General features: G+C 39.8%; 1 protein-coding gene across 2 annotated transcripts; it reads left to right on the forward strand.

The window, feature by feature from the left end:
- Positions 1-25,323: 25,323 nt before the first annotated feature.
- GOLGA4 (golgin A4) lies at positions 25,324-95,549 on the forward strand (the record flags this gene model as incomplete). Of its 2 annotated transcripts, XM_084280279.1 has the most annotated exons (26): positions 25,324-25,410; positions 33,235-33,330; positions 42,336-42,434; positions 46,942-47,007; positions 47,787-48,101; positions 50,098-50,145; positions 50,577-50,633; positions 57,760-57,858; positions 58,361-58,499; positions 59,847-60,034; positions 61,051-61,134; positions 61,972-62,119; positions 67,888-68,066; positions 69,131-69,262; positions 70,232-70,387; positions 71,261-75,549; positions 76,307-76,428; positions 78,275-78,405; positions 80,790-80,903; positions 83,799-83,819; positions 84,011-84,079; positions 84,678-84,753; positions 87,342-87,445; positions 90,533-90,619; positions 92,716-92,779; positions 94,819-95,549. In XM_084280279.1, 25 exons carry the CDS (start codon positions 25,324-25,326, stop codon positions 92,743-92,745), a joined length of 6,936 nt encoding a protein of 2,311 aa, XP_084136405.1. In that variant the 3' UTR covers positions 92,746-92,779; positions 94,819-95,549. The 2 variants fall into 2 exon arrangements, with proteins under 2 accessions (XP_084136405.1, XP_084136404.1); XM_084280278.1 differs by lacking the exons at positions 25,324-25,410; positions 33,235-33,330; positions 42,336-42,434; positions 46,942-47,007 and having other exon boundaries at positions 47,933-48,101; positions 67,888-67,991.
- Between the last annotated feature and the right edge of the window lie 14,602 nt (positions 95,550-110,151).

A 110,151-nucleotide genomic window follows, 5' to 3' on the forward strand; every position in this document is an offset into this window, starting at 1 on the left:
GAACTACTACTACGGAACAGGACCCATGAGTTCACCCACAGCTTCATGGTTACACACAACTGTATACTGCTCCTAGCAAAATGATACCCTGTCACTTTTCACAACTCCTAAAAATAAGTATCCACTTGATTTTATGGACTTGGAAGGAAACCCATATGCAACAATGGGTTCAAAAACTAAACTCTCAAGATCATTAGAGCGCTTGGTAAAAAAGAAAAGATACATTCAGCAAACAAACTGCTCAAAGCAGTTGAAGCCGCCAAGTAGATGGGGCTTATTTACATTTTAACACAGCTATTCTCATTCAGCTGCAACAGAATGAAAACTGCTATCCTCCACTATTGTTGAAATAAAGTAATTTCTAGACAACCATACATTTTTCTGGTCTAACAACACTCCCTATTTTGAAAATGAAGAAATATACTAGCATCATATATCCAGAATAATGCTTAAAGAACCCCCTTAGTTTTCTTCCATACACCTGTGCTATCAACTGCAAAATCTTAAAAAATCACCAAAGCATAGTACCTGCAACCACAGACACCAACACTTTCATACACACATACAAATCTAAATAATTTTTTCAAATATTCTAAAGAAACCCTACTTCCAAACATGTCAGATCAGAATTTGGAGGTATTCCATCCATCTGACATAAACAAGAAAACTGGCCCACAGCAGGCTTTACTTTATTCATGCAAATGGCAAAAGCATACTAGGGAACTAGTATTTGCCATCCTTTAGGAACTGCACTGGTGCAAGAACTATCTTTCATACTGGGTCCAACCAGCAAACATTCAACAATTCCTCGCAATTTAACCAAACTGGGAAAAAAAGAAGAACACAACATGTGGCCTTTTTTTTTTTTTTTTTTTTGCAGTGCAAGCACGCTTTTAAAAACTTTATTATTTTCATACAGCCATCAGAAAGCCAAAATATGTAGGGGTACTCTCTGGCACTGAAAGATATCAAGTAGCATCACAGCTATCTTTATTAGCATTTTAGCTTCTGTACTTCTTCCCCCATCACTTTATGCCACTAGTACTCTCTCTTCTATGCAAGTAGGAAGTCTTACTTTGCTTCAAGTTCTGCAAGTATTTTACTACTCACTATAGAATCACAGAAGGGACTTTACTAGATCAGATTGTTCAGAGCCCCATCAAGCCTGACCTTGAATATCTCCAGGATTGGGGTCTCCACTACCTCTCTGTTCAACCTGTTCCAGTGATCCACCACTCTCATAGCAAAGAATTTTTTCCTAATATCCAACCCAAATCTACCCTATAGTATAAAACTACTCTATAGTTTAAAACCATTATGTGCTTAGAGGAGGGAAATATTCAGCTCCTCTGTAGGACATGTACACAATTATGTGATACAGTTACTCATTTTCAGTCGCTATTTTAAGATCAAAACAAAATATAGTTAATACTGCATGTGCACAACTCCTCCATTGTGTAAAATCCTCAAAGGAGAGTTTGCAGTGTTGCAGATGAGTAAGAGAGAAATAGACCCACAGTATTTGAAGGGGCCAGAGAAGATGCAGTTCTACCATTCAGTAATGAACACACTCCTGATGGGGAAGAGCAGACATAAGTACCCCCATGGATTCAATCCATTTCTCCACAGGCTGCTCATCTATTCAAACACTCTGCACTGCAAAATGAAATACAGGCATTTGGACCAACAGACAGAACTCACCTGCCAAGAAGTGTTTTTACCATCTGCCTATGGCTCATATTTCAATTTACTTGTTACTTCCCACAAATGTTTTTTGTTGTTGCCGGTTTGACTCGTATTCTTCCTGCTATCTAACAACAGAATTAAAGATTCAAGCCCCATTCTTATCAGAGGTTGGGATAGGTCTTGGAGATAGGACAGCAGAGCTCAAATTAAGGGTGAGGGGACGCTCTGAGACTAACAGCGGTCATTTGTTGCATTGTTTTAGTCTTAAAGTAGTAAGCTAGCAAACTTCTGTTTTGTACTCAGATTAATACATCCACACACAAGAGGAGTTTGACGATGTCAGTAGCAAAGGTTCAAGCTCAGAGCTAAAGGTTCGTGCCCACATTCAGAAGAAACTTCTCCAAAAATACAGATCTCTTCAGTAATCCTTACTGGCTCACTTAAATTTATTTATTTATTTATTTATTTATGAAGACGTTAGGGACTGAAGTTGCATGAACAGGCAAAATACTCCCCTACTACAGAAGGTTTGCGCAAGATTGAGGGGGGAATCAAGAAATTATGTTATTATAATAAATTGGTTCATGTAAACAACAGAACTAAAACCTATCTAATAAAAAGCTCACTAAGCATTAAATGAAGTTGTTTTCTTCTGTATGTTTGGACTTGTATTTCTTAACTAAATATTTATCGCATAAGTAAAAACTGCAGAACAACAGCACATACCATAAACTTGAACTGCATTTGTGGAGATCCTTTAAACAACATACCACTTCTAATATGAAACTAACTTACAACATACAATAAGTATTAATGTTTTTCTAAAATAAAAAAAACCTACATTGATTCTTTAAATGAGCAAAACATTCTTCATCTTAGTCTCACTGTAACATAATTGTGCCAAAAGCAATGTGGAAGAAGAATACTGTGGCATCCCTGACGACCATCTGCCACTCTTCTCACCTAGGATGAACACGGAACTCCTGACTGAGCTCAAACCCAAAGAAGGAAGCAAGGACAGATTACCAAGAAGGTATACAGAGATGTTGGATATGAGAAGGACTTAGAAAAGCGAGCTCAGATGAGATCAAAATCAGCAAAGCCCGATAAGGACACAGAGAAAGGCTATTGGAAGAACACTGGGAACAAAAGAAAGACTAAGAAAACTGTAGGGCCATTGCTTAGTGACACAGGGGACAGCGGGGGGGCAGGGGAGGTGGGTGGGGGGTGGGGTGTGTGTGTGTGTGCTGTGCTTGCAAGGCCCACTGTTGGCAAAAGGGTCTGGATAATAATGGGAAGATAGGATTTTTTCTGTGTGTGAATCAAATATACATAACTGTCTAACAGAATATTTGCCCAGAACAGTTCATGTTGAAGAGCAGGAGGCTCAGTTAAACAGTAACTCAGGAATTAGAAAGAAATGGTTGAAAGAAATGCGTCTTCTTGAAAAGAAACATAAAAACCCCTCTAAGTCTGTAGCAGTGGAAGAGACCTTGAAGAAACAGCTGGTTTGAGGCTGTCACAAGTCACACTGCTGCATCATGATCTCTGTCCAGGTCAGACAGAATAGCATCTCTCCTGGAGGAGGGAAGGTCCCACACTCCAGCTAGCAAGCGGTCAGTTCAAGGTGCAGCAAGGGAAGAGAACCCACACCTTACGTGCATGAATGTAAACTTGTGAGGTGCACTCTCGTTAGGCCTGGCACATGCATTAGACCACTGCAGTGAACAGCATTAGGTACACAGAGACCTAGAGCATCTACATCTCCAACAGGAATTATGTAGTAATATAGGGAACCCTGGAGTTGAAGAACAAACATGGGCTTAGAAAGGCTGTGAAATGTCCAGCCTTTAAGACATTCAAAACTTAATTGCACAAGACTCTGAAATACCTCCCCTCATGAAGCACACTTCAGAGAAGATGTGACCTCCAGATGTGTGATCCAAAATAAAATATTATATTACCCTATAGTTATTACTGCTGCCAGCTTTGAAACTATTCTCTGTATAAGCTTTCTTTAAAAAGAAATTTTAATATTCCTTCAAGGGTCTTGTCACAGTTTCTTCCATTTCATGTAACTTCGAATTGAGCTGATGTATTTCATGTCCTGTTATACAGTTTGGTACTTAAAGAGATCTAGTCCTATTTCTAATAGACTTGTTAGTCTAATATTAAATGTATCATGACATTACTTCACAGAAAAAAACCAAGTGCCAAGTATTTCACAGGCATGCAGAAATATTTCTTAAGTACTTCACTTACATAACTTGTTAATTACAGGAAAAGTTATTTTGCTGCATGTTGTAAAGAATTTAATACATGATGTAACGTTAGAATTTTCACAGAAAATAACTAACAAGAATCCCAAACCAAAACATGACCACACAAGGAACAGTTTGTTACACTGGCCTGCCTAACCTATGAAAGATAATAAAAAGATAGTGTATTGTGATCTGCTGCATTAACAGTTTGTAATTCCTATTACATGTTTATTTCTTGCTGTAGGCCAGCTAACATGTCATATTACATGACTGATAAAGTGATATCCTGATGTATTTCATTCTGAAATAACTGAAGTGTCTGAAATACCCAAACAATTCAGAAGACTAGTAAGGAAATCCCTCAAGTTCCCTCTCATTTGTCTTCACTTCAGGCTTATAAAAATTCTATCTCTTTCCCAAGTCTTTGCTGTTTACTCCGCCTATTATTATTACCTTTTAACTAAAGGTTCTCTTTGTTTCCCTTTCGCTTCCTAGAAAAAAAAAAGCATGACCCATCTTACATAAAAGAGAAGCTACACCACAATTTAAGGCCTATCACTCATCACCTTCAGTGGCACCACCTGTTCTGACACCTGGGTCTATGCCAGCATATTTGGCATCACATACATGCAAAGCATTCAGATACTACAGTGTGAACAGGCTATAAATAAACAGGCTGAAACTCTCCTCTTTCAATTAAGACCACGAGAGAATTAAAATTCACCTTTGTAGAAACAAACTTTGTAAATCCACAACAGAAAAGAGCAGGCCTGCTCTGGAATCATTGGCTGTTAGAACTACCCTCAGCTTCCTAATTAACACTAGAATATAAGCCAGCAGCTCCAGCATTTCAAGTCCAAAGCCAGGACCACAGCATTTTGTATATTTAAAGTAGTGAACTGTTTTAATCCTGAAAAGGAGTTGCACCTTTTGTCCATAACATCCAAAGTTTCTTGCAGTTTCAATTGTATCCAGGCAAAGTCAGTGTTTTTATCTGCTAAATACCTTTAAACACCTGAATCTAGTGGACCATAAAGGGGAGGGGGGGGTGGTGTGTCTACAGAATGTTGCAGCGGTGTTAACTGCTTGCTACAGGAAACATGACATGTGGTAAGACACAAGAAAACTGCTGGGAAGTTGTTCATTATACAATATCATCTGAATAAATTCACAATATTAGAGTATCTAAATACTTAGGTTTGACGCAGAATTTTAACTGCCTCTTAACAAACAAGACAGCTCTAAGCATTTTCTTAAGAAAATTCAAATATCTTACAGAATATGCAGTCTGTGTGATCAATTTCAGTTAAATTGATTCAATTTAAATTAGTGGCTAAAATATTTGATTTGGTACTAACAGAAAGGTAGCAAACCCAGTGGGAAAGGGGAGCATTAACACAGAGGAAGGCTTGAACTTCTTGAAATCAAACAGTCAGAAAATGTAAAAGAAAGCATCTGAACAAAGGTTACTTGGACGAATAATTTTAGAAACACATCAATAAACAAGGGGATGAAGGTAAGAAGCAGAAGAAAAAAATACATTCCATCACCAGAAATCTGATCACAGGTGGCTGATAAAGCACAAACACTAGTAACTCACTTTGATTTTTGACAATTCCACAGATACTAAATATAGTTAAAAAAACACTTGTGAAATATACGAAAAAGTGTAATAGCTTTTTCACATACCTAACTGAAAAGAAAGATCTAAGGAGCAGGAGTTGAAATTAAAGAATCTAAATATATTCAGGAGTTAACCAAACACTTGCTCTTTACTTCTAAAAAATGAATACTGCTGATGAGTGGAAGTAGGGAAGCTACTATACCCACAGTTCTAAAAGTTACTGTGCTCAGAAAACCCAATCCAGCAATTTTGAAGAACTGTCTCATGAAGCTGCAGTTCCAACAGCAGAAAGCTACAAAGAAGCCAGAAGTATTACTACTCTGAAACAGCATAAGTAGCATTCATACTTGACAAGGAGCAGAAAGAATCACATTGGAAATTACAATCTTATTTGCTTAACCTTCAGTGCTTTGTCAAGGCAACTCCACAGGAGACACATAAATAAATGTACATAGAGTAAAAATACATGAGCTTACTGAAGTTAAAATGATGCAAGACTAACATAAGGGTCTTCCCCAGAACAACGCCCCGATACAAGGGTATGATCTTTGCAATTAGCATGCCTGTCCAAGGGTCCCAAAGCACCCAAGAAAGAAAAGGTGCCCCATGACCACAAGGTGACCACAAAGAAGCATTTGGAAAGTAAGAAGGAAAGAAAGGGTTTTAATGCAGTAATTTTAAGGACTCATTAGGATTTTCATTCAGAACTAAAACTAGAGTTATTTAAAAAAAATAAATGCTAACATTAGTAAAAGAGGCTAACATTAAAGCAAAATAAAAAAGACTGAGATAAGTATCTAATTACTGTCTTCTGAAAGACTACAGTGTTTACCACAATGAGACAAAGTTATTCCAGTTCAAGAATAGTGTTTCCATTATAAAAAAAGTTCATCTCTAATCACAGCCCACTTCAGAAACTGTTTGCACTAAGTTTTTGCTCTGAGTGGACAAGCTCCTGTCAACTTCTTCAGGAAAAAGCGCTATTCTTTGGATAGCTGACAATTAATCCAGTACAAGCTCTCAACTACACAATCTACTTCTTTAATGCAGCATATTTGCAGTTTATTTGCCATTTGCAGTTTGTTTGACACTTCAAAAAAATCTGAGAAATATAACTTCTCATGAATTCATGGTGTTTAGCAATAGAACAACAGCTCCTTAGAAGGTTTGAAATTCCTCAGTTCACTAGTGTTATGAAGCTATGAACGAACAGAAAATCAAGAGTTAAGATAATCAAAGCCCATGATGCAGTCTGCAAACATATTGCCTGATGGAGCCGTAAAGAGTAACTGTGTCTGGTTGATACCAGTAAGCTTAGAGCAATGCAAGACAATAACTGTACCAGCATATCCTACAGCCCTGTAGTCTTTCCCAATTAGCAAAATTACAAGACTGTAACATCATGCTGTGATGCAACTTCAAGCATCAGCACTTATTTTATGAAATATGAGTTCTCTGCCAGTCAGCTGCTAACAGCTGCACTTGGACATACCCCTACTCCGCAGAATAAATCATTACGTACATGGTATTATCATCAGTGGCAAAAAATATCTGCAAAGCTTTTTTAATGGTCACTCACCAGAGAATCTCTCAGGGCACAACGTAGAGCATACGCAGGTTTCAGAGCAGTGTAACACAGCTGGACTGTTCTAGAATCGGTGCCACCATAAACGGTGAAGATCTAGGAACAACCTAAGAAATCAAACATGACTTTAAAATACAAGGAAATACACAGTACTATAATGAGCACCACGAAAAACGATGGGAATGTGTAATAAAGTCTTAAGCATCTTCTGTAAGAGTTAATTCTACAATGGAACAACCATAATTTTTACACCGTCAGCTTTTTCAGGACGAGTGTCCTTTCTGTCATTTTGAAACAGAGTGATTCATTACTCACTGAAAAAACAAAACAAACCAAAACACTGCTACTATATGACTCTCCATTTTTTTGTTAATGAAACAAACAGAGAGCCCCATGGTAACAACCCACATCCAGTAATAAGCTGCAACTATTTAAGATATTTTTCCATTACCAATTTAATACACTCCTACACTCTTTCCTACTACTGCTGCAGTTACAGTACAACACAGAAAAGGTACTGGAGAAATTCTCCTGGGCACCCCTTAGCTTTCTCCACTTGCTGTTTCCTCCATCAGCTGGCATCACTCCTGCTGACTAGCCCTCTGCTGTGGTAACTCTTGCTACTACCTGGCGCTTTGGGAGGTGCCCCTTTACCTCTTCCCCTGGAGCAGCTCTAATTTTGCACATCTAATAAAAAAAAAAAAAGCAGCAAGCTTTATCTTTACAAGCAGACAGCACTGTTTATGTAATTATTTTCAAGGATGTGTTTATGCATTCACAAGCTGCCCATTACATACACTTACATGTTACCTGTTTCCAGATATGCAAGACAATAAATTTGTATTATTGCCTCAGAAAGCATCACTAATAATTTTTTGTAGCACTAGTAGACTGTACTGATCTGTAACTACCACCACACACCTTCACATCAGCATCTCACAAACACAAACAACACCACATCAAATCTATTACTGGTTTCTAACCCATTACATATCATAAGGATTCAATTATTTCTGATACCTATCTAGGTTTTTTGGGTATATGCCCATGACAACTTGTTTGCTATGTGAAAATCTAGTTGTCCTTAACATGTTTTACAGATGCCCACTACGTGGAGTCCAGCTTAAACAGCACTTCCCAAAATTTCACATGTGTTAAAGTACTATGCCATCTTCTGAGACAATAAGAGCAATTTAGAAAAAGAAAAAAAAGTGCCTTTGCAGTTCACAAGAAGTAGGGGAACAAGTTTACACCTGACATTTCACAGAACTGTCTAATATTCTTAAGTTCTCAGCTACAGTCAGGAATTCAGGTAAGACTGACTTCACAGTCTGAAGTAAACATCTCTGAATCTACCTAACACAAAACAATGGAAAAAGCACGTCACTTATGTCAAACTGCTTTGTACTGCTACAGCACCTTTCATCTATTCTTACATCATCACTAAGCAATTACATTAACCAAGGAAGCAGATATATGCTAAGATGATCAGTCAAGACACAACGTTTAAAGAAGTCATCAGACACGCGTTGATTTAATCTGAAGCAAATTTTGTAACAAAGAAACTGCACACATCTCCAAAGACGTTAGATGCTAACGCTTGATACTTTTGAAGGGACAAGACATATCCCAGACCTTCCTAATGTCAAGCCAAAGAACATATGCCTTTCTAAAATGAGGGAGCAACCGAGTAGATCATACAAATTCAACGTAGTGCCACTTCATCTACAAAACATTTTTAGTATCGGTGAAATATATAACATCGCCCTTCAGAAGTACCATTCTAGAATTCAAACTGGAAACCACTTGGAACACACAGATCACAGGTCAGAGCCCTTCCCAGGCTCCTTCCAAATTCACGTACGTACCCCTTACCTTTTACAATCATCAACAGTCTCTTCGCAATTTATACTAAAGAATAAATAAACGCGATCTGAACTAAACGAGAGCCCGACGAGGTATCAGAAAGCCGGACTGGACCCGACCATAACTCTCCACCGAGGGGGCACGCCCTACTGCTCAGGGGAGCACCGACGCTGTAGCAATAACGTGCTTCGAGGAAGTGCATAAGAGAAAGGCATTGAAAACACAGAGCTGTGATTTCACGGCACCTTCCTTCCTTCCTCTCCCCTCTTCTTCTTCCTCCTCCCCCCCGCCGTCGTTGTTCCGCCTTTTCCAATCGGCATCCTGAAGCAGACGGCACCTTCCCGCAGGCCTCCGGACCGGGGCCGAGGCAGCGGACCTTCCGGAAGGGCTCGGCGGTGCCGACTTCTCCTTGCCGGCCCGCATAAGATCTGACAGCGGCCACAAAGACGGTGGCCGCACACCGCCGACCCACGCTGCCTCCGTTATCTTTTCCCTTTCTATTCACCTACCTAACGAGGGAGTCCCGGCTGAGGCGCTGTGCCCTCCCCGCTTCTCTAAACCCGAAGAACCGGGTTCCCACCCTGCTTCCCCGCCCCGTCCGGGTTTGTATGTACATGACACCCTCCCCTCCCCCCCTCCCCTCGCGGCTCTCACGCTCTTGCCCGAGCCCCAAGGCGCCTTACCTGCGGGCCAGCCTGCTGCAGCACCGGAACCCCTTAACGGGGGAAGGCGTGTGTGGGGTGGTTGTTTCACTCTCCCTTCCCCCCTCCTTCCGCGGGTGCGAGGGGCTCCTGGGTCCTGGAATCGCCTCAGGCTCCTTCCTTCCCTCACTCCCCACGCCCAGAGTCCAACGAACAGAGGCAGAAGCTGCCCCAGGGCGAGCGAGGGTGCCCGCCGGGCACAGTCCGCCCAGGGGCCGAGGTAAGGTAGCCGCTTCCTCACCTCAGCCTTCCCTTCCCTACTCACCCTGCTGGCCCCTTCCCCGCGAGGGAGGTGGGCCGCAGGAACGGGAGCTTCAGGCAAAGACGAGCCGCGCGGCTCCAGGCCGCCCTCCGCTTCCCCGCCCTACGCTCCTGCCTCCTCCCCTTCAATGCCGGGCGGTTACAGCCGCGCCGGGAGCACGGATAGGAAAACAGCAGTTAATTTCAAAGCCGTCGGAGTCCTGCAGGAGGAAAAAGGAAAGGGCCAGCGGCCCTTGTGGGACCAGCGTGCACACACGCCCCGCTACCACAGAGTGCGGCACACGCCCATGGCGCCCCCCACCACAGCCCCCTCCACAGGCCGGCGAGAGAAACCGCGCAGCCGCCGGGCCTGCCGAGGAAGGGGCGAGGGGGAAGCGTGCCCGCATGCGCAGAGCGGGCGGGCGCGGCTGCGGGGGTGTCGGTGGGCGGTGCTCCGCTGGGGGTCCTGGCCAGAGTCTGGGTAGGGGTGGAGGGGGTGTCCGTGTCCTGAGACGCCTTTTCAGCTTAGGAATGGCAAGGCGTCGGTGAGACTCCGACGCTAACGCGCTGCCGGAGGGGCGAGCGTCCTCCTCTCTCCCCGGTTCCGCTCTGTCTCAGCAGGCAGCGAAGGGAGAAGGACTGCTGCGCCCACTCCCCGCTCTCCGCCTCTGTTCCTCTGCCCCGTATCACCGGGCAGGCCTGCTGGCTCTCTACTGAGGCGAGGAGAGGTATGTCCGCGACCTTCTCCTTTGCGCTTGCCTTTCGGGTTTTAGCTGGGGTTTGATTTTTATACAGCCGCTTTCCCCAGGGAACGGCCCGACGAGCCGCAGCGAGACCCGCCGGCTTCAGTCGCGGCCGGGCCGCAGGAGCACCTCTGCCGAGTTACTGCCCCCTCCCCTCCCTCCATTTTCACCTGGCGCTCACCCGAGCGCGGCAGAAGCTTTAGATGGATGGGTGCCAGGCAGGGTTTATGGGTAAAAATCCTCTGCAGGCACTTACACCTTATCTTATGCTGGCCCAAGTGCAACCAGACTCCTGTACTGTCGGCGTTTGTGCACTCCTGTACCTGGCGTCAAGAGTTCCCTGAGGAAGAAATTACTGCGCCATTAAACGTATTCTCCAGCTTACAGACAAGGAGCCAACTAATGTTCGTGAAAGCCCTGGCGAGCCTCTGCTGAGTAAGGCTTGGATTCAGACCTGTAGTCGTTGGTTTTTCAACACCTCGGTCAGTAAGTGCAGGGTGTCTGTAAGAACGTGAAGGCGATAAGGGGCCTGCGGGGGGGTGGCATTTCATGTTAGAAACCACATGGTAGTGAAAGAAAGTGCTGTGATTTGAAATGACAAGTCTAGCGGTAGGACTCGAGAACCAGAGCCTTTGGCAGAGGGCAAATATTGTCTTACTGAAGTAAGCTCGAGTTGGATGGGCATGAAGAAAAGAAAAAGAGATGTGCAAGTGAATTAAATCTATTACAGTAGATGTAAAACAGCTTCAATTAGCATTGTCTGGGAAACCCTATACTGTCTTGATCTCTTTCCTTCCTTGATTAAACAGCATAGACTCACCACACTTTAACATTACATTGATTTCTGCAGTATTAGATGATGATTTCACTGCAGGGAAATGAAAGTTTTTCATGGAACATCGTTAAAGAAGACAACTTTGGAAATGAAATGAAGAGTTTTTCATGGCATGTCATTAGGGAACACAACTTCCTCCTCCCCATCCCCGTTGTCCCCCTTCCCCCCCCCGCTTCAAAATTACTTTTATTTTTTGAAGTTTATTCTAGCAGGAGGAGTCTTTGCTGAGGTTTTGTCTAGCTGGTGGGAGAAGTCTCTCATCCCCTCTTGAGCAGAAGGTCTGTGCGGATTCTTCTGACATGCTGGACCTTCCAGGTCTGCATGGGATGATTCTCTGTTAATATATTGGTATATAAAGGGGAAAAATTCTTTCAATAGTTCATACATTTTTCTCCCATGAAGCGTTGGTATTTACATACATTTAGTCTTTTTATATATTACAAGCTGCGCATTTTTCTTTAATGATGCGTCAAAATGCATGTCTCCTTGAGAGCAGACATGCATTTTTGTGGCTTGAAAGAGCAATTGTTTACTTGACTGAAAAGCTGTGCACAGTGCAGTGTATACACAGTGCAGTCACTACAGGCGGTGGTACAGGATGTCACAGTAGCAATTCTGAGTTCAGCATCATTAATGAGTAGTTAAACAGTCAAGTTATATACAGTTTCATTATACACCTTTAATTAGAAGCCAGAAAATTACAAAGTTATGTTTGAACTTTTGCTGTGAAATGGCTGCATTTACAGAATACACAGTTATTGATGAATCTGCCTTGAACATATTTGTACTGAAGCTATCATAAAGCTTGCTCTGTTAATAATGAGTTTCTGTGAAAAATAAATAAATGAAGTATCACTGGATCTGCCTTTGAATGTATTTTGTCTTCACTATTGTCTTTTTGTCTAGTGGGTTAGTATAGCTTCCTTGTCATACATAATTAAACCTGGTGACTTTCTCTCCCTTTTCTCTGGAAATCTCTTTCTAAAACTGTTTTCCTTGGTTGGAGTTAATCCATGGGTAAAATCTTAGTTCTTTTTAGAGTGGCAGTCACCCAGGGAATTATATCTGGGATGAATCTGTAAGTCAGCTGTGTGGCCCACTTGCAACAATGTCAACTTCAACTTCATGCAATAATTTGTATACAGTTTTAAAGAGATGTTGTCACGAAAACAAATGAGAAAATTGTGGTTTTCAGTGTAGTCTTTGCTATTTGTGCAGTTTTTAATGTTTTTTTTTTGTCTCGCTCTTTAGCATTTCTTCCCACAAAACTTTTGTTTCACAGTTATTGCAGCTTCTGATTAAGAATGTGATGGTGATGGCATGCGTGTAAGATTATAGTCTAACTTAATCTCTGATGTCATTCCGTGTCTTTTCCTTTCTGTGTCCTCCCTCTTTTACACATCCTTATTGAAATAATACCTTCTAGCTATTAGTTTAACTGGTAGATTGGTTTAACATACCATTTTAAGACCACCTCTATCCACTTACTTCTCTCCTTCCCACTCTGTCCCCTTTCTTTCCTGTAGTTTCCATCTCCTCAGTTTAGATACCAACATTCGGTGATTAATTTGGCACAATTGAACACACTTTTTTCCCCCCAGATATAGTGGATTCTCTTTTGGAGATTCACAATGGTTTTAGTAACTGCTTGTTCCCTTATGACAAGTGGAAAATCAACTTTGTGTGGCTATACTGCAAAACAAGTGCAGGGAGCAACTTTTAGTTGTTTGTTTTGGTTTTGAAAAGAGTTACTGGATGTGCTTACAGGAGGTTTCTGGCAGGCCCTTTCACTCCTGTCTTCCCCTGCCTTTTGTTAAGAGTTTAATTTCTGCTAAAGATACATTGGTGTTATCAGATATACGGACACTATATATTAAATAGATGTTTTAAATTTCAGCATTTATATTAAAATAAAATCTAAAGAAAAACAGGAAAATAAGATGCGTTGCCTTCCTTTGGATGACCTTTTGCATGTGATCTTCCACACACCAGTTTTTTAACTTGGAAATTACTAGCACCCAGAATATAAGGTCTGGACAACCATAGAAATCAGACAGTTTCTAATGTAAGTTAAATGTAAAAGTTACATAAGCAGACACTGGAAAATTTATAATTCAGTTGTTAGTCTAGAAGAAACACGCTGGACTAGTAAAATGCATTTTTAATTATGGGAAAACTAAATAGATACAGCAAAAGGATGATTAATCCCGTGGCACAGTCAGTAGAGCTTCATTATGATTCAGTACCAGCTCTGTTGAAGCATTATTCAATATAATGTTGATTTTCAGTTACATTCAGTCATAAGCAAAGGGTTGCATGGCTTAAATGTAAACGATGGAGAAAAAAATAAGACTTTAAAGAGAATTTTTTAAATATTTGTAAGGTACAATGCATGCTGACTGTATGCTGAAAGCAATCACTACGTTCTTTATTTAAAGCTTTTGTAGAATTCATTGGAGTACTGGGGGACTGTTGTCAGGCTTTGTCTGTAAGGTTTTTGCATATAAAAGACATTTAGCATGTAGTGGCAGAAAAAACAAGCCTTCAAAATTCCTGGCTCTTTGTTGTGGGGATATGCACGTTTTACAGCAGTCCCAGTGGGGTGAAGATAGACTACAAAGTTTCTGGTAGTGCTGGGTAACTCCAGAGTCACTGAGATGTAGTCTTTCCCTTTACCTCATAGTGCAGAAGTCTGTAGGACATGGTAGGAATTGCACACATGCATTTTGACAGGGGTTAGCAGCCACCAATCTTTTCAGTGCTCTCCAGCAGTAGAATTACATGGAGTTCCGATTCAGATCCATTGCATCCGCAGTGGAGGAAAGGTTAGATTGTCTGTTGAATAGCAGTGGATAGCGGTAACTGGGAAAAACAAAAATCTAACGTTTTCCTAGAAATCTACATTTCCAAAGAAATGCTTTTTTTTTTTTTTTTAGAAAATATCTATTTTAACACAGATTAGTTAATAGACCAAACAAAACAGAATGTTCCTTACTTTCTAGATTTTTATTTTTGCTGTTTTGATTGGGGGTTTTAAAGCCTTTTAGAAATAAGAATAACACTAGAATATTGCGGTTTATATTTAGAATGTGTCTGTATGAATGTATATTTTTTTAAATTGCTATGGATTAGTGTCCACTTCTATATAGTAAAATTTTAAGCACTAGAGAGCCTTATGGCTCTCTATAGCTTCCTTAAGGGTGGTTGTAGTGAGCTAGGGGTCGGCCTCTTCTCCCGTGTAGACAGCGACAGAACTAGAGGGAATGGTATCAAGCTGCGGCAGGGGAGGTTCAGGCTGAACATTAGGAAGCACTACTTCTCTGAAAGGGTAGTCAGGCACTGGAATGCACTGCCCAGGGAGGTGGTGGAGTCACCGACCCTGGGGGTGTTCAAGGAAAGACTGAACGTTGTATTGAGGGACATGGTTTAGTGGGAGCTAGTAGTAATAGGTGAATGGTTGGACTGGATGATCTTTTAGGTCTTTTCCAACCTTGATAATTCTGTGATTTCTGTGATTCTGAACAGTGTCCAATGATTAGCTTGTTAAGTAAGAAATAAGGGGAAGATACTGGTGTTATTATGATTGATCCCATTTGGATGTAGATAAATTATGAAATGTCTTAACATCGTTTGTGGACTGAGACTTTGTGAGACTTTTTTATTTTTAATAAAGTGAAGCTATATTATGAAAAATGAATTTTAAAATTAAAATTTCTACTTTAAAAATTGAAGGCTTTTGTATTATAAGTAGCAGTATATGTATTGAGCTTTTCATTACTATTACTGTAAAACCAGCTAGAGTTCCAAGTATTGTCATTGTTACAGACTTGATAGATGCAATTCTAAATGTCTGCATTCTGTTTGATACACAGGGAAATATGGACAGTTTCCTATGCTAAATATAATTCTTGAAAACTCAGTCTGAAGTCATGATATATTCTGAGTGTTATATATCCCCCCAAAAAAGACTGAGTAAATGCTAGTTGATTTTACTGATGACACACAAGCCTCATAGAGTACATCACCTCACGCTTACATAGTTGTGTTGAGTCTGCAAAACTAACAAGCAATGTCTATATTAAACTCGAGTAGACACTTGGATCTTTTAGTATATAGTCATAGATTAGTCACTTTTCTGATGCCTATTATTGTTTTATGTAGAAGTGTCATTACAATGTGAAAATACAACTTTTCTGTGCATTCAGATTGTACAACATCTATCTAATGGGCCTTTATCAGAACTCTCCTAAGCTTGATATCCCCACAGCCCAAATTATCCTCACTTACTGCAGTGTTCCATCAGTTATGCAGAGGTGAACAAATAATGAATATAACTAGATATATCTACTATGACTTTTTTTTTTTGGTCTTGTTTAGGAAAAAAAATACTCTTTTATTTTTCACTGCTTATCTGAAGGAACCACTTTTCTACATTTCTTTTCAAAATCTCAAGTGCACAGGTTCCTGTATAACAAAAATAGCTTTAATTTAGCTTTCATCTCATTTTCTCGAGCAGCAAAGCTGACCCTCTGCGTAACACATTTTAAAAAACAGCCAAATGGAGTAACTGAAACTGAGAGAGATGCTTCTTTTCCATTAGTATTAAGCCTGCATGCTGCATCCTGCTGCTCACTACTTCACTGCACCACAACTCTCTTGGTGTATGTATGATATTGATTTGCATCATTATTTGAAGGGGAAGGTGGATGCTTCCTTTGTACAAGTACTGTTAAACTGGAGTAGCAGGAGGACACTGGAATAGAAATTTTAAATGTCAGGCTCTGTATTGCACTTTACTATAGAGATTGTCAAATCTGTATATTGCTCACAGAAGCCAGTCAATAGGAACTTTGTATCTTCTCTGTAGACTTAATTACCATCATTCTCCTGTAAGTTATGTCAACGGCAGCTATGGATGCTCAGTAATCCTCAGAGGCCCGTTCAAATTAAGCAGGTTTGGTTTAATAATTCCATTTCTGAAATTGAAAATCAGCATATGGGTAAGCTTTGAAAGACTGGGAATTAAGTAATACTTGCCATGAAGGTACATGCTCCCAAGATCTAGAGCCAAACCAGCTTTGCCAAGTCATGATTAGAAATGAGAGTAGCTCTGATGTTTGAAGTTTTAGGATTATCATACTATACAAATTAAAAAAATAAAAGTTCCTATTCTTAACATTACAGAGAGATGGTACACTCATAGAATTCATTCAAACAAGAAGAAGAATGGGTAAAAAATTTAAGCCATGTTTTCCTTGTCTGTAAAGTCTAACCTGTTGATGTTTATCTTTAGTCATTTACTTTACACAGGATTGTAATACAGCATATCCCTCTTCGGTCTTTCTTATGACGATGTGTGGATCTTTTATTCAGCTAGAGAGTGAAGCTACTAGAAAACTCCAAATGTCTGGTTGTAATGCTGGAAATGGCCAAACTGAAAAGTGGGTATATAATTTGAAAATATTTAAACAAGTTAATTAACCTAAATGAAATCGATAATATTGTGTTTTAAATCTTAAACATCAGATTACTTAGATTTTGTAGCAAATTTATCTCCATGTGAACTTCATGTTAAATTTTGAGGGCTATGGTGGCTCATCTTTTGTGACCTAGGAAGGAAAATCAAGTTTTTATATTTCTGAATGTAGTGTGTAGTTCTGAAATACTATTGATGTTGTCGGATTCTGTATTTGATACAAGAAAATATTACTTGCCATTTTTAAGGTTTTGCTGAGCCTTTACAAGGGTTTTTGAGACAATCATGCAGGTAACTGTGATTGTTAAGGAAGGTCCTACATTACGCCTAGGCAACTTTTTGAATTATATTAGCAAAAGTCGAACTGAAACAGAGTAGCCAAAGCCAGAGATGATGCAAGAGAAAAAAATCTGTCTTCAGATGTTTCCAGGATGAGCAAATGTAAAAACAGCATAAAAAAGCAAGCAGATGTCACTCCAAATATATACTTGCCAGTTCTGCTTCCAGGCTTGATTTAATACTGAAGAGTGACACGACAGTCTTGCTCAACATTTCCGTAGCATTTGAAAGAAGGTCCCGTAGCTTTTATGATGATTCATATCAGAATGTTTGTACACATACTATTCCAACCAACTCTGCTGAAAAAGAGGGACAGCACACGCAAAGTGGCTTACAGTCTCATGTGCAGACTTGTTTATTAGCATCCAGTTAGGAGAGCCTCTTGGTTACTTGTGCAACCTCAGCCCAGCTTGCACAGGTGTCACCAAGAGCATCACTTTTCAAAAACAGGATTACACAACTGTAATGAAGACACTGTGTGGCAGGGAGAACTTTTGTTACAGGAAGTGAGACATGAGCAAGAAATAATGCTGGGTGACTACAGGGTATGAGGTTGGACTTGTGGGCCTGGCAATTTGGGGAAAAAACTCCAAACAAAATAAAAACTCTATGTAACTACAAAATGTCTATCTGGTGTCAGAAGCAAGGCATGGCAAATAGGATTTTTTTTTTCTGTACTGTTTTTACATTAATTTTTTAGAGCAAAGCCATTCTTTGAACCACACCTTAAGCTTTTATACAATGATTAGTTTTGCTACTTTGTTTTAGACATCAGCTTCTTTAATTACTGAAGACTGAAAACAAATGCTTTTAGTATTTATTAATGAAAATAGAACAGGTTAATCCACTGATTTGAGAATCCTTCAAACCACAAGCAGAAACTAGTTTTTGTTTATATATATAAAAAATGCCCATATATATAATATATATGTATGCAAGAGAACGTCATGTACTAATACATTAAATATTAAAACTAGGTTAAATGGAATGTCAGATGGATTGCAGTCTCTAAAGTGAAGCAATTATTTAAATAACCATTTCATGCTGTTGGGTTACTCCTTCACTGAAGATGTCACAATATTCTCCTAACTCTCCATGTCTGCTTTACTTCAAAACCTCTGAGAATAAATTTAAATAGTTACCAGACCAGTGTAAGAGAGATGTATGCTGACTTTTCAAGCTTTGCCTGTTTCCTGAGGGAAACCCCACAGCTCTCGATTCCTGGTAAGCAAGACAGTCACATTCATTTTTAGAAAAACCAGTTCTGCATCTGTGTTCATCTATATTTTGTCTGTTACAGAGAGGGCATTTGGCTGGGGTGCTAGAAAAGATGATAGCGAACATAATCAGTGGGGTTGTAACTACTCTCTAAGCGTAAAGGCCTGGGTCCGTGCAACTAAAATTTAGTGGCTTGAAACTACATAGTAGTTGTGTCCTGTATAATCTGTCATCAGTAGATGTAGAAGTGGTATCTGGAATATAACCTAGAACAGGAAAAGAATTGGCTTGGTAACTGTAATATGTTGTTACTGATAAAACATGCACACCTTTTCCTCACCAAAAAGGAAAAAAAAACCCAACACCACAAAAAAAACCCAACCCCTCCAAAACCCCTTTCTTGCTGGATGAGGAAAAGGAGTAAAAACTATCTTATTTGAAATTAGCTATTTGAGGGTTGTACCTATCTTTGTCAGATTTGAAGGAGTAGCATCCAGAATGGCTACAGAGAAATGTTTTGTAAAATGTTACTCCAGAAGTTATTTGGATCAAGAAAAACGTTGTAAAGGTGCCATTGTGCTGAAATTCATCTCAGCTTTTCTTAGAGGCCATTGTTTTATGTACTGGCTCTATTTTTTGCCATTCATTTTTGAGCAGTCTTTGTGTTAAACAAAAAAGTTCTTTCACTCCAGCAAAAATGAAATCAGTTTCCCTAACTAGAAGTAAAAAATACTAGTTGTCATTAATGAGTTTATTTCATGACAGTTAAATTTCTACTCTGCAGGGGTGATCTGAAACAAGCGTAAGGGGACTCTCCATTAATTCCTTCACACCAAAGCTTTTGACTTGATCCTTTCTGCTTTAGTCAATTTAGGGCTTCTCTGCATGAATGATGCAACTGGATTTATTTATATGTAATTCAGTGAAGAAAGAAAAAAAACCTTTTCAAAAAGTATAAATTTTGAACTTAATTCAGAAATTGCATTTGCTTGTGGACAAAAAGTGAATTGAAGACTCTTCATGTACCCGTACCTCTGCTGTGGATTGTCTTTGTGGTCTATGGCCTATGTTCTCTTTGCTCTGAGGCTCGTGTTGAGCAACCGCTATGTTTACCTGTATGAAATCTGCTTTTCCAGTTTTGCTTTTGAAGACTAGGTATTGCAGCTGAAGCAGCAATTTCTCCTTTGAACTGCAGAGAAGTACCACCTTGATTCGGAAGAATTTCAGGCTGCTTAGATGAGAGAAGTCACTTCTACAACTGCTTGGTATCTTCCTGGCTGTTTTGAAGGGTGTAAGGTGCTGGCAGCAAGAGTATGTTTTAGAAGTATGCACTGTGTACTCTAGATTACTCAGACCACAGAAACTAAAGCAGCCTTATTCACAGTGGTTTGTTATTTAATATAAATTAGTCTGTAGTTACCTTCCGATACCTAACCTTCCTGCGTGGCTCCTGCTTGAGCATGCTACATAGACCACACCAGAAGACACCCCCACCCCCACCCCCAAGCCCAACAAGCCCCACATGTCTTGTCATTGATTTATTACTTACTGAGACTTTCTGATGTTGTTCATAGCTGTAAGAAATTAAAAGCCTGTAACAGAGGTTGGCAAGAACAAAATCTGATCTTACCCGTAGTATGTAGTATTGTCCCTAATCGACTAGCAAATGTTTGGACTGCTAGACTATAAAGGATAAAATATCTAGAAAAATATTTCAAACAATAAATTTAAGGTAGGTATGAAGCTTCATACTGGGTTTAATTTTATTAACCTGAAGAAAGCCATATTTATTACATGAGAAAGAGGAGAAAATACTGCATGAAACATTTTCAGTGCAAACTGTTGGATTGTGCTTTATACAGACACAAGAACTATGTAATGGCATGGCAGTGGTTAATGTGTTATGACAGCAAGTGAAGAGTTATCTTTCTTACACTATCTGAGCAGAGCCAAAAGGAAGTTACGCCTTCCTTGTAAGTATTTGTGGGCATATTTATAGTATAACTATGAAACTGTAAGTGTTTGCAACACTCTTCCTGACCATAACGGGTCTTTTCTGTTCTCTCAGTGTCCTAACTGCAAGATTATTTTGGTGCTTTGGATTGTGGCATTTTATGTCGGAAGATTGAGTTGAACAGAGGCCTAAGTAGCTAAATGATGTAAAAATAACATTTCTTACTATTTGGGATAGTTACAGGGATGAAATGAATAAGGTAGTGTAATAGAAGAACAAGACACGACTCTTTACGCTTGGAAATCAAAGACTAAGTAACATGTCTCTAGTCATTCCTGGTAGGAGATAGAGTTACATCTTAGTGTTTCCATGAGTTCCGTGTTTTCTGACCCAAGTAGGGCCCTCCTGCCTGAGCACAGGGTCTGGCCTTCACCTCTTCTAAGTAATTCAGTGTAGCACTGCTGTGAATAAATATCATGTGCATTTAATATGAAAAATCCTCAGAGTAAAAATTATACTGTAAATTATTTAGTAAACAGTGACACCCTAACTGAGCTTCTTCGGTTGCATGCAAATTGCTGCTAAATCAGGATACGAAGCTTACATTATGGCTTCTGGTTTCATAAGAAGGGCCTGGCAGTGTTAGAAATAATACTCAAATTGACTTAAAATCCTTTAATCTAGCCAGACAGAATAATGGATGACATGGTTGTCTTGCTCTTTTTATGCCAACCTGGCTGTCTTTCTGCTGTAGTACCAGAGAAACCTGTACAACTGCTAGTATCTTTCTAGAGCTGAGCTTTCGGATAACAGAAATAATGTCCATCTAACCATCAGAATGCAGTTTAATACTGAGCCATTCCCCATCAACTCAGCATCTCTTTTGTCCTACCTCCCACAGGCATTTCTCCAAATGTAGTTTCAGGTGCTGGAGGACAAGTTGAGGCCAGGTGGTTTGAAGCAAATTACCAAAATGCTGCTGTAAAGACTTGTCCCTGTTTTGTGGTCATATTTTGTAAGTAGTTTTTTGCCTCTGTAAATGTAACATTGTAATACCTCAGTTGTAAGCATCAGAGTTTCTTTTGGGTAGTTGTAAACCTTGTATTTTGCCATTTAGAAGGTAAGTGATCCATTTTAATAGATACACTCATCAATAAATGCTTTGAATTACAGATTCAGTAAGGAATATTTTGTATTAAATATTAAACATAGCTATGAGCTGTGCCTAGTTTCGTCAAGCCAAATCAAATGTCTCCGGCCTTTCTGAAACAAGCAGTGGAAAACAGAGAACAATTTGATAATTTGAGTTTAATTTGATGTCACGCATGTCAACAGATGAAGATGCAATATCACAATTAATTAGAGCATTCGGAGCAGTTTGGTAGTCGCTTCCTTTTAAATAACAGTTTTCTCAAGTCAAAGAATTGTGCGAGATCTCAGGACTCTGCATTGGCCTTATTTCTTTGCAGACAAGGGTGATAACAACTAGAAAGCAACTAAGTTAGCAACTAACTAAGTTAGTTAACTAAGATCAAATGGACCCCCTAGGAATAAGGTATTCAGTTAAGGAAGGGATTTTGACACCTTGTGTGTGTGTGTGTGAGAGAGAGAGAAAGAGAGAGAGAGAGAGAGAATATGGTTCCACACATTTGTCCCAGGACTTATGTGGGATTTAGAGTAAATGCTTTGTGTATGGCAATGTGTTTGAATCAAACTTGCCCTTTGATATGCTTATGATGGCATTTTGTGGAGTTATCATATATATATCTTCAGAATTCTTATACTACCACTTAATGTGGGATACCACTTCATTATCTAAGCAACACTAGAGGTACAGCTGTGTCTCACAAAGCATCACTGGGTTGTACCAACTCAAAAGCACAGAAATTCACACTGTCCTTGATTTTTTTTTTAAATGCCACCAATCTACATATGATTAAATAATACATACAAATACTACTTCGCCTGTCCCTAGAGCCCAGGTTAGACACCTCCTGTGGAGAATGGGAGGTGATTATTTATATTGAAATTTACACACCAAAAAAACCTTGCAGTAAAAACATCCCTTGGAAAATACCTAACTGCCATATGATTACTGTGTTGGGTTAGTATTATTGCAGCCCCATTAACAGAGTTCCAGTTAATCACCTTATCATCTTTTGCAGTAACTAAGAATTTATTTAGGAAAAGATAACTTTTATCATGATTTTCAGTCTTGTATTTGTTCTCTTCTGCAGCGGCTGAAAACATCTGCACTATGTCAAAGTCAGAATATATTATCTCAAGCTTTAAATTTTCCAAGGAAATAACACAGAGCACTTTTTGTGAGTGTGTGTGTTGGGCAGACTTTATGAAAGAATTAACCAAGCTCTGCTTTTCTGTTTGATAGATGCAGGAGCTTGTGTCCTTTGAATCATGCATCTATCCATCCAACTTGCAGGCTACATTTAGTGACTTAGGTTTAAAATTAGTGTGATCTGCGGATGCTGAAGAAGGGAATGTGAGCTAGCATTTGTAACAGAGCAAAGAGGCGCGAGAGAATCACGGATTTGTTGGAAGACTGAAGGCTGTTAAGAGGGTTTCCCAAGGCATTCATCAGGCGATGGCCCCCCCTTGCTTGCTAACCTCTGAATTGCACAGCCGTGCTGCTGCATGTCATATTCAGTGGGAACAGAGGCTTCCTGACTGAAGGAGAGAATATTTGCTTTTTATGGTTGTAGTAAACTTAATTGCCCATTTTATCTCATTTCCTCATACACTGCTGCTATTCAGGTGTTTTTTCCCCTTTAGTCCTGGATGCTTTACCTTATACCTCGTTTCAAGCTCATAGAAAAAAGAACATGAAAACCTTCAAAACATTTATCTGTTACGGCTTGTAGGTTCAGACTAGCTTTTTAGGTGTTCCAAATCAACAGTTGTTCCACGAGAAATCACTAGTTGCTAGTCACTGTTACCATCTGATGTATCCATAGTAGTCTTAACAAGAATGTAAGGAAAGGATCATTACCAATCTCAGTTTATCTACAGTTAAACAGACTGCTGAAAGTTACTTTTTTTAAAAAAAATGCAACAATGAAAAAAAAGAACTTAGTGCAGTTTATTTACTGTAGATATATCTTAGGTTTTTTGGGGGGAGGCGTTTGTTTGGTTTGGGTGGGGTTTAGGGTTGTTTTTCTATCCACATTTTTCATCAAATTGCTTAAAGATGACCAGAGCATATTCCAGTGCTAACACTTATGGAGCTTTGTGATTACCACATACAGCCTCCCTAGTGTGGTGCTGTACAGAAGACCACGATTCAATGCTTCTTGCAAATAGCATAATATATGCCTAGCCTTCATAAAACATCACTGTCAACATGGCAAGTTTCAAAATGGTTCCTTTGTTGGAGAACGAGTGCCAGCTGCTGCAGGCACCCTGTGTCCACACTGACGGGACTGAACATGTGCACCAGTCCCATCCAACCAGGGCAATTAACCCACAAGGTCTAACCTAACACTCCCAAGAACCCTTCCCCTCTAGTTTCAAAGAATAACCACCATGGTGGCAAACAGTGCTTTTCCACCTTCAATGGTACCCTGTTTGTAAGCCGTGTACCTCAGATTTACAAGCAGAGGAGCACTCAAGGTTTCAGGAGCAAGGAAAGCAAGGCGGCTTTCCTATCAGCAGGCTGGTTGTCAGTCAGTTTCAAAAATCAGTTTCTGGGCGGTTCATTGTTGGGGTTTATTTAGTCAGAAGCTCTCCTAAGTTCTTGTAGTAATAAGGTGCCCGATTCCTTGGCTTGTGAACACTTCACGCATGAGGCCGTCTGTCACTAGCCCACACAGAGGGGCTGCGTCACGCAAGGGATGCCAAATCCTTACTCCTGTCGTTCTCACAAATGAAGCCTTCGCACCGGTTGGCCATACCCCCGAAAGAGGCCTAAGTGATGTATCTGTCATCGCTCGCCTGGCCATCCGGAGAGCAGAAGCTACGGAACCAAAACATCGGGGGAAAAAAACCCCACCCCAAGCCACCGGATCCCCGCTACCTCCCTCTCCCCAGGCGCAGGTGCGGGTCCCCACGCCCGCTCCCCCCACGGCCCTGCCCGCAGAGGGGAAGGGGGAGGTTGGGGCGCACCTTCTCCCTTCGTGGCTCCGTGAGGCACCTGCCTCCCCCCCCGCTGGGTGGCGAGGTTTAGGGTAGCGCATCGCGCGGTTACGACGGCCCGGTACCTCTGACGGCAGCGGGCGTAGCGCTAGCCTGTATCGCTCCGCCTCCCCTCCCTCCTGACGAAAAAGAGGAGAGCTGATGGCAGCGGGGCGGGTAGTTTCTCCACTCCGCCCTTGCTTTTTCCAGACGGTGTCGCCTCCCGCCCCGCGGCCGCCAGGAGGAAGGCGGAGGGAAGCGGTACCGCCCCGCCGCGAGCCCAGCGCCCAGTCTTGTCCGGGTGACACACCGCTGGTGACCGCCCCCGGAGCTTGGGGGCGGATGGAGGAGGGAATTCTTTCGGGAAGTTTGTGCCTCGTCGCGCCCCGTATCGTGCCGAACGCTGGGCTCCACGTTGGCTACGCAGGCGCAGTAGGAGCGGCGTTCACCTGCTCCGCGGTGGGGAGGGGGGGCGGGGGGGATCCGGGAAGGAGAGGAGGAGGAGGAGGAGGAGGCGGCGGCGGCGGCCACGACGGGCCGGGGCGAGCGGAGCTCAGTTCCAGCACCGTCACCTAATTCCCCGCCGCAGCGTGAAAGGCGCTGCTAACCGGCCGGGGGAGTCGTACCCCGCTCCCCTCGCCGCCAGCCCTGACCCCCTCCCGCCACCATGTTCAAGAAGCTGAAGCAGAAGATCAGTGAGGAGCAGACACCGCTGCGCGGGGCGGGCGGACGCGCCGCCCCTCTCCCGCCGCAGGTACCGCGGGGCCGTGAGGAGGGACCGCGGGCGGGGGGAAGGAAGCGTCCTTCGGGTCGCTGCGTGAGGGGGCGGGACGGAGCCCTTGGCGGCTTCTAGTGTTAGGCCGGGCGCCGGCAGCCTTTTACCCGGAGGGGCGGCGTACTCGGCGGGGCAGGGCTGCGCTGCTCTTCGCTTCGCCCGGGAAGGCCTTGGTGTCCGGCTGGTAGCGGGTCGGACCGGTCGTAGGAAAGGATCGCGCCGCGCAGGCCTTGGCGTCCTGCGTGTGGTGACCGGCCGAGGGCTGCGGGATGGGCCGGCCAGCGCCGCGCCCCGGCTCGCAGTCAGTGCCGGGCGTCTTCGCTGCAACTTGCAAAGACAACTTCGCTGTTACTGAGCCGCCTCCTGCGCTGTGAACCTCTTTGAGGCTTCTGAGGCTGCTCCTTTCTTGGGCCGCTTCGCAGAGGCTGTGAATGTAAAACACATCTACTGCCTGAACGCCAGGCAGAATGAAAGAGCAGCGGGTTTCTTCTTAAGCATTCAAAGGGGTGATGCTTTCTGTGTACTGGGTAGTGATTGAGGCCGCACGTTTTCTTTTACTGTCTTGTTTGCACTCTCGGTTCTGGGTTGGTCTACATATTTTCACTGTATTCTTCCTTTTAGCTGTGGAAAAGTTGAGAATGTAGTGTAGAGCTGAGAGCAAGGTTTGCAGGGTTGGGTGGGTTTTTTTAGTCATAATTAAATTGGCTGGTTTTCTGTTAACATTTACCTTCACAAAAGTGTTGGATCTTAAACCAGCTGGTTTTTGATGGTAATAATGCATGTGAGATATGATATGGGTGCAGAGTAGCCCTGAAAGTGACAATAGCAAAAAAACCCCACAAACCAACAACCAGAAGTTGTGATGACTTCATGCATTTGTCGAAGTGAATATACTGTCTCTACTAGTTCAAATTTGGGTAGAATGCTTTGACAAGTTAACTTTGTATTGGGAAGCTCTCTGCTGCAAAAGATAGCATTTGCCTACATGTCTGGCTTTTTGCTGGGTTAAGCATACGTTATGTCTTGGAATCTAAAAGAATAAAACTGGTATAAACTGTGTATCATGTGAATATTAAGCTGTGGGCAGATAATTTGATTAATTTAACAAATAGGCGATCAGTTGCCTGGGCTTGATCTGAATGTAATTTGAACCACTGGGAGATCTGACACTGCATAGTCTCAGTATTAGACCATGGTTTGAAAACTGCTGACATTCAGCTATGCGGTATTTTTTCTAAACCAGTTCTCAAACAGGGGAAGCATTTTTGGGAATGGACTTGTGAAGCTTTATGTAGCTTGTTGAGTTTTATTTTAAGCCCTTCAGTAGTTATAAATTCTGTTTTTTCTGTAGTTTGTGAAGTTGAGTATATTTTTGTCAGTGGCAGAGTGCTGTCCTGAAGTGACACATGTGGTGAACTTCCAGTATGGTGCAAAGAGATTGAACTGCAAGGCTTACTATTTTCAATAACTGGCAGCCAAATTAGGATACCTCACATACAATATTGTAACTTAGGTCAAGATACTTGGTGCATACGTTAAAGAGTCGGTGCTTGCTGAAAATCCTCCTTGTAGATAAATCTGAGCCTGAGTGCACATGTGCACCCAACAGCATGCTACAGTTCAGTCTGCATTTGGCAGTTAACACCGACAAACTTATGAACCCGTACGTAGGAGCTTACGGTAAATGATACTTTCACCTAGGCATGCTGTGAACAACAGTAGAGATCATGTAACTAAGTCCAGGTTGACATAAGTGGGAAGGCAAAAGCAGGAAATGAAAGTAGATTTTTATTTTCATGTAAAATAGTTGCCTTACAGTGTCTCTTTTTCTACAATTGCTCTCAAGTAATACTAGAGAGAAATTTAACTTAAATTTGATCCTAGAAGTAAAGTGGTCTGGTCGGCTCACTCCTTGTATCTCATTTGAAAACAGATTTTGTAAATGAGGAAGGAGTGAGAAGGTTTTGAGGCCTGTAAATTGTACTGGAGTCTTGGAGAGAACGTGGAATATACCTTTGTTACCTTGCTTTTAGTAATTCAGGTACCTAAACTGCATTCCATTTACTGGGTATTCTCTTGTCATAGGGACTTTCAACTACTATTTGCTGAGATACTTTCAAACCAGATTTTTGTAATGTTTAACATTTCTTGGTTTTATGAGACTCCTGTTTGCATTCATTTTTGACCCTTTTCTTTCCTATTCTCTGTAGTAATGAGACTTCTCCTCTCTGCTGTATTTGTATATTCTGCTTTGAGACCTAGAATTTGTCACTTGTTCTCTGGTTTGTAGTGTCCAAGACTAAATTTACTGTCCTGAGATGGGTTAAATCTGGAGGTAAAGTGTATAACACATTTTCTGAGGAGGCCTGTCTATGGCTCCTTCTTTCATATGAATGCTTAGCTAATGGATGTCTATTGTATCGAGAAAACCTGTGTTCACAGGCTGAGTGAACATCAGTTTCCAACTGCTGACAGGGAGGGGAAAAAAAAAAGCTCTTGAAATTCCAAGTGTCTGTTAGACTGATACTTCTTGAAGATGGGCACCTGACAAACAGAGATGAAGAAGAAATGGAGGCATTGAAAGTTCTTCGTGCCTTAGTCTACTAAAGATTAACACCTGGGGCTGCCTTGTCCTGTGAGTTGGAGGACCATAACTTCAGGAACAGTACTGTTCCATTTGTGGACACTGAAACTGTAAAGGACAAGTTGTATCAGCTGAATGTTCACAAGTCCGTGAGGCCTAATGGGATTCATTCCAGAGGGAGCTAGCAGATGTTAACTGCGGGATTCAATCATCTTAAGGAGTCTTAGGTGGTCCCTGCTGACTGAAAGCTAGCAAGTAGTACTCCAGTTAACAAGAAGGGTGTGAGGGAAGACCAGGGAAAGTACAGACCTGTTAGTCTAACCTCAGGGCCTTGAAAAATTATGGAGAAGATCATACTGGCTGCTACTGACAGGCATTTAGAGAATAATGCATTCATCAGGCACAGTCAACATGGAGTTCACAAAGGGAAAGTCCTGTTTAACTAATTTAATATCCTTCTAAAATAAGGTCACTTGCCTAGTGGACTAAGGGACAGCAGATGATGGAGAAGGTCTGGAGTTTAGTACAGCTTTTGACACTGTCCCTCAGATCATACTTCTGGGCAGGTTGTCTAACTGTGATGAGCAGGTGCACAGTGTACTGGGTGAAGAACTGGCTGAAGGGCAGGGCTTAGAGTTGTAGTGAATGGGGCTACATCTAAATGGCAACCGGTCACCAGTGGTGTTCCTCAGAGTTCAGTTGTAGGACCAGTTCTGTTCAACCCGTTTAGTGATGATCTGGAGGCAGGGTTTAGATGCAGTATTAGCAGGTTTGCTGATGATACTGAACTGGGGGGTGCTGTGGCCTCTCTTGAGGGACAGGAGGCCTTGCAAAGGGCTCTGGATAGACTGGAACATTGGGCAATCATAAATATAATGAAATTGAACACGAAAAAAATGCTGAATTTGGCACCTGGGCTGGAGTAACAGATGACACATTAAACTGGGAGAGTCTGGAGATCAGCCCTGCAGAAAGAGGTTAGGGAGTGCTGGTTGGTAGGAGGCTCAGTAGGAGTCAGCAGTACAGTGTGCCCTGGCAGCTAAGAGGCCAAACTGTATCCTGGGGTGCATCAGACACAGCATTACCAGTGGGTCAAAAGAGGCAATCATCCCTCTGTAATTAATATTGGTGCAGCCTCGCCTTGAGTACTGTGTGCAGTTCTGAGCCCCCCACCTTAAAAAGGATGTTACAGTACTTGACACTACCCCAAGGACAGTACCAAAGGAGGTGAAGGGGCTGGCAGGCATGTCCTCTGATGACCACCTGAGGACTCTGGGTTTTTCTAGTCTGGAGAGGAGGCTGCGAAGGGGTGACGCCCCTGCCCTCTACAGCTTCCTGAGGAAGTGAAGTGGAGAGGGAGGTGCTGAGTTCTCCCTGGGACCCAGAGCCAGGATGTGGGGGAATGGCTCCAAGGTGAATCCCTCAGGAGAAGTTTGGACCTGAGATGAGGAAACATTTCTTTAGTGAGAGGGTGGTCAAACCTTGGAATGGGTTTCCTGGAAACATGGTGGATGCCCCATGTCGGTGTTGAAGAGGCATTTGGACAATGCTCTTAATGCCAAGCTTTACATTTTGGCCAGCCCTGAAGTGGTCAGGCAGTTGGACTAGATGGTGGCTTTAAGTCCCTTTCAGCTGAACTCTGCTATTCCATTCTATTCCCTGTGCTTACAATGAGTTGAATAATGATGACACATTTCCCTGAAAGGCGAGGGGTTTTCAGCTCCAAAACTACTTCCAAGGACACAAAACAAAAAGGACACAAGTGGAAACTGCATTTTCTTTTTATTTTTTTTCATCTTTTGTGAGCCAGTGCTCACCCTCATGAAGACAGAAGCAGGCTGATGCAGTGTTCAGCTGTGAAAAAACATCCCTTGCAGCCTGGCAAAGGCAAGTCCCAGTGCTGCAGAGAGCAGCAGCCAGAACAGAGGCTGAGCTGTCCCGGTTTCTTCAAGAGCAACAAGATGAAAGATGAGGATCTGGACAGACCACACGCAAAACAAAGAGGTGGTGTGTGGTACCACGGGATACTTTCCAAAGTATGGCACCCATCGATGACAAAAGCATCCTTCTGGCATTCCCAAACTTGCTCCGCTGTGCTGCTTGGCCAGTAACACATGAAAAACGCTCCCTTGAAAGTGCCTGCCCTGGGCCTGTATTGCCCACAGGCAGAGGGGAAATGCAGCAGCTCCTTCCTGATGGTGAAGCAAGTCCAGAGCCCTTCCAAGCACTTCCAGGCTGTTATGCACAAGCAAGAACTCCTGGGGAAATGGAGCCAAGGGAAGAGCAGAGTTTACTCCCACTATGAACCTGCCATGGGCAAGAGAGCCCGAGAGAGGTTGGGCCTGAGCGGCACCTTGGAGGTGCCAGAGTAGCAGGCAAGAACCTAGCCAAAAGGGCCTAGGGGAGCCCTGACTAGGGGCTGTGCTCAGTGCTACAGAGGACAAGACAGCCTCCCTTGGAGCTGGATCTGGCAGCCCAGAGACCTTCCTCACTCCGGATGTGGGGCACGAGGGCCACCTTCATGGAGCATGAGCAGCAGGCCCCGAGCAACAAGGTCCCAAAGAAGCCCTGGCAAGGGGCTGTGCTCAAAGTTGTGGAGGAGGCAACCCCCCCCCCCCCCCAGGGACACTTATTAGCCCACCAGGGGGGAAAAAAGCCTTCCTCCCCCCAGCTGCAGGGCGTGAGGCGCCACCTTCGTGGTGCATGAGCAGCAGCAGGCAGTGAGCCAGCCCAGATGGGCCGGAGGGGCCCTGACAAGGGGTCCTGCTCAGTGCTGCAGAGGAAGGCAAAAAACCCCCGGGGACCAGTGCCAGTCCGCCCCGGGGGAAAATTCCTTCCTGACCCCAGCAGCAGAGCTGGTGATCAGCTAGTCCCTGAGCATGTGATCAAGACCGGCTCCCTCCTCCCACTGGCTGGTCATGCCTCCCAGGAGATGCCCTAGCCCTGTTCTCCCTCAGCCTGGAGCCATCTCAGGAGCTGCCCTGAGTGGCCAGGTGCCCCCAGCTTGATCGACCCTGGGGGGCAAGAATCCCTATCACCCCCATGATGCCTGATGGGTCACCAGCAGGTGCTGCAAAGCAGCAGGACCCTTGCCACTTTCCTACATCCCATTTCTTACAGCTGTGCTGCTGCCCCTGGCTCCATGGCAGGTGAGGATGGTGAGCTTCTCCAGAAGGCATTCTCTTGCTCTGGCCATGGCACTCCAGTGGAAAAGGCCTGAAGCCTCCGGCACCTCCAGGGATAGGTGATGGTTTCCATGCCATGAGGAGCTTCTGCCTGTTCCCCAAGGTTGAAGCAGGCCTTTCTTCCCAGGCAGTCCCTGCGCCCAGCATGCTCTGGGGGCTCTCCCAGCTCTGGGTGGTCATGTACCAGACACAGCTGCTGGGCATCCCTGTAAATCCACACGTACCTTCAGGCTATGGAAACACTCTAGGCCCTTCATACCACCTCCATTCACTTGGGTCTGGTGATGCTCTGGGGGAAAGGAAGGGGCTGGCTTCCCTCTGCATGAGCTCTGCAGCGACACAGACAGCATGCCCGAGTGCCTGACCATTCCTTACCTATGCAGAGAGACAGTTTTTGTACTTCAGTCTTTACAGTGAGGTCTTGTTTGTGGAAAGAAGTCCTGAACTGTTTTCTCTTCTTGAGTATATTTTCCATCACGCTTCAAGAGCTTCAGCTGGTAGGGAATCCCATCAACTGGACCCCCCAAACATAGAGGACATTTAGGTAGAATCATAGAATATACTGGATTAGAAGGGAGCCATAAGGATCATTGAGTCTGGAGTACCAAAGGTAGGGAAGGCAGGTATGTCCTCTGAAAAGCATCTGAGGACTCTGGATTTGTCTAGTTTTGAGGGGAGGCTGTTCAGGGGCTACCTCCCTGCTGTCTACAGCTTCCTGAGGATAGGACATGGAGAGGGAGGTGCTGAGCTCTTCATAATGGGACCCAGTGCCAGGGCACAGAGGAATGGCTGCATCCCTCAGAAGTTCAGACCTGAGATGAGGAAACATTTCTTTAGTGAGAGGGTGGTCAAACCTTGGAAGAGGCTTCCTGTAGAGGTTATCAATACCCCAAATCAGTGTTGAAGAGAGATTTGGACCTTGCCCTTAATGCCATGCTCTTAATTATTGGCCAGCCCTGAAGTGGTCAGGTAGTTGGAACAGATGGAGGTTTTAAGTCCCTTCCACCTGAACTCTGCTATCATATTTGCTCTGTTCTAGGTGCCTTCATTTATGTGATATTTCTGTTTGTTCTGTAAGAATAGTGAGTATTTGTGCTGCAGAGCTTAGTGCCACTGACATGGCTAGAAATTGATAAGCCTGAATGCAGCAGTGAAAACTTTATTAAGGGCAAATTGAAGAGATGCCCTCATACTCCTTCTAAACAGTAGGAAAGTGGCAATGATCTTTTGGAATCTTTCCCTTCCTTATGGTTAGTGCTAGAAACAGTGTTCTTTAAATCAGTGGCATTAGGTTAGTGAGTAGGAATAAGTGAAACTGAATAGGCTGTTGACATGAATAGATTGTTGTTTTTCAAACCCCATGAACACTTTTGCTGTGAATTTTTTTAGCAGGATTTGCGAGTTTTCATGGTGCATGGTTATTTGGTACTGGATCAGATGTTGGATTTTTGAATTATATTTTCAGATGGGAACATGGGGTTAAGTGTTCCGACCTATAATTGTGACAGATTTTGGAATAATCAAATTCATATTGATATCATAACATCAGTAATTTTATCCTTCACTTTATATTAAAATATTTATTTATATTAAATTTTACAAGCTTTTTTTTTTCTTGTATGGATTTTCTGTTTGCTTGTTTGTTTTAATTTCTTTCGGAATCAGATCATACTGCCATCATAAGTGCTTGAATCGCTGTCAGTTTGAAAAACCATTAAACGTGAAGCAACTTCACTATTTTGCTGAAGTATTAGAAGGCTTGAGTTTCAAGTCTGGTCTAAGAGGGCTGTGGTCAGAAATAATGAAAATAACAAATTTTTGTTGCATGCTCTCATGATTGATTCATTCTGTATTCGGCTCTGGACGCTTTGTGGTAAGGTAGAATGTGTCACAGATAGTGTGTGGAAGGGGTTGTTTTCATTAAAAATATCTAGACCAGGGCTTACTAGTTCGTAGGTGTGGAAGTTAATTATAGAGAATAATTGGTCATGGACTTAATACTATTGCTTGTTGATAGATGTTATCTCTGTGTAGGTCCCTTCTAAATCCCCTCCACCAACTGGCAACAGAAGCAGGGCATCTTCGTTTACAGATCAGAATGATGAAGGCACTTTAACACCAGACAAAGAGGTCAGTTGAAAACTGTGTGGTTTTGTATTTTTCAACTTTATCTTAAAATAAAATCTAGCTCTCTGTCCTCGATTAACTTTTTTAAAGTTATACCTCAATCTTAATATCTGTGCATTCATAGATAAGAATAAACTAATTTCTGAGTTAAATACTGAAGTGTTTTATTAGTGATGCAGACCTTTAAGCTATAGTGGTTAACCACTAGATTAGGAAACCTATTAAGTCCTTAGTCAGGTTTTAGAAATCTTACCTCTGAACTGAGCTAGGTAGATATTGGGACAGAAGTTACATTCAGAGAGACTTAAGTTTGTTTTTCTTGCCTTTTTTGGTGGAAAAGTTAGGGGATTCCAGTTAACGGCACAGGTAACTCGAGGTAGGTGAATCTAAATGCTTAATCTGAACCCTTGTAAATGTTAATCATACTGATAATAATAGAATTAAAAAAAACCCAAACCAACAACAAAACAAACCAAAGAAAAACAAGTTCCAATGAAACAAACAAAAACCAACCCTCCCTAAAACCCCAAACAACAAACCAAACTGATTCTAAATTATCAGTCTTTAAAATATCAATAAGATGTCAGGATGATGGGTAACCATCACTTGCATAATAGAGCATACAGAGGAGATATTCTGCACTCATCTGTTTTCATTTTGAGTAGGATGACTATTGTCAAAAGGCTTGATTAAATAGAAAAAACAAACAAGCAGTCCTGACTTGATGAATGTGAAAATAGGCAGGTGGAGTAACACTGGGAACTTCTATGATTTTGGAATTTTGTTAGAGGCAATGTTGAGTTCCTAGCCAGAAGATACAGTTGCTAGGTTTTGCTACAGAAACATGTACTTTCTAACAGTGGGACAATCTGCTCTGTTTCTACCACCACTTTTTCCTTCAGGACATAATCAGCGATATCCAAAATCTTTCTTAGATACCATTATTAACACTACCAGGGGTTACAGCTTGGCAGTTTACTTTCTGAAATGTTAATAAAAATGAAAGGAAGAGTACCTCATGAGTTTGTTTTGTATTCTGGAAATGCAGTATTGAGTTTTGTAATAAATGCTTTTATATACGTATCTATGTAATGACTTCCCTTTGTCCCTGGAGAGAGGTTTTCTGTTAACTGATGCTCCATAATGTCAGCAAGCAGTGTCACCCTGGATAAATTACTAAGTGTTTCAGTAAGGAGAGTGTGTTGGCTTGTTCTGGGTTGGTTTTTTTTTTTTTCCATTTTGTTTTGTTTCTCCAAGAAAACAAACACACCTTTCTGCTTTTTAATGCAGAGCATAGAAGTGTCATATTGCTGCATGAGAACTGTCACCGTTGTCTAGAAGGAATGAGTTGGTGTCATCAGTGACCAGTGCAAACATTAAAAAAAATGTCAATCCATTGTAGAATGTCCTGGAGCTTAAAGGACTGATTTGGCCAAGGTTTTCACATTTTTTAAGCAGCAAAAGCTTACTGGAACATGAAATATTGAAGCCACGAGACACAGTGATGTTCCTCTGTCAAGTGATTCACCAGGGATTTTCTGTCTGTCATTAATTTGAGCTGCTTACCCAAAAGGAAGAAATCTTCCTCTGTCTTTTCAGTGGGAAATAATGGCAAAGATTAAATGGTAACACTCTTTAACATTTATTACACAAGTACCAACTGCTTTTCTGCTCAAATAGTATAATTCACACATTGAGTGAAAGACAGAATACTTTACCATAACTTTCTTTTATTTTTGAGGATGTCTGCTTTTATTCTGGTTCTGAGAAAATTTGTAAGCCTGAAGGCTTATCTTAATTTTTCAGTTTTATCAACTAATTTAGTAAAAAAATACCAGCACTCTTCACAGTTCGGATAACCTATTTAAAAATAAATAAATAAATAAATTTCCAAATGTTGGGTGCTACAGTCACCTGTATGTATCAATTCTTTCTCTAGTGTTCTTCATCTCGACGAAGAACTACAGTTTTTCTTGTAGTACTTCATTAGATTTGTGTTGCCCCCCAGCAGACTTTTTTTCAGACTGCTTTTCCAGACAAACAGGAGAAGCAAAGAATCCCCACAGCACATGCCAAGTTATGTTGGAAGAACATTATGCGCTAAATACAGTGGTTACACTGTAATCATCAGGGAGGCAGAAGGAGAAAAAATATTAAGAATGAAAGCAGAGTACTAAAGTGACCTTAGATTTAGTTATCCTTGGGTTTAGGGAGCTGCTATGGGGAATTTTTCTTGTGAAACACCCTGCAATTAAAAATTCAGAAAGTAGTGAAGCTGCTGAGGGAAATCTCCTTTTTGGGTTGATTTGGGAATTTTTTTATACGGACTGGTTTTATGTCAAATGGAAAATTTCACTAAAATAAAGCTAAAATTACATGATCGAGACACGAAATCTCCTTCTTACAAATATATCTCATAAATGTTAACAGAATAATTAAAAGCAAATCGCCTTTGAAATTTGTTTTCTGGACTAGATTTTCATAAAACTCAGTTCACTGGCAGTATTACTAAACTTAAAAAAGCTGCAGATATCACACATTGTCTCTAAATATAGGACCTGATTATAAGAATATTATGTGTTTTGGAGGGCTTTTTTTTTCAATTTTCTCAGTTTATCAGGCAGACGTGTTATGAACAGGTTGCAGTAGCATTGCAATGAAGTAAAGTTAGACAACAATACACTTTAAGATGCTTGGGTTTTGGAGAGTATCATAGGCTAAAAAATCCCTTTGGTACATGAATAATTGCTAACCTTTTTGGAACTGAAAGCTAAGAAGCATTTCATAGTTCTCTTTTATGTTCTCTGTCCTCCCTCTGGCTTCATAAATTTTAGTACATTTTTAATAGATGATGAAATTTCAGGTGTGTCATTGCAGATTTTAATATCAAAGTTCCAAGTATTGTATGTTAGAGCTTTGATTTTAACTCGAAATATTTAGAATAAAAGCAATTTCAGATGTAAATGGCAACATTAGTCTGACCGCAGAATTGGAATAAAACATACAGGCAAACAGATCTTGCTTTATATTCTGCAATGATATGATTTCTTATTCTTCAAAATTCCCAAACATTCTCAGTTTTTAAAAACAGAAAATAGCTTGTATGCTTCATTCATGGAATACTAGGTAAGTTTCTTGCCCTGTTTCTTTTTCAGCTTCTATTTTAGTGGAGCTGTGGCTCTCCAGAGGCAGTGTTTTAGTGGAGCTGTGGCTCTCCAGAGGCAGTGTTACAGAGAAATTATTTTTTTGTGCGTGTGAGGAAGAAGCAGAAGTCTCTCTAGTCCTGTATTTTATTCTTTTGAGTAGCCCATGAAATATGACTACGGTGTGAGGTGAAAGGATGTACTGATCCTTCCATTGAACTTCTTCAGACAATTTGCATATTGGGTGCTTTCAGAGTTGCTGTAGGTGCCATTTGAAACAGATGATTAAAACATGTTTACTTCGTGCTTCCAGCTGTTTCTAGCGAAGAATGATGTTTGGGTTTCAAACTGTTATTCTGTTGATTCCTCAGCAGAATTTGATGTGAAATATATCAATCATGTTCCATATAGTTACTGGAAGTTCAAAACTTTGTTTCTGTTCTGTAATACACTTATTTACAAGTCAGGCTCACCTGCAGAAGATAACAAAGCTATTTCGGAGGCATCCACTGAGAACAAACAGCTGATAGCTTGCCGTGGGTGACCTGCCAGTCATGCAGATCCAAATATTACTCACATCTTCATGAGTGTTATGGAAGTGACAGCAGAGCACAGTGTATATAGCTCTTGTTAGAGTTCAAGATAAACTAATCAAGGTACTTTTCTGTCTCACATTAGTGCTATATAATGACCATGTTTTTAAATTATTTGAAATATTTTCCTAACATGGGGTATTACTAAACCAGGACAAGTAAAGCTGAAGTAATATTCTTTCAGTAGCTTTGTAAATGCTGCAACCTGTATTCATATACTTAATTTGAAGTACTTCTAAACAGACATTGCCACGGAAAGACAGTAGTGGTTCAGATATGTCTATATTTTTTTTTCTGACATGCCAATTTAAAACTAAATTTTGGAGACTGTATAACCTAGCTTGTTTCTAAAGCCTGGATTTTGCAACTCCTGATGCATGTGCCAGCATGCTCATCAGAATTGAAAACAAACCAGAGAAGAGTTGTGTTTGATTTCTGTACTGCTTTTTTCTGAAGATGTAGTTCTGAACTCTTAGATTCTGGGGCTTTTTTTAATTGCACAAAGACATCTTGAACTTTCATTGCTTCCTTCAGGTTTCCCTACTCACAATCAAAGTAGGAATGAGGCATAAAAGGTTATGATGAAAATCGCACAAACCTTCTATAAACAGGTATTTGTGTAAATCAGCAAATTACTGAATTATTCACAACTTTTTTCTGGTGTTTTTTAAATTTAGTGATTTATCCAAGTTACTTTACTGTGGGGAATGAGTTACTTGTCAGTGAGAGTTGAAACACTAAACTTTTTGGCTGACAGCTGACTTCACCAGTTCCTTGAACTAGATGAGCAAATGCTGGCTTGTCTCTTAGACAAGCTTACAGCCTGTTCCCTTTCCTTCTGTCTTACTGGGCTTGTATACAACATAGCAATTGTCCATGTACAACTGTAGAAGCTTTTAAGCATTAACATACTACAAATACACATACACCATGATGTACTTCATTAATAAGATGCATGAATTTTCAGGTTTCCTTGATAACAGCTTCATCTGAAATTTGGAACTCCTGATCCTCTTTTTTTCTGAAAGGGAATAACGTCTGCCTTTGGCAATCAAACATATATTATATGTAGGTAATGTGTTGACTCAAGTACTCTCATCTCCACGGTGATGAGATTTGTGTCAAAACCTTAAACTCTCAAATTCTGGGCTTTGTTTCACAGCATGTTAAGGAAGCCCTTTGATCTCAGGGACAAATGTACTTTGGCCTTTGTGCTTCACTCATCGGTATCTTAGCAAAGGAACGTTTGAGCATGGTACTTCTTCAGGAGAAGAAATAATAGCAAGAATAATATGAACGCAGTTAGTTCTGGATTTCAGAAAGTCCATAAAGAGCAAGTAAGGCTGCTTAACTTAGGCCAAACTTGAGGGCCAGAAAAAACTGTTCAGAATTTTGGAAATACAAAGATTGTTAAAAAAAAAAAAGTGTTATATACTTTTTTTAGTAATGCTGTAGGAAACATAATATCATCTGATGTTGGGCTTCATCACCTAATTGACCTCATTTGTAACTATCTCTGCACAGTAGAAAGGCTTGTTGGTCAGTAAGATGTTGCTTGGGGGAGAAAAAAAAAGTATGGGAATTAGGTATTGTGACAAAAAGTCAGCAACATCATAGCCTTAATTTGGTACCTGAGATGAAGGTCAGTATGGGGTAGGGAGTTAATTTACCCTGGAGTATGTTTGAATCAGAGAATCAACAAAGATTTGTTAAAAGATTATTTAGATCTTTGTGTATTCCATTTACAGTGTGCTTTAGCCCAGTTGGATTCCCTGCTTGTCTGTTTTTATTGATTATATTACTGCCATGGTCCTGGTTATACAGTAGACAATATAGCACCAGATATATTTAATGTTTCTGAAGTTAATAAGATAATTTAGAACAGATTTTGGGCCAGAATCCTGAAATGCAAGAAACCATTAACGGAAATACTTGTATCTGTTTAATTTTGGCAGACTAGAGGGTTGTTTCTTGCAGTTTTTTTCCCAGGTGTAAGTGAATTGGTTTTAGTGTCTTTGTAAATCCTCCCCTTCCCAGTTAGCTAGACAGCTAGTTGTAAAGCTATACTGCATAGTTGGTCATAAGATTAAAAAGTGCAGATCCAAACATGTATATATGAGAAGGTATTTGATAGTCTAATTATATAGGACTAATCAAATAGCTGTGCCTATAATATAGCTGTTAAGAACGTAGCAGGTAATGATCTGCTAGAGTAACAAAAATACTGGTAGCAGCTACTTAAATATTTTGATTGTTGGGTACTCAAAATCCAAGGATGGAGGATGAGCTTACTAATGAGAATATGCAGCTAGGTCAAAATGTGCTAAGGAAACACCACTCTTGGACCATCACTGAGTATATTCTGGCTTTGGTAGCTATTTGAAATGTGAAACTCTTGTCTTGGTTACAATACTTGGCAATTTCATTTTGATACAGTGGTTACTGTTCTGCCTCAGTATTGTTGTCTTCTGATGTTCTTTGTTTGTAGGGTTGACTCCTTTTTGTGTTTACCTCTCCTCAAGCAACAGTAGATGAAACTGAGATGATTTAGTGACATTCTTGCCTCAGATCTTTGAATAATGCCTTTGAAACCCAACAGAATTGTTAAATGTGTAAACTATAAGCTGTGATAGAGACCTTGCAGTTGTATGTCTGCGAATTCAAGCAGTACTGCATCAGTTTTTATTCATAAGGGATTTTTTTCTTTTTTTCAAAACTGTAACAGTTAGTAAATTGTGGGATATTTTAGGCTATGGAGAGCTTCAATCTCCTGATCTTGCTAAAGAGGAATTACATATACTTACCACATAGGTTAACCACATGTGGTTATTTGCTTACCACATAGTTTGAGTGATTTAAAAAAAAAATAAAATCTTACCATTATTTAAAGCCCTTTTGTCATCTTACCCATAAGTTTTATGTTCTTTAATTAACGTTTAATGTAAGACACCACTATTAAAGCCTCTTGTTAGAACTTGGCTGATCAGGTCATGGACTTGATGTAGTGATTGAAAAATATAACAGTTCATGAGTGCTGAACATACTGACAGGTTAGGGTTTTTTTATTTCAGATGAATAATTTATTAGAAATTAAATAGTTGTGGAGGTTTTTTTAGTACAAGTTCCTCGTACTAGTTAATGGAATTTGGATTAAGCAAGATAACACTGTGGTGAAATTTCACTACTTAATATTTCAAGAAGCAAACATTAGCATACTGTTAATATGAAGAGATAATTTGAACTATCTATGATTCCTGAAGTTCTTGATATTCATGTTCTAAAAAGTGACATAAGCTGAAGGTAGTCTGTGACCTGTTGATAATGTTGATAATTCTTTGGTTAATTGTATTTGCTATAATCCATATATGAGTGCCCTGCAGGTTGTGTGTATGTGTGTGTGCCTGCAACATACAAAGTAATTCTTTGTATTTCATCAACATTATGTATGTGTGGTTGAGGATCAGGCCGTCAGGCTTGCCTGTAGCTTTCCTGCTGTTTGTTTTACGCAGCATTTGCCTTTTCTTTTTCTGCCCTATACCCTTTACATGTATGAAATGCATAGAACGGCCAAGGCTGTGAGCTTCCACAGCCACGTACGGAGATTGTCTGGAATCACTAATGGCTATTTGGTTTCATTAACACTTTTCTTGTTAGATTCCTTTTTTCCTTTTTGTTTTTCCCTTTGCCTAAAAGCTCGGGTAAAGAAAGAAGCTTACATGGGTTTTACATGCATGAATAAATCTATAGCAGGAGCTTTAACACAGCTTGCTTGCTCTTAGGAATCAGACTTTTCACATCCACTTCAGAATGTGGTCAGAGTTTCCCATTACAACAGTTTAGGTTTTGATTTTGCTTTATGCTTCAGGGGTTATAGGGTTAATGCTGTAAGAAGCAGTCCTACCTATCCCCAAGCCAGGGCTTTTTTTGGGGGGGTGGGGTTTTTTTAAACATGAACCAAAACTTACTTCCTTTTATAGCTCTACAAGGTCTTCTGATATAACTAGCAAGATTCTTCAGCAACAGACAATCGTACTGGGTTGTGTAGAATACAGTGAATCACATAGGAGGCATTTGCTTCATTTTCTGCAGGATTAGTAATTTAGGTCTCAGTTACTTGGGTTTTTCAGTAATTATTTGGTTGTTTTCAACGTAGAAATACATTACAGAAAAGACAATAGGGAGTCAGTACCAGCATTCAGAGGCTGTTGTATAAGGCTGTCACTGAACATTTATGCACTTAATACAGTCTGAAAAGTTTTGGTGGACACAGATTGCAAGTCACGTAGCATTCCAGACCTTAAGCATGAAAATATTTTTCCCTTCTCAATTTGAATTTAATTCATCTACTGGAGTCAACGTAACAGTCGCACACATGCACAAAAAAGAAACCTTAAATTATTTGATTTCTAAAAATACTATTTAGTAACTTGAAATAGAACAATATTGTTCTGAAATAATGAGAAAGAAAAACCATATTGTGTTTTCGTTCAGTCAACAGACAGCACAGCTCTGAAATCTCAGGCTGTAAGAAAGTTGAACCTTGAACTTCTGTCTGCAAGTGAAATCATGAGGGGAATATTTTTTTGAAGTCTGTTCCAGCATCCTAACAGTATTACACTACATGTATATATATATCCAGTTTGAATTCCACAATCTCTTTCTTGCCATGTTTTTAGTCTCTAGGAATTTAAATCTCTTCCTCATTACTGACCTGATAAAATGGTTAATTCAACATGAGTTTGTACAAAACAGCAGTCTGCTAGTAGCTTGTAGAGTTTTTTTGAGGAATTTTGTTTTAATGTGGCTAGAATTATAGTGCATAATCACAAGGAGGAGAACAAATAGTCCATGCAATTTATATTGTTTATAACTGAAATACTGATAGAATTTTAAGAATAATCAGTTTTTCACACATAACAGATCAAAGAAGGCGCAGTGTTATCTGAAGATAGGTCATCCACAGAAGTTTAGAAAAAATACAATGTTAGTGCCTGAAACATTGCCTGCTAAACTAGTATTATTTTAATTTTTTTTTTAAGTTGTGTGTTTCTTCACTTCTAATTGATCAAAACTGTATTTTGGCTGTTCTGAAATGATCTAATACATATTTTCTGTTTATATCCTGCCTTTGTCAATATCTGTTGTCTTGTAAATTATAGTATTGTTTTGTGATGTTTTAAATAATGTGGAAAAATTGAGTAAAATCATGCAACATTCTTTACCTTATTATTTGATTTATTTTCGTTTTCCTACTTTTTGCATTGAATGACAGCTGCTAGCCGGGATGATAGCAGAACCTGCTTTTCTTTCTGAATATACTATCTTTGCTTTGGATCCCACCAAGCAACCTAAGCCACAGAGTGACGGTGTGGTGAGTCCTCCCACCCCTCTTAGTGATGCCTATAGCAGAGGGAGGAGAGTACTGTACTAGAAGCAAACCTAGTGTTGCTTGTGGCTTCTTCTCACAAAGGTGTCTATCTATCTTAACCACCCTGTTGCTAACCCTGCACTAAATTTCAGAGAGGTTGTAGTACCTGATAGCTCCTGGCTGGTGTGCTTTATGATGTGATTTTATTGTAATGTAAAAATATTAACATGTATTCTGGTATACAGGTAACCATACTCTACACAACTCTTAATTGTTGCACAAGTTTGTACGTTTGTTGCTTAGAATCATTAATACCATTGAAAATTTACCTCTTAATTTCTATGTATGTCTGTATGCTTTTCAGGATAAATGGGTATGATAAAGATGGAGATTGATTATTTTTTTTTTTTTTGTCGAAACATTACATGCTTTTTGCTGTGTAGAGTGAAAGCCTCTCCAATGTCATTTACTACTAATGGTAGCAGGAAATAATTCTCTCACATAAAGACTTGAAATTCAGCTACTTCTGGTTGGCAACCTGGCAGCTGTTATTGTGAGGGTAAATATTTTTGGGTTTTTTATTAACCAGTGTTTATTTAAAATATATATTTCTTTGCCTGGAAATGCAAGTAGAGAACACCAGTGAGAAGAAAACAAAGAGTGGAAGAAAAGAAGCAAGCATAGGGAGGAAAGCAGCCTTTTGCTTTCTGACGTATGCACGTACAAAGCTGTATTCCTCTCATTGTTGTCACGGGACTGGGATGTCATCTTTCACATGCTTCAGAGGCATGGTGTTCCTGAGTCTGTAGTGATTCAAAGCACAGTGGCATTTTAGAGTCCCAGCTCATCCTCATATTTTGTGATTACTTTGCTTTTCCAGTTTAGCAAGTCCTGCTGCTGCTCATACAGAGGCTGGAAATGACAAGTTACTGAAAGCTGTAACAGGATAGAAATCTGATAGGCAGAGGGACATAGCACAACACGCTGTGTTATGTTGGTCTTTTCTCTCTCAAGCAAAGCGAGATTAGACTGAAACAGTGATTAAAAAAAGCGATCTCTGGAAAACCTTCCTTTGCTGTAAAGGGTTATACTGTTTTGGAGCATGCCCATAGATCACAGGTTCATTACTAGCTCAGTCATGGTCTTCTCATGATTGAGCATTTTGATGGGGAGGAAGGAGGACATTCAGATGGTGCTGGAATCTGTAGTTTTGCAATAGTTATTACTTAACTTCCCCACTCCCCCTGATACTTTGACCATATTCCAGGTCCAGTAATAACTCCTTAAACTTTCCTGCAGATTGATTTAAACTTTTCTACACTTACAGCAGTAAACACTTGTGGGCTGTTTTTCACTACACTAACAGAATATTCTGAGCACAGCTGCATTTTGAAAAACATTTCTATGAGTGCTTAAATGTTGTATTTATTTTACCTTTTAGTCTGTGCTTTAGTGGCAGGAATCACTGACTTGCATATTTATACAGAAGACAGCATACGTAGCAAATGATTATAATGTAAGTGCTGATGTTAATGTCTTATGATGTGTATTAATAATACATTGCCTCTACACTGATTTTGTTCTCTGAACTTTTTGAGAGTGAACTGTACTCTCTCAGTGAGAATTGGAGGGGAGGTTGAAAACAATCCAAAAGTTTTATAGGAAAGAGGAGGGCTAATTGTATAAAATATATCTTAAAGAACCTATTATATACATTTGGGAAACCTATGTAAACTAAAAATGTGGGAGAGGGAAAGTTTCATCAACACACACAAACACATATTAATTGTGCTAAAACAAATCAGTATTTTAATTGCATGTGTGCAAGAGCTGTGTGATCCAAGAGAGTGAGCATCATAGAGAAGTGACTATAATTCTGGAATTTTTGTGGTATAGGTGAAGTTAATGCAAACTTTACTAAAGAAGCTGTGCGGGTTTTGTTGCATGAAGAAACAGTTCAAATATTCTTGTACAGAGATTTTTTTTGATGAAAAAGTGAAGGAAAATGAGGGAAGAAAACGTGTACTATGCTCTCCTTCCTTCCTTTGTGTTTTACTGAATTTTGGGATGCCTGGTAAAGAGGGAGAAGAGTAAAATGTGTTTAAATGCAGACATTTAAATGGTCACTCTTCAGGCTTATGAATCTATTTATTTATTTTGAGAAATAAGTAAGATCAATTAGTTTGCATTTTAGGAATAGGGAGTGTCACTAGAACAGCCAAATGTGCTCCAATTAAAAGTGAGCTCTAGTTTATACATCTTCTTAATAAGAAAAAGCAATGTTTTGTTATAGAGGTTTCAAATATAGCTCTTTGTGTAGAGAGCTGTGTATTTTCTATGTGTTTGTGGAGGAAAGGCTTCTGTTGGTCTCCAGAAACCCTGACATAACTCTGCTGGTTTTAAAACTTTCAAAACACCAGCCTGTGCTCTGTACTTCTAGTTTTGCTGAAACATCTCTTAAGGCTTATGAAAGGTTAGAGTTTTTAAGCTCTTCAAAGCCGCTTGAAGTTGTGCTTATATATAGCAACATCCATTCATGCTTAGCTTTCACTGTGTGGACATCCGAATATGACCCTTTGCCCTAGAGCACGGTGACTTAAAATTGCAGCAGCACAGTACCTGTGGTGATGCTATTTTTTAAAGATATATACCTATCTCAAATAGATTACCAGTGTGTGCCTTTTATGATTTATGACAACAGAAAATCTAATCTCAAATACAGGTTTTAGTCTTTTTCATTCAGATCAAGAGGTCAACACAAGTAATAGGAAAATTTTCAAGTGGCAACACTAGTTTCAGTTTTGAAATAGCTTTTTTAGAAGATCTTAATATATCCTCAAATGTCAGCTTTCAAAGGGACTTCACAGGAAAGAACAGCATCCATATTTTTTATATTCATGAACACCTTATTGATTTAATAAATCTCCTTAACTTGTATTTTCAAATAGGTCTTACAAGAATATTTTATTAAGGTTTGAGTTAGATGTACAAACCCTCCATAGTTTGCTTTAATTCTTTTTGTGGGTATCAGAATATATGTTTTTTTGAAGGAAATGTTTGTAGTCAGTTGGTAGTTCTTCCTCTGTTGTCGGTCCAGTACTAGCACAGCAGATACTCTGTAAATTATAAAGCAAAAGATAAACTTTTCTTTGAATTATCCTTATTAACTTTCCAGTTAGGAAATGAAAAAGAACAGGTAATGGAGCCAAGAATGAAATGTAGGAATGCATTAGTTTACAAGCTGGTAAGAGCTCCTAATCCACTAGAAATAAATCCAGTGTAACAGAACAGTGCTCTGAAGCAGAATGCAGATTTTGTTCAAGCTGGATGAAATGCAATTTCCAAATCCAAACAAACTTCCAGTGTGGCTGGTTATTAACTAAGCTTCCTTCAGTTTGCTCTACATAGAGCCTTTCTGAAGCCCTTTCACACCCAATTGGTCCTCTTTGACGTTGATGTTTATGTATGCTTATCTGTGTATCCACACAGAGTAGCAGCTGTGCATGTAATCCCTTATCAGATACATAAATTATTAGGATGAGTGCTTTGGTTGTATATATGCCTTAGATTTTACCGCTTCTACCTAACTATCAGTGTTCATCCTGGTTAAAAATTACAAGTTACACAGCTTTTTTAGCTGAATTCCTCATACTTTCTTTGATATGTCTCAGTGCTTTGCTTCTATTTGGAAAAAAAAAAAAAAGATATCCCAGATGGTTTCAGCATGTTTTGCTGCTTAAGTTTGAGCAGGTTTAAGTCCCGTCTGGACTCGGACAGGTTAGAAAATACCTGAACCCAGGAAAAACAGAATAGGCAGGCTAGCAGCAGAAATGTCAGACCTCTGTTTAAAGAACTAAACAAAAGCCAACAAGAACAACAACAAAAAACCCCAAACCTCCCCAAAACTATTGTTTTCTATTGGGTTGGGTTTTGGGGTTTTGAGTGGGTTTTTTGTGTTTGTCTTTGGAGTGCAGAGGAATGTATGGGTGAAGTTTTGCACAAGACTTTTTTTGTTTCTGAAAGGCTGATTTTCTTCCCGCGCTTATTTTGAGTTTTAAAGAGCCTGTTACTAGCATTTGTTTTTCCAGGTAGTTTCTACCCCCTAAATGTGCTTAAGCAGACGGTGTGATTCTGCTGTTACTCACGTTGGCTGTAAACAGCACTGGTCATCAATTAGATTTTTCCTGCTATCATTTTGTCTTTTTGGTGTTTCTTTGATTTCTGCATAAATGTTACATAAATAATCATTATGAGTAATTTAATTGGAGATGTCAGCATTTGCAGATGTCTCTTACTAATCCACGCACACAGCTGCTTTGTAGTTCTGTATATTGCAGCAATCTGTTTTGAATTTAACAAACTAGCTTGTTTGCATGAAGACATTTTAATAAGCATTCAAAATAAAGTACTAAAAGCACAGGCAAGGAAAAGCACAGCTCCTATTTGTAGGAGCCAGTGAATTACAGTCCTTGTAGTCTGTTCCTTCTAACAGTTGTTTTTCCTCCTGTAGAACTTAACTAAACAACCACTTCCCAGATCCACAGAAAACAATGGAAGTGAAGCAGCTTCCTCGCAGGTATGGGCAGGGAATGGGGGGGTTTGTTTCCTCCTTCACTGCTGTGCTCTGTCTGTGTTATGTTTGTTTAAATGTCCATCTTCATGCTGGATAGGCATGACAGGTACTTCCTCGTCAGGATACTAGGGTGTTTTGTTTGTGTATAATCCCATTAGCTGGTATTAAGTGTTGTCACTGATACATAGAGCCTTTTTTTTTCTTTTTTTTTTTTAAAGCAGTATGAGTACTTCAGCAGCATAAATCAGTAATTGCGTTTTATGTAAAAATCATAAAGCTGTTTTAATTAAAAGGCCTGTTTAAGACAGCACACTAGAAGTAGCTATTATACAAGGACTTCTACAATAAATTTGTTCTCTTAATCATAGGAAAGTATCTCTGTGTCTTTGAGATAAATACAGCCTTCTATTTAATACATCAAGAAGTGAGTCACAGTTCTTTTTTTTCCATTTTGATCAACAGTAAATGCAACTGCGTATTTTAGTTACATATTCACTTTTAAAAGGGGTTACATAAATACATTATTTTTAAAGTTAAATCCGAGCTGTAGTATATTGCATTTAGTTGTTGCCTGGAATTGCACAGATCTGGTGTTGCATGCTTGATTTTCTCTGCACAAGGAGATGATTCTTCTAAGGGAGTGGTAGCAGTTTGGTGTCATGCATGTATTAGGCAACAGTTGTTCCTTTGCTCAAGTCAGGTCTCTCTTTCCTGCGCTAATTTAGTGTGTCTGTCTGCCTAAAAGCAGTGCTGAAGTAATTGCTTGCTTTGAATTTTTGCAGCCAAGTGACACTCAGTCTTTTGCCCAGAGGCTTCAGCTCCGAGTTCCCTCCATGGAGTCTTTGTTTCGAAGCCCAGTAAAAGAGTCCCTGTTACGGTCGTCTTCTAAGGAGTCCCTGGTACGAACTTCTTCAAGAGATTCATTGAATCGACTGGACTTGGACGCAGCTGGTCCCACCTTTGATCCACCTTCTGACATTGAGAGTGAAACAGAAGAGCCTCCGGGAAGTATGGACAGCCTTAGCAAAGAGCAGCTGCTGCAGCGACTGTGCAGAATGGAACGCAGTTTGGGCAATTACAGGGGAAAATACTCGGAGGTAGGCAAAGTTGTTACTGACTTACCTGGGAGAGAGGGGGTAGAGATGAAGAGAACAGATAACTGCAGTAGTGGACAATATTTTTATTCTCCTGTTTGGAGCAAATGGATCAACTTACTGTTAACATGGGAATTAAGTTCTTGTAGTATGTTTAGTTATTTTTGGCCTAGATAGGCCAGATGTTTTTCTGGTGAGAAAATGTGGATATCCCCTTTTTCACTTGTTTGTAAATAAGTTCATGTTGTCAACAATACAGATTAATTAGTAGTTACTCATGAAAAATAGTTCATGATGATTTTGCAGAAAGCCCGTAGCAAGGGCTGGAGTTCAGTACAGAGGCAAGCATGGCTTGTACTCACTTCACAGCAAATTTCTTTTTCTTCTGAAGCTTGTCCTTGAAATACACACTGTATATTCCATGAACATGTGATGGGCAAGCATTTTGGTTTCAATAAAGAAATTCAGCTCCCCATAATTTCTAGGTATTCAATGGAAAAAATTCATTCAAGGACTTTTTTTTTTTTTGCTAGTTGTTGAAAACCACTGATATAAATAGTTTTGCTACTTATTTTTCGATACAGTGGGAAAATGAAAGCTTTCCAGGTGATGGTATTGGATTTTTTTGTTTGTTTGTTTTAAGTACAGGTGTGTTTTGCATTTGGAACTGGCCTTTTACACTTTTTTTTACAGTTCTTTAAATGATTGCTGCCCTCCTATATAAAAATCCCTGTTCAGACTTTTTGCTAATACTGACAAAATTGTTGGAATCTAGAGTATGTATGTGGCAATTACAGCATTCAATGTATGCCTGGAAAAAACCCACAGTTCTGTCTTCCATTGTCTTTTCCTATTGATTTTTCCTTCTCTTCCATCTAGTATAAGCAGTTACATTTTTTAAAAAGGCTGTATAACCAGTGTTGCTAAAATGAAAATTCTTCAGTTTGCAGGTTTGTTTGGGGGATTTTGTTAGTGTAGTCTGTCCGGTATGTCTTAATTTGCTCGATCAAAAAGGCCTGTTCGGTTTGGGGTTTTTTGTGGTTTTATGAGTTTCTTTAGTTCATTTGGAAAAAAAAAAGTTTTGCTGAAGCTTGGAAGAATGTAGTTTCAACGTATGAGAACTTACAATACAACATTTTTGTTTCTTTGTTTAAAGTTATCATCTCAAAAAAATATGCTGAGGGAAACTAGCCATAGTGGTTTTAGTTTTCTTTTTAGTGGAAAATAAGTATGACTCTGAAATTAAAAGTAATTTTGAATTCTGAAAAATTCTAATTTGTTTTAAACAAGAATTTGAAGCTGTCTTTTAACTTTGAGATTTCTGGGGTTTGGTGGTTTGGATTTATTTTCCTTTGATTTTTTAGCAATTTGTAAATGGAATATTTTGATTCCACGTGCCATTATGCCACTTCAGCTTTAGACAGTTTAGGCAATTGTGATCAAATTGTTAATTAAACTAAATTGTGCAGATACTCATTAAGTCCTTTTGTCAGTTCACAATGAGAAATATTGTCCTCTTCCAGTCCTTCTTTGTCTGCTGGTTATACGCAAAGCACATGGGATGAGAGCATTTGGTATCACACAGACCTTTTTATGCTAGACTTCTAAGTGTGTTTTGTAATGCATACACATTGTAAATGTGTGGGATGTGTACCATTACAAACGTACATCCCTCTGAGGTAGTTGTCTGGGATGCAACTTTCTGATGCAGTTGAGTTTTTGACTGCTTGTATTGAAGCATAGCTGTTCTTAGAGGCCTTTTTAGTGAAGGGAAAACTGCATGAATGCCAAGTAACCTCAATGTTTTGTCATATAGGCCTTATTCTTTAACACTTCGCAGATGTATTATAAATGGAAAAAGGAGAAAGCTCTTCTTGCAGAAACATGACCTAAATTTTCTTTAGTGTTCCAAGTGAAGAGTTTGAAAATTCAGGTAGTGATACAACTAAGCAAATTATTTTGATAGCCATCATCATTATACCGAATTTCTGTATTTTAGCTGGTGTTGGCTTATCAAGTTATCCAGCGGGAGAAGAAGAAGCTACAGGTAAGCATTAGTCATCATCATATTTTACCTGAAAGCTTTTGTGAATCTTAATGTGTAGTGCAAATACAGATTTAGCTTTCAATGCATTGTGTGTGTATTTACATAAGAAGTTTTGTATATGTAGACATGTGTGCATATAACAAAAGATTCTTTCTAAGTTGGGATTTGTGAGGAAGCCAAGATAATATTGGTTTGTCAAAATAACTGTGAAGCTGTTGTACTCCAGTCTTTTTTTTTTTTACTACATCAGCTGTAAGGAGGTAGATTGTCAACCCACAGTTGGTAGTTTGTGATAATACTTCCACATCAAGTTTGACTCGAAATACAAATCATTAATTCTTCTGCTGAAATACAGTTTTATGAATTTATTTATACTTTATATATAAAGTTACATTTAATACATCTGATGTTTATTCTTCCTTCTTTTGAAGGGTATTCTGAGTCAAAGTCAGGATAAAGCACTTCGCAGAATTGGAGAACTCAGAGAGGTAATTCCCTTTATTGATTGTTTGCTTTATACCACACATATAAAATACTTTATATTTCACCGCAGGATTTTTTGCCACTTGTTTTCATCTGTTTATATGGGGTTATTTCTCTAGTTTGTTTACCTTTCAGCGGCTTATTGTCATACACTTAAGACCAAGCAGTTCATTGAACTAATGAACTCTTTTCTGTTCATTGTGGAACAGGTAGAAGAGCGTGTAGTTCTCACAGTATTGTTGGGCCCAGCAGTATATGTCCCTGTGCAATTTCTTGCTCTTTTAGTACTGAGAAATACTAATGTTAGGTAAATACAATAGGCACTTTTTTGGTAAAGATTTTGAAGGCTATCAGTAAAAAAAATGTAGGATCAAATTTTTAAAAATACTTATCTTGATCTCACAATATTTTCATTGTTTTTATGGATTTGCAGCTTAGTTTGATTTCAGTCATAAAATTAGGTAGGTTGTGTTATGATTATTGTCCTTAGGGTATAGTGAAATTAAAAGGAGAAGATCTAATGTAGTTGTTATTAATAATAAACACATTGGGCATAATTAAAAGACATGTACAAATTACTGTACAGAGCAAATTTAAAGGGCAAGTTCACAAAAGCCATGTTGCCAAACTGTAGTGAAGCAGAATGTGAAGCTGAAGCCTTTTTACTGCCCCAAGTGCCAGGGCAACATCAGGTTCAGAGATAGGTGTGCAAGGGCTTCTCTGTCCATATGCTTATCTTGTGTGGGAGCTGAGTTCCAGCTCACTGAAAGCCATGGGCTTTCTCTGTGGCTGCACTCCTGTTTTTGCCATGTGCTGTGCAGAGTAGCCTCCAGCTGGTGTGGAGGCTGCAAGAGCTGTCAGACCATGGTGAGACCCCACCTTAGCCTGAAGACACACTACCTTCAGGCAGCTGGGCGTCTTGCCCGCAGACAGGTGCCAGGGTTTCTCCCTTCAGGGCGAGTGATGGTGACATGCATGTACCCAAGGCTCATGCTCAAGGGGCTGTCCTGGTGCGACCAGGCGGGCAGTCAGTCATTTCAAAGGAGGTCACTGGTGAATTGTGGGGCACTCTCCTTCACCAGTAAGGTGAGTGTGTTCACCAGTAAGGAGAGTGTGGGGCACTCTCCTTCCAGGTAAGAGGCCTATTAATTGTGTGCACCATGGGGGTAGTGTGTTAGTTCAGATCCTGCAGTTCTGCTCCAGCAGCTGAGAAGAGCGGGCCAGAGTGCTACATGTGCTGTGCTTGTCTGAGCCGGAGCCCAGCCCTCATCTGTCACCCTGTCCTAACCTAAACTGTCATCCCATAGGAGGGGAAAACCCACCAGATTATTGACAGAAGGGGCTCACCAATGGTTTGAGTATGGGTTTTTTTTTTTGTTTCCAGTTCACTGCAAGTTCAAATGAAAGAAGCTTATTGTGTCCTAAGTCTGTATCAGGGTGCTCCAGTATGTTTAGTTTTCCAACTTACCGATACTTCGTAAAATTTGAAAGGCATTAGGTATACCAGAGTTAAAGCTTTTGCGTATGAAAAAGAGTTGGGTGTGTGCATACTTTTTTCCCACTTCTTCTGTCATAGTCTTTTGGATTCATATATTTATATGCAAAGTTTCATATATATATATTTCTAATTTATGTGTGTATATATATTAAAATCGTATTTGCATTTGACGTAAAAATTAATTTTGTTCTTAGAAATCCTGTAGATTGAAAGATTTCTTCAAATCTAACACTGAAATTCTTTTTTATGAACTGTAAAACCTTAGAAAGTAGGGGGTTTGTCTTTTGGAAGTCCAGGTGTTAGGTGAAACAGATTTAAAAATGACAAACGAAATTACTTGCTTCCATTGTGAAATCTAAAGTGGTACAAAATAAATAATTAATTGATGTAATAATATGTTATCAGAAATTAATTGTAAAAGTCTCTTATTTCGTGATAGTCAAGTCTCCTTATAAACACAGTAAATCGGTCAAGTTTCTTCTAAGAGGGCCATAAAAGAATAAGCAAAGTCTCTTTTGAGACCAAGCTGACATTGTGAAATAGACACTTGCCTTTTGCTTACTTTAGTTATTTCCTGTTAGGACTAATTCCTGAACAGCAATCTTCAGTGTTATCCTTCTCAGCCAAGGATCAGAGGGGGTTTTGGGATCTAAAGAGGACTATTTCTGTGTCGGTTTCAGTAAATCTCTTTGGTGCTTGTTGTTACGTTGAGCTGCTTTGCTTTGCTTTGCTTGGAAGGAACCTGCTTCTAAAGCTCAGAGGCGTGAGGCAGTTGCTGTTGAGAACATGAGGCAACGTGAGGTTAAAAAGTGGGCATTAGGCTTCCCAGTGACGCCTTCCAGCAGTGACTGCCTGTGGGTGGCTGGGCAGGCTCAGCTCACACAGCTGCCGTTCTCAAAGCTGGTATCAGGCTTGGCTGTGGCAGCCAGGATTCACTGTTGGAGGTCAGGGATAAGCAGCAACAGAGCGTTAAAACAAGGTTCAGAGTTGGAGGAAAGCAACACAGAAAGCAGCCAGCACCTTGTATTTTGTTTGTTAGCTTTTTTATCCTTTCTTTCTATTGCCCTCTATCTTTGCCTGTTACGAATGGCACTTGCTTCTGTACAAGCCATCTTTGCAGAATAATGGTCACAGAAGTGGTATTTTTCTGGTGTTGAATCACTGAGAAGCTATGTATGGATGAAGTACGTGCATAAACTAAAAAACCCAACAAATGAAACAAGTTTGGGAAATTATTTACAGTGCAGGCATGAAATGTGTATGGTTCTGATTCTCTCAATAAACACTTAGAAGTGAATAACTTTAAATACTTTTATTTTCTGTTAGAAGAGTAATTATTTAAGGATATTGAAACATGTAAACTTTAAAAGCATGGGAAGTAAATAAACCTCCCTAAGGCAGCATTTTATAAGATTATGTAGATGAGCAACATCTACAAGTTTCTAAAGGTGTTCAGCCAAATTAATGCAAGTGAGTAGTAAGTCCACATATTTTAAGTTCTTTGGCATTCTCTGGCTTTCTTATTTGAAACACCTTTGAATTAAAAAACCAACCTTGCTCTTAAAATTGCTGTTTGTCATACCAGAGCGTTAGCATATTGAATGAGCATAAGAGAATTTTCCATTTCTGCTGTTTATTTTGACTTAATCTGGTGGTTAAATTCGCAATTGACATTGCGAATGCTTTCTTCTCAATCCCACTGGCACCAGAGTGCAGGCCACAGTTTGCTTTCACTTGGAGAGGCATCCAATACATGTGGAATCGTCTGTCCCAGGGCTGGAAACACAGCCCCACCATCTGCCATGGACGAATCCAGACTACATTGGAAAAGGGTGAAGCCCCAGAGCACCTGCAGTATATTGATGACATCATTATATGGGGCAATACAGCAAAGGAAGTATTCAAGAAAGGAAAAAGGATAATTCAAATCCTTTTAGAAGCTGGTTTTGCTATAAAACAAAGTCAAGTCAAGGGGCCTATGCAAGAAATCCAGTTTCTAAGAATAAAATGGCAGGATGGGTGTCATCAGACCCCAATGGACATTATCAATAAAATAGCAGCTATGTCTCCACCAAGCAACAAAAAGGAAACGCAAGCTTTCTTAGGTGTTATAGGTTTTTGGCGAATGCATGTCCCAAACTACAGTCTCATTGTGAGCCCACTCTACCACGTGACTTGGAAGAAGAATGGTTTCCAATGGGGCCCTGAGCAGCAGCAAGCCTTTGAGCAGATCAAACGTGAGATAGTCCATGCAGTGGCCCTTGGGCCGGTTCGGACAGGGACAGATGTTAAAAATGTGCCGGGGAAAATGGCCCTACCTGGAGTCTCTGGCAGAAAGCACAAGGGGAGATTCGAGGCTGACTGCTGGGGTTTTGGAGTCGGGCCTACAAGGGATCTGAGGCCAATTATACTCCAACAGAAAAGGAAATACTGGCCGCCTATGAAGGGGTTCGAGCCGCTTCAGAAGTGATTGAAACCGAAGCCCAGCTCCTCCTGGCACCCCGACTGCCAGTGCTGGGCTGGATGTTCAAAGGGAAGGTCTCTTCTGCATATTATGCCACTGATGCTACGTGGAGCAAGTGGGTTGCACTAATTACTCAGCGGGCTCGAATAGGAAACCCTAATCGCCCAGGAATCGTGGAAGTGATCACAGACTGGCCAGAAGGCAAAGATTTTGGGATGTCACCAGAGGACAAGGAGGTGACACGGGCTGAAGAAGCCCCACCTTACAACAAACTGCCAGAGAATGAGAAGCGATATGCCCTGTTCACTGATGGGTCCTGTCGCATTGTGGGGAAGCATCGAAGATGGAAAGCTGCTGTATGGAGTCCTACAAGACGAGTAGCAGAAGCCACTGAAGGAAAAGGTGAATCAAGCCACTTTGCTGAGGTGAAGGCCATCCAGTTAGCCTGGGACATTGCTGAGAGAGAAAAGTGGCCAATGCTCTACCTTTATAATGATTCATGAATGGTGGCTAATGCCCTGTGGGGGTGGTAGCAGCAGTGGAAGAAGAACAACTGGCAGCGTAGAGGCAAACCCATATGGGCTGCTGACTTATGGCAAGATATTGCTGCCCGGTTAGAGAAGCTTGTTGTGAAGGTACGTCATGTTGATGCCCATGTACCTAAGAGTCGGGCCATGTAGGAACATCAAAAGCCTTATCAGGTAGATAAGGCTGCTAGGATTGAAGTGGCTCAGGTAGATCTAGACTGGCAACGTAAGGGTGAATTATTCATAGCTTGGTGGGCTCATGATACCTCGGGTCATCAAGGGAGAGATGCAACATATAGAGGGGCTCGAGATCGAGGGGTGGACTTAATTATGGATGCTATTGCACAAGTTATCCATGAATGTGAGATGTGTGCTGCAATCAAGCAAGCTAAGCAGTTGAAGCCCCTTTGGTATGGAGGACAGTGGAGGAAATATAAATATGGGGAGGCCTGGCAAATTGATTACGTTACCCTGCCACGAACCCGCCATGGCATGCATTACGTGCTTACAATGGTGGAGGCAACCACCGGCTGGCTAGAAACATATCCCGTACCCCATGCCACTGCCCGGAATACAATCCTGGGCTTTGAAAGACAAGTCCTATGGCGACACGGCACCCCAGAAAGAATCCAATCAGACAACGGGACTCATTTCTGAAATGCTGTCATAGACACCTGGGCCAAAGAGCATGGCATTGAGTGGGTGTACCACATTCCTTATCATGCACCAGCCTCTGGGAAAACTGAACGATATAATGGGCTCTTAAAGACTACCCTGAAAGCAATGGGTGGTGGAACATTCAAACACTGGGATACACATTTAGCCAAAGCCATGTGGTTAGTTAACTCTAGGGGATCTTCCAATCGGGCTGGCCCTGCCCAGTCAAAATTTCCACGTACTGTAGAAGGAGACTGAGTCCCAGTAGTGCATGTGAAGAGTATATTAGGAAAGATGGTTTGGGTCATCCCTGCTTCAGGCAAAGGTAAACCCATGTCTGGGATTGTTTTTGCTCAAGGACCTGGCTGTACTTGGTGGGTAATGCAGAAGAATGGAGAAGTTCGATGTGTACCTCAGAGGGATTTGATTTTAGGTGAGAATAGCCAATATAATTAATAAAGTAGAAATTGTATTATAATAATTGCTAAATAACCCATTACTGTATTTTCATTATTGCTATAATTGCTGTATGTTGTTCTATGTTGTACCAATGGAGTTACAGCCGGAGTCATACAAGTCAATGAAGGAGGAGTGCCATGATGATGGGACCATACCTGGCGTCCCAAGAACTTTTTTCCTCTTTCCCCTTTGAAAATGAACACCTTTGATTCACAGACTATGGACATGGACCATGTCAGGTGTATCGGTTGAGAGCCCGAGATGCAGCATGCAGCGATCCAACGTCACATACTCACACCATGAAAGATTGTTACAACAAATGGAGCCTGAAAATCATGGACTAAATGTTAATTTACTCAACAAACTCAGCGGAATGATCCATAGACTAAGGGAATAATACCTGTATGCACGTGTGTGTGTATACATGCATACATACATATATGTGTGTCTGAAACAAGAAACTGGTTGTACCCAAAAGAAATGGTTGGATCCAGTCATGACATAAATGGTATGGAATAAGGGGTGGATAATGTCCTGGTTTTGTTCAGGATGGAGTTAACTTCTTTTGTAGCAGTGGATGGAATGCTGTGTTTCAGTGTTAAAATGGAAGCAGTGCTGATAACACCCCGATGTTTTTAGTTGTGTTAAGCAGTCAAGGACTTTCTCAGTTTTTCGTATTTCTCTATTCATGAGAAAGGAGGGGACGAAGCCAGGACAGGTGACCCAAACTGGCCAAAGAGAGGATTCCATGCCAATTACGTCATGCTTAGTGTAAAGGGGGGCTGATGGCAGGAGGAGCAGGGGTGGCTCCAGGACGCGTGGTTTTTGGGGGACGGTCGGGTTCCGGGATGGCTCTGGGTGGCACGGCCTGAGTTGTGGGTTCAGTGAGAAACTGCATTGTGTATCAACAGCTTCATGTATTTTTTTGTTCTAAAGTCCTGTTAGCATTGTTATATTTTATCTTTCTGCTATTTTAGTAAACTATCCTTATCGCAACCCATGGGATTTTGGTTTCTTGGGTTTGGGGTTGTTATTTGTCCCTTCCTTTCCCTTCCCTTTCCTCAAACTCCCCCTCTCGCTGTTCTCCCCCTCCTCTTTTCCTTTAAAGAGCAGGCAGCTGCATGGATCTTGGCTCTCAGCCGGGGTAAAACCACGAAAGTATTTTACCAAAGTGCAGTCTGCAATTTCCAGGAGAAATGTATGCATGGAAAACAGTTTTCAAGAGTAGGTTTGAAGTGATCCCAACACAGATTTTTTTTTTTTCTAGGAAGAAAGAATCCTTTATAATTTGTCATCATGTCTAGCCTCTTGCTAGTATAATAGTGGTGTTATAATGGGGTGTTGTATGGAATGTTGTATAGTAAAAGAAATCACAGAATGTTAGAGGTTGGATATCTATTTTATGGTTGTATTCTGGGATCACAATTATGAAGATGTATTTTTAATGTTCTTTTTTAATGTTTTGATAAGCCTTTTGCATTCGCACTTCAGTTTCCACTCAAGATGTGTTTGTTTATGATTCTCAGGAGCTTCAGATGGATCAACAAGCTAAGAAACATCTTCAAGAGGAATTTGATGCTTCCTTAGAAGAAAAGGATCAACTTATTAGTGTCCTGCAAACTCAGGTAAGATACCTTACCTGACAGTTAGGTAAAACTGCTTTTCCAACCTTTTGTTTTTCATTATGTTTTTCCTATAATTCATGTCCGAGTTTTATTGTAATTGCTGCAGTGTTGTAAAGCTTCTTTAGAATTTATGATTATCTAGAAATTAAGTGCATCTTTGTGGAAGAGGATAACTTTGTAAGATCTCACTCACGCTGAATATGACTGTTTGATCTGCACTTAAATACCTTTGTAATCCAGAACATAACATTAGCAGATGTTTGAGCTAAAATTGCTTTGGCAAGTTTGTGTTTTGCTTAATTGGTCTTTGTTTCTCCACTCATAATGATACTATTTTTGTTAATTAGAAACATAATTCTGGTTTTAAAAATACTAAAAATATCCTATTTTTCCTTTCTGTACTTGCTGATACCAGTTTTTATTTAACTCTCTCAGTTTTGAATATGAAAACATGTTCTACTTAGAATCCTTGGGTTGTTTAATAAAAAAATACTTTGCTTAGGTATCATTGCTGAAGCAGAGGTTACAGAACGGTCAGATAAGCACCGAATTGCCTGATCCAAATACCCAGTCCGAACCACAAGTTCAAAGTCCTACAAAAGAAAGCGGTACCGAAAATACTGTGGAACCAGGAAGTAATGGTAGGTATTGGAGCATTTTCAAGGGATCTTGAATTTTGGGGAATAAGCCTGTCGTTTATGATGGAGTAACAATATTTAGAGCTGAAAATGTCATAGTAAGAATATATTTTCTAGGAGACAGTTGTTTTGAAAACTGTGACACCTAGAGGACACAATAACCGTTCTAAGCTACTAAATTTGCATAAGAATTCAAATCTGTCCTGTCTTGCCTTTGTCAATGAGGATAGTGCTGTAATTACTGATTTTGCCAGTAGGGGTTGAGGGGTTGTTGCTGTCCCCCATAAGCAACTAGCTGGCCCTGCAGTTCAAAGAGGAGACCAGTTGCCAGTCTGTTTGAGGTTTTTTTTTTTTTTTCTTTTTTTCTATCAGGAAAAACATAAAAGCAAAGATAAATTTTGATATTTTCAGAAATGAATAGTCGAAGCGTACTTCACATCAGAAGGTTATTTGAGTTATGAGACTCGCAGTAGTGTGTGCATTTGATTACTGAGCAAGGGACATTATAATGCTGATATACAATGTGTATAATGAAACTGTCATTTTTTGGTATCCTTCACAAAAGGCAGGTTTGAGACAGAGGTGACTGTGCATCTTGAAATAACTTTTTTTCACCATCTGCCACGATTTTTGTATGTTAGGAGGAGGCAAAGGGTTGGTTAGATTACAGATTTTCTTATCCAGTGTCATGTCTTTTGTAGTGCTTAGTAAGTATCCAGTAACAAAGACTCTTGTGCTGGAGTTTGCTTCAGGACTCTAGTGTGTAAGACTTACGGTTGTGAATAGAACCTCTGACTTAGATACTGTTTTCATGCCAAATACTCTTACAGCCTCCAGAGCAGCAGGGCAGAAGACAGGGGAGTACACCTTGGAAAGATGCTAACTGTGACCTTTATCCTGCTGAGTGTAGTATTTCCAACCTGGATGTTTTAGAATTAACATTGTGTCCAGACCTGGGAAAACAGGCAGGTGTGCTTGGCACTTGAGAGATGTGATTTGCATTACTTAGTGGGTTGTTTTTTCCTGCTTGTGAATATTCTCTTAGTAGCAGCAGGCAGGTTTATAAGTCATGATGACTTCTTAATTGCCTAGAAAACCTTGTTGAGTAACAGTTTGGTTTTGAAGCTTGTCTAATGATGGGGATTTTGTAAATGAGTTTGGAGTGAAAGGCTGTATTTACTGTTCTGTGTATGTGTAGCACCTTTCTGGGTCTTAGAGTTGTCACTGGGAAGTTTTACAGACTTTGCACAGCTTTGGAGACCTGTGAGTCGCCCACAATGTGAATGATGACTGCAGGTATACATTTTGGAAACAGTGTGTGTATGATATCGTTGGTATGTTGTCTTGTAGAGGGTAATGAAGATTCTGCTAAAACACTGGAAACTCTTAATCAGAGGGTGAAGCGCCAGGAGAACTTGCTGCAGCGTTGTAAAGAAATGATTCGGTCACACAAGGAGCGCTGTGCCCAGTTAACCAACGAGAAAGAGGCGCTTCAAGAGCAGTTAGATGAGAGACTTCAGGAGCTGGAGAAAATGAAGGTACAGAAAATGCTCTTAACTTTATGAGTAGCTACTAAAACACAGTAAGATCTCAAGAATATCCAAAATTTATTAATAGGCTAGACTGCTCAACAAACTGTTTCTGTATTTTTTTGAGCTAAAGGTGGATTCCCACCTGGAATGAAAGCATTGTACAATAACTCAAAAAGCTGTAAAAGGGGGTGTGAAACCTTACTGTATGAACAATAGTCAAAATGGCATCAGATATAAAGTAGCTTTGGGAAGTTGGAGTGAGGAAAAGTGTGTCTTAGCACAAAACGCAGGAGGTAAAGCGAGAAAGGTATAGCAGAGCTAAACCTTCAAGACATGGTGGAGGAGGCACCAGTTATTTAAATGAACAGAAAACACAGAAAAGCAGGAGGGACAGTAGAGAGCACAATACAGTGAAGATAACATAAGTGCTGTCCCAAAAATAAATTGATATTTTGCTCAATTTTCCTTTTAATGCCATCAGTGCCAAGTGTGGAGTAAAAGTAAGGTTGCTGATGGTAATGGAAACATTAAAATGTGGCAAGTATGGTTGTATTCAACTTCATTTTTGGCAAGTGGATTCCTTTTTCTGTGTTGGTCTCAGCACTAGCCCAGTTTGAAAGACTGGAGTGTTTTAGGGACTTTCTCAAGCAAGGCCAGTAATAAGCAGTTACTTTATATTGCTGAGAACCTCTTGTACACTGAGGTGCAGGAAATTGAGCAGGTGCCATTGGCACCTTTTTATTTGCTGATTTTACTGTAGCAGTTCTGATACCCATGAAACAACTGTGGAGGCTGTAATGAAGCCTTCAGATACCTGAATTAATATGGAAGCCACAAGGCAGTCTAGCACTGGGAGATTTAAATGTAATTTGAAGCTGCCTACTTTATTTTCCCTGGATTCTTTTCTGTACTCTTTCTCCAAGGCATAGTGCAGGGTAAGAGCCAAACCTATGCTGCTGTCAGAAGGCGTTATTTTCTTACAGATGACAGTGCTTTAAATTGTGTTTGGGGTCTTGTTTTAGGACCTTCACATGGCTGAGAAGACTAAACTGATTACACAGCTACGTGATGCAAAGAATCTGATTGAGCAGTTAGAACAAGACAAGGTAAACAAAAACCCCTTTTCTTTAAACTTTGTGTAATCTTTGAAGAAGACTGTTTAGAACTCTTGTTATTAGAAGCTGTTCTTAGTTGTCTGATGTGGTTAGGTTTATGTTTTAATAAGCAAGTGATTTAAGCTATCTAAGAATTTTATTGTGTAGATACTTTAGGGTGTTTGTCTGATAGGTTATACGTAGTACCGGAGGTTGTTGTTATTTAGGATGGAGCAATTATGCTGAATACACTCCTCAATGCCAGCTCTTTTAAAAACAAAAACCCTGACAAAACCAAACACTAATGAAGATGAGATACAGCACAAACTAATTAAGGAATGACCAATAAAGGAAAAGTAACTAATTTCTTAGAAACTTTTCCAGGTTTTTTTATCCCTTAAAAGTTTTTTTTGTGGTTTATTTTTTATGAGTCTTGATACTTGGTGTGACTTCTGGTACTGTAATAAACAGCATGACTAACTCATATGTGCCTGTTCTCTAAGGGGAAGCACGCATGCTACGGTGCTTCTAGTTTTGGCCTATTTACAGAATATGTATTTCAAATAAAAGTATCTGTACCAGAAGGAGAAAGTTTTCTAATGGTTTTTAGTTGCTGAAGGAGTTCTTTTCACTGCTAAATAAATTTTGGCTATTCTTCAAAACAATGTTATTCTTACTTTCTTTTTGTTAGTATTTTCTGTTTTCTGGCTTAAAAAAATCCACGGTCCCTCGTCTTGTAGTAATAGACTAAAGCTCATTCCTGACAAGGACTGTATCCTGGCTTTAAATTGTTTTAGCTATATGTTGTATTTATTTGCTAGCTTTTTATCACAAGGACCTTTTCCATAGGGCATGGTAATTGCAGAGACAAAGCGGCAGATGCATGAAACATTGGAAATGAAGGAGGAGGAGATTGCCCAGCTGCGAGCTCGGATCAAACAAATGACTACACAAGGAGAGGAATTAAAAGAACAGAAAGAAAAATCTGAAAAAGCTGGTAAGAAATTCTGGAGATTATTAGCATTCACATTTCAATGTGACAAAGCTTCAGCGTGGTCGTCTTGCGCTCTTCCACCCCTGCTAACATCATTACTAACTTCACTTCTGGTCAACAGAGCTTAGGGGTGTTTACTCACAGGTTTGTGCCTGTTACCAGTTGAGCTGGAGTTAGGAAGGAAACTGCTGAAGTCAGCTGTACTTTCACATTTGTAGGAGAATAATAGAGGTTTCTGCTAGTATAACTTTAGGGGGAAAAGTTGTACCTACCTGCAAATTATCATTATAATGCCACAAAAATTTTACATAGAGAGCATAGCAGTATGTAAGTGTTTCGGAAGAAATTAGAAACAAGAGGAGGCGTTAAAACCATTGTAAGCATTTTCTTTCAGTAACTGTAGCAGAAGCGTTTCTGATTTCCTTGTAGTGAAACAGCAGGGATGATTCCTTTTGCTTCAGGCTTGAAATCTGGCAGTTATGTAACTATTATATGCTGTAGTTTACTTGTGATGTAAATTAGGTGACATTAATTATGTGAGCTTGCTCCTTTTACTTGAAACTAAGTTAAAAGTTCAAGCTGCCCCACCTTTGTTTTTTAAACAGTGAAATTGTTTTGCACTGTATCTACCAAAATTCTGTTAGAAGAATTCAGTTTGATTTCACAGGCATCTTGAAGGACTTCACTCTTTTGGCAGACTCAGATGTGATTAGTTTGCATAAATCATTATGCATATTTCCTTTCTCTATAAAGCTATGAGAAGTTCAAAAAATACAGTTCATAGAAGTTTATTTTAAATTACATAGGTTTAGTTCAGAACTTCTAATTTTCAAGATTTGTTTGGGCAGAACGTTCTGCTGTAATACAGAAAAGCAGCTTGAACATCCATCTTGTGAAAATAACACTTTGGGTGTTTGCCTTTTCAGGTTGCACATATTTTTTTTAGCTCTGGAAATTCTGCTAAAGTTGGATTTTGTTCAGGTCTTAGAGATTAAGAAGCTTTTCTTAATGATTAAAAGCTGAAGAATATTTTAATACTTCTGCAGATAGATATTGTCAGAATTGTTTAAAACAGCATTTTTTTAAGCAGTAGAAACCTCTTAACTATGAACTAATATCTATACGATGGTTAATACAGTAGCTTTCTCAGGTTTGCCAGAAGCTGAAAATGGGTTAGAGATGATGTTCTGGATACCTGGGAAACTTAACTTTTCATTTATGAATAATGCATTAAGTACACTGGATTTTTATAGGGGGAGATTTGTGTGTTAAATATGCTGTCTTCTAAATAAAATTTTCAAGTATTTTCGGTAACTTTTATGGTGCATAAGCATCCACTTAACCTTTGAGTACATTTATTTTTGTACTCTGCTAAGCATGTATATATAAATGTTGAAAACCATGGAAAATTAAAGATAAGTTCTAAGGCAAAAATTGTAAGGTGATCTTTATTAGGTTTTCCTTGGCTTTATGCATTCCAAAATTGCTGTGATGTACAATGGAAGTGCAACTTAGTACAACTGAACTATATTGTTGAGACATTGGAGAAAACTGCCATTGACACTGGGAGAGCCTGCAATTGTTTCTGGTTCATAACCTTTGAGCTGTACCAGTTCAAAGAATTTGGCAGTTTCATGTTTTGAGGTTAACGAGTTTAAAGTTCTGTTTCTTGGATAGTTAATGGGAGATGACTTTAAATTTTAGACTTTTCTTTTTCTGTGTTATGATTTAGTGAAGAATTGATTTCATGGAATATTGTCTTTATGGAACTGCGAATTTAATGTATATTATGGCAAAATAACATAAGCACAATACACTTAGAGTGGGAATTTACTTCCATAGTGCTACATTATAGGCCAGAAAGTGTCATGTTTATCCACTTCATGTTTTTAACTTCCCTGGAGTTAAATGTCTGGCTTTTTTCTTTGTAATTCAGTGACTTTAGTGAAGTGCACCAGTGTTTGATTCAATGTTAATGCCTATTTGTGTACTGAAATAGTGAAAAGATGCATACGCTTATTTTGTGTGTGTTGTGTAAACTGTAACTTCGCGTTCCCAGTTGAAGTTCATTTTTTTTTTTTGTAGTTAGAGGTACATTATGTTAAAATCTCACAGAGCATCTTGTTTTTGTGCATCCACACATGCCAATAAGTGAATCATGGTGCCTTTCCCAAGCCTTGTATGAACAGGACTGGGGTAAGGGCTCTTTTTTCTTACATCACACATTGGGTGCTTGAACTGGGCTCTAAAAAGTAAATTCTGTACTTCTCAGGCACTTTTACTTGAAATAAGTGCAACTGGTTTGGGGGATTTTTTTTTTTTCATGCTTTGCAATGTACATTTTACTGAAAAAAAGCTATTTTGTGAATTTACTGGAAAACTGAAGTTTGTCTCTCCTGAGACTCGTTGGTGTAAGTCCTTTCTGACTTCTCAGGATGCAGATTACTGATATATGTTCTGTACAGGAAACAAAACCCCACATCTTTAGAAAGAAAATTCATTCTCTTTGCCATACTTCGTAGACAATATTTCTTTGCAAGCTTCATCCACATAAGCTTTGCACCTTTCTGCAGAGAAACAAGAAGTTGGACTATGTGTTTAAAGTGCCTCAATGCACAAGTCAACTATAGGAAATGAATTCAAACCTTTGGTTCTCAAGTTTTTGACAAGATGCCTACCCTGAGCCCTCAGCAGGGAAGCATGTAAATCCCTCCTTTGCCATCCTGTTCAGTGCTATCTTCACAATTTTCAGCAGTAGATGGCACTGTAGGTGAAGATAACACATCTGCAGTGCTTGGGGAGTTAAGCAAGTCTTTCCAGTACAGACTAGTGTTAGGCTATGTAGAAGAGGCAAGTATTTTGGAGTAGCATGTGTAAAGCAGTCAACTCTGTAGCACACGCTTTATAAAACTCAGCTTTTCAAGCTTGCTCAGGCTCAATTTGTGTAACTTATATACTGCATATGAAGATTTATGGTTTATCTGGCTTGGTCATGTGAATAGGAATTTGCAGGAGTCACCTGAGACTCTGTTGGTGTGCTTGCTGTGGTTCCTGATTTGCCACTGTGCCTTTGTGAGACTTCATTTCACCAGCACCTGGGTTAGAAGATCTTTGCTCAACAGCAGGTCTGCTGGCTGGGGAAGAACACAGGCAGTACCCTTACTCTTTACATTCAGAATAGATATATTTGGATAAAATCACACACTTTTATTCCAGGCTTTTATCCACAGTAGAATTAAAATCTCCCACAGATGAAAAATAATAATTTAAACCATGCTCTGTCTCCTTGATCATAGTTTAGCCCTCTGCTGGATTGAAACTTGGTTGTGTTGTGCTACACTAGAATTAACTACTTAGAATTAAAATGTTCTGTTTGCTTAAGTGCTAAAAGTGCCTGAGATGCATATAATTTAACTTTTAGAGAGCTAAGTGTGTTTCTGTGAAGTGTTGCTTCTTTGTGCTTTCATACCCCCCTTGGCATTTTATCCATCAGCTTTTATCTAGCTTTTGTATCAGCATCCTGCTTGATATTACGGTGATGCAGCTGTCATACTGCATGTAGCTCAGCTATTATGTATCAGTAGTCAATCCTAGTGTGACCCTGGATCTTCTCCTTGGTGGACTTATGGGCTATGGCAAACACATTCTCTTTCCTTCTGCAGAACTACCAGGTTTCTCAAATGAAAATAAAGTGTATGTCCCTCAGAAGAAGAATCAGAAAACTTGTATGGAAAAGTGAAATAACAAGATCTTTTACTTGCAGGCTTTATCTTCAAGCTATGCCTTATAAAGGTCTGCAAGGTTATTTGATTTGGGTTTTTGGGGTTTTCTTCTTTGTCTCGTTTATTTTTTTAAAGCCATTTGTTCTGTAATACTGAAGGAGTCAGACCACTTTGCTGGCTGTGCGTGCTTTTGGTATGACTGAGAGAAGCACCGGGGAAGTCAGTGCCATTCTCAAAAGGCACTTGTGCAGGCTGTGCTCATAACTGAGTTGTGCTCAGGGTGGTGAAGGGGTGAGCGCGCTTGTCCTGCAGGTCCCAGGTAGAAAATGCCTTGATGGGGACTGTAAAGAACTGTGCTTGTGCATGCTTGCATTATGTTCCAGACGGTCTTGCTGTTGGAAACTATTTCTAGTGCTCTTCTTCTTTTTATTTTTATTTTTTAAATTTTATTTTACTGAGTTTCAGTGTTTATTACTTAAGAAGAACCAGGAGTGAAAAAGTAGGTACCGTCATGTGCTTTGGTATTGTCAGGGTCAGTAACAACCCTGTTCTGCTCTAAAACATGATTCTTGCTGTTGATGTGAGTAGTCAGAGAAAGGCTGCCTCAGAAAACAATAAAATTCTGGAAAAGGTCAGAATGTGGGTGAATACAATTTAATGGAATTATATTACTTGAAAACCTATTTGCAGCGTGTCCTAAAATATAGATCATGGTTAAAAGCTTCAGTTTTGAATGTTATCAGAAGATTCAGAATGGAAATTATTACTTACTTCTCAAACTGAGTGTTATCCAAGATAGTTTAAAAAAAAAAACCCAGGGATTGCAAGAACTGCTGTTAATGCGGACTAAGCAATGGTGCATCAAGGAGACTAGAGATGCATGTCTCTCTTGGTTCTAACCCAAAAAGAAAATCCTAATTGGAAGAAAGCTTAGGATACTAAATCACACTTCAATTACTTTTTTCTGTCTGCTTCCAGAATAGTATCCAAATAGTCCAGACTACGCTAGAATAATATCCTTTCAGGGGGATTGTGCTCTGATAAATTACAGTCCTGATATTGGCACTCTTATTTTGAATTCTGCAGAGGTGTTTTTCCAGACTTATTTTATGCAAAAAATTAACCATATAGCAGACTTTTGAGACTGACTTTCTTTGATATGCAGCAGGGGTTTTCCATTTTCACAATCTATTCAAAGATTTTCCTTATATAGGGATCAAGTTCTAGTCTTGTGTAATTCTATATGGATTCTGTGCTCAGTTTCAGTGAGGAACTCTTGAAACTGGTATTGAATGATAATTATAATACTAATTACTGTATCTCATGCAAATATAAGTAAATTTCATCACTGCAACAGGATTGTTCTTTTGAAACATCTTAGAAATATTAAAGTTTTCTGGGAGCGAGTCAATTTTTTTTTCTTACATTTTATTTGTGACATTTAGAAGCATGGGACAGTTTTCATAACACACAAGCATTTTGCAGTGTCTCTGAATTGCAGACAGTAGTTACCTTAAACAGTAAAATAATTAAATTACAGACTCTACCAAATTCACAGTTTAAGATTTATAGAGATAGTACAGTTTGAAATTAACAACTGTTAGGTAAATAAAGTGCCTGCTATTAAACTTCAGTGTACTGTTCAGGAAGAACTCTCTCATTATTCAGTAAAAACTGACTTGCATAGCAGTCATTCCTAGTTTATACTTCCCTCTGCATCTTTTAGTGGAAGAACTTGTGAACTGCCTTTTCTTTGTGGTACTTTTTTCCTCCTCTTTAAAGTTACTCAGCACATACAGCCAGAATAGGAGCTGTTAAGTGTATGTATATGGTTTATGTATATTATAGTGGTTTTAAGGGAAGAAATAGAAGCTACAGAATATATTGGAAGACATTCACTGCTATTTTCCAGTTCTTCTTCTTTTCTAGATAATAAATTCTTGATGGTTTGTTCTGTTACTTGTGTAACAATCACTGAGAACTCTGTTCTTCTATCAAGGGACACAGATATTTCTTGACTTTTTTTTTTATTATTATTTTTTTTTACAGCTTTTGAAGAACTTGAGAAGGCTCTGAGTATTGCCCAAAAGACAGAGGAAGCCCGGAAAAAACTACAGGCAGAAATGGATGAAAAAATCAAAGCAGTAGAAAAGGCAAGTGAAGAAGAGAGGGTAAATCTTCAACGAGAGTTAACCAGAGTGAAACAAGAGGTGGTTGAGATTATGAAGGTAAAACCTGAAACTCTCCATATATTGCTGGCTTTTAATCTAATTATTCAATTACAATTAAAATGTAGCTGTAAAATACATAAAGTATATCAGAACTTTGTCACTTTTTTTTCTGTTTAATAAATTCTATAAAATTAATTCCTGGCATTAAAGATTTGCTTAACATAAATATATATTCGCCAAGTACATTTTTTTCCCTCTTAATTTAAAATCAGTATGCTAGAGGTGCATGTAAAAATGAACAGTATTGCTCTTTGTTCACAGTATTTAATAAAATTACTTACTAGAAATAAACTTCAGGATTTAAAGGGAGTTAAAAAGAAGAAATGAATGGCAGTCAACTCACACATCTCCTCTGGAATTTTGGCTTTTAATCCTGAGTACTTTTAATGATTATCCTAGCCCAGGATGTGTAAACATTTAAGAACTTGTTCCAAAACTGTTTACTAGTTAAGAATTGCTAAAATTTGATTCATCTGGTCTATGCAGGTGGGAATTGCAAAAGAACTGCATGTGCCCTGCTGAGCTGTAAATTTGAACTACTTTAAATTGTAGTTCTCGTCTTGATGTTTTTTATGTTTTTAGTTTTTCTAAGTGAACGTGCTGATGACTTATGGGGATGACTGACTTGCATTACAACATTCTTAAATCAAATATGTAGATAGTAGGTTGCTGTCTACATAGAGTATCACCACTTCACTTTCTGGTGCATGAAATAAAAATACAGAAAAAGCTACAGACTAATTCCTTTTCCAATTCGTTATCACAATTTAACTAAATCTGAAAATACTACGTTCACCTTGGTATAAGAGTCTTTAGAAAACATACTGTTTCTTTTTGTAGAGCTGTGAAAGATTTGAGAAGGAAGATGACTGATTTCAGAGTTGAAAATAAGAACTGACAGAGCTAAATATGAAGCAGCCCCAGTGATTGTTACATATTCTAAAGGAGGAAAGAGATGGTTGTGGTTTCCTCTGTTGCACTGCTTTTCTTATTAAGAAATAATACAAAGTCTTTTGTTATTTAATATTTTTAAATTGTGTTTTTCTGACTTTGATTCACAGAAGTCTTCAGAGGAACGTGTTGCTGAACTGGAAAAGTTCCATAAAAAAGAAATGGCTACCAAAGATCGGGAGTTACACGAGAGATTACAGGCCCAAGAAAAGGCATTCCAGGAGAAGATGAAGGCAGCTCTTGTAAGTGTCCCTAAAATATGTAGAAAGACATTTTTCTAAGTGCTATAGAATTCTTAGTCTCACCCTGTGTAGCGGTGAGTCCCATGCTCGGAGATATGAGTCTCCTCTAAAAGTCACAGAGCTCAGAGACTTCAGCAGCTGCGATGATCCAGACTCAATAATGGTAATTAATCACTACCACTGCTTACTAACAGCTGCATCTTGTGGGAAAAACTTTTTTTTGAAGTCTCTTCTTGTGAGACTTGGGCTTCTTTAATTTCTTCCTCTGTATTATTGGTGATTGGCCACAGCAACTAGAGTGAAAGAGGCTGTTATTTGACAAGTGTTGGTGTTGTGTTATGAATCAGGGTTATGTCTGGTGGTGTTGTGTTACGAATCAGCGTTAACTATTCATAATGTCTGACCTCAGTAAAGAATTTTCTTCTAGGTTAGTCTGAGAGGAATCATTGGGATTCTTTGTTCCTTTTCCTAAGTTGCAGTCTACTTTTAGATTGTCATGTAATTTTGCCTAAGAAATAGTATATTCTCTCTTGCGCTTGTCCATGATGGTTGGTGACTAGGACCAAGGGACTTTGACAGTCTCTTCCTGACTATATTTTTCTACCTGTTTCTCAGGTTATTTTTGTAACAAGAAATAGAAGCTTAAAAAAACCCATTAGAAGTGGAATCAAGTGACAACAGACCTTTTTTGCTCTAAGGTGTTACTCTCAATTAACCATAGTAAACAAACCAAAATGAAAGGTTGGATTGTGTCATGTTTTTCATGCAAACAGTTTTTCCTGAGAGAAAACGGAAGTGATTTGTAAAAATTTTGTTTTCACAGGTGAAAGACAATGTCTGTGTATTTAGTAAATACACATGGTTAATGTATGACTCCTGTTAACTCATTTGTAAATATCCTACTATACTGTTATTGAAGATGTGATGGATATATTTATAGTTTGTTTTAATCGGCATTTTTTGATGCAGGAAAAAAATCAGAGCGAGTGTTTAAAAACCCTTCAAGAACAAGAGCAGCAAGAATCTCTAGCCTTAGAAGAATTAGAGCTGCAGAAGAAAGCGATACAGTCAGAGTGTGACAAGAAAGTTCAGATGATGCATCAAGAAGTAGAGACTTTTAAAACTGTGAGTAAAGATTCCAAAATGGTAAAAGCTTACGAGATTACCTTTCAGTATGTATTGAACTGTGACAGGTTTACAAGTACTATGGATTTATTGTGATTGGGTGAAATGTAACATATTGCCATAGTATGCTGCTGCCCCTAGTTTTTTACGTGATTAGATAGCAAAATGTAGAAATACATTTACTTTATATCATGGTGTGGGATATGAATTTGTATCCATCTATGTTATTTTTATGTGCGTTATATAGGAGAGTTAAGCTTTGAATTATTTACCTTCTGGGTACCGCTACTATACATACACTTGTAGGGATACATGAGTAAGTAAAAAATGTACTTAAATCTTTGAAATGTCTTTTGCTTTATGTAATGGGTAAGATTGTATTATCTGCTAGTAGAATTTGGTGTCTAATTCATCCACTCCCAAATATTAGTTTGAGAGTTGTGCCTGTAAAAGCATTTTAACTCTACAGCAGCATTTCCACAAGAGGCAGAATTAGTATGGATCAGTAGATATGTACAAAGCTCCGCAATACTCATGTAGACTCCCCATACCTTTCATCCTATGTATTAGTACTTTAGCTTAATAAGAAAATCTAAGCATATCCCTCATCAATATAAACAGAATTATTTTATTTGAATTAGTTAAATTTTTCAGGTTGTTATTGCATCTATTTTCACTGAAGTGAAATAGAAAAATAATTCACATAATAGAAGCAAAATTAAACACAAACAAGATGAATGAAAGGTTTATACTGACTAAAAAGAATGGAATAAATGACTAGTAGTTATGTGTTCTTAAGTGGGATTGTTAAAAAATTTGATCAACATGTTACTTTTTGAATATTTATATTTTTATGAAACTATTTTCTAACAGAGGATTCTCGAACTGGAAAGTTCTCTTGCAAAGTGTTCACAAGATGGCAGAAAGCAATCAGAGGAATTAAGTACTGTGGAGTCTGAAAAAAAGCAGCGTAAAAAGGAAATCAGTGATATGGTTGAAAAACACAAGGAAGAATTGGAAAACATGAAACAGCAGCAGGAAAAGCTTTGGACAGAAAAACTTCAAATCTTAAAGCAACAACAAGCAACCGAAATAGAAAAAATTAGAAAGAAACAAGAACAAGACATAGATAGAATTTTGAAAGAGAAAGAAACAGTTTTCCGTGCACACATAGAAGAGATGAATGAAAAGACATTAGAAAAACTTGATGTGAAACAAACAGAATTAGAAGCTCTGTCTTCAGAGTTATCAGAATCACTAAAAATGCGTCATGATTTAGAACAAGAGCTCTCAGAATTGAATAATAAAGTGTGTGAAACAAAGCAAGAGTGGGAAGGAAAGTTGGAAGAAGAGAGGAAACTGCATAAAGAAGTAGTTGAAATGATGTTAAAAGAGCACAAAATGTCAGTTCAAGGACTTGAGAAGGAGCTCAAAGAGGAAGTCAATCAACTCAAGCATTCATTGGAGGAGAAAGACAGGTGTTTGGAGGAGCTAAAAGCACATGAACAGAAACTAAAGGAATCTGCTGAAAGATCTGAAGCTGAACTTGTCCAAGTGTCTGCAAAGCTAGAGGAACTTTCAGAGTCTCATCAGAGTACTTCTAATGAGCAGGCAAAGAATTATGAAAAGGATTTAGCAAAGCTGCAGCAAAAGCTGACAGATCTTGAAGGTGAAAAATTGCAACTCAGAGAGCAGCTAGAAAGAACTGAATCCCATCTAGGTGAAGCCACGAATGAACTAGAAGCATACATCTCTCAGGTACATGACCTGAAGCAGCATTTGCAAGAGCAAAGCAATGAAAATCTACAAAAAGTAACCTCTTTAACACAACAACATCAGTGTCAGCTGACAGATCTCCGAAGAGAGGCAGATGAGACAAAGAGAAGTCTAACTGAGAAAGAAAATGACATTGAGCACATGAAAGCATTACACAACAAGCAAGTGGAAGAGCTTAAACAGAAACTGTCGGCTGCAGAGGAGAGAATCAGTGCTTTACAAGGAGAATGTGAAAGTAAACTGAAACGTCAGGAGAACAAGATGGAGAAAATTAAACAGAAATCGAGAGAGATGCAGGAAACTTTGAAAAAGAAACTTGTCGAGCAGGAAGCTAAACTAAAAGAGCTTGAGAACAAGCAGTTGGAGTTCAGTCAGAAAGAGAGAGAATTCAATGCTAAGATGTTGGAAATGGCACACGCCAGCTCAGCTGGAATCAACGATGCCGTATCAAAGCTGGAATCTAATCAGAAAGAGCAACTAGAGAGTCTAGCTGAGGCTCATAGGAGGGAGTTGGAAGAAATTACCCAGAGTTGGGAAAAGAAACTCCATCAGCAGGTTGAAGAGCTCCAGGAAAAACATGAGATGGAATTGCAAGAGAAGGAGCAGGAAGTTGGAGACCTGAAACAGAAACTTGCCACCTTCAGTGCTGAGAAGGAGGGGTCCAGAACAGAAATAACCCGATTGAAGGAAGAACAGGTGAAGATGGAGGAGTCCCTGAAGGAATTGGAAGAACAACTAAGGCAGTCAGTGGCTAAAGTGAATGCTTTGTCAGGTAAAGAAAGTGACCTAAAAACACAGTTGAAAAAATTGGAAGGTGATCTTAATCAGTCCCTGCAAGTGCAGTCAGGACTTCAGGAACAGCTCAGTAAACAGAAAGCAGTTGAAGAAAAGGACAAAGCCAAAATTACCGAGCTGGCTGATACACTGAAAACACTTGAAGAGAAACTCCAAACTGTGCAGTCTTCTCAATATAAAGATCATGAAAATTATCAGAAAAAAATAGAAGCAATTCAGCTGAAAGAAACTGAGTTTAAAAGGCAGGCAGGAGAACTTGCAGCCCAGCTAGATGCCTGTTGGAAGAAGGCTGAAGCTTTGTTGCAAACAAAAAGCGATGAATTAATTGAAAAGTGTAATGAAAAACTTGTCGGAGTAACATGCAAAATTGCAGAGTGTGAGCGCCAAGCTGCGAAAGTTAAAGAAGCAGTATTAATTAAAACAAGTAAGATTCCTGATCTAGAAGCTCAACTTAGAGAAGTAACAGAGCATCAGGTTGCTGCAAGTACTACTTTGCAAAAGTCAATGCAACAGCTGCAAGAGAAGGAAAGTTTAATTACATCCCTGAGAGCTGACGTTGAAGAACTTAGAACTGAAAAGGAACAGTTGCAAAAAGAGGGAGGGCATCAGCAGCAAGCAGCATCGGAAAAAGAAACTTGCATAACACAGCTGAGGAAAGAGTTATCTGAAAATATTAATGCTGTCACCTCAATGAGGGCAGAACTCCAGGAAAAAGAATCTGGGATCTCTGCTCTTAACAAAACAATTAATGATCTTAATGTTAGACTCGAAAGCACCATCAGTTTATCAGAGAAGGAAGAAGCCATGTCCATGTTAAGCAAGCAACATGAAGAAGATCGATTGCAGTTATTAAACCAGGTACAAGAGTTATCGTCCAGAGTTGAGATGTTGAGTCAAGAAAAAGCATCAGCTCTTGAGCAGGTAGACCATTGCATGGCCAAGCTGTCAGAGTGGAAGATGAAAGCACAAACCAGGTTTACACAAAATCATGATACTATTAAAGATTTGCAGAGCAAACTTGAGTTGAGCAATACCGAAGGCAATAAAAAAGATGAAGAGCTAAATAAACTGAAGGAGCAGCTTGCTAAACAAAGCAAGAATCTCAGTAGTTTAAAAAGTGAATTGGAACAAAAGCAAAGCAGGAGGGAAAAGCAAGAAAGTGAGTTAACTGCAAAGTTAAAAAACCAAGCAGCAAGAATTGCTGAACTAGAAGAACACGTTGCTCAGAAAACTTCAGAAAACGATTCCTTGATGGAGGAACTTAAAAAGTATAACGAACAAAAAGACACAGAGCAAAAAGAGATAGCTTGGCAGCTCCAGCAGGCGGAGAAGGTAGCGTTTGAGAAGGACAACAGATTTAAGGAGGCTGAAGAAAAACTGCTTAATCTTGAGAAGCACATAGGTTCACTGAAAGCTGAATTTGAGGCAAAGGAAAGGGAGTTTGATCAAATTAAGTCATCAATGCTTAAAAGTAAAGAGGAAGAACTGAAAGAATTAGAAGAGAGACTGAATGCAGAGAACAGCACTAAGCTGGCAGATCTGAAAAAGAAGGCAGAGCAAAAAATTGGTTCTATTAGAAAGCAACTGATGTCTCAGATGGAAGAAAAGGAACAGCAATTTAAACAAGAAAGAGAAAATCAGTTAAGAGACTTGGAACAAAAGTTGCAGGAGAAAGAGGCCAAAATTGAGTCCTTAGAAGAAAAAATTAAGTCAACAAGAGACTCCACAGAATTAGAGAAGGAAATGCTGCAAAAAGTAGAGAGTATAAAAGCTGCTGGAGAACAAGAGAAAAATAACATGCTTGAGAGTGTCCAGCAGACGTATGAAGAGAAAATGCATGTGTTACAGAAGGGCCTAACCGAAAGAGAGGAGTTATTGCAGAAGTATGAAAAGGAACAGCAAGAGAGTAATGAGACTCATCTAGAACTGCAAAAGAAACAGGAAGAACTCCTTAAAAAGCTAGAGTGTGTTGAGAAGAGCCATCAGAAAGAGCAGAGTAGGACTGAAAACCTCAGGAAAGAACTTGAAGAGCAAGCTGAAAGATATGCATCATTAGTGGATGAGCATGCTCGTTGTGGCGATGATTTAGCAAGCAGTAGGGAAGAATTAAAAGCTAAAGAACAAAAACACCTTGATATGGAAAATATAATTGGGAATTTGCAGAAAAAACTGCAAGAAAAGGAGGCAGGCAGTCAATCTTTAGAACAGAAGATAAAAGAGTTGGAAAACAATCTAGTCAAGGAAAATGAAGTGCATAAGATTGAAATGGAAGCTACAAGTGTGAGATATGAAGAAAAGCTGAAAAGTTTACAGCAACAGTTGGATGAAAGAAATGACAGTCTGAAAGCTTTTGAGGAAAGCGCTGAAGAAAAGGGTAAGTCTAGTTTGGATCTGCAGAAGTTACTAGATGATATGCAGAACCAGGAGAAAAACTTCCAGACTAAACTGGAAGAGACCGAAAGGGAGAAACAGAAGCTACGGAAAGAAGTGAATAATCTTCAGAAAGACTTACGTACCCTGCGGAAAGAACATCAACAGGAGCTTGACATAGTAAAGAAGGAGTCCTTAGAAGAAATGGAGCAGAAAATCAGGTACATTATTTGTTCCTGGTCTTGTTGCCATTTCTTTGCTTTGTCTGTAACCACAAAAATCTCAAAAATATGTTTTGAAGCTCTATTTATAACAATGACGTAATGACTGGTATTTTTCTAACATTTTTCTAAACAGACCTTGGAGAAACAGCAAGAAAAGAGCTACTTGAAGGTAGCACTTTGTGAACACATATTTGAGCCATCAGTTTAAAAAGTGGTTTGTCTTTTGGCAAAGTAATACTGCTTTTGATTTGTTTTAGTGATGCTAATTTTCAGCATTGCCAGAATATAAACTATAGTTCTGTTTTCCTCAACCAGGAAATCCAATTTATTAAAACCTAGTACTGAGAGCTTCCTGTTCAAGTGATATAAAGACTAACTCATATGTACTGCACAAAAATGTGGTATACAGCTCAGCAACCTAATGGTTTATCAAGCAAGGAATTCCCTACAAATTCTGCTTTTGTGCAGCACATTCTTTACTTGGAGTTTGTTAACTTCCTTAGCAAAAACTCTTTATCTTTTGGAAGGGTTCTAATCGGGGGGGTTTTAAATGAAACACTATGGCTTCCAGGTGAATTCAGTAGGAGGGCAGCAGAAAGCCTCCCTGAATTCCAGAGAATTCATATAATACAAACCCATCCCATTATAAAATAGCTTTGGAGAAGTTCCTAGATCTCCTACCTTCCTAAACTGTTCTCTCATTCTCTTTAAACATTTTATTTCCTTACTGTATTTTTTAACATTTTTTGTACAGATATGAACAAGAAGACATTGAGTTAAAGCACAACTCGACAATAAAGCAGTTAATGAGGGAGTTCAATACTCAGCTGGCTCAAAAAGAGAGAGAATTGGAAACAGCAGTAAAAGAGACCATCAGTAGGTGAAATACTAATATAACTGTAATCAGTAAAATAGCCAGAAAACCAAATCTTCATATGTTTTGGGGAGGGGGTTTTATCTGTGGCTGATAAAGACAACATGTGTTTTACAAATGCATAGAGAGCTATGGAAAAAACTTACTTTGCTCAGGAAATAACGTACAACATACAAATGTTACTTGTAGCACAGTTAGGAAAATACTTGTGTAGAATCATAGAATTGTCTTGGTTGGAACGGACCCTTTAGATCATGAAGTCAAACCATCACCCTAACCTGCCATCCACTGCTAAACCGTGTCCCTCAGCACCACATCTGTCTTTTAAATATCTCCAGAGATGGAGACTCCATAACTTCCTTGGGCAGCCTGTTCCAATCCCTAACAATCCTCTCTGTGAAGAAGTTTTTCCTAATATCCAATCTAAACCTCCCTGGTGTAACTTGACGCCATTTCATTTGTCACTAGGGAGAAAAGGTCAGCTCCCCGCCCCGCCCCCCACCACCCCTGCCTCTCCAAAGCCTCCTTTCAGGTAGTTGTAGAGAGCAGTTAGGTCTCCCCTCAACCTCCTCTTCTCCAGACTAAACAACCCCAGTTCCCTCAACTGCGCCTTATAACATTTATTCTCCAGACTCTTCACCAGCTTCATTGCCCTTCTCTGTACATGCTCCAGCACGTCAATGTCTTTTCTGTAGTGATGGACTAAAACTGAACACAGTACTCAAGGTTGGGCCTCACCAATGCTGCGTACAGAGAGACCATCAATTCCCTAGTCCTACTCACCACACTATTCATAATAGGGGCCAGGATGCCGTTGGCTTTTCTGGCCACCTGGGCACACTGCTGACTCATATACAGCTGTCCATCAACACCCCCAGGTCCTTCTCTGCCAGGTGGCTTTCTAGCCACTCTTCCATAAGCCTCTAGGACTGCTCTGGATTATTATGACCAAAATGCAAGAGCTGGCACTTTGTCTTGTTGAACCTCATGCCATTGGCCTTGGCTTATTGATCCAGCCTTTCAGTTCTCTCTGTAACTGTTCTTCCTGACCCTGCAGAGTAGATCTTTGGTCTAGCATTCCTTTGCACCAGTCATGGCAAGAGTTTCTCATGATTGAAATATATGCAACAGAAAATAAAATGGAGTAAGGGTGTAGAAGTGAAAGCATGCTGGTAAATTTTCATTGTAATACAGCTTTGGCTTCAGCAGTACAAACCTTTAACACCCATTGTTGAATATATGGCCCTGAGGCATGAGTTTTAGAGAAACTTAGATCAGTCTGGGAATCCAAATTACATTTTCTTAGCAGCATCTTGCAGACTTCATTCACTGTCACAACTAACAGGTACTAACTGGATATGATGTCTGCTATATGATGTACTTGTCGCTGCAGTGCAGCATATTTCAGCTTCTCTGTCCACCTTTTGCTGCCATAGTATAAGTTGGAGGATGGAGAAGTGTAAAAAGAAAGTATCTTTTTACTCTGCAGTCACTGGAGGTGTTCCTTACAAGGGAGAAAATTCTCAAGATTTGCTGATGTTTCAGTCGCTTCTTTAGACAGAGTAGGAAATTGAATTAGTTGATGAAAATTGGTTGTGATCTTAAATTTTAAAGAGACAACATACTTCTGGTAGAAAATAATTGCTCTGGATACCAAACTGCAGACAACACACTTCATATGTGTTAGGATTGAGTGACATAATTATCACTGACTCTGTAAAAATTAACTTTCTCAAGAAATTTACCTTACATATACCTTACACGGTTGTGATTAAGCTTTTTTTAGTATTGTTGTGACATAATTTAACAAAATAAATATGTGTTTCTTTTCTTTGACCATGTTTATAGGTAAAGCCCAGGAGGTAGAAAACGAATTGATGGAAAACCATCACATAGAGACAACACAGTTGCATAAGAAACTTGCAGAAAAAGATGATGATCTAAAAAGGACTGTGAAAAAATATGAAGAAATCCTTGAGGTATCTTTTTGATAGTGATATGACTTAGATACATTTCAAAATAACCTTTTCACAGCTAGACAGAAGAATTATAATTCTTTCCACTAAAGATTTTATTACATGAATTACACTTGATGCATGTAGTGACCTAGTTTGCTATTAATGTGTTTGTTTCTGTGTTTTATGAATGTGAAAGAAAATGAAAAATTAAGCCCCAGCTCTGATTGTTCAATAAAAATTATACACTTAGGTCCTCAAGTCCTTGTACAGTGACCATAAACTGTTCATGTTTTTTTTTTCTAGGTAATGTAATATATATGTGAGAATGTTTCTATTATTTTAATGGAAGGAAAAAGTGTTTAGAGAATGTCTTATTTTCAGATGCTTGCAATACTTTTCTGCCAGAAAAGTTAAGAAAAAAATTTGTTAAATTGAGTGTATATCATATTCATTGACATCTCAGGTAGAAATAGCAACATATGCATCAGCAGGTGTATAAGTTTTCTCAAGTTAGCCTAAAGTTACCGGTTATTATACCACTTACACCTGACTTAGCTCATGAGAGGCTTGAAAAATTTTGCATCAAGACATGTATGCAGAGATGTTTGTCCGTGTCATAATTGGTAAGAAGTTGAAACAAAGATAAAGCCAACTAAGAGAATTAATTTTGCTCATATAACTTTGTTTGCTCATATAATCTTTTTGTTGCACTTTAAGCATGGTTAATGATGCAAAAAATTAGTGTCACTTGATTTGAGTCTATATCCTTGAAGATGAGCAGGAATCATTCAGTGTGTTAATATGATTTGTTTCTGAAGTGCTTCCCTAGTACTTCTCATGCTTTATCTGGTGTTTTCTTATCTTCCATAAAGACTTTTATCACTTAAGATTTCATGAAATTCTCCCTAATTAAAGGACTTGTAAATCAGCATAGTCTGTTATTTGATGCCTAAGTCTTTTTTCTTGAAACTAAAGTATATAATTAGAGAAAAAAAAATGTTGTGCTCCAGCTGGCCTATTTTAAGCCTATATGTGATCTTAAAATAAATTACTTAATGTCAGGTGTTTATTCTTCTGTTTATCATGATGCCTCCCATGTGCATACAGGACAGGCCTTGTGGTTAAGATTTGGGAGATTATGACTTTCTTGAAGTCTTAGTCTATAGCTGTAATTAAATCCAAAGAGCATGCACTTTATTTTCAGAATATACCAGATGCTGTATAGAACAATGAGGTCTTACTGTAAATACAGATTCTGTAGCATGTTGGAACCCCACATGATCTCTAATTATTTCATATTTTAAATTATAGTTTTTTAGTAAGGGCTTTATAACAAAAATGGCTCACAGGTAGGTCCGTTTTACTGAAATGACATTCATCATTTTGAACTGAACTTATTTTCTGCATCTCCTCTACACTCTATAACGAATGACGGGCATGCAATTTTGATTTATTTCACTGAACAGTAGTCTAGAAATTGCAAAAATTTTAGATTCTTGATGAAAAAAACATTCATAAAACACCCAAACTTTCCCCAAAAAACCCTAAATAAGGGAAAATAAGACCAACTGAATATGCTAGGTATTGAGGGGTTTTTAACTAGAGGAGGGCAACGATCTACAAAAAAATCTTAGAAAAGGTTACTTGTTGATATATTTTTGAGGGCACATAAAGGTCATGTGACTGGATAAAAAATAACACTGGAGGTCATGATGTTGGAGCAAAGTTTTTATTGAAGATGGATGTTCTTAAAACTCTAGTCTGTAAAAACTTCCTGGGGTACTGTGACTTCACATGCACTAGCTTTTTGAGGAGGTTTGCTTTTTTCTGCTTTGTGGTGGCTTTTGGGCTAAGGGGCTGCCTGTGGAGGGTGTTTTATTCTTAAGTAAGTTGGAAGCATCACATTATGAAGTGGCAGTACAGAGAAATAATTCCGTTTTTCACTGTTCTTTCACTTTTTTTTCCTGTTCTTATCTCTGCTGCGAGAGTGGTTCCAAAGAATGTTTACCAATATGGTGATAGGCGCTTTATATATAAATATATATATATATACACACCCCCCATAATCTTTTAAGCCTTGGACTCAGGTTTTAGTCTTCAGTAGCACACTTACTGGGTTGTATTTGAATGCTGTCTCAGTGTGCAATAGAAATAGCTCTTTTTTGTAACTTTAAAAAAACTAACTGTAATCCTAACTCTGCAATTGTAATTGCCTGCAAAATTAAGTTTGTTTCTTGCTCTTCTCTGTAGTCCTGTACTGTGACAAGCCTTTACATTGAATTTCAAGTGTATTCTTTCTGTATGTAGCATAGCTCTCGATGATTGCTTTCTGTCTGCTGCAGTTAAGGTTTTGAGTGGTTAGATGATTTATTGTATTAGTAATTTTTTTCATCTGTATTTTGAAGGCTCGTGAAGAAGAGATGACGGCAAAGGTTCATGAGTTGCAGGCACAGCTAGAAGACTTGCAAAAGGAATACAAACAAAGGATGGCAGAAGAGGAATGTTGGAATAGGGAAAAGGTGAGCTGGCACATTCATTTTTGTATATTTAGGCATGAAATGTTTACTCTTCACAAAATTGTGTAGTTTGCTCTTAATTGGATTTTACTTTCATATGCGGTTTCTATTCTTTTAAATTTTATCATTTTCAAAAGCAAACCTCCTCAGAATCTGCAGCATTTCATCCTACCTGTTTTAATGGTGTGTCAAAAAGTCCAGTTGTGTTGTGATTTTTAAGGGGGGGGGGTTGTCTTCTATGTATGTGTTTTATGTTGATTTTACTGGATGTCCTTTAGAAGAAAAGGAAATAGTATCGTGTATTTTTAGTGTGGGTATTTTTGGTTGGTTTTTTGTTTGTTTGTTTGTTTTTATTCAAATTCCAAAGAGCTCTGAAATATTGCCTTGGATATATCAGTTATGGACAGAAGGCCTTCATTGAAAGAAGGCTGAATGAGTGCTTTTGTCATTCCGAGACCACCTGTTAGAAGAATTCTTCACTGAAAATACTACTACTGATTATTACACTGAGAAGAGAAAAAGTGTATGAGGTGTTGAGTCATTGATGAAAATTCATATTAACCTCGGTTTAAAATTTTTCATTTTGACAACAGACAGCAATGTGGATACTAAATATATTTATTTGACACTACAAACTTATAGTACAAATTGGCTCACCTGTCCCTTCTGCCTTGCACTTGCTTTCAACGCCCTTTATATTACTTTTATTAACTATTCCATGGCATGCATGTGGTTTTCATAACTAGAAAAACAGAAATATTTGTATCACTGCCTTGTATTCTTAATCAATCCTTGTGTACCCACTGATGATAATCCTACTTAATCTTATTATCTGGAGGAAGACTCATAAAGAGATTCTGAGAAGTATGAAGAGTAATTATCTTCAGGTCTTCTTCGTTAATTGTTTCACTACTTATTTTGTTATAGTAGTCTGCTATAAATGCAGACAGTCATTGGGATCATATTATCTGTGCATCTTTGGGATTACATGAAAGTTGATGTGGTTTAAGTACAGTTAAAGCATCCAGGTTATTGAAAACAAGATTTTTTGGTGAGTGTATGGTGGTTAAGTATCCATGATTTTGCTGGCATACAGGCATCAAGCTTTCTTCAGTAATTTTGAGAATTACAACTAAATTCAAATTTAGCAGATTCTTCACAAGCTTTCTTCTGCATAGCTCTGATGTAACTGAAAGTGAATTTCCTATTTCATACTGTTTGCAATGGTGACTTCATCTCAAAACTGCACAACTATTCTAGTAGATTATGCTACTGAACGTGCAGATAGTTCCTGGTACATCTGCTGGTCCAGTCAATGCTCAGATATTTAGAACATTGTGTGAGGGCTTCCAGGTCTTGTTTTAACAGAATTTTGAAATTGGAGTCTCACTCTGTGACACACTATGTTCTGGGACCAGGAGGTAGTTTTTCTTTTTCCCTCCTTTTTCCCTCCCTGGTTCAATATATATTCAATATATTTGCAGCTAATACAATAGCATATATGTGCAACATATACACAGCTAGATGAGAAACCTGGAGAGGGCCACTGGACCTTGTCCAGATGTCTGAGCAGAAGTGTACAAATTCACATTTGGATGTTAAGTATGCATTCAAATAAATGAAATAGCCTTATATTTGCTGTGGTGACTTTTGTCTCACCTTTATTTATCTTTTCTTTTGTTGCTTTTCAACATCTGTTTGGTTGGGTTTTTTAAATTTTATTTTTCCTTCAGCAGTAGTAGCAAGACAGCTCAGTCTTCTTTTGAATGGAAGCAACTTTTTGGGGGCAATTAGTACATTTGCTGTCTAAAGTTGGAGTCTCCCAAGTCATAGAATTTTGTCTTATAAAACCTCCTGTGCTGCTTGTTGACAGCTGAGGCCAAACATCGCTCATAATGCATTGACTTTGAGATGAAGCATAATTATACATTTAAGCAGTATTCGTCTGACTATCATTAAACAGTTGGCAAATACTTACATCCTAAATCACTAGTGTTGGGATGTAAAACTATCAGTAAATTTTTCTATGCATGAGAAAATAAACGTCTCATCAGGTGGTTGAGCTCTTCAGAGGCAAAAAATAACTATACGGGTTTAAGATCCTTAGAGGAATGACTTTTTTTTTGCCTAACTTCTGTTAGTGAAATGTAGGAAAACCCACAGGTTTCCAGAACCTACAGAGAGGGGTATTAACCTTATTTTTCAACACAGTTCCAAAAAGACTCAGGAAGAAATAAGTAGGATGCACCATTTCTGAGTTAATGTCTAGATTCCCTTAAAAAAAATAATTCTCACATAAATTACTTGATATTAAAATGCTTGTACAGTCTTTGAGTTACACATGACTACTAAAGCAGTATTTTCCTTAGACCTGGAACATTGAAAGAGAGAAATTTCAGTTTAGAATCGTTTCTGTGCTTCATAAACATTGCTGGTTTTGCAAGATGTAGAGCTCGTGATGCTCTTAAGCTGAAGTAATATTCAGGTAAATGTTCACATCTGCAAATGCTACTTTGAGAATTAAGGAAAAAGATACTATATTGTGAATAGTATTAATACTTAGGATTTTCTGGCATGCCCTTCATGTTCATTCATTTATCATTAATCTCTAATATGCGTTCTGTGAAGATAGAGAAATACTACATTCTTTGTTACATTTATTTAACTTCTGTAATAGTCTTACAGAATCAAGTGAAAGAATTTAAATACAAGCTTTGTGTACTGTAAACGCTGTCTATGGGAATACTTATTTTTAGATGTGTGATTTGGCTGTGTCAATTTTTATCATCCTTAATTAATACACTGTATCAGAATTGGAATCTCTTTCTAGCATGTCTAGTGCTTGATATAATCAGTATTTTACATATTTTTTAATGAAAATTTTTCTTGTCGTTCCAGGTCACAATAGCGGAACTTCAGGTAAGTTCAATTTTATTGATTTTGCTCTCCAGATAGTTTTGTTTCACAACAGTCTGAAAGTGGAAATAATTCTTATTAAGAGGGGATGTGTGTGGAGTGGGGTGCTAAAAGGAGAAAGAAGTTTATTGAAAAGGTTCCTATGACATACCTTCAGCAGCTTCTTGATTGTTTCCATATGTGGCTTCTTTCAGGCACAGCTTGCACAGAAGACCACACTAGTCAATGATTCAAAACTAAAGGAACAGGAGTTCAAGGAGCAGGTAAGAGTGCTGGCTGGACAAGTAAAAAGTGTTCTTGTGTAATACTTTGAGTTTGCAGTATTCAAAGGATAGTTCTTTTCAAACAATGATGTATCACATCTGCACACAGGTGCCATGGAAATAGTACACATCTAAAATACTTTTGACTCATACTTGCTCTTAAAAGATCCATTCACTATTCAAAGTGCTCCTGTCTCCCCTGAGAATGAAGCAGCCACGGTTGTGATACAGGTTAGCAAAATGTTTGCACAGTGACTACTGGAACAATGGACTGCATGAAGTTATGGGTCTTTTTCCACACTAAATCTTTTTTATTGTGTTTTTTTTTTAATGTATGCATACATATATAAAATACAAATGTATATAAATACATATATATGTATAGCATTTGCTACAGATATGTGTCTATACACATATTTCCTTAAGTAGCTTAGGGACAGTTTTTAATTACACATTTTTTAAAATGTTTTCCTTCCTTGAAAAGAAAATGCATTTTGCTTTCGTAAAAGCAGGTGAAGTTTAGATTAAAACTGTTTCAATTAAGCTTATTTTAGCTGCTTGTGGATACCATTTAGCATTTTGACTCTTCCCTGTTTAGATACATGTACTGGAAGACCGGCTGAAGAGTTATGAGAAGAAGATGTACGTCACATCAGTTGCAACACCATACAGAGGTAAGTACAGAGCTTTTGTCACAAGTAAGTTTTTTGTTTGTTTGAAAGATCAGCTTTGGTTTAGATAATTTGTTAAAATTTCAGACTTCAAATTACTAGTGTAATACTTCATATGTGATCTTGCCCTTGTTTTATCTTCTCTGTTCTAGTAGAGCTGGTGTGTGATTTTAAATGAGCACATCCCACAGCATTTTGTTGGTTAGTTGTTTTTATGTTAAAAGATCTCTATATCAGAGTTTTTCACCTTTTTGTGTCCTCAGGGGAGTAGTATAGGCAGTGGCACTAGAAAGTGTGTTGGGGAAATTACTCCATTTTCTCAGCTAACTAAATATACATTTAATGACTCCTTAATATTCTTAACTATACAACTATTAGATTTCATGGATCTTCCTTGTGTTACTTGTCTGGTCATTTACTCTTCTTGTCATTAGAGTTCCTTTGCAAGATCTTCTGCTGTAACACAGTAATAAAGCAAGCAAAACAAATTCCAGTTTCACTTCGAATGTTTCTGTTAAGGGTCCTTGAAAGTGGTTTTGGAGCTGAAAAAGCCCTGGCATTTCATATAAATAATATTCTCATTGTTGCACAACTTGCAGTAAACACAGGAAATAGGGTAGAACAGAAGAGATACGCTTGTTACACTGAGAGTTCCACATGACAAGCTCTGACCCAGGTCTGAGGATGTCATCCAAGAGACTAGCTCTCTGCAGTGGATCTCGTATACTGACTATCCTGTGGACAGAAGATTGGTTTTGATTAGATTCTTTCATTAATTTAAAAAAAAATTATATATATGAATGCTGTCTTCAGTAATGTCATCACATCAACATTCTCAGGTGGTAGCAGGTTGGCATGTAAAATGCAAAGTTCATGTGTGACGTTGACAGTGTTTTTGTAGTTGAAACCCCCCTGGAATTTCAGGCAAATAGCAGTCTCATTGTCACATGACTCATGGTGAGTGAACTATGGAATAGGAGATACTGTGTTCTGCCTGATGACCTCTGACCTGGGTCTGAGGGCTCCATGCAGTAGAGCGGCTCTCTGCAGTGCAGGTCCCAGGCCCACGCAAGAGACAGCAGCACCAGGGCTCAGGCAGGGACAGAAGGCCCTAGGCTGAGCTGAGCCATGTCCCTGTGGCTCTTGGCAGGAGACAGTGGGAGTCCCAGGGGAGGCCAGTCCCAACCAGTGAGGCCCACAACCCCCCCCCAACAGCCTGACACAAGGAGACCTGCACTGCTCAGATGTTTTGCTGTAGACATTGATGATGATTGTCCACTCTGGAGACAAGAGTTTGGGGCTGGATGGACATTTGCTCTGATGGAGTACTGCTATGCTCAGGCTTTTGTGTTTTAGCATGATTTTCAAGCCAAACAGCTCAGGCACTTCTGAAAAGGAGCAAAAAAAGAAGAAAAATCCACAGGGATATGAACAGGTATTGCTCACCTCAGGAGTATTTGCAAACATTTAGTTGAAGCACGCATTCTGCTTGAATCTGAGGGCTCAACTGGATCAACACAGAAGACGTTCAAATAATGCACTTTACACTTGTTTTTTTACAAAGTTTTACAGATGGTGCAATTCTCTTGAGGCAAGCCACAGTTCTCACACCATCAGAAGGTATATGTGTCCTTCCCCCAAAGTGAAAGAGGTGACGCTTAGGCTTGGACATGGTTCTGGGTGTTCACTGCCTTCTGCTTGTGCAGAGCTGGGAAAAAATGGCATCAGATTTCCTCAGTGTGCACTAGTAGGGAAAGGAGGAAGTAGGAATAAGCATAGCAGAAACATGGTTCAGCTGGAAAGGACCTTCAGCGACCATCTAGTCGAACTGCCTGACCACTTCAGGGCTGGCCAGAAGTTAGAGCATGGTGTTAAGAGCATTGTCCAGATGCCTCTTCAACACTGACATGGGGCACCACCCACCTCTCCAGGAAGCTTCTTCCAAAGTTTGTCCACCCTCTCAGTAAAGAAGTGTTTCCTTGTGACACGTCTGAACCTTCCCTGATGGACACAGCTTGGAGCCATTCCCCCAGGCCCTGGCTCTGGGTCCCAGGGAGAAGATCTCAGCAGTATCTCCCTCTCCACTTCCCCTCCTCAGGAAGCTGTAGAGAGCAGGGAGGTTGCCCCTCAGCAGCCTCCTCTTCAGACTTAACAAACCTGGTGTCCTCAGGTGCTCCTCAGAGGACATGCCTGCCAGCCCCTTCACAACCTTTGGTACTGTCCTTGGGATAGTGTCAAGTACTGTAACATCCTTTTTAAGGTGTGGTGCTCAGAACTGCACATAGTACTCAAGGTGAGGCTCCACCAGGGCTAATTGCAGCAGGATAATCACCCCTCTTGACTAGTGGTAATGCTGTGTGTGATGCACTTCAGGATGTGCTTTGCCCTCTCTTCTTCCAGGACACACTGTACTGCTGACTCCTGCTGAGCTTCCTGTGAACCCGCACCTGACCCCTTTCTGCATCTGCTGTTACCCCATCCCGGGTGCAGAATCTAGCAGTTGTTCCTGTTCTGTTTCATGCCATTGTTGAAAAATTGATATGAGTGACTCTCAGGATAAATAGTCTATTTTTTTATTGTTGTTTACACAGATGGAAACCTTCACCATACTGATGTTTCCCTCTTTGGGGAGCCCACTGAGTTTGAATACTTGAGGAAAGTGCTCTTCGAATATATGATGGGTCGTGAGACAAAGGTATGGAGAACATGGTGACATGTGATTCAGGGTAAAATACAGTTTAGTATCATTGCTGTATAGATTTCAGGCACATTTTCATCATGATTGACAACGTGCTGTTTACTGCTGACACAGGACTTGATAGGTTCTCATGTTGGGTTGTTTTTTTTTTTCCCAAGAGGCATGTTTATACCTTAAAAACTTTAGCGTGCCAAGGTGGCTGGTGGGCGAAGTGGGGTTGTCAGGTTGTCATATTTCTCACCAATGTGGCTGTGAAGACAAAAACCTTTATACATAGTTGTGGTTTTACTAGGAAAAGTCCTGTGGTCACTCAAGTTTATGTACAGTAATGTCAAAAATGCTCTTCTGATGTCATCTCTACACAAACATGAGTAACAGTTGGATTAAATAATAGCTTGTTAGCAGCCCTGAAGATGGTGGAATCTCTCTTTAATTGTTGCTTCAAGTTGGTTTATAGGGCTCCTAAATCTGTATACTTTCTGTAGATAGTATTAATTTGCTCTTAGAAATAGTGAAGAACTGCACAGTAGGCTTCTTGTTGTATGCTGCAAGCTTGTGAAATCATTCCAGAGTTGGAATTTTATTAGCATGTAATAATACTGATGCTTAAAGATTCACCAGGTTCAAAAGAGTTTTGTCATAACACAAACATTTTTCTTGGATGATAAATGCTATGTGGATTATTTTTTTTTCTATTTGTTTTGTTTTGTTTTCGTTGTTTTTTTCCCTCCTTCCTGGAGTTCTGTTCTGTGTTGCCCTGCTTTCAACTTGGAGTACTGTTAAGCAAAGAGGTTTTATGTAGGTTTCTGTGTTAATTAGCTTTGTTCTCATTGTGGTCGGCAGAGAAGAAAACTTGGTCTGTGTAGGACATCTTGTCCTTATGGGGTTTCTCTCTCTCTTTTTATCCCATTTTTCACTTTAATATTAATTCCTTTTTTATTACAAATACAAATCCTTGATCCAAAAAACCCAGAGTAACTAGTTACCTTCTGTTCACAAGCTCATTGGATGGCTCTCCCACTTCAATAACAAGCAACTGAAACCATTAAAGAAAAATAAGTACTTCGCTGGATTTTATGATTTCAAATTGTGAGGGACTTAGACTTTTTTAGCAAAATTGCTAAAAAAATAAGAGATATTTCAGCTTCAGATAAGTCTGGAGACAGCTGCAGATGACTGTTGCAGATAGCTGATGAATGTAGGAAATTTGTGTTCAGTAAAACCTAATTTGAAACCCCCTTTTCATTCGTTGTGGCGATTTCTTACTGACCTTCAAAATATTGCTATAATGCCTCAAAACTTTGGATTATATAGTTGTGCAGGTATATATAAATATACATGTTTATTTGTCCTGGGGATTACATTGTGTTTAACCAGAGGATGCCATTTCAACATTGCCTGCACACTGGCTCCTGGAAAAAAAGATTAATATTGGGAGGAGAAAAAATAGATCAGAAAAGATAGAGAACTGGGTCCTACAATAGCTTGAGAAGGCATCATATGAAGTTTGGTGTGATGTAAACGGAAAGTAACGTTTAATCAACAAACCAGCAGAAAGAATTTTTGAATTGATACGATTTTTAGCTTTGCAAAGCCTATATTAAATATATGTTTCTAAGTTCTTGCAACTGTTTCATAACTGTGTGACTGTGAACAGCACTGAGTAATTCTGCTTCAAAATCTCCCTAGAGGCCTCAAAAACTTGTAGGGGATTTCAAGTCATTGCCAACAATAAATTATGAAATGGATGTTTTCAGGAAAGAAGGTTTTTAGATAGTGCCTATTCAAGTTAACACACAAGTATCCATGCTTCCAGGGAGTGTTTGCAGAGTTTGTACATGTTTGTTGTGTCTGATAGAAAACTTTTAAGAAAGAGCTTTTTTTAAAGCACTGTTACAAAGTGTTTGAGTACTTTGTAAGCTCAGTGCTTTCTGATCTTTTAGTCCTAAGTAACTGTGATGAGGATTCTGACAAAATAAATGAGAAGAGTGTTAGGTCAGTTTGTGGCACTGAGCACATTCCTTTGTGTAGCTAGGAACTGTAGTAGAGGTACTTCTTGGTTGTGGAAATTATTAATATGTTAAAAATAAGCTTTTTTGAACTGAAAGGATTGATCAGGGCTCAGTTTGTTTTGCTTTCTTTGCATTTTTATCCCTAATTAAGTAACATAGGGAAACAGTTTCTGCAAAGGAGGGCTTTACCTCTCACTCTTAGCTGCGGTCATTTTTCTCCTGCAACTGCTTTGTTGCAGCACCCTCCCTCTTCATTCCATACGTGAGACTGGTAATAAACAGTAGACATGGAGAGCAGCAATCTTATCTCATCCACATTCTTTAAGATCAGTGGGTATTGCTTTCGTAGCAGTCACCTTCTGTTTGAGCTGCGCTGCAGCTCTCAATTTGGCCTTTCCTGTAAAAATCCCCTGGACCTTGTTTTGTGCCTTTTGGAGTTTACCATGCTATTTACATTATAAAATGGAAATAGTCACTGCCTATTTTGCACAAAGCTTTGTTGTTCTTGTGTTTCTGCTTGAGGGTGTCTAAAGGATGTGCTATTTAAATGTGGGGCTGCTGGCCACACGCTAAAAATAGTTCTGTGGCTGGAGTTCCACATCTGACACTTGCATCTACTTTCTTGGTGATTTGTTTCTTTGCAAAATATTTGGATGATGTGAATATAGTTGAATCCATAAGGACTCTCCCAGGTGCCATCCACCTGAAATTGGCTTTTCAGAAAGGCAGTGTTAACATCAGATGTGTTAGGAGCAGTGTTCATAACAGCGGGGTGTCTTAATAACGAACTCAGTCATTTAAGCATAGATACCATAGGGCTTACATCATATTACAGTAGCTGAAGTTTGTGGCAGTGTGAAATGAAGACCCTTCATGGTTTTCATTTGCTTGACATAGCATGTCATGCACATATGGTATGAAATAAGTAGTCATATCTTACTCGTTTTTCTATGTTTTCCATTGACTTTGCTAAAAATAGCATCTCATATCATTAAATGATAGGCATTTTAAAGTGGTATAAAGCATTTTAGTGCATATGGAATTACTTTATAGATGACCTGTTTCATTGTAGACAATGGCCAAGGTTATAACAACCGTGCTGAAGTTCCCAGCAGATCAGACTCAGAAGATACTAGAACGAGAAGATGCTCGACCATTGGTAAGTTATATAACCAAGAGAATAGGTTGCAAGAATAAGGAATTAGAAACATGTCTGCATTCAAGAGCATTCCTTTTCTCCCTCCTTCCCTCCTCTTCAGCGGAATGTCAAATTCCAGCTGTAGGTTTGAGTTTATGGCAAAAGTGAGGAATAAAAAAGGAAGCATGTTTTCTTAACTAGTATTTCTCATCAGTTAAGCTGTATTTCTGATAGCTTTGAGTACAACAGAACAAAGGAAGTTCAGTCATTACTATTCTGCAGTTGTATTTTTTAATCAAAAAGTAGTCTGACAGAGAATTCAAGTTCCTGAAATTCAGAAGTCTTTGTGGAGTAATACCAGTTTTAATGAAAAATGTGTCAAGAGACATTTTTTAGCATCAGGATAAAATTTCTGGCTAAAAAAAGAGTTATATTTCTTGTAGAATAGAAAACTCATTGCTCATTCACCTGCAGTATGTGTGTTTGAAGTGAGCTATGTATGTTTGTAATTGAGTATTCACACAAAAACAGAGTTTTTTGTATGGGTTTTTTTGTATGTTGTGGGGTTTTTTTAAAGATCCTGCTTTATTTTTGTACTGAAAACCCATCAAAATATGCCAGGTTCATTCTGGGTCAACACAGGTCAAAAATAAAGATTTTATGGTCTTAAACACTTCACTTTGGTTTTGTTTCATTATTCTATTCTTAGTTTCAGTGAGCTGCTTATTTGGCAGCTGCTTGCTATTTACCATCTGATCTCTTTACTAAAAAGTTGAATTTGGCTTTGAGAAGCAGACCCAAAAGCGAAGAATAAATGAGTGTAAACTTTTCCTTGGTGATCCTGTTACTATTTTATGTATTGGAGCTATTTGTTAATGAAGATAAAACCTACAGTAATAGTTTCCTCTACATTGTATCTGGAGTCAGCACTGACCCCTCTCTTTGTAGGTCAGTTTACTAAAATATTTAGGAATTAAAGCAAGAGGAAGAATTGCATTCTCGTTCTCTCACTGGTCTTGCCTGTGTATGTGTATCTATTTAGAACTTCTACAGGTAGAATAAAAACAAAAAAGTGAACCTTATTTTGCAGTCCCTTCAGCTTTTTGATAATTTTTTGATACTTGAAACCTGACCTTCCTAAAACCAGACATTCACAACTTCTGATACTAAATAAAACTCTAATTTGAATTCATCCAACGACGTTTGGTCCTTGGTATTAAATATCCTTGGTATTAAAATTTGGCCAGAACATATAGTGAGGTTTTTTTTTGCAGGCTGCAAATGCTTTGGCTGTTAAGGATATCATCATTCGGAGAGCTTCATGCCCTAATCAAAACCCTCTTGGGTATCACATAGCAGTCCCTTCTTGGCTCAGATCTAACCTATGAATTTTCTCCTTTCCAAATCCACAAAGAGATTAACATCTAATGGAAACTCAAATATTAGGACATTATGGAGGATGTAGTCATTTTTTTCTTCACTTTGGAAGTTACTAGGTTCCCTTACTGAGATAGAAACTATTTGGGGGGTGGCAAGTGTTCTATAATTCTGTTTAGAACTAAAAACTTGGAGGGGTCTTCATAAATTATTCTGCCAAGAAATGTGCACTTTTTTTTTTGTATTATTGACTTTTACTAACATAGCAGTAATGTTTTTTCACACTTAATATTGGAACGATGGTGGCATTTGAAAATGTCCAGTATTCAGATCTTATGAGCAATAAAGTTCTGAACTGCAACATAAACATGCATTTTTAACATTAAGTGTGGTTGTTTCTGTATGATTGTTTATGACTAAAGCATCTAATTTTAATGTGTAAATTGTTAATTAACTGTGCTAATGGAGAAGAATAAGTGTGTGCAGTACTAAGTACCTGTGAGTGATTTTTATTACCTTCTTAGTGGGCATATATTAACAGGTTTCTGAAAACTTTTTAACAAATTTCTATGTCAGTAAGTGTATGGTAGATAAATGTGCCTTCTTCACTAATCTAGCTTTTACTACATATTGTGATCTAACTACAGCAATCTCCTCTGTAAGCAGTAGATGTCCACAGAGTTCTTATCTGCACTGTTAACAAAGTAGTCCAATAAGCTTTTTTCTTCCTGGCTTTGTAGTTTGCCTCACCTCGCAGTGGTATCTTCTGAATATCCCATCAGTCTGTGCTTAGTTAGCATGTGGGTGAGTGAAGCCTAATACGTACTTATTTTATTTAAAGCTAAAACATGTAGTATGAGATTGATCTTTTTTTTTTCTTGCCTGCTTTTGTTTGCTAAAATAAAATTGTTCTATATGTGTATAATAATCCTTGTTCTATTAATCATGTTTTGCTTTACAAAGCCAAGTTTGAAAATGGTAAATGCTGATTTAATATCAGTCTGCCTGAGGTATAAGCAGAACTTCAAATATTGTTTGGGCTACAGAAATCTCAACTGAGGAAAAAAAATCAGGTTATGAATCAATTAATACATACTTATGAATTTCATTTCACTTGGCTTTGTTTTGTCTATATTCGCTGTCTGAGGTTTATGGAAGACGTACTGTACTGCTTGAAATGAGTCATTACATCTTATTTATAAGAGAATGGATTAATTTTAAGACGATTGATGAAATAGTCTCTGTAGAGGAATCAGAGTATAATTGCATTTAAACATCAGCACCTTTCTGAGTCAGAGCTGTCACTTGGTATCAAGAGAAGCTAGAGCAGAAAGATTAAAGAGAACAATTCGAGGAGCTTTGTGCTCTCAGTTTATTGTGCCTTTTTTTAGGTTTTAAGATACTTCCATTATGAATCCACAATACTAATTGTAGTGATATGGAAGAGCCACAGTTGATTTTGGTCTAAAGATGCAGGTTGCATCTGACTAGCCAAGCTAAACAAGCAACATACAAGCTGTAGTGGTTGAGAGAGGAATAGGATATGGAAGTACACAGGTAAAACTTTCTGTGCTGCCTGATAATTTTATAATTTGAGCTGCTGGTGGTGTATGTTATTCACTAAACTTTTCAGATTAATTCTGTAGGACACAGCCCAACTTTCCTTTTCCTCCTTTGCAACTGTAGAACTTTGCTCAGTTGACAGGAATTGTGCATGTGAATCAATTGCTGTCTGTGGGCTGAAATGCCAGTGCTTGTGGGCTGAAATGCAGCACCACCAGATCCAAATGGATTAACTTTGGCCCTTTCCATTGCCAGGGATCAGAGTGCAGTTGACAGGCCGTCTTCCTCTCCTGTAGACATGCAAATGTTGACTTCAATACCAAATAATATCTCTTCCAAAATGAAAAAAATCTATTTATCTTAGCAAAAAGTCATGGTTTCTACTTGATTTTGTGTTATTTTCAACCTTTGAATACAATAGCAGATGGATGCAAGCGCAGTAAGAGTTTCTACTCTTTGCCTCCTAGCCTTGGTCACTTCTTGACAAAATCAGCAACTGTTTTTTCTAGCCCTCTGTTGAAAAGAATTGAATTGCTGGTAATGATAGCACAAAGCTCTTTACAACACTATGGCAGAAAGCATGTTTGAAGCTTAAATCATCATCATGCTGTCTGTAATGCTGACAGTAAAAAGTACAGGCCTTCTCAGCACACGTCTGAGGCATATTACAGAAGGGCTTGATTTTTACCTTAATGTCAGCAATTACCTGTTGTACTTTCAGAACTTAATATATATGGAAACTGTTCAGACTTAATTACTGGATTGTAGTTTCCTATTTTATCTCAACCATTTTTGTGATTTACGTCGAGACACCCAGCAAATGGGGTAACAATCTTGCATTTATAAAATGTAGAAATTAAGATGATGCTGACTTTGTTGTGAAGGCAAATAACTATTTTCCCTCCTGGCTTTTTGCTAGTCCCAAAACTTTAGTTCATCCTTTCAGTTTTGATGACAGGCCTTATGCAGAGAAGGCGACTTTGTTTTTCATTGCATTAAGATGCAATTATGTGGTAGACACTTTCCATTGAGGCTCCTGACTGTTTTGCTACAGGTTATTTGGTCTTCAGTACATTTTCTCAACTGTTCTGTAGATATTGGAATGGAATTACCTGCTCGAAATCGGTTCATAATTTTGCAGTTTGACTTACCTAAAATTCTTCCATCTCCTATTCCTGTCAATAAGCCACCATGTTGTCGTCATTTTGATATCAAGTGCTTTGATGTTGCTCTCAGTAACGTAACACCTGTTCATTTTTTCTGACTTCCCATTCTTCTAGTCATGGCTCTGACCAACTTGAAGAAATTGCGATGAGAATGTCTCGTGACACTGCTGCTTAGAAATGAGTTCATATCTCTGTTGTCGTCCCTTGGGAAGGGCCGCGAAGAAAAGCTATTATTCAAGGTCACAAATGGAGCAGCAAGAACCAAATCTCAGCACCACCTTTGGGCCATGAATATAGTTAAAACTGCCTTGACAAGAAACACTAATCAGGGGTTATATGCTGATGAGTCTTTCTTCTCTTCTATTGAACACTGTCTTCTATTTTGTGTTAAAGGTTATTTTTTTAAAGGAGAGAAAATCCTAGGAAGGAATTGCCCACTACTGTGTCTCTATACAGGCTTTACTGGGTGTTTTTTAAGAGTTGAAATAAAAGGTTTGTTTCTTCTATTTATTTTTTTATTTTTGAATGAATTGTGCAATACACTTTTGGATGGGTAGTGGTTGAGGTGATTTTCCTGATGAACTAGGCACTCTTGATGACTACTCTCTCCCAATTTGATCTTATGGTTGTTTGCTAAAGGTCACTTCTATATGCTTTTGCCTACAATAAATCCAAATGGCAGTACCTCATTTGTTTACTCCTAGCTTTTGTACTTATATTTTCTGGAGAAAAAGTACATTACTGTAAATTGTAAATAGTTAATACGTAACTGTATCATATGCTGATCTGTGACTGTTGACAGCACTAATCTGACAAGAGCTGAGATGAAATAAAGTTTATTTACTGTACAATTTTGGAACTTCTTTGGTATGATTTTTCTTTTGAAAAAACACTTTTGTTCTTACTCCTCTTTTCCTCACAAATAGGCTATTTTTCACATTTTCCCTTTTTTATTCTTTTCCCTTTTTTTATTCTTTTCACTTTCCATGAAAGATGCTAGTTAGAGGCTGTACTTTGTCAAGCATGGCTGAAGTGCAGTGGAGCAAACTGAAACAGTCTGTATAAGATTCACACAACATTGGATAGAGTAAATACTTCCCCCCTCCTTAGGTGATATAATTAAAGAATGCAAATGAGATTTAGAGATATCCTTCAGTCTTTTTTTTTTAAAAAAAAAAACTAAAATCAGCTAACTGCTCCCCAAGTTCACATTTTGAAAAAGTTAAATACGGGGTTTTTTTCCATTCTATATATAACTCATATGCAATCACATAACTATTCCTTAACATAATGGGAAAGTGTGTTACTAAGTACGAGAGTTTTGTCAGACTGAAGTTTTAACTGCTGATGGATTTAGTTTTTTTAAAAAGAATATGTAAATAAGGCATTTATTTAGAATTTAAATAAATGAGAGGGTAGAAGCATGAAAACGAGAGCTTCATTGTGAGTAGTGGATTTTTTTTTGTTGAAGTGTCATAAAATAGTGCTAGTAGTGCCAACTTGACTATAAACTAATATACTCTAGGCCACAGATACTTCTGATTATAAAATATCCTTGTTTAGACATGCGTAGCTAAAAGCCAAAGACTGTATCAAAGTTTTGGCTGCCTTTTTAGCGAAGGTTAAAGGATCCCAAGCTTGTTCAGACTGGATTGTTAAAAGATGCTGCTGTGAGTGAATGTATTTGGATTGTCTTATGCTGGACTTTCCCCAGGTTTTGCATGCAATACACATTGAAGCTACAATTTTATGGACCCATACGCATGTGCATAGAAAACAGTGCATAGATCTAGTCATAAAAATAAGACTTAAAAGGTTTGTCAATTGTCCTGTAGTGTCCTGAGGACTGTTAATTCAGATGAAAAACACCAATTTTTTTTTTATTTCTGTATTATTTCGGTGTGTAGGCTGACTCTTTTCATCTACTCTTTTGTAATGCCATTACTGATTAATTGTGGAAATCAAGATGAGCAGAAACTGCAGGCAGCCTCTCCCCGATGTGGGATATCCTGACCCAGCTCTGTCTGTATGAATCCCTGTGGCTGTTCCTAGGCCCTGATCCTCAAAATCACTGCTGGCCTGGGAGTTTCCACTTCTGTGTATATTCATAGTGTTGCAAATCAGAGATGCTAGAACAGAAGTAAGCAGTAAGCTGCACATTTTTCTGCATTGCGTTTACAATCTAGGAGTTGCCACCTCTTGCAGGCTCTTACTTGCACTGATTACAGTCTTCCCCTGTTAATGTTTAGTTCCCTGTATGCATTAGGACAATTTTAAAGGCATGTGGACTCAGTTCTCTAGAGCTTTCTTTCACTGTCAAACCACGACAGCTATTGTTTCCTACAGTTGCCAGTTAATGCTCTATGACTGAATCAGAGAAGTGGTAATTAAGCCCGTGGTGATTCTGTGTTACCTCTGTGGCTGTGCTAGCACATCGTGGCACAGCAATGGATGGTGACAGACTTCAGTGTAGTGCAGACATCTGCTGTGACACATGACTTGTTCCTCTTGGTTGCAGTTCCTAGAACAGCCCAGGTCGTGTTGCCAGAACCAAAGCCACTTCCATTTGTCAGGTGGCTTTTCCAAATCTGGACCAAAGCCTATGTGGCTCAGGGTCTGGAGGGTCCTGGTGGCTGGTGCCGAAGCAGGGCAGCACGCCTGGGGCAGGGGCACCTTTGCCTGCTGAGCTGTACCAACCCCTCTCTCTGGGTGGACAGCTTGAATCTCCAGTGCTTTCTGTAAGCATTTAACTTCACTGAAAGGAAAAGGGATGAATAGCAGAGCATATGCTGTAATCTTTGCCACTGTTTATATTTTGGAAACTTTAGTGTTCCAAGAAAGTGTTTAGCCTTCTTGTTTAGATCTGTGATTCCTGCTTGTTACAGTGCTGATGTCTTCAAGAAAAACAGCCGTCACATTTAGGAGTGTTATGCATTGTCCAGTTTTACTGGGGCAAGGGAAGCACTTGGAAGTTTTCTAACTTGGATGAGGCAGCAGTGTATCTTTTGCAGATTAATCAAAATGATCAAACAAATAGAATGTACAAATTTAGAACAGGCATCTCTCTGTGCGGCCAATATGGCATACACTCTGTGGTTCCTTAACAACAAGTCTTTCTTGCTTAAGCCACAGGCTCCAGGGAAGCAGCTGAAATGGAAAACTAGGAGAATGAGTATCTGCAGGAAGGGAAGTAGGTACAGAGTGATCTTATTTGGGATGAAAGATTCATCATGGCTGATCAGTCAAGAAGCATAGAACATACTACTGCTTCTTTGTAGAAGTGGAAGTAATTACATGAACTTGGATATAGGACCTTCCACCTAAACATGAGGAGGAATTTCTTTATTGTGATGGTGAGAGAGCATTGGAACAGGCTGCCGAGAGAGGTTGCGGTGTCTCCATCTTTGGGAATATTCAAAACCTGCCTGGATGCTGTCCTGTGCAACCTGTGATCCTGCTCAGGTGGTGGAATAGATGATCCAGAAATCCTTTCCAACCTGTCCTGGTTTTGGTCAGGATGGAGTTAACTTCATTTGTAGCAGCGGATGGAATGCTGTGTTTGAGAGTTAAAATGAAAGCAGTGCTGATAACACCCTGATGTTTTTAGTTGCTGTCAGACAGTCAAGGACTTTCTCAGCTCTTCATGAGAAAGGAGGGGTGAAGCCAGGACAGGTGACCCAAAACAGTCCAAAGAGAGTATTCCACGCCAATTACGTCCTGCCCAGGATATGGGGGGGCTGATGGGAGGAAGGCCAGGGGTGGCTCTGGGACACGCGGTTCTTGGGGGGATGGTCAGGTTCCGGGATGGCTCTGGGTGGCACGGCCTGAGTTGTGTGGTTTGGTGAGAAACTGCATTGTCTATCAACAGCTTCATATATTTTTGCTCTAAAGTCCTGTTAGCATTGTTATATTTTATCTTTCTGTTATCTTAGTAAACTATCCTTATCCCAACCCAGGGGCCTCCTAGTTTCTTGGTTTTGGGGTTATTTGTCCCTTCCTTTTCCCTTCCCTTGCCTCTCACCTCCCCTTCCCTCTTCCCCTGCTCTTTTCCTTTAAGGAGCAGGCAGCTGCGTGAATCTTGGCTCTCAGCTGGGGTAAAACCACAACACAACCCCTACCATTCTGTGATACTATCGTGAGTGGGCAGAAGCTGACAAGAAGTACACCTCTCTACTGCCTGTGAGATTTTGTGTCCCAAAAGCATGAGAATCCTAGAATCATGGAATGCTTTGGGTTGGAAGGGACCTCAAAGATCTAGTTCCAACCCCTCCCCGCCCCCCAACTTCACTAAACCAGGTTGCCCAAAGCCCCATCTAGCCTGGCCTTAAACACTTCCAGGGATGGGGCTTCCACAGCCTCTGTGGGAAACCTATGCCAGTGCCTCACCACCCTCATAGTAAAGAATTTCTTCCTAATGTCTAATCTATACCTACCTTTTCAGCTTGAAGCCATTACCTCTTGTCCTATCAAAGGTGAACAGTCCCTCTCCTACTTTCCTGTAGGCTCCCTTGTAAGTATTGGTAGGCCGTAATTAGGTCTCCCCAGAGCCTTCCCTTCTCCAGGCTTAATAAGCCTGACTCTCAGCCTGTCTTCGTAGGAGAGGTCCTCCAGACCCTGGTCTTCTTAGTGGCCCTCCTCTGGACTTGCTCCAAAGGCTCAGTGTCTTTCCTGTACTGGGGACCCCAAAGCTGGACACAGCGTTACAGGTGAGATCTCACAAGAGCAGAGTAGAGAGGCAGAATCACCTCCCTCAACCAGCTGGCCATGCTGTTCTTGATATGTTTGAATTTGTTCTTGAATTGCTGGAATGGAATAACCTGTGTTAACTGGATGTAACTGGATATTCTTGTTCATTTACAAATCTATCTTTATGGATACTATCAAATTATCATCCTTGTGGATGAAACAAGTTGTTCTGGAAATGAACTGTGGGACTGAAAATAATAGACTTGCATTTATCATTTCATGAATGTGCAGTACTTCCCTGCACCTAGAAGTGAAAAAGCCCATAGATTTGGAGATGATTTAAAAGCCGAAACAGATTGCGGCAAAAAGATGATATGGCCAATCCAACGATTCTCGTTGGTTGCAGAGGTGGCTATCTAGGCCTTACAATATACAGACTAGTATGCCTTAAAATAAGGGGGATTGCTTCCCCTCCTCATAGCCTAGGCCAGGAGCAAGGTTCCAGGGCCCTTTTAGTACTGTGATTAAAAATAGAGGAAAAAAAAGAGGAGGGAACAGGTGGAAGACTAGGGCCTTCCTTGCAGCAGTGCAAATACTATCTTCAGAAAACAAATGTTCTGCTTTCCCACACTGAATTCTAGCTTCAATTTTGCTGAAAGCTGTTACCATGTAGAAACTCTCCTCACCTCAAAGCCCTGCAGCCATGGTGAGTGTTATCTCCATGTTATTTAAAGCACAGCATGCTTCAGCTCCAAGATTCCAGTGCTGTTACTCACTGAATTAAATCTGATCCAGCCGCAGATTCGGGACAGGAGGAGTCCAGCTCAGCTATGTGTGGCTACTTTCTTCCCTCAGCTTTCACGTAGCATGTTCAGGATGTGATGATTCTCAGGTTGTTAAATTCTTTGAGATAAAGCACAGTTTTTAGGCAGGTCCTGACATGGTGGGGCCTCATTTCTGCAATGGACCTGCAGGTTCCTGTGCAAATGTTGCCATAAATACAGGGTGAGCAAAAGACATCCAGGTTGCCTGAGCTTTTCCTCCAGATGAAGAAATACCGTGGGAGAAGAAATACTTGGGACTACCTAAGGAATACCACAGGAGCTTTGCTAGTCTTCTCGTCCTCTCCTTATTCAACCAATGAATAAATAGGGAACTGCCTTGCCAGTCCCTGGGAATTGGGGTGCACCTTTATCTGTGGGCCTGCCTGACCTGCGTCTTTAGTAGTTTTGATGTTCATTTTTTAATGTCAGTTGCATTTAGAAAGGATGCCCCAGTGTGAATGACCAGCGTGAATAAGGTCTGACAAGGTGGTGGTCAATGGGTCTATGTCCAGGTGGAGGCCTGTGACAAGCAGTGTCCCCCAGGGGTCTATCTTGGGACCGGTTCTCTTTAACCGGTGAATTGAGTGCACCCTCAGCAAGTTTGCGGATGACACCAAGCTGAGTGGTGTGGTTGACACAACAGAAAGAAAGGAAGCCATCCAGAGGGATCTTGACAGGCTGGAAAGGTGGGCCTGGGTGAACCTAATGAGGTTCAACACTGCAAAGTGTAAGGTGTTGCACTTGGGCCGGAAGAATCCCAGACGTAGATACAGACTGGGAGAAGAGCTACTTGAGAGTAGCCCTGCTGAGAAGGGCCTGGACGTCATGGTGGATGAGAAACTTAACATTAGGCAGTAGTGTGCTCTTGCAGCTCATAAGGCCAATGGTATCCTGGGCTCCATCAGAAGAGGGGTGGCCAGCAGGGACAGGGAGGTGATTGTCCCTCTCTGCTCTCTGCCCCATCTGGAGTACTGTGTCCAGGTCTGAGGCCCACAATACATGAAAGATGGAACTGTTGGAGAGGGTTCAGAGGAGGGCCACAAAGATGATTAGCGGGCTGGAGCACCTCCCTTACGAAGAGAGGCTGCGGGAGCTGGGCTTGTTCAGCCTAGAGAAGAGAAGGCTGCGGGGGGACCTCATTGCAGCCTTCTGGTACCCGAAGGGAGCATATAAACAGGAGGGGAATCAACTTTTTAAAAGGGTAGACAATGGCAGGAGAAGGGGGAATGAATTAAAGCTAAAGGAGGGAAGGTTTAAATTAGATATTAGGGGGAAGTTTTTTACAGAGAGTGGTGAGGTGCTGGAACAGGCTGCCCAGAGAGGTGGTAGATGCCCCATCCCTGGAGGTGTTCAAGTCCAGGTTGGATGGGGCCCTGGGCAACCTCCATGCCTGGAGGTTGGTGGTCCTGCCTGTGGCAGGGGGGTTGGAGCTCTGTGATCCTTGGGGTCCTTTCCAATCTATGCCATTCTATGATTCTATGCTGGGCTGCTTTGTAGAATGCTGTGCACAGTCTTGCATAGGGCCTACTGTGTTTAGGCTTTTAAACACAGGTAGGCAGAAGGGCCTGCTGGAGCAACTGGTAGTGGTGTGAATTTTTTAATTAAAAAAAACAGTGTTTAGTGATTAGAGTCAGCCTTTCTGTTTGGAGAGCTAGACCTGACCTCGCACCTTCTACACAGGCACGTGTGGACGTCTCGATAAGCTGGCTGGGCAAGCTAGAACTTTTGGCAGAGCCAGAGATTTTTGTCTGGGCAAGAGCACTGCCATCCTTGGGAGCTGCTGGGCAACAACCAGCGTTGCTTTGTGCAGGTGGTCTCTCCAGCTCCTCTTGCCTGCTGGTCATGTACAACAATTCATTTAACACTTTTTCATTTATCTTTGCTGACCCTTTCCAGGGCTTATGTATCAGTGTCTCAGTGGAAATAAGTTTTTTAAAGAGGCAGAAGGTGAGGGTGACTTTCAGTGAGTTGCTAGGCAGCATGGTGTGGGGAGACTGGGCTGAAGGGGCAAACACATTAAATCACTGGCTTATTTTTAGGTTGAGAATAGGAGCATGTATTTCTGTGAGGGATGCTGACTACAGGGAAGCTGGAATTAATGTTTACTTTAGATAAGATCTAATACTGACTAAAAATAGAAGTGAATTTATGTATTGTTATAGGCATCCTTCAGCAGGATCCTGATGGTTTTCAGAAAGTCCTTTGTGGCCGAGGTAATGGCATACTGTAGTTAGGGAATCAAATGCAGTGGACAAGAGGAGATAAAAATCACTCCAGTTCATGCCCTTTTGACAAGGTGGCAATTAAACTTTCCTTATATCTCATGTCACTGCTGCTGTCAACTAATTGTGAGCATAGTTTATTTAATGTGTCGCGCTGGGATGCCTGGACTAATTTATTATGTGTCAGGGAAAGCAAGTTAATTAAATGTTCCACGTGATTTCATGTGTGCTGAAACTGGACCAACCAGGCTGGTCCCAGTTTTGTTCATGCTGTTGCAGAGGACAGAAGGATGTCTCGCTTTTACCTGGGACATGCAGGGTTGTAAGCACTTCCAAGGAATGTGGAGAAGCATCACGTGCTCTTAATTTTTTTCAAAGGGTCTGTTTTCCCTGAAATCGGAGGTAAGGTTGAGCTTAAGACTCTTCATTTCTTACAGAGCAGCCTCTACCAAAACCCCAGTCTCATAGCTTGGGCATGACAATGTCTGTCTCTATTGTGCACAGACATCTCAAGCCTTTTCTAACGTTGCTGGTGCCATCTGGTCACTCCTCATCAACTGAGTGAGAAGGCTAGGAGTGGGAAACTTTAATAGAGCGGAGCTGGAAGTAACTCAGATCGGCAGATGAACCATGAAACTGTCTCATAGACCTCCGAATTTGTCTTGTTTTCTTGCTGGTCTATGGGATGACAGGCTTGTTACTGCCATATTCCTCTTAGAACCTCTTCTATACCTGAGCCAGTCACTGAGGTATGTGAATAATGCCGCCTGTGAGGGAGGGAGCCTGATGTGTTTCTGCTGTACTTTCGACATTACTTGTAGTGAGTGCTGCGCTGGGGATTGCCCATTCCTTGCCTTAATAATTCCACTGATTCATATTGAATTATATCTGGAAAAAAAACCCTGAGTCAAGGGTGGGGTGATAGGGGTTTGAGGTTCTTTTTGCCTTTTTTTTTCCTGTTGTTTTGGGGCTTTTTAATCACTGGCATGAACACAGTATCTTTCTTTGCTATCCAGATGCTTAAATTCAGTCTTATTCACATTACTAATCTGGATAATTATGCCTCTTCTGGCATAGCTCATGCTGATAACAGGTCCTGTGGAGTCCCACAGTTTACTTTTCCAAACTACGGTGTCCACACCAACTGAAACCATTGCATAGTAGACCGTTTAGGAGTAACTAGGACACAGAAGAGTCCCATTTATCGCCGCTTTTTTGGTTAAGGGCTCCAGCTTTGTCCACACACACAACTGCAAAAAGTGCCTTTTCAGTGTAGGGTGAGCAAGTTTGGATCTCTCAGAGATAATAAATAGGTTGTTGTTCACCTGAACTTTTCACACAAGCCATGTGTGATAGTTAACATGTGGAATAATAAACGTTAAGTGGCCGGGTAATGGAAAGCACATGTGCCAGGAATGCCAAGCGAAACCTTCGAGAGCTGCGGTGTGAACTGGGCCTGTTGACAAGTGGCGGGAGCTTGTGTGAGCACCTGGGTCTCAGGGTAACGGATTTGGAAGTGGAGGCTGAAAAGGAAAGTAGAGACACCACTTTGATGTATAAATCAGTGAGAGTTAGTGTCCTTTAGAACAGCAGTGGATCTCAGGATCCACATTTCCTGACTCTCTAGAATCTAGTACACCTTTCCCACTTGTGATTTTTTTTGTTTTGAGGTAGTGCAATGAGATAAAAGAGACAAAAATCCACCTGCATTAGGCATGAAAGCATCTAACCAGACCAGATCCATTAAAGCTTCTGAGAACCCTCCCCTGAGTTTCAGTGAGTTAGGTCCAGGCTCTTGAAAAAGGACCTCTATTGACAGAGGTTTGCTGAAAAGGGAAAATCAAATGAAAGACGCAGTCAGAGGTCTCTTTTAATTATACACCTAACAGTGTAGCCTTAAGCTGTGATTTTAGAGAAAAACAAGACACGTGAATTTAATGGCATGTAAGCTGGTATAATCTTCAAGTCTAGTTAATTCCACTTAAGATTCAAAACTCTCTCAGGAAGTAGGATAGGTCCTGGTCCCTAATCCTGTATTTGTTGTGTAGGCCTTGTCATCAGCTATCCCTTTGATTACTGTTACAGCGCAGCTAGTAGGAAGGGTTAGTTGTCTGTGAAGCAGCAGTCCCAGAAGGTGCTGTGATGGCGTTGCTGAAGTCCCACCTGCAAGGTGGCCTTCCCCAACCTTGGGGAGCAGTAGACTGTAGCTGTGCTTAGCACTTGGAAGCGCCCAGGTTGAAATCAGCGGGGTTTTTTGCATGGGAAGCGATGGTTGCAGAATTTAATTTGCCAATTTGTCCTTTTCAGTGTGACGTTGCAGCATGTGGGGTTTCCTTATGAGATTGCCCCGTTGTCCTGGGGATCATCTGGGAGAAGCTGCAAAGCAGATGCCGACTGGGGAGAGGGCTGAGCTACTTAACAAAACTCTGATAAGGATCCATTGTGTCTCTGTGCCTTAGATACATGTCTCTGCACCTCAGATATCCAAATTCTTGTCAACCTGAAGTCTGTGTAGAAACTGCAGCTTTTGCAACAGGACTAATCACCAACCAGTGCTGGACCAAGAGTGGAAATCAGTGTGCTGGGGGGTTGATTTATCATTTCTCTTTGATTTATGTCTCCAGGCAGCCTAGCCATTTCCCAGAAAGTCCCATGGCTAGCAGTAAAAAATTTTAAAAGGCCACCTCTATTGTGAAAATGCACAATTTCAACATTCACTTTATATAATCCCATGAGGTGATGAAGAAAATTATGGAGAAAAGCCATAGGATGGGGCAATGCCTTTTGAAAGCTGGTGGCATGGGCTTTTTTTTTCAATTGGTTTGATTACATTCAATGGTCTCTTCTAGCCTGAGTTTGTAAAGTTCAGTCATGGATGAGATTGCACTCGTTAGCTGAGAAATAAGGAGTAGGAGGAGACTGGGATGAGTTCAATTAAGAAGATACCAACGTTCTCAAGTATGGGGATATTAATGAGTTGTGTTTTAGGGCTATTGTTAGGCTTACATTGGTGTTGTGAGGTTAGTGTTTGTGGAGTTTCTCTGTAGTCAAGTATCATGGAATCATAGGGATGGAAGGGACCCTGAGAATCATAGAGTTCCAACCCCCCTGCCACAGGCAGGGACACCAACCTGGAGGCCTGGATCTACACAAGGCTGCCTAGGGCCCCATCCAACCTGGCCTTGAACACCTCCAGGGATGGGGCATTCACCACCTCTCTGGGCAGCCTGACAGAGGGGGTCTTGTCTCCTGACAGTTTTTGAAGCCCCATCTTCAGGTGCTCCAAGTTCTCCACTGGTGGAGCTTCGCTTCTCGTTAACCATAGCTCTCTTACCTTGATAACCTGTCCCCATCATCACAGTGGTCATGATGGGCATCCCTCGATGGAGATGAAGGAACCAGAATTTCTTCAGTGTTCAGTGAATTTCTTCAGCCCCGTGTGGGGCTGGTGCAGCTATTTTAGGGGTAACTCCCTGGGTCACACTGCACGTGCTTTTAGAAGATAGAGCTTGGGTTTGGATTCACGCTTTTTTTATCCATGGGTTCTCCTTATAGACACCCTAATTTATGTAAATCAAAAGAAGCAACACAGGGGATTTGATGACAGCATATTGACAAATCAAAGTGTGCCTCCCCTCGCTACGGTGATAAAAGCTTTTGATCCGTTGATCCCCAGGCTGTGGTAATGAGGTTCAGTGAGCTCTGAGTGACTGCTCTCACTGCTGTCAGTGTGACATAAAGCCACACAGCGACAGACCCACTAGTGAGACCAATGCTGACTGAGCTAAAGGGCAATTCAAAAGAAGCCTGTGTGTGTCCGGTTCGCAATGTGTGTGTACATTTTAAATAACACAGTATATGAACATGTGCTGCAGGGTTGCGATTCGAGCTGTATGACAGCTGTCAGGAAGCACGAGAGGTGCAAGACTCGCGGCCAGCTGCATGTCCGAAAGGCAGCCTGTGTCCCGGTTCGCCCTAAGCATGTGCTGTGCTTCAGGACTGCCCTTCAGCTCCCCTCAGGTCAATAAAGCAGCACAAGCATGCACTCATACTTAAGCATTATGTACTTAACGAAGCACATAGCATAGCTGAAGAGCGACTGCCAAGTCCAGGTCTGGTGTGGAGGGGGGGGGATGAAAACTTCAGAGACCTGCATGTACTAAAGGGAGAAAAAACAAAACCCCTTTTCCTTTTATTTGGCGCAGATAAATTCCTTCAGCTACTGACATCAGCAGGTGATAAATGTTTTAGAAATATGCTTTACATTGTATGATGCATTTTCACTTGGGCAGAAGTTGGCTGTACATCAGGCTGAAATGTACCCTGGTATTGAAAGCCAGGGCAAGTGTTTAAGTGCAGTGTTAATGTGTAGTTTTCAAGGGGATTGGGAAAATGGTGAGATGGGATCACAAAATAAACTGGGTTGTTCCTGAAACAGCACAGTTTAAGAAAATAAATCCCTTAAATACCTAAAAAGGGACAACTGAGTTTTGCATAATGAGGCCTTGAAAATTTTGGCTTTCCCCTGTCTTCTTTTAGCTATTACTATGAGAAGAGGATTTTATTTATTTATTTTATTCCGTACCACCTATGATTTGCACTGGGTTTGTCCTCCACCCAAGTAAAACCTTTCTAGATTCACAGCCTGTTTGGAAAACTCCAGTAGAGCTCTATGAGAAAGGTGAGAGACAGCGGCTGAAGATCTAACCACAGCAAACAATGGTACCAGCAAAAGAAGGATTTTCCTTCTTCCTTATTCGCTCCGGTTGGAGAATTAGGGAGAGCCAAATGGACACTAGAAATTAAATGCCTGTATTATGTGAGGAGATCAGCGCAGGCACCTCATTCAGTTTTCCTGTGGGAACTCAACCCGGGCGTGTTACTTAGCAGAGGTGACGACTCTTGCATTTAATGCCATAACTGAGGGCGACATCTCTTTAATTTAATGGGAATAATGTAGGAATGTTTAGGTGGTACCATGACAATTTCAGTCTAGTCTGGATGCTGTAAGTGATTTGATGTCTGGCAGGCTGAAATGCTGCTAGTTGAGATCAGGGCAGCTCCTTTCTATGTGACTGTTATCATTTTGGAAACACAGAGCTCTGTCATGTCCGCCCAACCCTTTCCTACCTCATTCTCTGGTAAGAAAGTGAATGTGGGGAGTTCCCCCTTTACCCGAGGTATGTGGATTCATATTTTTATGTCTATATATCAAAATGTTTGTCTTTTGTATTTACTCCTTTTATGTATTTGTTACAAAGCAACACTCCTCTCTCTGACAGCTTCAGCAGTGATGAGGGCTTGAAAAAAAAAGAGGAAAGAGGAGAAGTCTTTCACATTCTTCTTGTAGTGCAATGAAAGGGGTCAGTGCTTCTCTCTCTTCTTCAAACGGAGGAGGCCACAATCAACCTTTTGCATGAAGCCGCAGTGGAAGAGGAATTGAAGGGAGTTGAAGAGGACTTGAAGAGGATGCTCTTTACCTGGTAGGCGAGAAGAGCTACCAAAAAATGTCTGGAAAACATCTCATCCACTGAAAGACTAAAGAAGTTCAGCCTCCTGAACTCCTTGCAGCTGAGCCTGAAGGTGGATTAGATTCATGCAGCTCTGTGGGAACTGGCTGGAGCATTATCACTTAAGGCCTGATTTATACACATGGTTACCGATCGATCTCCTTGTACAAAGTGCAGAGAATGCACACAAATAATCAGCAAGCCTCACAGCCATGATGCGAAAGCTTAAACACAGGTTCCCTTAAAACCTCCTTGCTGAGCACGTACTGCCCTAAATGTGTGAATAACAGTGGGGAGAGGCAGCAGGCTTTCTGTTCATGAGCTTATGGGATGCCTCCTAATCATTACCATGTCCCAGTTGATGGATGCTGGGCTGGGAGAAAGTGACATAACCCCTTCCCCGCACAGGAGCACAGCCCCTCTCCAGCTGAAAGTGAGTGGGAAGGGACCTGGGGGCAGGTTAGAGAAACCCACACCTGAACAGATGTGCATAAAAAAAAAAAATGTTGAAATAAGCTCACAGCAACTGTACTCAAAAGTCCTGGGTGCCAACAGGAAGCCAGTGACAATGCAGAGTTTCTTGTGGATGTAGACAGGCAGCAAAACCTCAGCCACAAAAATACCCTGGGAATGCCACAGTGCCATTTAGATACAGAGGCAAGGAAAGGCAAATGTTTAGTGTACCAAAAAGCTGTGTCTGAAAAATACGTAGGGTACTCGAACTCAATATTGCTTTCCTTATTTTTACAATATGGGCAGCATGGGAGCAAACGGCGTTCATGTGTGAAATGGCATTTTAGGAGAAGTCTCAAGGAGGGAAACTGCCTGTCAGCACTGGGTCTTGATGAGCAAGGTCTGTACATGAGTGACTCTGTAAGCAGTGCAGACACTGAGCGTTCACCTTCTTTCTCCTTCTGCAGCCAGAACATGATGGCAGTGGGTTTTGTTGTATGGAGTTTTTTTCCTGAGCTCTACCATTCAAGTTATTAATTAAGAGGTATTGTCAAGAGTGCTGTCTCACCGATGGTCCTCAACTTACAGATAACTTTTCTAATTAAAAAAATTAATCTGGAGGCTGAGCCCTGCCAAAAAGCAGCATGTTCAATTCCATTTAAGTGCTTAATTAATATAGGTGGGTGTAAACTACAAATGAGCAGGGTGGGGGTACAGAGCTTCCCTAGGTGATGCAAACATCGAAGTTCACACAGTGAGAATGGGGATATAGAAATGCAGACACGGCCACTCCTAGTTTGAATGGTTCCTTCACAAAGGGTTGGCGTATGATTTAACATGTTGTTTCTTCTTCTCAGCCCTTACTTTGACCATTGTATTGTTACCAGTGTATTATTATGCTTGTTGCCACAGTTGGATGCTTCCCCTTGCTTTCATAACTGGCGTGCCAGGATTTTATCAGCTAAACCTACGCCAGTGAGACAGGCAGTTTCTGTTTATGCTCAGACAGACAAAATTCCCATTGGATTAAATGCTGTGAGATGACTTCAGCATTTGGATGCGCAGTAAAAGAAAGAAATGGATGGAAGTATGGTGTTCCTGGCCTTCCTCTGGATAGCCTTCCTTGCCAAGAATGGAGAACTGAGATTTTTTTTTTTAAAGGACTGGAAACAGTTCCATATTGTATCACTTCTAGTTGCAAGAAGTCCTCCAGAGAGCACCCTACACAACGTTGGAGACAAGCGTTTCATTCACCTCGTCTAGCCACTTTACCTCCCTCTGGAGATGGACGAACCCAGTGTGTCAGACACGTTTCCTTTAAGCTGTGTCAGAGAGCTGTCTGCGCATCGTTCAGCACCCTGGTAATTAATTGAAAAGCCCCAGCTTCAAAAGGCAGAGGGTTTGGCCCGGTGGTGCTAATGGGATTGCATGTCATTTGTGGGATTTGCTTAATCACGGCGCATTGATTTTCTGCCTCAATCAGATTACTTTGATCCGTATTGATTGCACAGCCATAAAGCCCCCATGAAAATCTTTTCATTAAACGTTATAAATCTCCCTGCTAATACGATGTAAGTGCCCCGGTGTTTTCACCCCATGCTCTAATGAGGAAACGAGGTTCTTCAGTCTGACCACGCACCAAAGACCAAAGTTATGGATAAGTGACTTTCCCTATTTTTGATTTGATTACTTTATTTGATTTATTTGATTATCCCTGTTTTTATTTGAGCACCGTGCCACTGAGATTTAAGG

Source organism: Gallinula chloropus (genome assembly GCF_964237585.1).
Source record: "Gallinula chloropus genome assembly, chromosome: 2".
NCBI lineage: Eukaryota > Metazoa > Chordata > Aves > Gruiformes > Rallidae > Gallinula > Gallinula chloropus.